This window comes from Camellia sinensis, chromosome 10, assembly GCF_055761805.1.
Source record: "Camellia sinensis isolate YWXY chromosome 10, ASM5576180v1, whole genome shotgun sequence".
Lineage (NCBI taxonomy): Eukaryota > Viridiplantae > Streptophyta > Magnoliopsida > Ericales > Theaceae > Camellia > Camellia sinensis.
The window spans coordinates 62,496,609-62,640,787 of record NC_138970.1 but is presented as its reverse complement, the minus strand read 5'-3'; the positions used below and the strand labels follow the sequence as shown (position 1 = coordinate 62,640,787).

Genomic DNA, 144,179 nt, shown 5'->3' with positions numbered 1-144,179 from the left:
TTGTTTTGAAAATAAGGGAAAGGATGGGGCTGGAGGAGATTGTCGATGGGAATTGTGTATTTTAAAGTTTTGTTTTGAAACAAGTGAAATGCGGCAGCTGGAGATTGTTGGCTGGAGTGGTGGTCAAAGGTGGGGACTTTTGGGAGGTAGTGGCCGACGGTTAAGAATGGTGGCTGAAGGTGTGGGGGCTTGCCTACTGTAGAGGTCAGCGGTGGTAGTGGAAGTGGTGATCGGCAGCACGATGGGTGTTGGCCAGAGGCAGTAGGTGAACGAGGAAGGAATAAAAAATTGTTTTCAAAACATGTAAAAATGACTTCTTAGTTTTGTTTATTAGAATTTAAAAAAATTTATAAACTGTATTTTTAGAAATGAAAATGGAGATCAAATTAATTTTTGTTTTATAATTTTTAATTTTTTTATAAATATAAATAGAAAACTATAAATATCAATGTTATCTAATGGGTTATTTTTCTAATTTTATAGGAAATTTTTCCTGATATTGGGCTTTTGTACAATTTGACCCCCACTAAAATCTATTGAAAAATATATATATATATATATATATATATATAAAATAAAATAAAAAAAGGTCATTTTCTAAGGGGGAATTACAATTTAGTGCATTTAAAAAAATAATTACAAATAATTGAAAATCTTGTGATTTGAATTATTAATATTCATAAAGCTTACCATTGATACATAATTTATCCTTTTTATTTTATTTTTTTTAAGGTTGAAGGAAAGATTTTAGTGGGATTAGTTAGTTAGGTTAAGATTGAGCGAGAGGTTAACTTTCTATGATTACAGAATAATATTTTCTATCTCGCTTTAGCTTTTAAACCTTAGAAATGATGTAAGTGGTGGAAGATAGTATTGATCACTCAACTCTGATAACAAAGGCTTTCGTGCCCTAACAAGGGTGGAAATCTAACTTGGCCCAACCTTACCAGCAGGTTATAAAACAGAATGCCGGTGTCCATATGATAGCCCTAAAAGGCAAGTTCGGCGAGAGGATGACAACAGGTTGAGAAGAGAGGATACACGAGCAGGCTTCTACTGATGCTTCGTCCATAGAAACATCAGTTGCGTTGGAAGCACTAGCATGCAACCATGCCATCGTAAAGACTAAAATATGCATGCCATACTCAAAAGCAACGGTGGTTGTGTTGAAAATCCCTCTCATTCCTGATTGTTCTATATCCATAGTGGTAGGGAAAATATGTGATTTTCTATAAGTAAATTAATCAATGGAAATAAAAATTAATGCGGACAAATTAAATTAAAAGCAACACGAGAATTTTACGTGGTTCCTTCAATGTATGGTACGTCCAAAGGATCGAAATCCGATTCCACTATCAACCAAATAAATTTCCAAATGATTACAAACGAGACACGAATGGTCTCACAAAACTACCCTTAGGTGAATTTCAAATAACCACAAATAAACAAAGAGGAAATACCTCACCAAAATAGATGAACCAAAATCTTCGAAACAAAGTTGTAGAAGACCCAAACTAATAACCCAAATCAGCCGAATTCAAACCAGCCACGAACGGAGTAATTTTTGAAGCTTGAACAAATCACTCCACCAAACTTAAATGCCACCAAGTAGATTGATCAACTCAAGCATTATCTCACTGACCAAAAATTATTCTGTTGCCGCTAGATCTACGGAAAAGAGACAAAACAATATTTATATATATATTGTTAACACTTGGGTTTGTTTTATTAAAACCCTAGTTGTTACCAAATTAGAATGGGTCTCCACAAATTAAATATAATATATTAAATATATTATAATTAATACCAAATCAAAATAAACTCTTTTAATAAACCATTGGGTCCCATACTCCAATAAGAAGATATATCACAACAATTCTCTCTCTCGACTTAGGTGGAGAGATCAACCATACCCACCAAAGTTCGATACTTGAAATGTTTGTCCCTCGACAAAGTCTTAATCAACATATCCGAAATATTATTATCTGTGTGAACCTTTTCGAGTTGCAACAATTTCGAATCTAACACATCACGAATCCAATGGTATCACACATCAATGTGTTTCGATCTCGAATGAAAAGTAGAATTTTTACTCAAGTGAATAGCACTTTGACTATCACAATAAAGCATATACTTTTCTTGCTTTAAACCCAACTCTTGCAAAAATTTCTTCAACCATAAATCTTCTTTGCAAGCTTCTGTAATGGCAATAAATTCAACTTCGGTAGTTGAGAAAGCAACACATTTTTGTAATTTAGATTGCCATGCCACAGCTCCCCCTGCAAAAGTCATCAAATACCCCGAAGTAGATTTCCTAGAATCAACATCATTGGCCATGTCAGAATCCGTGAACCCATCAAGCATCGGCTTATCATCCCCAAAACACAAACACACCTTCGAAGTCCCTCGAAGATACCTTAAAATCCATTTTACCGCTGCCCAATGTTCTTTACCCGGATTAGAGAGAAAACGACTCACTACACCAACGGCGTGAGCAATATCCGGCCTTGTACAAACCATGGCGTACATCAAAGAACCACTGCTAAAGCATAAGGAATTTTTAGCATCTCTTCCTTGTCTTTCTCACTTGTAGGACATTGATTCGAACTAAGCTTGAAGTGACCTGCAAGTGGACAACCAACTGGCTTTGCTTTATCCATGTTGAACCTCTCAAGAACTTTCTCAATGTAGCTTTCTTGAGACAACCAAATCAGCCCCTCTTTACGATCACGAACAATTTTCATACCAAGTATTTGCTTTGCCGGTCCCAAGTCTTTCATAGTAAAAGACTTGCTCAACTCTAATTTCAACCTGTTTATCATGGTAAAATCTTGACCCACAATTAACATGTCATCAACATAAAGCAAAAGAATAATAAATTTACCATCCGAGAAATTTTTCACAAACACACAATGGTCCGAAGTGGTTTTAGAAAAACCATTATTCATCATGAAAGAGTCAAATTTTTTTGTACCATTGCCACGGGGCTTGCTTGATGCCATACAAACTTTTCTTCAATTTGCAAACAAATTTCTCTTTCCCTTTCTCTACAAAACCTTCCGGTTGCTCCATGTAAATTTCTTCTTCAAGATCACCATGAAGAAATGCAGTCTTTACATCAAGTTGCTCAACTTCAAGGTTCATACTTACAGCTATGCCAAGTACAACCCGAATAGAAGACATCTTCACAACCGGCGAGAAAATCTCATCAAAGTCAATGCCTTTCTTTTGCCCAAGGCCTTTCACAACAAGACGTGCCTTGTATCTCAGATTCTTGCCATCATTCTTCAAGTTGAAGACCCACTTATTTTTCAGAATTTTCCTCCCTTTAGGTAACTTCACTAAATCATAAGCCTGGTTTTCAAACAAGGAATTCATTTCCTCGTTCATGGCCTTTTTCCAATCACCTTTTCACCTTTCTTTGCATACTCAATTGCTTCTTGGTAGCTCTTGGGCTCCCCTTGATCGGAAATCAACACAAATTCATTGAGAGGATACTTTCTTGAAGGTTGTCGGTCCCTTGTAGATTTCCTCAACTCAAGTTGTGGTGGCGCTTCTTGAGTTGGATGCTCTTCCTCAATTTCTGGCTCAACTTCATTAGGATTAGCATCATCCTCCACATCTTCAATAGGTGGCTACACATCTCCCCCATTTTCATCATCAACTGAAGATAAAGGAGCTGGATCCATATCAATGAGATCACTACTTTTTTGCTCCAGTTGATCACCTTTGCCAAAGTCTTCAATTGTTTGGTCTTCAAAAAACACAACATCACGGCTTCGAATGACTTTCTTGTTGACCGGATCCCACAATCTATACCCGAATTCATCACGCCCATAGCCAAGAAAAATGCATTGTCTTGACTTACTATCAAGCTTGGACCTCTCATCCTTTGGAATGTAAACAAAAGCTCGGCAACCAAACACTCTCAAGTGCTCATAAGACACATCTTTGCCGGTCCAAACTCTTTCTGTAACATCACTATTCAAAGGATAGGAAGGAAACAAATTGATCACATCAACCATTGTCTTCATTGCCTCACCTCAAAAAGATCTTGGCAATTTAGCTTATGAAAGAAAACACCTTGTTCTTTCTACAATGATGCGGTTCATCCTCTCGGCAATGCCATTTTGTTGAGGAGTCTTCTTAACTGTCTTTTGGTGCCAAATACCTTGGCTGTGACAATACTCATCAAATGGCCCAATGTATTCACTACTATTGTCTGATCGGATGCACTTCAATTTCTGCCATGTTTCTCTTTCAACCATGGCCTGAAAATGCTTAAATACTTCTAGAACTTGATCTTTAGTTTTTAGTAAAAAAGTCCAAACTTTCCTTGAATAATCATCAATGAAAGTAACAAAATAAAGTGCACCACTATGTGTTCTAACTTTCAAAGGACCACAAACATCCGAATGAATCAACTCCAAAACATTTTCTTTTCTAGAAGTAATATTTTTCGAAAAAGAAACTCTATGTTGTTTACCCGCCAAACAATGAACACAAGTTTTAAGATGTATACCTTTCAAACCATGTAGAAGCTCTGTTTTGAACAAAACTTGTAGCCCCTTTTCACTCATATGGCCAAGCCGCTTGTGCCACAATTCGGTAGAAGTATCATCTTGAAGTGCATTGACAACACCTTTACAAATTTTTCTTTGCATTGAATAAAGTGTATGAGTCTTCTTGCACTTAACCACCACTAAAGAACCCTTTGTGAGCTTCCATATTCCATCACCAAATTTGTTGTTGAAACCTTCATCATCTAGTTTCCCAGTAGAGATCAAATTGAGGCGAATGTCGGGAACATGCCTCACATCTTTAAGCAATAACTCGCAACTCAAATTTGTTTCCAAGCAAACATCACCCATGCCGATTATCTTGGACAAACCTTCATTACCCATTCGAACAGAACCATAATCTCCTTTGGTGTAGGTAGTAAAGAAATCAACTCGAGAAGTCACATGAAAAGAAGCACCGGAATCAATTACCCAATTGCTCTCTTGACCCACAAAATTGATACAATCATCTTCACAAACGACCATGAGATCATCGGTAGTAACTGCCGTTGTGACTTCTTGCTTCTTATCCACACTTTTGTCACACATTTTCTCCTTGTTCTTGAGTTTTCGGCATTCTCACTTCATGTGCTCTTTCTCATGGCAATAATAGCACTCAATGTCTTTCTTTGAAAAAACACCATATTTTGATTTATCACAGCTTTGATCACGACCATGAAGAGTCTTACTTCTCCCCCTTGTTTTGTTTCGGCCTCTCACAACAAATGCTTCTGAATGAAAGGAACCAGCTGATTTTCTTCTAGTTTCTTCATTCAACAGGCTACTAGTGACTTGGCCCATTGTGACAACTCCATCGGGCGCCGAATTACTAACGGTCACAACCAAAGTCTCCTAACTTTCGGGCAAAGAGCTAAGTAGCATCAAAGCTTACAACTCATCATCAAAAATAATTTTTATAGAAGCAAATTAGTTAACAATACTCTTTATTTCATTCAAATGTTCTGGAATGGGGCTGCCATCTTTATATTTTAAATTAATCAACTTACGAAACAGAAAGGCTTTATTTGTGGCTGATTTTCTGTCATAAAGTCTCTCTAATTTTTTTCATAAACCATGTGCCGAAGTTTCAGTGGCAACATGATGAAACACACTGTCATCAATCCATTGACGGATAACACCAACGACTTTTCAATTAAACCTATTCCATTCATCATCTTTCATAGCCCCGGGTTTGCCACTATCACCCTCAATAGGCCCATACAAATCTTTACAAAATAATAGGTCCTCCATTTTAGTTTTCCAAGTTACCCAATTACTTCCATTGAAGCTAAACATACGACCCATATTCTCCTCCATTGATTTACACAAATAAATAAACCCAAATAAACCGTAAGCTCTGATACCAGTTGTTAGGAAAAATATGTGATTCCCCACAAGTAAATCAATCAATGGGAATAAAAAATAATGCGGAAAAATTAAATTAAAAGCAACACGAGAATTTTACGTGGTTCCCTCAATGTATGGTACGTCCACGGGATCGAAATCCGATTCCACTCTCAACCAAATAAGTTTCCAAACGATTACAAATGAAACACGAATGGTCTCACAAAACCACCCTTAGGTGAATTCCAAATAACCACAAATAAACCAAGAAGAAAGACCTCACCAAAATAGATGAACCAAAATCTTCGAAACAAAGTTGTATAAGACCCAAAATAATAACCCAAATCACGGAGTAATTTTTGAAGCTTGAACAAATCACTCCACCAAACTTAAATGCCACCAAGTTGATTGATCAACTCAAGCATTATCTCACTGACCAAAAATTATTCTGCTGCCGCTAGATCTACGAAGAAGAGACAAAACAATATTTATATACATATTGTTAACACTTGGGTTTGTTTTATCAAAACCCTAGTTGTTACCAAATTGGAATGGGTCTCCACAAATTAAATATAATATATTAAATATATTATAATTAATACCAAATCAAAATAAACTCTTTTAATAAACCATTGGGTCCCATACTCCAATAAGGAGATATATCCCAACACATTGTACTTTTGCAGGGGGAGCCCAACCATGTTAATGCTATGTTTTAGGGTTACGACGAATAGCGAAAATGAATAACATGAATAAAAGAGTATTCTTAACATAAAATAAAATTTTACCGCATCAAGTGTGGCTATTAAATCCCTAAATTATCAATCCAATGTCGCTCCTTAATAATAAAAGATTCTCAAAAGTTAAAAAATAGTTGAGTGCTAATAAATTTGACAATTCTCTTGGCCATGTTTAATAAGATAAGAATAGGAAAATGATCATAGGAAATTCCCCAGGATAAGAAGTTGATTATGTATTTTATGCAATAAATTTGTGTTGATATAATATTTGGGAGCTACCAAATTGGATGATATTATTCTATAATTGATAATTTTATTAATAAATTTATTTATTTTATTTTATTATATCCCAACAAACAGCTATAGAACTGAAGTGTCCAATCAAATCAAAATATATATTTTTTTAATGTAGATATTTTTAGGGAAATTTTTTTTAAGGTCCCTAATAATAATAATTTAGAGGATAAAGGACACAAAAAAAATAATAATGCATCAGGTCCCTGAACAACATGGCGCGCATTTTTAATTATTTTGTGGACCAAAATACCCTTCCCAAAATCAACACAGAAACGAAACTCATTCCGACGTTTGAGTTCCATTCCAAGCATCCAGCATCTTCACGAACAAGAGAACAGCAGAACTAGGGTTTCAATATCATCTTCACCATCGACATTAGAGCTTCGTTATCTTTTGCAAAAATCATTCCCATTCCTTCCTCACAAATTTCTCTGACCCCGTTTTCACTGTTCATCGTCATCTCAGTTCATCTTCGTCACGTTGCATCTTCATCTCAGGCCATATCAGCTCGTCATTCAACTTTCATCCTAACTCTGGTAAGTTTTTCTATAATACAACTAGATTTTCTCTGGAAACACAGTTAATTGCATTTTATATAACCTTCCATAAACTAGGGTTTCAATTTCGTAATAAAAAGCTACCTGAATTTGAAAAAAGTTATTTCTGTGTGTTTTGAACTTATTCTTGAACATGTTTGTGTGATTTTATCTGTAAATTTATTTGGCATTTGAATTTCTCTGATTTTTGCTTGATGTATGTTTCTTCTTTCAATTTTCTCTAACATATTTATTTTGAAAAAAGCAATTTTCTGTGTTTTCATCTTATTCTTGAACATGTTTATGTGATTTTGTCTATAAATTTCCCTGCTCTGTAAATTTCTCTGTAATATGTATTTTTAATTGGAATGTCTATCTTTTTTCTGGAATGTCTATTATTCTCTTGTCTCTGTCTAAGTTTCTCTGGTATTTATAATTTTCTCTGACCACATCACATCACTTTCCTCCCTTGTGTGTCTCTATCATGTTTAATTTTCTCTGACATTTTAATATTATGGATTGGAATGAATGTTTCTTCTTTGAATTTTCTCTAACATGTGTATTTTGAAAAAAAGTTATTTCTCTGTGTTTTGATCTTATTCTTGAACATGTTTCTATGATTTTGTCTATGAATTTCTCTGCTTTGTAAATTTCTCTGGAATATGTATTTTTCTCTGGAATGTCTATTACTCTTTTGCCTCTGTCTAAGTTTCTCTGGTATTTATTATTTTCTCTAACCACATCACATCACATCACTTTCCTCCCTTGTGTGTCTCTATCATGGTTAATTTTCTCTGGTTATGTATGTAAATTTCTCTGGCATTTTAATATCATGAATTGAAATTTTCTCTGGAATGGAAATTTCCTCAAGAATGTGTAATTTTCTCCGGAATATGTAATTTTTTCTGGTATGTTTATTTTGTTCAATTCTTGATTTCAATGTGGTGTAATTTTCAGTGGCATGCTTACATTACTTTGTTTATTTTATCTTGCTAATTGTGGAATGGAAATTTTCTTTAGCTTGCTATGTTTACTTTTCTCTGTCATTCATTTTCTTTGGTATGTTTACTTCTATATGTAATGTTAACAATTATTGAAAATTTCTCTCCCATGTTTATGATGCTTTGTTGATTTTCTCTGACATTTAAATTTTAATGTCTAATTTTCTCTAACATGTCCAATTTTCTGTAATTTTGCCTTATCTGTAAGTTTCTCTGACATCTCCAATTTTCTCTTATCTATAATTTTCTCCCTTATCTATAATTTTCTTTGACATGTCCAATTTTCTCTGGCATGTTCAATTTTCTCTAGGATTTAATGTTGACATCTTTATGTTTTAATCATTGTCTAGAAATGGCAAAACGTAAAAGTAGCAAAACACCGGAAACACCAAACCAGAAACAGAAACTCTCTCAGTCTTCTTATAAGCTAAGATAAAAAACCAGTAGTAAAACACTGGAAACACCAAGCAAGAAAGAACAACTCTCTCAGTCTTCTTATGATCTAAGATAAAAAACCAGCAGCAAAACACCACAAACTCCTCGCCAAAACACACAAGTCCAAGGTGATGAAGCAACTAGCATCCAGATGAGTACCCCAACTTCAAAAGACTCAAGCTCAAAGGGGAAAAACCTATTAAACTCCAAAGAAAGAGAGCTCACTACAACATTCAATACCGATCCAACCTCTCATCTGTTGTCTTTTTTTTTTCAAACACTTAAATTCAATTCAAACCAACTTGTAGAGCTTCAAAAGACCCTATTCTGGTATTTAATCCAAGCTCTAACCACTGGAAGGATGGATCCAAGGAAATCTAGGAAATCTAATGATGATGTAGTTGCAATAATCCAATGTTACAATGAAAAAATAAAAGCATTCACAGTTGGCAAAAAGAACTTGACCTTTACAACAAATGACATGACCTTAATTTTTGGTTTGCAAGGAGGTAAAGGAGCCATGTCATTAAGATACTTTAAAAAGTCAAAATCTACATTCCTAAGGAGAAGATTCCAAAATGACACAAGGCTCACTGGTCCTGTTCTTAAAAATGACATGATCAAAGCAATGAAAGGCAAGTAACCAACTGACTTCAAAGATGTAGCAATCATTGTTACATTGTACTTGTATCTCACCCTATTTTTTGCAACAAGTGGGAATTCAATAGGGTGGGTTTTTATAAAGTATGTGGAACCTCTTGAATCAATGAAATAGTATGATTGGCTAGAAGCAATCACATCAACATTGATTGATTCTATCATAGCATTGGACAAAACTCCAGAAAAAGTTACGGGGTGTGTCATTGCATTGCTGGTAAGTATAATATCCATTCAAATTTGCAGTTATCATACTTACAAATTTATGCGTTTAGAAAATTTAATTACTTTAATTTTCATCACAGTATTGGCTATTGGAACATGCAAATATCATTGACTCAGAAGACAGTAACATAACTGACTTCCCAAGATATGCCAAGTGGAACCTACAAACCTTGACAAAATAGCTGTAGAAAACACCAGTCCACTCTCTTGCACCTCGACAAATTAGATTTCTATCACTACTGAAATCTCCGTGAAATTCCAAAATTTCTCTGACCACTGCTTTGTTTCCCTCCTTGTGCATTGATTGATTAAGATCAATTTTCTCTGAACTATCAATTTATGTTTTCTTCTTTGGTTACCACTGGTTTATTTCTGCCATTGTAATCAATTTTCTCTACAATCCAAATTTCTCTGACCACAATTGTAACACATTAACTTATATGCCCTGATTGATTTTCTCTAATATCTGAATTATGTTGGTTGTTTCATAATTTTCTCTGGCCTATAAAATTGTTTATCTTTGTGTGTAATTTTCTCTTACCCATAACTTATGTGCCTTGTATCTTTGATAAACACTGTTTATTTCTACCCTTCTAATGAATTTTCTCTGGAATTCAAATTTCTCTGACACAGTTATAGTCAAACATTAACTTATATGCCTTGATTGATTTTCTCTGATATCTAAATTATGTTGTTTGTTTCATAATTTTCTCTGCCTCATAAAATTAACTCATTGTCTGTAATTTTCTCTAGCCCATACAATTTTCTCTAAAGTTTGTTTCCCATTAGTATCATTTAGATGAATTTTATTTTCCTTATTTGAATTTTTTCTCTCAATGAATTTTGTAACATTTATCTAATAAAAGAGCCTCCTGTTACAGATAGATAACAAGGAGCTAGTCAAAAACCCATCAGAGGAGTTCTGTCTTAGTAAAAAGACGAAGAAAGAATCAAAAAAGGCAATTGTCAAATTCAAGAAGACATTACAAGATTCATCTGAAGAAGGAGGAAATGAAGAAGCAGAAGGCAACATAGAAGAACACGAAGCCAACAATGGACAAGAAGATCAAGCAAGCAGTGAAGAAGCAGAAGCCAGAGAAGAAAGTGAAGAAATAGAAGCAGAAGACAAAGAACAAAATGAACAGAAAGAAAAAGACAGTGAACAAGAAGATGAACAGCAAGAAGAAAACAAGGAGGAAAATGATGAAGAAGAACGTAATGAGTCGATGAACCAACAACGTAATAGCATTTGTGACTCAACAATGCATCAGCCTCAAGAATCTGAGGAATCAAAGGATGCCCAAATTGCTGATCTACGTCAAAGACTAAAGGCACTTTCTCAATCTAAAAAAGAAGAAGAGAGAAATTGGATTGAATTACTTGCTGAAAAGGATATTACAATAAGAACCTTGACATCACTTAACTCAGAACTTTAAGAAAGAGGCAGTACAATCCAAATGAAACTAAGGATGTAGGAGGTTCAAAAAGAAGACGATACAAAAACAATTCAACAGTTGAGGTATTCAATTTCGGAGCTTGAAACTGAAAATGCTAAATTGCATGAACAAGTTCAAGAACTATTCGTCCAACTAGCAACACAACCATACCGAACACCAACACAACTTCAACCACAAGGCCAGTGAAAATCTTGAGCCACCAAAAGTTATGTCCTTGTGTCAACATAACTCGGAGAAATTTCTATTTATTATAATTTTCTATGTCATTGGTAATTTTCTCTGGAAGTTATATTTCTCTGAACACATTAGTTTATGTCGCTTATTTCTATTGATTTTTACTGCTCATTTGATTTTCTCTATCTATTTTCTTATTCGATTTTTAGGACTTGTTTGATTTTCACTGTGTATAGTTGGAATACAAGTGGAACAACAACCAACAACCTAACAAGAACAAATGGCACACAAAGAATAACCGAAACAAAAGACAAAAGTCTATGGTAACTGAAAAATATTGAATCAAATAAATTTACATATTGAAATATCATCTGTTACTTCAGAGAAATTTTACTTTTGCTGATATTTTCACTGTCTACAATCAAAAAAGATCCGACATCAATGATAAAAAATTTAAAGACAAAAGAAATGAAGGAAAAGTAGCACGATCTAGAATTTCAATATCCCAAAGTTACGAAAATGACTAGAGGTTCAAAACAAGTTGCAAAGCAAACTGAGCAAACCACGAAGGACAAAGAAGTACTTGATGCTGATGCGTACGTCTTGCCTCAACCTACAAGCATTAGAAAATCTTGGGTCTTTCCACAAACTCTACCGATTTCAAGATTGATAAAAGATCATGTAAAAGACATCTTGCAGCACATATCAAATGTGTCTGAACTTGAGTAAGTACAACAAACAAAATAGAAGATAACAAACAACAAATTACAAACTTATATTGCATTAATAACAATTAAATCCCTTCTTTGTCATCTTGTAGGGCTTTAATTTGGACAAGTGAGTTGAATCTGATTACCTTCGAAGACATTGAAAACCTAATAAAGCAAAAAGAAATTTCCAACAATGTAAGTTTTTTATCAAAATTTCTCTGCAATGTTCTATCAGCCTTTATAAACCAATATTACAATTATAAATCATATTTTTCAAGTCATTGATAGCTATGGAGAGATCCTTTTTGCTGACCAAATGAGAGAAAGACAACAACCAACTTCATTTTTTTTCACATTCATGAGCTTAGTATGTTACTACTATTTTATTTGATTTTTTCTGGAATTTACTTACTACTTTCTCTTCTTAAGATACTTCTTGAAGCCAGTTGTGTCGCTAGTCTAATTTTCTCTGGCTAATTGTGTGCATCTAAAATTTCTGTGTGTATATTTCTTAAATTCCTGTCATTTCAACTTTCTCATAACATAACCATTTTTTGATTTTTCCTGACTACAGAATTTCATCAAGATGACGGAAAATCAAACTTTTCGAGTCTCATTATTTGACAAGCATATTGAAACAGCATGGAGGAACTACAGGTTCCTCCATTTTCCACTAAATACTGGGGGTAATCAGAAGTCAACAGATGGAAATCACTGGACCTTACTTGTCCTGGACAAACAAGATAATTTGTAAAGGTTCTACAACTCCCTAAGGCTAAGGAGAGATGATGCAGAAGACAAATATGTCAAAGATGCAAAACAATTGGTAACGAGTGCAAATTTCTCTGATCCATCATAATGTTTATGTGATGATAATTTTCATAGAATCCCACTGATTTGTCTGTAAATTTCTCTGTTATTTAAAAATTATTTTTTTGCAGCAAGATTATATAGAGAATTTTTTGAAAGCTTGCCTTGAAAGAGAGGCTCAATCACAATCATCTTTCAAATTGATAAACTCACAAAACACAAGTTACAACTTTGAGTATGTCAACAATGCTCCACAACAAGACAGTGATTCGTAAGTTTTATACAACATCCATAAATAAGATAATCCGATTTGTATGTTTCTTAAAACTAACCATACCTATAACTTGTATGCAGTCTGGATTGTGCCCTTTTTGTCTGCTATATAATGAAACAATATAGCAAGCATGAACCTATCAGCTCCAAATTATCCACACAAGATATAAGGTTGATGAGGACAGAACTCATAGAGAGATTTGTGACCGAAGTTGGCCAGTCATGGACTGAACCAATTGAAATACCTCCAGAAGAAGAACCAAAAATGTAATAGTGAAAGGAAGACAATGTACATATCCACACAGAGAAAATTGTCTCACATATATGTATATATCCACATAGTATTAACCATTCAATTTTTTGTTCATACATTGAAGGAATGATGATGCTTAACATATATGTATATATCCTTTTTTGACTAATGTAAATTTCATTTTTTTTATTTTTATTTTGACTAATGTAAATTCCATACCTATCAATGGTTATATATATATATATATATATATTTATTGTAATTGTCAACACAATCCACACAGAGAAAATTATCTGTAAAAATTTCTCTGGTATGATATTACCAGAAATTCACAGAGAAATTTAACTCGTATCGTCCCAAGGAGATGCCTATATGATCATGTAATCTGTAATGCTTTGTGTTGGTACAAAACAATCATCAAACTCAACAAAACACAAGGTGCACAGTAATTTTCTCTGCTACTAGAAAATTTCACTGGATGAATTTGAAGTTTCAAAACACAATGCCCAGATAATTTTCTTTGCTAGTGGAAAATTTCTCTGGATGAAATTGACGGATTCGAATGGTGACAGAAAATGAAATTTCTGAGTTGTGAATTTCTCTGGGTTGAGTGATTTGGAGAGGGGGAATTTCTCTGGGTTGATGAGGAAAATTTCTCTGGCTTTGAGAAAAATTTCTGAGTTGAAGTGATTCTAGATAAATTCTTCCCCGATTTAGAGAAATTCTCAACTCAGATAAATTTCAAAATAGCTTAATTTTGTTTCTTGGTTGTACTCAGTGCAATAATTTTGTGTATGCTCTGTCTGGTGTGCACATTTCTTGAAGTGAGTCCAGAAAAATTCTTCCCTGATAAGAATTTCTCTGTGAAATCCAGAGAAATTCTTTGGATTTCTCCAGTTTAAACTTAGAGAAATTTCAACAAACACAATGCACACTATAATTTTCAATGCTATTGGCAAATTTCTCTGGATGAATTGGACCTCACAAAACACAATGCGCATTTCAACAAACACAATGCCCATAGTAAATTTCTCTTATACTGGCAAACTTCTATGGATAAATTTGACTGATATGAAGTTACTAGAAATTCACAGAAAAATTTAACTCGTATCGTGCCAAAGAAGGTGCCTATATCATCATGCAATCTGTAATGCATTGTGTCAGTACAAAACAATTATCAAATTCAAAAAACACAATCCACACAATACTTTTCTCTGCCATTGTCAAATTTATGTGGATGAATTTGAAGCTTCAAAACACAATACACAGAGAATTTTCTCTGCCATAGAAAAATTTCTCTGAATGAATTTGACAGGTATTACAAACCCACAGCCTATAGTATATATCAACAAACACAATGCACACTTTAACTGATATTGAAAAATTTCTCTGGATGAATTTGATTGATATTATTATATACACTGTCTAAAAAATACATTTCACAAAACAAAATACACAAAGTAATCATCAAATGTATTATTTAATTAATAAAATGTATTATTCTCAACTATTTAACAAAGGTTCCTTGCATGTCCTCTTATTATGGCGACCAATACTCTCACAACGACTACACTTAATCACCCTTTTAAACTCTCCAGCAGAAGCAATTCTGTTCTTCTTCGGCCTCCCAGCTGATCTCTTGCTCAATGGAGGTAAAATCATAGCATCTTCAATGCTACACACAGGTTTTTCAACAATTGGAACTAGGTCAATCGAAAACGAGTATGCTTGACGATACATATCAGCATGAAAAAATGGTTCAACAAATGAATTCAAATTCTTTCCACTCCTAAAAATTGTAGCAACAGCATATTGACATGGATACCTATTTATTTCCCATTTTCGACATGAACAAGATCTCAACCCAAGATCAACCATAACTGAAGGAAAAACAATGCACTTCAAAGACATTATCAGATGATAAACTCACATTCCATGTCCTCCCATCCAAAAAAGACTTCTCCAATACACTATCCATACAAGGACACAGAACTTTATTCCATTTACTAGAGAGCAGCCTCCTATCAAACCTCATATTCATGATTTGCAACCGTGTCATGCCTACCAAATTTGTTATTGGCAAGTGCTGAGCTTCTCGTATCCATGAATTGAATAACTCAGCAACATTTGAATACATCTCACCATAACGTTTCCCCGTAAAATATGCATCACTCCAATTTTCATATGGTAAACTTCTCAAGAAAACACTCACAATGTCTCCTTCCTCACTTTTTAATTCATTTAACTTGAAATGAAATGATGCCTTTGTTGGCGCATATGCACATTCTGAAAACTTGAACACAATCATCTCCCTAACCAAATTTGTGTTTCCACATGATAACTTATCCATCAAATTTCTCTTTAGATGTTCAAGACAAAATCCATGAAAGCAGTTAGGCAAAAACCTAGCAATTCCTTCCACAATACCATAATGTCGATCTGATATGAAACTTATCACCCTTTCTGATCCCAATACTCCACATAAATGTTCAAGGAACCAACACCAATTGTCTTTATTCTCAGCATCCACAACAGCAAAAGCTATAGGAAAAAAACCTACAAAACAAATAGGAACAAACAGATTAGATATACACATGCAGAGAAAATTAGAACAATAAACAAGTAGAGAAATTTGACACTACCTACATTCAGAGAAAATTCACTTAGTGCCCAACTCCAGAGAAAATTCACCCATTGGCAACATCCAGATAAAATTGACTTAGTGACCAATTACAGAGAAAATTCACACAATCAGAATATCCAGAGAAAATTCACTTAGTGACCAACTACAGATAAAATTCAAACATTGGCAACATCCAGACAAAATTCACTTAGTGACCAACTACAAATACAATCCATACAATGACAACATCTAGAGAAAATTCACACACTGAACAAAATCCAGTGAAAATTCTCACAGTGGCCACAACCATAGAAAATCCACACAGTGGACAAAACCATAAAATTAGATATATTTATAATTACCTTCATTCCCATCCTTCCCCGTTGCAGCAAGCATAACTCCTTTGTATCGTCCTTTCAAAAATGTTCCATCAAGAAAAAGCAATGACCGACAATATTTGAAACCAACAATGCATACATGAAAAGTCACAAACACTCCTTTGAAACGCTTGTTATCTTCAAAATCTAACTCAAAACGACTACCTGGATTGTTCTTCAATACCTTATCAAAATACCACCGTAATTAATCAAATGACAAACAAGAATCCCCATATTTACTACGTTTTGCTTTTTCAACCCCCAACCAACCACAGTTATAACTGATTGAGACGCCATACTTGTCTTTCATTTCTTTGACAACATCCACTGGACGAGTTAAAGGTTTTGCCCTTACCTCTTCAAGTATCAGTCCAGAAACTAAGCTGGATGTCATCCTAGCATGTTTACTAGTACAAACCGCCACACCACACGTATGTTCATTGTTCAAAGTTCTTATGTAAAAGAACTCATTTGTTTTTTCAACTGAAGCATGTACACGCCACATACATCTTCTTGATTCGTTATATGAACATTTTGCCGTAACCCTCAGCTTGTCATTTTTAACATACGTAAACTGAAAGCCAACCTTAATAGCATACTTGCATAAAATAATACGGAACTCAACCACATACCCTCAAACTTTTGTCCAACACTCGTAATATTATTTCGCCAACCAACTGACAATAACACCTTTTCTTGGTGAGAACAAAACTTAGAGAATGAATTCCTTTCACTATCCACCAGCCTATCACATTCACCATCCACAACATCTACCCAATTAGACCTCACTTCATCCTCTTTATCAGAAGTACTACATCTAGCAACTAAAACATCAACTACATCAACACCACATGCACAAACAACCTTCAACATATTCAGAAAATCAATATCATTTCAAACCATACAATTCGGATGGCCCACAATAGAATATGAAATACACATCATCTTAGGTTGCAAATTCTCCCATGTTTTACACAAAATGCTAACCAATTTCTCAAAATTCAATTCGCATGAAACATTAATGACAATAGTATCATTCTCATTTTTGCACAGCAACAACACTGCACTGTCCATCAAAACTGAAAGCAAAAAACAAGAAAAATAATTTGTTCAACATAAAAACACTTCACAAGAACAACATAAAAGTTCAGAGAAATTTCTAATAATTATAATTTTCTCTGGATTATAATAACAAGCTTATAATTTTCTCTGGATTCAAATAAAAGTCTAGAGACATTTACAAACTTATATTCACCTTCAAGATAACAAAAACAAAATCACAGAAAAATTAATGAATCCAGATAGAATCACAGAGAAATTTACTGCTAACTATTAAACACAATCATAGACAAAAAACACACAGAAAATCTGTTATAAAATTATAAGCTTCTATGTGATTTTCACTGAAGTACAAGCTCACAATTTTCTTTGCGTCATTCTGCAATATTACACTCATATCAAAATTCAGAGAAATTTACAAACTCATATACACCTTCAAGATTCCCTAAAAATAGTGCACTGCCTATCTAAACTGAAAGAAAAAACACAAAAAATAACTTTTGCTCAGAGAAACAAAAACTTATATTCATTTTCTACAAACTTATAATTTTATCTGAACTACAAACTGAAAGTGAATAACAAACTTATAATTTTCTCTCAACTACAAATAAAAGTCCAGAAAAACTTAAAAACTTACAATCACTTTCTCAGATTCTATCTGCACTAGAAACTAATAATATGTCCATAAGAACTTATACTTTTCTCTGTCATTTTTGTTGGATTATAATAACAAACTTATAATTTTCTCTGGACTATACCAATAAACGTGTAGAAAATAAAATTTCTTTGGTTTAAACAAATTTCTCTGGTTTGAAAAAATATAGAACAAAACTTATCATTGATTAGCATGTCGATGAAAAACAAAGCACAAAAAATGAACTCTGATCAGCTTGTTGATGAAAAACAGAGCATGAAAAATGAACTCTAAACATCAAAATCAACCACACCGTCAACACTCTTTGAAATTGATCAAAAAACAGAGAATGAAAAATTAATTCCAAAAATAAAAAACAACTCTATCAAGCTGGCCTCTATCTAAAATTGATCAATAACAACAAATGAAAAATCAACTCCAAAAATCATAAACAACTTCACTGAGCTAGCCTCTCTTTTAAATTAATCAAAACTAAAAACAAAAACCTAATGCAAAAATACACTTTAAAAACTAATATGAAATCGGAATCCTTACATAAAATTCAAAACAAAAATCAAAAATTCATGTGGAATTTCTATCGAAACCATACCTGATTCAACTCTACTGAAAAACACACGCGATCAACAAACTATAACACCTACATGATCGTAGTAATTTCTATCGTGAAGTCCACTGCAACACTTGCGAAATCCCTCCAAAATCTCCGACAAAATCTCTACCATGAAATCAGTTTCCAAAATCTCACCGTGAAGTCAGCAGTCTGCCAAAATCCAAACGATCTTATGTTATAACGAGGGTAAAGTAGGTATTTTATAACATAAAATAAAGTTAAGGGACCTTAGTCATCATAACATATTATTGTGTACCTCTCCTCCTATTAAAAGTTGGGGAGGGACCTTAGGCCAATTTTTTCATATTTTTAATATAACACTTTTTGTCACCATGTAAAAATGATTATGCTATAGATTTTTATTTTTATTTCTTTGTTTTTTCTATTGTTTTGAAAATGTTATTTTTAATATAAAAATTAACAATTTCACTTTGTTCCTATCACAATTCATAAGGTGAAGCGCCTTATTACCGCATAATACTACAATAATCACATTTATATATTATATTTAATTTAATTTATTATATGATGTGTGTTTATACTAATTTTTAAAATATATTTTTTAATTTTTATTTCACAAGTGCCTTCATAAGTTTGTTTGTTTATTTATTTATTTTTATTTTTTGGGGGACAATTACAAAAGAAAGGGAAAAAAATTACAAAATTATGAAAAATATAGTATTTTAATTATTAAAATGTATGAACTGCACAGTGTGACAGCCAAAAAAATTTTTAAAAAAAATATGAAAAACGTATAATATTTTAATTATTAAAATATATAAACTTATTCATTGATATATATATATATATATATTACTGTCCAACTGTGCTGTTATTTCCCAAAAAAAAAAAAAAACACATTGAAATTTGATTCTTACAATAAAAAAATCCTAAATTTTTAAATTTTTCAATATTTTTTTGAACGGGATAATTTTGTCAATTTAAATCTTAATTTTTTTTATTTATTTTCAATTTAAATTATTTGTCACTTTTGTTAATTAAAACTGACAAAAAAAATAATATTTTAGTCATTAAATTTAATGTTGATATACATAAAATGTCTAAAATATTCAGTTTTCTTGAGTTTAATAATTAAAATATTCAAAAAAAAAATTTTGTCAATTTAAATGGTTCATATCGAAAATTAATCAAAATTTCAGAATTTAAATTAACAAAATTAAAAATTCAGAATTTATTTTGTTACAAGGTGAAGTTTTTTTTTTGGGGGGGGTTAACTACATCAATAGTTGTTCAGGTTTCCTTTAAGCTTCAATTTGGTCTTTGTACTTTGAATTTCGTCAATTTGGTCTATGTACTTTATTCCACATGGTCCTTTTTGCTTTACAATCATGACCCTCACGTTTTAGTTATTATATTCTTGTTTCTTACGTTTTGTTATATTATCAAAATACCTTTTTAAATTTAAATTTATTTTTATTTTATCACACTATTTTTTCGTTTTTCTGATGGAATTAATTCAAAAGATTTATTTAGAGAGTTCCGTTGTAAGAATAAAGATAATTATTTGTGATATTTTCTTACTTATTTTTTATAATAATTAACTGTTTACCTTTATCTAATCTAATAGTAAATATTGAATTTCGAGTATAATTTTTAGTTATTTTTTCAAAAGATTTTCTTCAAGAGCATCTCCAACAGTGTATCAATTTTTTCGCCAAATTTGAGTAAAAACTTTCTTTGATATCAAGTGCTTCAACGGAAAATTTTGGAACTTTATCAAACCACCGGTCCACTAGAATGATGACCGAGCGGATGTCCGGCTAGTCAACCAGCCAATGTAAATTTTTCTTTTTCTTTTTTTTGTTTGTCTTGAGGTGGTTTACCGAGCGGTCCACCGGCCAGTGTAATTTTTTCAATTTTTTTTGCCTTGAAATAGTAATCTAGGAGGACATCCAGCAACACAATAGTGATTTGATAAAAGAAAAGTCGGTCCTCAGTTTGATGAAAGAAAAGTAAAATCTTCAATTTGATACCGATTTGATAAAACCGTTGGAGCTGAAAAAGGACACCTTTTTCATCAAATTCAAATTTGATGATAAGTTTGATACACGGTTGGAGATGGTCAAAGTTCTCTTAATAATTTGATTATAGTATTATTTTGTTCAATTATTATTTATAGTGCAGTACTATTGTGTGTGTTTGGTTGGAGTTTTTTGGATTGAGTTTTCAAAAACTAAATTTTTTGTTTTTCGTATTTTTTTATTTTTAGTGAATATTTTTAAAATTTTAAGCATTTTTTTTTACTTTTTTAGATGTACTTTACTTAGATGTATCTAAAAAGTAAAAAATTTGTGGAAAAATATTTTAAAAAATTAATAAATGCATAAAAATACTCAAAAATATTGAATTCTTGTTTTTTTTTTTTTTTTGTATTTAGTGAATTTTCAAAAGATTTTTTTCACAAAAATTATACTTTTATGTGTATTTATGTTAGGTGTGTCTAAAAATTTAAAAAAAAAATTTGCTTAAAATATTAAAAAAAATTAGTAAAAATAAAAAAAAAATATGGAAAACAAGAAAGCAAAATTTTCTAAAAATTGTTTTTGAAAAATCGAAAACAAGCAAAAGTGATTATTTTGACTTCTTCAACATATCTAAAGTTCATATATTTATATTTGCATGACTAAGAAATTAGGCTTTAATACTAATTTTAAACACACACAAATTTACAGAGATTTATAATTAGTCTGATAGAGATATAGGGCCTTATAGTAACTAATAAAACTTCTAGGGGATTGTTTGGGATGTCCTAAATAAGTGCACTTTTTGAACTAAAAAGTAGAGGGAAAAAAATGGTTGTTTGAGATAACTTTTTAACTTTTTACGAAAAAATGTATATTAAAATATTGTATAAAATAGCAAAATTACCATATTACCCCTTCTATATCTAAATGCCTATTGACTTGGATTGTCCAAGAAGCCAAACGGTGGGCAGTAAACATGTATAGGAACAGATTCCCTACAATTCGAGATCGGACTAGACGGTGTTGTTTGGCCCATAGGGGCCCATCACGGGTCACGTTTTGATAATCGGAACCGTTAATATGTAGAACTCGTCGAGTATTGTATGCTTGTAAAAAATCATGTTGATCGGATATCGATAGCTATTTGATCTGATTAGTTTTTTGTCAACCATTAATTTCTTCACCGTCCAATTTTTTTTTACAAAACTGATTTGATCATATAGTTATCGATATCCGATCAATATGATTTTTTACAGGTATATAGTACTTGATGAGTTCTACACATTAACGGTTCAGATTATCAAAACGGGACTCGTGATGGGCCCCACGGGCCGAACAACATTGTCTTGTATATCATGAGAAGTGCATCCGGCTTTCTAATGGTGCTGTTTGGCGTAGCTGTTAAAATAGATTATAGATTATAGATTAACAGATTATAGATTATGACTTTAATCAGAAGCTATTAATCTGTTTGGTATAACTGTTAGATTATAGATTTAAGTTGCTGAGTAATGTTTGTTAAATAAACTGTGAAGTAGCTTTTTCAATTAATTTTTATTTTTTATTATTCACTATTTGTCTATATATATTTTATAGTCCATTTGGGTCTTTTTCTATTTTTAAAAAAAAATAAAAAATAAAAAAATTTAAGAGTATAACCGTAAATTAACATGTCCACAGCAGAAGCTGATAATCAGAAGTAAGGGGTGAGCAGCTTTTCAGAATCAGCTTTTTTGACGTAAAATAAGTTGTTAGAATCAGAAACTGTTTGAAATAAGTTTAACCAAGCAGTCCAAAATAACTTTTTAAAAGACAGAAGCCATAAGTTGGCTCAAAAAGCCCCACCAAACACCCTCAATGTGTACCAACACTATAGACAACACATCACTTCAATACACCTTTTGACTTGTACTTTTTTTTTTTGTAAATTTATTGTTTTTATATTTTTTTTTTTTGTGAATAGTGATAATTTTTTGACTTTTTTAATAATTTTTTGGCTTTTTATCTTTTTTCATGGATGCCAAATCAGCCTTAAATTTATAGTTTATTTTTATATTTCCTTCAAGACTAAATTGATATGGAATTAAATCTTAAGGGACTTTTTATTATTATTTATAGATGGTATACAAATAGAGTTGAATCATGAGGGACTTAATTAATACAATTAGAATTATATGGATTAAAATGAAACATATGTCAAACTTGAAGGACTGCATACAAATTAACCCTTTTTTTAATTTTTTAATTTTTTTTTATAATTTTCCCTATTATTTTTTAATGAAGAAAGAAAGTGGAGGAAAAATATCGCGTGACATCACGTGGCAGACCGCCATAGTTGCCCCCTGAGCAAGTCTGTTTTTTACAGTGAAACCCTAGTTCCGGAAATCCTATAATAAAATAAAACTGTGTTTATCCATACAAATCAATTCGAAACGCTACAAGAATCCAGCGAATGTCCCATCTTCATCCCTTCCTACTCTGAAATTTCTCAGGATCAGCAATGGTGAGTTCTCTCTCTCTCTCTCTCTCTCTCTCTCTCTCTCTCTACATACATAAATATGTGTTCATTGAAATCTGTGCTTTGCGCAATAGCAATCAATTCTTGTTTAGTTTTTAACAATCCTCCTGTTCTTTCCAATGGCAATTTCAAGCTATAAATGGGGCAAATTTTCTTTTCAATGAGATTTTTCTTCCATCTAGATGATATAATTGCTTATTCATTATTCATCTCAACAATGTTAGGCTAAAACCCTCATGAACCAGATTTTTGTTAAAAACAAAAAAGGTTAAATTTTTAGAATTGTTTACAGAGAAGCCCAAATAATTGTGAGAAACCATTCCTTAGGAATTAGGTCTTAGTTTTTGAGAGCCGGTAAGCAATTTACTAATTTTTAGGTGGTCCTATAAGGCTTTATTTTAATACCAAGTCTAAACTGCTTATTTTATGATATCTCTTTGCTTTTCCTTTTCACACTTACTCTTAAAAGTGGTATTTGCAAGAGTTCTCACACAATTTTAATTTCATAGTAGTTTGGATATGTGATTTTGATTATTTGAAAATTTTCTGATACTTCTCAAAATTAAAGAAAATTAAGAATATGCTTGGAAAATATCAGATACGGATTTGTGAGTATCCAATAGTGACACGATGTGGATACGACTCCGTTCTAGAAGTATGCGTGCTTCATAGATAAACATTCTTTAGTGAGGTTTGTAGTTTATCGTCAAATATTCAATATGTTCCACAAGATCTAGTTTCTATTATAGTAATAGATTCTGAAAGTTATTGTAGGAATTTTAAGATGATCTTCCTTAAAGGCATGTTTGATAGTGAGATTAGGAGGGGGAAAGGGTTTGAGACATCTGGGCCAAGGCTGTTGGCTAGTCTGGCATTTTTTTGGTGGATTTCTGTCTCATAGTAAGGCCATCGGATTTCTTATACCATATATGGGGATTAATTGGAAATAACTAATATCCAAGGTACACGTATCTGAAATCATTTGTATAAAAGAAAGATAGCTGCTGTAGGCACACATGTAAGACAACTACATTTATGAATGAAAGAAAGTGGTTCAAAGTATAACAAAAGTTAGTGTGCTTGTTCATACTGTTCATCAATGTTGATGTTATTGAAAGTAGAGGTTGTTTGTCAATGATGATTTAGATCTATTAGTCATCTTGTTTCTTGGTGACTTTCCTAGTGTGGTGGTAACCCGTTCCTTAAACTGACGTTTAAATTTGAAATTTGCACACCAGTCTACACCATTGTTAGCAGGATTTGCTCTTGCTGCTGCTGCTTACGCTGGCAGATATAGCATCCAAGCTTGGCAAGCATTCAAAACAAGACCACCTAGAATACGCAGATTTTATGAAGGGGGATTCCAGCCTGCAATGACAAAAAGAGAAGCAGCTCTCATTCTTGGAGTCAGGTACCCTTGAAACCAATCTGTTGAGTCATGAAGTGTAATGTTCATGATAATTTCGTCTCATCACATGCATTAATACCATAGATTCTCAAATTGAGATATGAATCCCTTATCCTTTTCTATTTTCTGAATTGCGTATTGCGTATTGTAAGAATTTTTAACATCTTTAGAAATAGTTATAAAAACACAAATATCTTGCGAGATAAAAAACATAAAACAATCTATAATCATTAATGTTACAAAAGTTGCCTTCTAGAACTAAAGATACGCAAGCTTCAATACTTAGGCCCTATTTGGTTTGTGATTTTTTGGCTAAAAAGCCACAAAAAAGCCAAAAATGTCACATCATAAACTTCAATCAATCACTTTTTTCCCACACAATTATCCATATTCAACTAAAAAAATCATTCCAAACACACTAACTTTTTGCACCTCATAAAAAAGCCACTAAAAAGGCCAAGTTGCGAAAGGGGCACTTAATACATATACAAATCAAAGATAAAATAAGTTTAACAAGAGATAGTGCACTTTAGTACATTATTATATCCTTGAATCAAATTTACCATCAGTTTTTCTCATTCTTAATAATTGCATAACACGTTTTCCATGTTGTCTTAAATATCCATTGATGTTTTAATTTATAATTTATATTTTTTATGTTCTCAAATAGTTTTTTCATAGTAAAAAACATTCAGCTTTTGATGTGACTAGATCTTTTAATAGCATAAGATGCTTAATACTAGACGAGTAGATATTTTTAAAAAGTTAGACAAAACAAAAGGTGTATCATTCTCATCTTAACAATATTGTTTTTTTTAATAAGTTAATGAACCTTTCTAATAATATTAGCTTCTTACAAAATAAGTTCAATTACTTTTTTTCCCCATAAATATTAAAGAAAATTTAGAAAGCATATATCCTATGTATCACATTATGTGTCGCGTATTGTATTTCGCATCATGTGTTGTACGTATTGCTAATGCATATCTATTTACCTCTAAACATAACGGATCATAAGATATGTATTGTGAAACACGCCCTTCTTCCCAACATAGGGCTTGAAACATGAAAAGAAAGGAGAGGATGGAGCGAGAGGGAAGTTCATGGAGCAACTTTCAAGTCTGTCATTGTTATTTGTTAATCTTTTATCAAGAAGTCCTAATACCTTTTGTGGTGTTTGGTTATCACTTTTTTTTCTTTTTTTTTTTTTGTTAGTTATGTCTCCCATAGGATTGAGTTGTGACATTTGTGGTAATCATACCTACAAATGTTATAACATGCATATGGTACACCATTTTGCGCGTGTGTACCATAGCATTACCCTATAAAGAATCTATTATTATGAATTGTTTTCTATGAAACATGGGTATTCCAAAAAAATTGAAAATATAGAGTACTAGAAGAACTATATTGTGCTTATTTTTTTAAAAATTAAAAATATTGTTCATTTTTGCAATTTTAAATTTTTTGAACAATACTTGGGGTTCTTTTTTGTCTTCCTCCACTCTCTGACTCTCCCTATCTCCAGCTTCTCTGTTTTTTTCAACAACTCTCTTTCTCTTGGAGGCTCATCTTCATCTTTTTTTTGGGTGAATTTTCATCTTTGTTTTGTCTATTGTTCTTTGTTTTTCTAATTTTATTTCAATTATTTTTTGCATTTGAAATATATATTTTTTATGGGCGTACCCTACTATACTTATATCTTATTTTTTTAGATTTTGCCGTTTCGTTATATCTGTACCTTCACCCGTGCTTCATACATTGTTCCTATTTTGTGATTATTGCTTGGTTTTGTGAATACTGAATTGGCTAGGTTGGTTGCATTAACCTGATACCCACTTTAGTAGTATTTCTCGGGGGAGAAGAGCTAATATTGGTTGTCGAAAATAGACCAGCATCAAAATGCTTTAACCATGAAACTGCTTTGAAGCATTGGTCTTGTTGAGTTAGCATTCGAAAACCTTAAATTTCTTAAGTGGATCTAGTCAGATGATTTTTCATTTGGTTTCTCCAAGTGCTAATAATTGTAATTCCTTTCCTTCATTTTATATAAACTTGCTGTACCTGATATTTTTCAATGGTTTTTTATCTTCCATAGGGAAAGCACTCCGGTAGATAAGATTAAGGAAGCGCATAGAAGGGTCATGGTGGCAAACCATCCAGATGCAGGTGGTAGCCACTACCTTGCTTCTAAAATCAACGAAGCCAAAGAAATGATTCTTGGAAAGACCAAGGGTGGCTCTGCATTCTGACTCTGAAAGCTATGTCAAAGTTTCGGAGGGTGAGTTTCAAGAGTGCAATTCTGCAATAGTCAAATAGATATCTCCTCCTTTCTCAGATAGTCTCATTGTCTGAAAATATTTTTGCCAAATCTTTCTAATGATGAAAATTTAAGGGTCTGTTGTTCCGATAATTTCTTTAAGACCCAACAGTTGTATAATACCGAGAATCACAGAATTTATATTTATTTTGCTTCATTGAAATTTGGGGGAATATTTGGCTTTTTGACTCGGTTGTACTTGAATCACACAGTAACTATGAATGTTCATTATTTATTTTTATGTTGAGCCAGTTTGGTTCTCTTACTGGTAAGTTCTCAGGAATAATGATTGATGATTACCTGGAAAACTCAAATTCGACATTATGTTTGGATGATAGGAATTAAATAGAAGGAATGAGAATCTTATTAACAGAAATTTTATTACTAGTAATCTTCTACAGGAATACCATATAACTTGGACTTGGGGTCACTGCTTGTGCACAATGCACTGTTATGTGGCTTGTGGGGCTCCCTTTGAGTTCTATTTTGATAATTCTAACCGTTTAGTATACCATAAAACATTAAATTAATCGGATATCGATAGTCACTTTAATAAATTATATAAAAAATAAATATTTAAAGTATCAAATTGAATACAAATGTAATTTGATTAAGGGTTATTAATGTCCAATCAACTTGATTTTTTACCATGTTCACTAAAATTGAATTGTTTGGATTATAAAAAAAGATTTGAAGTGAGTCTCGCAAGTAACATGACATGAACAACAAAATTGAGAAAAACCAAAGTCTCTCTCTCTAGTCTTCTTCATCTAGGTTTCTTTGTCTTGTGTGCCGCCTGGGGTGGGGGAGGGGGGCTCCAGCCTCTGGCTTCCTCTCTCCTCCTTCTATTCCCTCTTTCTCCTTCCATTTTCTTTACTTTTTTGTTTCAAAAATGTTTTAGACCACTAATTAGTAGTGGCTTTAACACCCACTGCCACACGTGTTTTATGCCTTGTTTTTTTTTTTTCTTTTTTTTTTTCAATTGCCACCTCACTAGTGGTGGTATTAGTGATGGTAAATTAGTGGTCTATAGCATTACTCATTTTTTTTCTTTTTTCTCCTCTTCCCTTCCCCTCCGCCTTACCCTAGCAGTGGCTTTCACTGAATCCACCTTCTCTTTTCTCCTCCTTCCTCACTCCAATGTTGCCACCACCGCACGGCCACCTGATTTGCCATCTCCTGGCCATCGCAGCCCTACCCCTACCTGATCTGCCTCCACCTCTTCTCCATTTCCTCATCTCCACCAGATTTGCTTGCCTTCAATCGTCAGATCCGTCGCCACCATTCCACTGCCTTGGCTATTTTGAGGCTGAGGGTTTCTTTTTTATTTGTTTATTTGGTGTTTGGATGCGTGGCTAGGTTTTCATTGGTGGTGTCATTGTAGTTTATCCTCTATGTGGATGTAGCCTGTGTATTTATTTCAAACTTGTCCTATTGTTGAACTTTTATGATCAGCATTTATATCCCACTATGGCTTTGTGTCTTGATATATACATAGCTTCTCCTTAGTGCTTTATTTGATGATTATTACTTTGTTCAGTGTAAACTTTTTATTTTGTTGGAAAGGATTAAAAAAAAAATGTACAACAGTAACTTTAAATTCATATCACTTTAAATATTATAAGCTTATTTAATTACTTAATTCTTAAATATGGCTCATTTTTCTAAGAATGTGAGAATTTAGTTTGTTTGATTTGATTTTCAAAAAAATTTCTAAAAAATTAAAAAATAATTTGGTAAAAAAATAAAAATACCAAAAAACACTTGTTACTTTCATATAATTTTATTTTTTTCAAAGGTAAGAATAATTTTTAAAAATAGAATTATTATTTTAATATATTTATTTTTTCAAACAATTTTCTATTGTTTCAAAAAGAAAATTTAAACGCAGTTTGCGAAATTAAACCAAATAGGCCCTTACATTCTCGTTTGGGCACATCACTTTTTAGCATAAAAATTAAAAAGTTATTAAAAAATCATAAAGTTAACAAATTATATCCAAAAAATTAAAAAAATTCTTTTCTCTTTACTTTTTACACATCTTTTTATAAAAAATTAAAAAATTGTCCTAAACATATTAATTTTTTATCTCATATTTTAACTAAAAAATCAAAAAATTATTAAAACAACCTGTTTCCAAATGAGACCGCCAATTTCTCCTTCTTTTTTTTTTTTTTTGCCTTTTCTTTTCTTTTCTCTCTTATTCTTATTTTTATTTTTATTTTTATTTATTTATATTGTTTTCCTTTAGCCCACCAAAGTGAAGAAATGATTTTATCTAAAAAATCTGCACAACCACGCAAAAAAAAATTGCAAAAAAAGGTCGCTTAAAAGTTATTCTCAAATGAAGTCCAAAAATTTGTGAGTACTGTCAAACCAATTGCAAATCAAACTTAAGTAATTTAATCTTTTTTTTATATATAATTTAGAATATATATATATATATATATTGAGTTGCATTTAAATGGAACTTAAAAAATTAATTTTATAATATATTTAATTTAATTTTTATTTATACAAGGAAAAAAAGAAGAAGAAGATAAGGTGATTTTTGATAAAATGGAAAATTGAAAATTTAATGTTAAATTTTTTAAGTTATAAAATTGCTTGATAAAAAATTAAATGTTAAATTAAAATAAGTTATTTAATGTGTATAATATTTAATTTGAAAATTATTTATTTTTAATTTTATATTGTGATAGTGATTTGGTGGTGCTTATGATAACAATATCCACAGTGATGAAGGTGGTGGTCATGAAAGGGTGGTGGATGGTGGTGGTGACAACAATAATAGTGGTGATAGCAGTGATGATGGTGGCGGTAATAATGACAATGGCGATTGTAAAATTCTAACGATACATATTCATAACTATGTATAAATATTTATAAATTTAGTTAGAACTAAACAAGTTTTTATCACTTAATTTTTTAATAAAATTTTATCCTTCATTTTAGGAATTATTTAAATTTGAAGTGATGTCATTTGTAATTATCAAAAAAACTTAATTATTTTCCCTTTGTATATTTGGTTATCAAACACAACCTAAGATTCACAATTTAAGTTCTATAATTTTACCTACAATGACATGATATGTGTGAATTTTATTAGATTTATTTGGTACACCTTGTTGGAAACTAAAAGGTAATAATCATAAATAAATAAATAAATAAGGAAAAACAAAAAGAAAAAGCAGAAGATAATCAATTTTTTTTTTAAAACTTTTTAAGTTAATTCTATTCTATGTAATCAACTCTAAGTAAAAGTTGCACCAACCTCTTCGACACAGATTTTTCAAATAAAAGTAAAAATTATAAGCAATTAATATAAATGGCACCGAATAATCCCATTATAAGTAAGGAGTGTTTGATATAACCTATATAAGTACACTTATTTTATTTGGATTATATTATTTTTTTATTTTTCTGTACATCTTTTTATAAAAAGATAAAAAATATACTTAAATACCTTATGAGATTTAAATTATAAATTTTTTTCATAGTTTTTCTTATATAATAAATCCAAAACTCAGTAAGTCGAACACAAATAGAATTTGGGGAGAAATGCTAAAAGCTCACTAAATTACAAAAGTACATTTGTCCTGTTTAATAATTATTGTTTTTAGACAATCAATCCCATTTTTATTTTTGGTAAGAATTTTTTTAATAATAAATTATTTAGGATGATTTAAATAAATATATTTTTTAATTTTCTGTAAATATATATATATATAATAAAGAAAATAATAGAACTCAAATAAGTACATTTGATTTATGTTAAACTAGCCTATCACCCGTGCTATGCACGGAATAATTATACATATTTATATTTGTTTTAATTTTTTTTAATATATAAATTATGTTTTTAAAGATTTTTTATAAAAATAATTTAACAATCTTATCACTAACTATAGTGTACAGGAGAAATTAAAAAGACTACTGCAGTAACTATGCAAATGCTGTATCTATAATTATTTGTATGAGAAGATTTTAAATACTAATCACGGATTTTGACCAAATCAATAAATGCAGGCATGTGAATTGGAAAAAGTTAATAAATGTTAATTAGGGAATTTTGACCAAATCAACAAATACTGAAGGTTTTTTTTTTTAAATAAAAAATTTAGAAAATTAAAATTGAGAGATTTGAGCTCCCACAAGGATTGGGGTTTAGAAACCCCCTTTTTCTTAATATATTTAAAATTATCTATATATGTGAATTGCGATTTTTAAATGTCTTTTTTTTATTTTAAATTTCTTCTTTTTTTCCTTTTTTATATTATATTAAAGTTTAATATTTTGATAATAATCACATGTGTTGGATTTTTCATGGAATTAAATGTCTTTTTTTTTATTATATTATATTAAAGTTTAATATTTTGATAATAATCATATGTGTTAAACTTTTCAAGAAATTTTTTTTATACTCGTTCTTAATGCATTAAAGTGTTATTATGAGGGATAATAATCATATGTATTGAGACTTTTTAAGGAGTTCATATATGTTGGATTTCAAAAAACAAATTATGCTTGTTCTTTATGCATTAAAGTGCTATTATGAGGGTAAGACTTGGGGGTTGGGAGAAGTTAATAAATGCTAAGTTTTTTTTTTTTTTAAATCAAAAAATCAAGAAATTTATATTGGAATATTGGAGCTCCCACAAGGCTTGGGGCTAAAAATCCCCTTTTACTTAATACATAGTACTAGCATATCACCCGTGCTATGCACGGGTTGTATTTACAATTATCTATATATGTGAATTGCGATTTTTAAATGTCTTCTTTTGTTTTTCTTTTTTATATTATATTAAAGTTTAATATTTTGATAATAATCATATGTGTTGAACTTTTCAAGGAATTAAATATCTTTTTTATTTTATTTTATTTTATGTTATATTAAAGTTTAATATTTTGATAATAATCATATGTGTTGAACTTTTTAAGGAATTCATATGTGTTGGACTTTTTTTCAAGGAATTTGTTTTATGCTTGTTCTTAATGCATCAAAGTGTTATTATGAGGGATAATAATCATATATGTTGAGACTTTTCAAAGATTTATATGTGTTGGACTTTTCAATAAATTTTTTTATACTTGTTCTTAATGCATTAAAGTGTTATTATGAGAGTAAGGCTTGGGGGGTGGGATAAGTTAATAAATGCTAAGTTTGTTTTTTTTTTAAAAAAAAAATCAAAAAATCAAGAAATTTAGATTGAGATATTGGAGCTTCCACAAGGCTTGGGGGTTAAAAATTTCATTTTCCTTAATATCGTTGTCCGTTGTAGACGCGCCCTCGGGCCTCGTTACAGTTCGGACTCAATTTGTGTCACGGTTCTGTATCTAATCTCGTGGAGTGCAATACAAGACCGATGAATCATCAAAGAGTCCAAATCCGGTAAATCGTTTTTGAAAACAGATTTTTTTGAAAGAAGTGTCAAACATGGAATGTTTTGCCAGATACAGAGTCGCCACCTAAATATTTTATTTTGGAGAAATTTAGGAAACCCTGACTCGTGCCTAAGGCCACGTGTCCGTCATCACCAAAGTTACCTCGGTTCGGGAACTTGGGTACGATTGGGGAAGGTCACTTCGTGAGCACCCCCGCTCGCCCGATCAAAGATCGGCCTCTACTAACCATGATATCTAGTTTTGAAAACGTTATGCATTCTTACTCCAGTTATTAACCTAGATTTACTATGTGATGCGCACAGTATACAAGTATAGACTGGGTCGCCTGAATTGGAACGAAACATCTCATGTTTGTTTTGAAAACGGTTTGCTACTCGCAAATAGGCTAAAATGTGGATTTGCCACCCTCGGGTGGGCTTAGAAAACGTGATGATTTGCCACTCTCGACTGGGCTTAAAACTCACAATTGATGAATTATTCCAATTCAAATAACCCAACCTTCACCCACAGGCATTCAGGCAGTTATATCACATAAGCAATTAGCCTCATGGTAAGCATGCTATCATGGCAGTCACTCACACACATGCAAGGATGCTAAAGCGTAAAACTTACCGAGTACTCCAAGCCAAAACAAAAGCCATGTTAGAAATCCATGCATGATCCTAACTATACAGAAATGCCTAATGCAACACATGCAAAAATGCAACTGCAATAGGCTTGGCTATTCTAAACATGGCATATGATGATGCTACAGCTAACACGTATTCAATTTGAAATTGAAATACAAATGCAGTTAGTATGATGCGCCGAGCCCAGTGCATGCAATACAGATGAATGATGCAAACATGCAAGCATAAGTATGCTAATTGAAACATGCCCTAATATAACCATCATAAGCTGGTAAATAAAAAGGAGAAAGACGTAGGGTTGGAAGACATACATCACACGCACGCACACTTATTACAATTGCGCCCTCGCTCAGAGGGTCCGAATAAATAATATACAGTCCGAACAAATAGTACAGTCCGAATAAATAATAAAATCCTAATTAATTAACAAATTAATCTAGGAAAGCAGGTAAATTAGCATGCAAATCCATGGACCGCCTCAGCTCTGTTCCGAATGATGAATGATGCATGCTTGAGTTGCCTTGCGCGGAAATCCATTGCGATGCCCCGGTTTGCCTCTGTTTGCAATTGTTCTCGGAATATTATGCAAAGCTCCAGAAGGCTGCTGATTTCTGATTTGCTGCAACAGAGAGCAACAAAGGGGCATGGCAAAGTAGTTTCACATATGTATGCATGACTACTCTTCAGGGAGTGTAGTCCTCGATCCTCGTGCCACCAATCATGCATCTCGATGCATGATGGCCGAGGAGTCGAATTGCAGGACTCAATATGAAATGAATGCACATGAAAGCACAACAAGACCTAAACTCTATCATGGGTAATCCGGAGTGTCGGCGACCGAAAATTGAGACACATTCCGTCACTTGGAGTACGAAACGTTCCTCGTTTCCCGTGCTTGGGCTAACTCCTATCCCAAACACGATGCAAATGAGATGGCATGCACAATCTGACTAACATACAACCTAGCATACGCAATGCTATGAAATGACATACACAATGCACAACGTAACATGGCATACACAATGCTCTAACATACAACCTAGCATACACAATGCTATGGACCGAAATGGCATACACAATGCACGATGGACTTACACCAACATGAGTGGACCTCAGCCACACTCACATCAGTGGCCATGAGACGGAAAAGAGACAATCGAAATGCGTGCACACGTGCACACATACCGAGGACCGAACCTAAGGCATAAAATGCCACTCTACCAAAGCATGGCAAGGGATGAAAGATGGCATACAAACATGTAATTTTCAGCACTGAAACATGATGCTAAATGGTCCCGAAACATGAAAATATGGCACCCGATGCATGACATAAGCCCGAAACTCAAAGCTAGGCACATGTATTGAATTATAACTATGCAAAGCAAGCATTATTTGGCCATGAAGTACAAAGACAGAGCCAAGGCAGTCCCAAAACATGCACATTTCTAGTTTAAAGCATGGCCAAAAAGTGCTAACATGATGGACAAAAAATAGCATGCAAATTCGGCTAGCAAGCATGGTTTACATGGCATGTATATGAAGCGTATGAGAACTCATCAAACCAGCCAAAAATAGTGAATAAAACATGTCAAAATATGCCCAAATAACCACTGAAATGCAACCAATGCATGCAAAAATGATGAGCTCCTTTAGAGAGCCATACAAGGGATTATTAAGCAGATACAAGATAGACATGTAACATGGAAAAACCACCTCTGGAAATGAGTTATGACACCCCTAAAACCCACCAAATAGGTCCTGAAATCAATCTCGGAAACATGCAAAGAAAGGCCCCTTTGAAAGGCCTTGAATGGAATTGCTCTATACATGCATCATAGACATAAAATATGGCAAAATGGGCTCTTGATAGAGCTTAGGCAGACCTTAAAACCCTCAGAATGAGGCCTAAAACATGACTTCAATGCATGCAAAATAGGGTCCCTTTGGAAGGCCAACCATGCTAGTAAAAAGAATGAGGGGTGAGAGGGTCACTCCTCTATGATTTCGGGGCTCGAAGATACATCAAGGCCACTGAAAATCCACTGGATTTCAGTGGCCAAGATGCCAAAACAAGACCAATGCAAATGCTCAAATGCATGGCTCAAAGCATGAGGAAATGAAGCATGCAAGAAAGAAGATGACTCCAAACAGAAAAGTGACCTCAATCAAACTTAAAGAGGAGGTCAAAACAAGACTTTCTTCAGTTTAGGTCGAGGTCCAAAAATGCTCACAAATAAGGCTAATATATCATGCAAAATAAGCCCTAAAAGAGAGATAAAGCATACAAGGGGGTAGGAGACCTCAAACAGAAAAGTACTCTTAAACAAACATGAAGAGGAGCTCTAAATAAGACTATTTTTAGTTTACACCAAGGCTCGAAAATGCTTGAAAATGGAGCTAAGGTATAGAGCAAAATAATGCAAAAATGGAGGAAATGAGGACTTACCCTTGTAGCACAGCAATGCAGCCAACCCTGGACCAAGAAAGTGAGCTTTGAACCTCTGAAAATGAGTTCCAAGGTGCTGGAATGGATGGTGAAGGTGTTAGGCTTAGAGGTGTAGTGTAAAATGGCCAAGAATATTAGGGTTTGGAGCTTGGAGAAGAAGGCTATGGAGGATGGAGTGTGTATGCCTTAACCAAATTTCTAACCCTTGCAAAATGAGATGGAGGGTTGGTTATATAGAGGGAGAGAAGTAAGGCTTCTTGGAGAAGCCAAGAGAGAGGTTCAAAGCTTCTAAAAGAAGCTTGACCAAAGGGGTCAAGCTTCTTGAGGAAGCTAGACCAAAAGGTCTAGCGTCCTCAAGAAGCTTGAACAAAAGGGTCAAACTCCTCCTACCAACCAAGCAAAGGGGTCAAAACCCCCTTTTAAGGACCAAAACAAGGACAAAACCCTCGGACAGTGGGTCAAGTGCAAAACAGTTGGCATAGTTGGAACACACTTAAGAAGAGCAAAAAGCAAAAAGCAAAAAGCAAAAAGCTGGCCGACCAGCTAAGGTGGCCGGCCGGCCGGCCACTCCCCCTGGTCGGCCGACCAGGGTCAAAAGGGTCAAGCAAAATTGCTGGTCGGCCTACCCAGAAAGGTGGCCTCCCCGATGAGTAGAACACAACCCTGTGGTAAAAAACCAGAAAAAGTGACCCAAGAGAAAGAAAAACTAGCTTTTTAGAGGGGTTCAAAAGGGTCAAGAGGAAATACTGGTCGGCCTACCCATATTGGTGGTCTCCCAGATGAGCACAATACAATGGTGGTATGAAAAGCCAGAAATTGTGGCTCAAAAGTGAGAAAAATCAGCTTTCTGTCAGAAAAATCGACTTTTGGAGAGAGAAAATGAGAAAACTGGTTTTTCAGGGGAAAAGGTGGCCTCCCACCATATTACCACCTCCCTAGCAATGAAAATAGGGTCCCTACCAAAAATGGACCAAGACGGATGCAAAACGAAGGTTTGGGGGCCAACACGCGCAGTCTGGGGCCCCGAAAACAGGCTATTAGGCACCGGAAGTGGCGTATGACCACGAAAGTGGTCTCCCGTGCCACAATGTCCCTCAAAAGGGAGGAAGCAAGGTATGTGCCAAAAATCGGAGCAAACGAAGGTAATTAAGCGGTCCCAAACCGAGGCACACGGCCGACGGCTCCGAAAATCGAAAACTGGGCTCCAAACGGGAAAAATGGCCTACGACCACGAAACGTAGCCTATGGCCACTAAGAGATGGTCTACGAGACCTTTCCCTCCCTTTGGGAAGAGAAAATAGAGAAAACAGGACCTAGTTCGCAAATCGAGGCAAAGTACAAAAAAGCTCCGAAGTCCGGAGGCAAGGCTCACAGCCGAGACTCCGCAACCTCAAAACGAGCACAATATGCAACATCACCGAGTGCTCAGTTGGTGACGTCTGAGTCTTAAGGTCGGTCAAAAATGAGGTGTCTACAGTTGCCCCTCTTTGATAGAACTCGAAAGTCATACGTGACGGGAGTGAATGTCAAAGCCCAGAGACGATCCATTTTTGATAAGGCCGAAGACTTAGACAAACAAGCGAGATAAACAAAGATGTGCCCGCAGGCGGGGGCAAGATGTAAAATGATATGCAAGAAGATTTCGACAATGGGACTTATACGCAACGCGAAGCCGATTTGAAAATTGGACTTATACGCTACGCGAAGCCGGTTTGAAAGTTGGACTTATACGCTACGCGAAGCCGGTTTGAAAATTGGACTTATACGCTACGCGAAGCCGGTCTGATAATTGGACTTATGTAATGCACTATAATGACTAAAATGCAATGTGATAGCTAGGAAAAGGGAGGTACCTTACAGGGGCAATTGGCAATGACTTACCTCGGCAATGTCCTACCTCATGCTGATGTGGAAATCTTCCTCTTCTTGTCAGTTGAACCATAGGTACTACTTTTCTTCCTGACTATGGTTGCAGCTTTCCCTATTCTCCAACAGGGTGACAGACTAGGTTGATTCGGTATCCAGAATTGAGGCGCATACATATGTTATCTCAATCTATGGGGTTGTCATACAGATTTCAAGCCGAGGATATACCCCTGGGTATTTAAACCAGACTTTAGTCTCGGAAATTCCGAACCTTTGCATTCTAGGCAAGAGCCATTCGAACTCTAGTTTCCACCGTCTCAGTTGGTCTCCTAGAAACTCACTGAAAACACAGGCAGATGGCTATACCAGACCGTCGGAAATCATTTGGGCACGACAAACACCAAAAGAATTGCACTTTTAGAGGATTTAAGGTCTCCTAGACCAGAGAGTGCACAAGACAGTGCGAAAGAAGATGCAGGATTTAAGGTCTCCTAGACGAGACGATAAAACAGTTATGATGCAATAGATAAAAGATGCGATGCAACAGAGAGTGCAATAGATGCAAAGGGTGACATACTCCAACCACGCTGGACTCGTGAGTGGAGGAAGAACAAAAAAAATCAATCAGGAGAGCGTTCCACGCAACCTAAGATAAATTCCAAACACGTTGAAATCGTGTGAGGAAGGGGAGGCTCCAATCACGCTGAAATCGTGAGAGGAGGTCCAAAAACAACCCGCCCAACGCGTCTACAATGCAACCTGGGATAAATTCCAAACACCCTAAAATCGTGTGAGGAAAAGAACACTCTAACCATGCTGAAATCGTAAGAAGAGGTCTGAAAACAACCGCTCAAGTGCGTGCACAACGCAACCTAAGATAAATTCCAAACACGCTGAAATCGTGTGAGGAAAAGAACATTCTAACCACGCTGAAATCGTGAGAAGAGGTCTGAAAACAACCGCTCAAGTGCGCGCACAACGCAACCTGAGATAAGATCCAAACACGCTGAAATTGTGTGAGGAACGGGACACTCAAACCACGCTGAAATCGTGAGAGGAGGTCCAACAACTCGCCCAGCGCGTCTACAACGCAACCTGGGATAAATTCCAAACACGCTGAAATCGTGTGAGGAAAAGAACACTCTAACCACGTTGAAATCGTGAGAAGAGGTCTGAAAATAACCGCTCAAGTGCGCGCACAACGCAACCTGAGATAAATTCCAAACACGCTGAAAACGTGTAAGGAACGGGACACTCAAACCACACTGAAATCATGAGAGGAGGTCCAACAACCCGCCCAACGCGTCTACTACGCAACCTGGGATAAATTCCAAACACGCTGAAATCGCGTAAGGAACGGGACACTCTAACCACGCTGAAATCGTGAGAAGAGGCAAACAAATTCCAAACACGCTGAAATCATGTGAGGAAGGAGACAAACTCTAACCACGCTGAAATCGTGAGAGGAGGTCAGGTAAACAACCACCCAGGTGCATACACAACGCAACCTGAGATAAATTCCAAACACGCTGAAAACGTGTAAGGAAAAGAACACTCTAACCACTCTGAAATCGTGAGAAGAGGTCAAGTAACTCAGGAGCGCGTTCCACGCATCCTAAGTTAAGTCCCGGGGGACCACGATCCTAAACACTGCCCAGCGTAAAAGGATAAACAATAAGAGATAATACAAGATGCAAATGAATGCAATAAGTGCGATGATACAGTACATGTTACAAGCGATGTAGAGCATGACGTTTAGGGAATGCAATAAACAAACAAATTGGCACTTTAGAAAGCACCTCATGGAGTGAGTGGCGGTAAACCGCTCTACTCTGACGGGGAATGGTATTCAAGGAGAGTACTTCTGATCGCCATTCTAGCTTGAAACAGTGAAACAGTCAACACAGTATTCTGTTCACTTTGAACACACAGCTCGTGTCAGCACACTGCTGATCTGGGCACATAGCTCTTTCGGGCACACAGCTCATTTTTGGGCACACGGCTCATTTTTCGGGCACACGACAGATCTCGGGCACACAGCTCGTTTGGGGGCACACAGCTCATTCTTCGGGCACACAGCTCATTCTTTAGGCACACAGCTTATTCTTCGGGCACACAGCTCGCAACACAGAATTCTGTTGGGTTGGCGCACAGCTTGTTCTGAACACTCCGTCTATAACACAGCATTCTCTTTGCATTTCGAACACACAGCTCTAGCACTTGAATTTTTGAAATCTGAACACACAGCTCAAACCTTTTGTTGTGAACACACAGCCCATATTTTGATGGTGAACACACAGCCCACAGTTTTTGAAAGTTAAACACGCAGCCCAAACTCTTGAGTTGAACACATAGCCCAAACTTTTGAGGTGAGCACACAGCCCACAGTTTTTGAAAGTTGAACACACAGCCTAAACTCTTGAGGTGAACACACAGCCCACTGTTTTTGAAAGTTGAACACATAACCCAAACTCTTGAGGTGAACACACAGCCCACTGTTTCTGAAAGTCGAACACACAGCCCAAACTCTTGAGGTGAACACATAGCCCAAACTCTTGAATTTCTGAACACGCAGCCCATTTTGATTGTGAACACGCAGCACACACTTGTTGAAAGAAGTTGAACACGCAGCCCAAACTTTTGAATTTCTAAACACGCAGCTCATATTTTGAATGTGAACACGCAACACACACTTGTTGAAAGAAGTTAAACACGCAGCCCAAACTTTTGAATTTCTGAGCACGCAGCTCATATTTTGAATGTGAACACGCGGCACACATTGTTGAAAGAAGTTGAACACGCAGCCCAAACTTTTGAATTTCTGAACACGTAGCTCATATTTTGAATGTGAACACGCAGCACACATTTGTTGAAAGAAGTTGAACACGCAGCCCAAACTTTTGAATTTCTGAACACGCAGCTCATACTTTATGTTCAGGATGCGACGACGGAACTTACAGAAGTTGAAACAAACTCAGATGCCCGACATTTTCCCTTTTTCTTTTGCTTTGAAGTTTGGACCCTATATAGTTTCAGATATGTCTTGGTTTTACTGTTCCCACATGACCTGGGTCAAACCTTGCAATTTTTTGAAAAAACAAAATCTTGTTTTGTACAAATATGGAGAACGACACGGCACTCCTGAGCACAAAACGATTCATTTTGAAATTGAGAAATGAATTCTTAACCGGGTATTGAGCCTATGACTGAACACAACGCACTATGACTCAACAAACAAAAACAAAAGGTAAACAACCTAAACATAAACACACGCTTGGAACGACTCAAGACAAGAATCGAGACAAACAAAACAAAAGACACGACACACAGACGTGTTACAAAAGACGAGAGACCTCTCAGTACACGAGGAACCAGTTTCTTCGGGTATTATTTCCCACCCTTTCTCATTTGTGATTCTCACATCACTCGGCCCTCAGGCTCTGCTTTTGCTGAAAAAGCCTTTTTTCTCACTTTTTCTCTCAGCGCACATCTCTCTATTCTTTAATCTCTCATTTTTTATCCCTCCCCTAGGTGGTTGATAAATGAATAGGAAGTTGCGGGCTCACGCCCAACATAATCAACTCGCGGCTATTTCCTCCGGTGACATCTGTCGACGCACCGGATGAGGGAATGGAGTATCTTGATCCATTCTGATCTTGTGCTTCGCACTTGGCTTGATATCTCGCTGCTTGGAGGATGAGAGAGTTTTCAGCCCTTTTGCTGTTAACTTCAGTTGTGCCTTTTTCTGGAAGGTAGAGTGCCCTTCTTGGCAAGTATGGTGCTTTTTCTGGCAAATGCATCGATAAAGGGGAAAAGATAGAAAACCTGACTCAACTGTGCCCCTAGTTCATCATTTTGACCATTTTTTTTTTTTTTTTGTTTTTGCTAAAAACTATTTTAACCAAAATAAGAGTTAGATTAACACACTTGTTCGATTTTCTGATTTGAAATCATGCAAGTCAGGTTATGAGCACTGAAAGTTTTCCTTTTTTGGGTCCAAGAAATGGTCCAGTTTTGAAAAATGGAATACTTTTCAAGAAAATTAGTCAACCTCAGTAAAAATTCTCAAAAACAGTTTTTGCAAATGGCCACCACTCAACGAGCATGGAACCTTACTCTTGAGATGCACAACCTCAGATCCGAAGGAAAATTTCCCTTTGTCTGAACGGCACCGTACAGCAATAGAAAATTGCCCCTTGTTTGAACAGCATCGCAGCACACTGTATGGCAACGAAAGTTGCCCCTTATTTGAATGGTGCCGCAGCGCATTGTATGGCAACGGAAATTTGCCCCTTGCTTGAATGGTGCCACAGCGCATTGTAATCAGTCCTCAAAGTGACAATCACAACCGAACTCTCGGATACGGAGAAGGCAAAGATGATCAAAACCACTACATGGACACAGTCGAATTTGAAGTGTTTTATGGCTGGACTTCGGAATGAAGTTGCCTACATATCCCAAAGATGGGAATCAAACCTTACGTAGTTTGGGGTTAAGGTGCACTCGAGTATTAACTTCTCCTTTTACGCTCTAACTTTTGCCAAGGCCGCCCTTCCAGGTTTTCAACCTTGCAAGCTATGTTTTCCTTTTCTTTTCTTTTCTTTTCGATTCTTTTTCGTTTCATTTCTTTTCTTTTCTTTTTCTCTCTCTTTTTTTTATCTCTTTTTTTTCATCTTTTCTTTTTTTCATTCTTTGCATTTTTTCTTTTCTTTTCTCTTTTCTTTTTTTCTTGCTCTAACTTTTGCCTGGGTCACCCTTTCGGGTTTTCGGCCCAGCGAGCCTCTCAAGGGTAAAAGTGTAGATTTGTCCATGTCAATTGGTTTTAAGATCCTAAAGTCATCTGAATCCAGGAGAATGGCTGCTGTTCGCTGACGATGTAGGAGTCCATCCAATGGGGGACTGAATTTGCCCCTAGCGTTGTGGATAGGAACTCGATTGTCCTTCAGCAATACTTTCTTCTTTCTTCCCTTCTGGGATTTGGCATTCTTGCCAGTCTTCATTGATTTGCAGAATGATCCATCTTCAGCTCTTCGCGCACACCTGACATTTTTCTGCCCCTAGTTCCAGGGGTGCTTCTAATCTAACTTTGCAAGCTTCTTTTGACGATGGCTGGCCTTCTCGACCTGACTTTATTGCCGTTAACGCATAGGCTGCTTCGAATCTAGTCACACAGGCCTTACATTGCGGTTGGCCGTTGAACATTCTGAATTAAGGTTCAAGGTTTGAAATTAAGAGGGGTCAAGTCTCGAGGCTGAGAGCGGTCCTAAGTTGCACAATCTCAAAAGCGATTCCACACAGGTCTTCGTAGGACCGCGCAAAATATTTTTTGAAATCTTTTAAGAAAACGACTAGTCGCTCGCGCTGAAGACAATGTAGAATCAATCGGGATCAAGCCAGGATCCTTCTCAGCACTTACATTAACAAGCATGATCTCATTCATTAAGGGCTTAGCATGCTTCTCTTTCTCTCAATTGATCAAATTTTTGCAAAACCCGAGGAATTCCTTCCCCTTTGTTTTCACCACAGTGTTAGAAAAAGTTTTGAAAAGCTTAGGTCAATACAATGATTTCAAGGCACAGAAGAGCAGGCAAAAAGTACTGTCGTTTCATTCAAATTTTTTGGCACAACTAGCACAAGGCAGAAGCAAACACAAGGGTGTGAAAATCGCTGCTGTTTCATTCAGATCTGTTGGCACAACTGGCCCCCCGGCAGAAACAGACTCAAAAGAAAACAAAAGGACAAACACAAAACAAAATAGTGATATCCGAAGTAACACCCCCGGAATCACCCGCCTTCTGTACAACAAGACTGACTCAATACAACAAGACAGACCCTTAATCAAAACAAGGAGACAGACTCAAAACAAAGAGACAGACTCAAAACAAAGCCACAGAACTGACTCAACACCCAAGTCAGAAGCTACAAAAGCCAACACTCGCAAATGCTCAAAACAGTGCGTGTCATTCCCACGTATGGAGTAAATCGAGCGCCGCCCGCAGCTGGTTCATCCCCCGATCACATCACATTATCCCCCACAAGCTCACTAATCAAGTGCCGATAGACTTTGCAGGACCTGGTACGGCAATGACCCCGTTGTCAAACAGATCTTGTACATTATGGTGCAGACGAAAGCAACTGTCGGTACTGTGACCGGTTTGTTGATGGTATGCACAGTATTGGGTACCATCATGCTTAGCTGGAAAGGGACTTGGGAGAGGTCGAGGCTCGAGGGGTTTGAGATGCCCTTTTTCGACGAGGATTTGAAGGGTCTTAAACAAAGGCATGTAGAGGGCATGGAAGACCCTGCGACCTCGGGGCGGATACTTCAAGGTTTGCTGACTTTTGCTGGATGCACTAGCGAAAGGGTTAGCATTGGTTTGCCGATCTCTTCCGAGTGCAGGATTAGAGCTCAAAAGATCGTTTCTGGTACGATGGCCTTTCCCCCGATTTTCTCTTTGGCTTGAACTGCTCTCACTCTGAGTGGGGAAAGTGTCATCCACAGTCTTAGCCACAACTACAAATACTTGTTGCTTATTTAATCCCCCGGCTTTCAGAGCCTCAACAACTTGCTGGAGTTGTTCATAGGGATTAGTGTCCTCCTTCTCCTTGTTCTTGTCACTAACCGTAGCTTGGTGGGAGATTTGGGTTGCTTGATTAGTGCGAAGTCCAGCTACTGTTGACATGTCATTGCCGGAGCTTGAGACAGCTTCAGGTTGGCCGAGCTCAATGACAATTCGCCCCAGTAGCGGGACCTCCTGCGGTATAAAGTTCCCGGCATACAATGTGGTTGGTGGCGGAACCGACATTCCATAGACTAGATCAGCCACAGATCTCTGAAGATCGCCAATCATTCCCATCAACTCGAAAGTGGTGGGCTCACGGGCTTGAAATAGTTGGGGTTCCCAGATCGGATGTGCAGCAGGTGACCTAGACGGGTACGGCATGTCAACATCGGTCTCACCCTGCATGGTGATTCCCTGGTTTAATGCGGCTACCATAACCACTATTTCGTCTGAATTCAGTGTCATCACGAGTTCGCTGAACTGATTGGAAATGATGTGACTGGTGACTAACGGATTAGACGTCTGCCTTGTCCCAGTGAAGAAGAACACCGGCTATTCTGAACTAAGTCTCTGAACCCTCCCTGAAAGAGAAAACAAGTAGCATTTCAGCCCAATTTCATCGGAATTGACACAGGCATAGCTAAATGACTGTACTCTGCTACTGATCACTATTTTCCAAAATTACTGCCCCAAAAACTGAATCTGATACCCGCAAATAACTGATTCCCAAGATGCCGAGTTGATGCTCGCAGGCCTAATACCCAAAATACTGAACTAGCGCCCGCAGGCCTGATGCCCAAACTTGTAAACTGATGCATGCATTCGTATAGAGACGCACTCTAAAAGCACATAACAAACAAGTGAGAGCCAAAACAGCCCTATGTTGGGGTAGGGTTTCCCTGTCCTATTTTATCAGGAGCTAGGGTTTCACTACGCACGCAGCGGTTTCAAACAACCTATGATCGGGTATGCAACCTGTCCTAGTTTGGAATGGTCACTATGAGTTCCAAATATGCACTAGGTCGAATGGTCAAAAAGGGTGCCCCGGTAAAATCGGAGTTTGTGTTCTCGTCGTGGCAGAGGCCGTAACCGGTCAGCCTTATGGCACGCTTCTCGAAGCGAGCCTCCGACAAACCGTTCAGGAATAGCATTCGGCAAATACGGTGTCCTAGGCGCACCAATGCAAATGCAATGCAAAGAAACACATAAGTGCAGTCAAAACCAAATATCATGAGTTCAAGTCAAGTTCTCTAACTCCCCAGCAGAGTCGTCAGAAACTGTAGACGCGCCCTCGAGCCTCGCTACAGTTCGGACTCAATTTGTGTCACAGTCCTGTATCTAATCTCATGGAGTGCAATGCAAGACCGATGAATCATCAAAGAGTCGAAATCCGGCAAATCGTTTTTGAAAACAGATTTTTTTGAAAGAAGTGCCAAACATAGACTGCTTTGCCAGATATAGAGTCGCCACCTAAATATTTTATTTTAGAGAAATTTAGGTAACCCTGACTCATGCCTAATGCCACGTGTCCGTCATCACCAAAGTTGCCTCGGTTCAGGAACTTGGGTACAATTGGGGAAGGTCACTTCGTGAACACCTCCGCTCGCCCGATCAAAGATCGGCCTCTACTAACCATGATATCTAGTTTTGAAAACATTATGCATTTTTACTTCGGTTATTAGCCTAGATTTACTATGTGATGCGCACATCATACAAGTATAGACTGGGTCGCCTGAATTGGAACGAAACATCTTATGTTTGAAAATGGTTTGCTACTCGTAAGTAGGCTAAAATGTGGATTTGCCACCCTCAGGTGGGCTTAGAAAACGTGATGATTTGCCACTCTCGAGTGGGCTTAAAACTCACAATTGATGAATTGTTCCAATTCAAATAACCCAACCTTCACCCACAGGCATTCAGGCAGTTATATCACATAAGCAATTAGCCTCATGGGAAGCATGCTATCATGGCAGTCACTCACACACATGCAAGGATGCTAAAGCATAAAACTTACCGAGTACTCCAAGCCAAAACAAAAGCCATGTTAGAAATCCATGCATGATCCTAACTATACAGAAATGCCTAATGCAACACATGCAAAAATGCAACTACAATAAGCTCGGTTATTCTAAACATGGCATATGATGATGCTACAGCTAACACGTATTCAATTTGAAATTGAAATACAAATGCAGTTAGTATGATACGCCGAGCCCGGTGCATGCAATACAGATGAATGATGCAAACATGCAAGCATAAGTATGCTAATTGAAACATGTCCTAATCTAACCATCATAAGCTGGTAAATAAAAGGGAGAAAGACGTGGGGTTGGAAGACATACATCACACGCACGCACACTTATTACAACTGTGCCCTCGCTTAGAAGGTCCGAATAAATAATATACAGTCCGAACAAATAGTACAATCCGAATAAATACAAAATCCTAATTAATTAACAAATTAATCTAGGAAAGCAGGTAAATTAGCACGCAAATCCATGGACCGCCTCAGCTCTATTCCGAATGATGAATGATGCATGCTTGAGTTGCCTTGCGCGGAAATATATTGCGATGCCCCGGTTTGCCTCTATTTGCAATTGTTCTCGAAATATTGTGCAAAGCTCCAGAAGGCTGCTGATTTCTGATTTGTTGCAACAGAGAGCAACAAAGGGGCATGGCAAAGTATTTTCACATATGTATGCATGACTACTCTTCAGGGAGTGTAGTCCTCGATTCTCGTGCCACCAATTATGCATCTCGATGCATGATAGCCGAGGAGTCGAATTGCACGACTCAATATGAAATGAATGCACATGAAAACACAACAAGACCTAAACTCCATCATGGGTAATCCGAAGTGTTGGCGACCGGGAATTGAGACACGTTCCGTCACTTGGAGTACGAAACGTCCCTCGTTTCCCGTGCTTGGGCTAACTCCTATCCCAAACACGATGCAAATGAGATGGCATGCACAATGTGACTAACATACAACCTAGCATACGCAATGCTATGAAATGGCATACACAATGCACAACGTAACATGGCATACACAATGCTCTAACATACAACCCAGCATACACAATGCTATGGACCGAAATGGCATACACAATGCACGATGGACTTACACCAACATGAGTGGACCTCAGCCACACTCACATCAGTGACCATGAGACGGAAAAGAGACAACCGAAATGTGTGCACACGTGCACGCATACCGAGGACCGAACCTAAGGCATAAAATGCCACTCTACCAAAGCATGGCAAGGGATGAAAGATGGCATACAAACATGTAATTTCCAGCACTGAAACATGATGCTAAATGGTCCCGAAACATGAAAATATGGCACCCGATGCATGAAATAAGCCCCGAAACTCAAAGCTAGGCACATGCATTGAATTATAACTATGCAAAGCAAGCATTATTTGGCCATGAAGTACAAAGACAGAGCCAAGGCAGTCCCAAAACATGCGCATTTCTAGTTTAAAGCATGGCCAAAAAGTGCTAACATGATGGACAAAAATAGCATTCAAATTCGGCTAGCAAGCATGGTTTACATGGCATGTATATGAAGCGTATGAGAACTCATTAAACCAGCCAAAAACAGTGAATAAAATATGTCAAAATATGTCCAAATAACCACTGAAATTCAACCAATGCATGCAAAAATGATGAGCTCCTTTAGAGGGCCATACAAGGGGTTATTAAGCACATACAAGATAGACATGTAACATAGAAAAATCACCTTTGGAAATGAGTTATGACAGCCCTAAAACCCACCAAATAGGCCCTGAAATCAGTCTCGGAAACATGCAAAGAAAGGCCCCTTTGAAAGGCCTTGAATGGGATTGCTCTATACATGCATCATAGACATAAAATATGGCAAAACGGGCTCTTGATAGAGCTTAGGCAGACCTTAAAACCCTCAGAATGAGGCCTAAAACATGACTTCAATGCATGCAAAATAGGGTCCCTTTGGAAGGCCAACCATGCTAGTAAAGAGAATGAGGAGTGAGAGGGTCACTCCTCTATGATTTCGGGGCTCGAAGATACATCAAGGCCACTGAAAATCCACTGGATTTCAGTGGCCAAGATGCCAAAACAAGACCAATGCAAATGCTCAAATGCATGGCTCAAAGCATGAGGAAATGAAGCATGCAAGAAAGAAGATGACTCCAAACAGAAAAGTGACCTCAATCAAACTTAAAAAGGAGGTCAAAACAAGACTTTCTTCAGTTTAGGTCGAGATCCAAAAATGCTCACAAATAAGGCTAATATATCATACAAAATAAGCCCTAAAAGAGAGATAAAGCATACAAGGGGGTAGGAGACTTCAAACAGAATAGTACTCTTAAACAAACATGAAGAGGAGCTCGAAATAAGACTATTTTCAGTTTACACCAAGGCTTGAAAATGCTTGCAAATGGAGCTAAGGTATAGAGAAAAATAATGCAAAAATGGGAGAAATGAGGACTTACCCTTGTAGCACAGCAATGCAGCCAACCCTGGACCAAGAAAGTGAGCTTTGAACCTCTGAAAATGAGTTCCAAGGTGCTGGAATGGATGGTGAAGGTGTTAGGCTTAGAGGTGTAGTGTAAAATGGCCAAGAATATTAGGGTTTGGAGCTTGGAGAAGAAGGCTATGAAGGATGGAGTGTGCATGCCTTAACCAAATATCTAACCCTTACAAAATGAGATGGAAGGTTAGTTATATAGAGGGAAAGAAGTAAGGCTTCTTGGAGAAGCCAAGAGAGAGGTTCAAAGCTTCTAAAAGAAGCTTGACCAAAGGGGTCCAGCTTCTTGAGGAAGCTAGACCAAAAGGGTCAAGCTTCCTCAAGAAGCTTGAATGAAAGGGTCAAACTCCTCCTACCAACCAAGCAAAGGGGTCAAAACCCCCTTTTAAGGACCAAAACAAGGACAAAACCCTCGGACAGTGGGTCAAGTGCAAAACAGTTGGCACAGCTGGAACACACTTGAGAAGAGCAAAAAGCAAAAAGCAAAAAGCTGGCTGACCAGCTAAGGTGGCCGGCCGACCACTCCCCCTGGTCGGCCGACCAGGGGTCAAAAGGCTCAAGCAAAATTGCTGGTCGGCCTACCCAAAAAGGTGGCCTCCCAGATGAGTAGAACACAGCCCTGTGGTGAAAAACTAGAAAAAAGTGACCCAAGAGAGTGAAAAACTAGCTTTTTAGAAGGGTTCAAAAGGGTCAAGAGGAAATACTGGTCGGCCTACCCATATTGGTGGCCTCCCAGATGAGCACAACACAATGGTGGTATGAAAAGCCAGAAATTGTGGCTCAAAAGTGAGAAAAACCAGCTTTCTGTCAGAAAAACTGGCTTTTGGAAAGAGAAAATGAGAAAACTGGTTTTTCAGGGAAAAAGGTGGCCTCCCACCATACTACCACCTCCCTAGTAATGAAAATAGGGTCCGTACAAAAAATGGACCAAGACGGATGCAAAACGAAGGTTTGGGGGCCAAAACGCACAGTCGGGGGCCCCGAAAACAGGCTATTAGGCACCCGAAGTGGCGTATGACCACGAAGCTGGTCTCCCGGGCCACACTGTCCCTCAAAAGGGAGGAAGCAAGGTGTGTGCCAAAAACCGGAGCAAACGGAGGTAGTTAAGCGGTCCCGAACCGAGGCACACGGCCGACGGCTCCGAAAATCGGAAACTGAGCTCCAAACGAGAAAAATGGCCTACGACCACAAAACGTAGCCTACGGCCACTAAGAGATGGTCTACGAGACCTTTCCCTCCCTTCGAGAAGAGAAAACAGAGAAAACAGGACTTGGTTCACAAATCGAGGCAAAGCACAAAAGAGCTCCGAAATCCGGAGACAAGGCTCGCAGCCGAGACTCTGCAACCTCAGAACGAGCACAATATGCAACATCACCGAGCGCTCAATTGGTGACATCTGAGTCTTAAGGTCGGTCAAAATGGGGTGTCTACATCCATACTCATTTCGTCCAAGCTCCGTGTTTATCCGATCAACCTGAGAACACAATGGCGGTGAGCTACCCGATGGTGTGTTGTCAGAAAACCCCTCTGACGTTCAAATTAGCACACACTCAGAGAGAAAGAGAGAAAAACTAAATGAATGTAAGTTTCTCTCATCGAATGATGTTCCATCCCCATCATGGAAGGCGTAGTCACGTTTACATACCTTCTGCGCGTGCCTCTGCATCCATGCGCCTTTCGACGTGTGGACCTACTCCCCTATCCTACTTCCCCACGTGTTAGCGCAAATACAACTAAGCACCACCTAACTAAACTGACAAACGGCTTTGGCGCGAATGGACAGCCCGGCAGCGCTGCCCCATCTTCCTACGACCGTATTACTTCCGGGACATGCAATGCTCCCAGCCAAGCTCCGTTATGACCGAGCTTAGCAGCCCCCCGTAATGACTAAGCACTTGCTCGGTTGGCCGATCTGCAGAGGATCTTGCATGCCGATCTAAACGAGAAAACAACGCGAACCGGGCTAGCAGAGAAGTTATCCCTGGCCAAATCGAACCTGGGCTTTAACCGAGCGCACTACACCTGGATTGTCCCAGCCCAGCTCGGCCTAAACATGCTCGGACCAATTTTAGCCCGGTCATTACCACGGCCCAAAGTTAGATTATGAAATCTCTCTCACATATAGACTAGCCTATTACCCTTACTATGCACGGGATAATTATAGATATTTATTTTTGTTTTAGATTTTTTTAATATATAAATTATGTTTTTTAAGATTTTTATAAAAATAATTTAACAATTTTATCACTGACCATAGTGTATAAGAGAAGCTAAAAAGGGTACTGCAATAACTATGCATGAGTTGTATCTATAATTATTTGTACGAGGAGATTTTAAATGCTAATCAGGGAATTTTGACCAAATCAATAAATGCAGGCATGTGGAAAGGCATGTGGATTGAAAAAAGTTAATAAATGCTGATCAGGAGATTTTGACCAAATTAATAAATGCTGAGTTTTTTTTAAAATGCCTTATTCTTTTCCTTTTTTATATTATATTAAAATTTAATATTTTGATAATAATCATATGTGTTGGACTTTTCAAGAAATTTTTTATTATGCTTGTTCTTAATACATTAAAATGTCATTATGAGAGATAATAATCATATGTGTTGGGACATTTCAAGGAATTCATATGTGCTAGATTTCAAAGAATTTTTTTTATGCTTGTTCTTAATGCATTAAAGTGCTATTATGAGAATAAGACTTGGGGGTTGGGAGAAGTTAATAAATGCTAAGTTTTTTTTTTTTAAATGAAAAAATCAGAAAATTTAGATTAGGAGATTGGAGCTCTCACAAGCCTTGGCCCTTTTTGCTTAATATATAGTACTAGCATATCACCCGTGCTACGCACGGGATAATTATAGATATTTATATTTGTTTTAGATTTTTTTAATATATAAATTATATTTTTTAAGATCTTTTATAAAAATAATTTAACAATCTTATCACTAACCATAGTATATGAAAAAAAGTTGAAAAGGGTACTGCAGTAACTATACACAGATTGTATTAATTATTTGTATGAGGAGATTTTAAATGTTGATCAGGAGATTTTGACCAAATCAATAAATGCAGGCATGTGGATTGAAAAAAGTTAATAAATGTTGATTAGGAGATTTTGACCAAATCAATAAATGTTGAGTTTTTTTTTTTAATAAAAAATTTAGAAAATTCAGATTGGGATATTGAAGCTCCCATAGGCCTTGGGGTTAAAAACCTCATTTTCCTTAAAAACCCTCTTGAGTGTTTATGTTTATCTAACTTCAATCATATTAAAAAATTAAATTATAAACAAAAGGAGATAATTTCAATCATACAAATCACATTTTTTTTAATGTTATCTAACTACAATCACATTTTTTTCATAATAAAAAAGAACCATTAAAATAGTAAATAAAAATATTATTTATAGTCATTGAACAAACTACAATCACATTTTTCTTTTTGTGAGTTAACTTCAATCATATTAAAAAATAAAATTATAAACAAAATGAGATAACTTCAATCATACAAATCACAATTTTTTTAATGCTATCTAATCATCATCAATAATTAAAAAAATCAAACACAAATTAAGTCAATTGATAATTAAAAAACGCAATAATTTATTTTCCAAAAAACATAGTGAGTTAAAAAGATCAATTATAATTTTTTTGGGTCAAAATACAATCTAATCATCATCAATAATGAGTATATTATATGACCCTAATGACTACAATCCATTTTGTTTTTCAAAAAACACAGTGAGTTAAAAACCAAATCACAAATTAAGTGAATTGATAGTTAAAAAAACACAATAATTTTTTTTCAAAAAACACAGTGAGTTAAAAAAATCAATTATAATTTTTTTTTTCAAAATACAATCTAATCATTATCAATAATTGGTACTTTAAAATCAAATCAGAAAAAATCAAATCAATTCACAAATATTTTTTTCATAAATAATTGTAAAGAAAAACCATTAAAGCAGTAAATAAAAGATTAAATCATATTAAAAAAAAAAGAACCATTGATCAAACTACAATCACATCACATTTTTTCCATAATAAAAAAATAAAAAAATGAAAAAAAGAACCATTGACTAACTACAATCACATTAAAAAAATAGAACCATTGAACTAACTACAATCACTTTTTTTTCTTCGTGAGTGTTTATGTTTATTTAATTTCAATCATATTAAAAAAAATTAAAATAGTAAATAAAAAGATTAAATAACATTAAAAAAAACCATTGAACTAACTACAACAATCATATTAAAAAAAAGAGAGCCATTGAACAAAGTACAATCACATCACATTACAATCACATTTTTTTCTTTGTGAGTGTTATGTTTATTTAACTTCAATCATATTAAAAATAAATTAAAATAGTAAATAAAAAGATTAAATAACATCAAAAAAAAAAACATTGAACTACCTACAACAATCATATTAAAAAAAAGAGCCATTGAACAAATTACAATCACATCACATTTTTCCTATAATAAAATAAATAAATGAAAAAAAAGAACTATTAAACTAACTACAATCACATTTAAAAAAAAAAGAATCATTCAACTAATTATAATTACATTTTTCTTTTTGTGAAGGTTTATATTTATCTAACTTCAATCATATTAAAAAATCAAACTATAATTTTTTATTCGCTAGAAAAATCACAAATATTTTTATGCGCTATCTAACTATAATATTAAAAGAGTAAACAAAAGGAAAAGTTAAAAATGAGAAAATAAAAAGAAGACTTACTGTTTGCATACGTGGTCACTGAAATTGAAAATGTAGAAGTGAGAAGTCAAGAAGGAAAAAACAAAAAGGAGACTCACTATTTGCAATAAGTATGTGAAAAGTTAAAAAGAGTGTGTGTGTTGGAGAAGTTAAAAAGATTTGGAAGAATTTAATAATTGCTAAATTTTTTTAAAAAAAAAAATCAAAAAAATTAAGAAATTAAGGTTCAAATATTGGAACTCCTATAAAACTTGTAGGTTGGAGATAGATATAAATAAATAGATAGATATAGATATAAATATTTATATTTGTTTTAAATTGTTTTTAATATATAAATTATTTGTTTTGGAAAAGGTACTGCAGCAATTATGAGAAAAGTCAAAAAGTCTTGTGGGTTGAGAGAAGTTAATAAATGTTGAGGTTAATTTTTTTTTTAAAAAAAAAAAACAAAAAATTAGAAAATTAGGATTAGCATATTGGAACTCCCACAAGCCTTGGGGGTTAAAAACCCCCTTTTACTTAATATATAGTATAGATAGCTTGTAAACATAATCCATGCATAGCACGGGTGATATTAAGCAAAAGGGGGTTTTTAACCCCAAGTCTTGTGGGAGCTCCAATCTCCCAATCTAAATTTTCTGATTTGTTTATTTAAAAAAAAAAACTTAGCATTTATTAACTTCTCCCAACTCCCAAGTCTTACCCTTATAATAATATTTTAATGAATTAAGAACAAGTATAAAAAAATTCTTTGAAATCCAACACATATGAATTCCTTGAAAAGTCTCAACACATATGATTATTATCAAAATATTAAACTTTAATATAATATAATAAAAAAAAGAAGACATTTAATTCATTGAAAAGTCTAACACATATGATTATTATCAAAACATCCCAACCCTCAAGTCTTACACTCATAATAATATTTTAATGCATTAAGAACAAGCATAAAAAAATTCTTTGAAATTCAACACATATGAATTCTTTGAAAAGTCCCAACACATATGATTATTATCCCTCATAATAACACTTTAATGCATTAAGAACAAACATAAAACAAATTTCTTGAAAAGTCCAACACATATGATTACTATCAAAATATTAAACTTTAATATAATATAAAAAAGGAAAAAAAGAACAAATTTTTTTTAAAAAAAAAGACATTTAAAAATCACAATTCATATATATAGATAATTGTAAATATATTAAGGAAAATAGGGTTTCTAAACTCCAAACCTTGTGGGAGCTCCAGTCTCTCAATCTTAATTTTCTAACTTTTTGATTTAAAAAAAAAAACCTCAGCATTTATTGATTTGGTCAAAATCCACTGATCAACATTTATTAATTTTTTTCAATCCACATGTTTGCATTTATTGATTTGGTCAATATCTCTGATTAGCATTTAAAATCCCCTCATACAAATAATTATAGATATAGCCCATGCATAGTTACTGCAGTAGCCTTTTTAATTTCTCATGTACACAATGGTTAGTGATAAGATTGTTAAATTATTTTTATAAAAAAATTTAAAAAACGTAATTTATATATTAAAAAAATAATAAATAAATACAAATATTTATTATTATCCCGTGCATAGCACGGGTGATAGGCTAGTTATCTATATATGTGAATTGTCATTTTTAAATGTCTTTTTTTTTTAAATGTCTTCTTTTTTTCCCTTTTTATATTATATTAAAGTTTATTATTTTGATAATAATCATATGTGTTAGACTTTTCAAGAAATTAAATGTCTTTTTATTTATTTATTATGTTATATTAAAGTTTAATATTTTGATAATAATCATATGTGTTGGATTTTTCAAGAAATTTTTTTTATACTTGTTCTTAATGTATTAAAATTTTATTATGAGGGATAATAATCATATGTATTGGGACTTTTCAAGAAATTCATATGTGTTGGGTTTCCAAGAATTTTTTTTATGCTTGTTCTGAATGCATTAAAGTGTTATTATTAGGGTAAAACTTGGGGGTTGGGAGAAGTTAATAAATGCTAAGGTTTTTTTTTTTTAAATCAAAAAATCAAGAAATTTAGATTGAGAGATTGGAGCTCCCACAAGACCTGGGGTTAAAAATCCTCTTTTACTTAATATATAGTATAGACTAGCATATCACCCGTGCTATGCATAGACTGTGTTTACAATTATCTATATATGTGAATTGCGATTTTTAAATGTTTTTTTTTTAAATGTCTTCTTTTTTTTCTTTTTTATATTATATTAAAGTTTAATATTTTGATAATAATCATATATGTGTTAGACTTTTCAATGAATTAAATGTCTTTTTTTATTATTATTTTATATTAAAGTTTAATATTTTGATAATAATCATATGTGTTGGCCTTTCCAATAAATTTTTTTTATACTTATTCTTAATGCATTAAAGTGTTATTATGAGGGATAATAATCATATGTGTTGGGACTTTTCAACAAATTCATATGTGTTGGGTTTCTAAGAATTTTTTTTATGCTTGTTCTTAATGTATTAAAATGTTATCATAAGGGTAAGACTTGGAGGTTGGGAAAAGTTAATAAATTCTAATTTTTTTTTTAAATCAAAAAATCAAAAAATTTAGATTGGGAGATTGAAACTCCCACAAGTCTTGGGGTTAAAAACCCCCTTGTGCTTAATATATAGTATAGACTAGTATATCACTCGTGTTATGCACGGATTGTATTTACAATTATTTATATATGTGAATTGTGATTTTTAAATGTTTATAGATATTTATATTTGTTTTAATTTTTTTTAATATATAAATTATGTTTTTTAAGATTTTTTATAAAAATAATTTAACAATCTTATCACTAACCATAGTGTACAGGAGAAATTAAAAAGGCTACTGTAGTAACTATGCACGAGCTATATCTATAATTATTTGTATGAGGGGGTTTTAAATGTTAATCAGGAATTTTGATCAAATCAATAAATGCAGGCATGTGGATTGAAAAAAGTTAATAAATGTTAATCAAGGGATTTTGACCAAATTAATAAATACTGAGGTTTTTTTTTTAAATCAAAAATTTAGAAAATTAAGATTGGGAGATTGGAGCTCCCACAAAGCTTGGGGGTTTAGAAACCCCATTTTTCTTAATATATTTATAATTATCTATATATGTGAATTGCGATTTTTAAATGTCTTTTTATTTTATTTTATTTTATTTTAAATGTCTTCTTTTTTTCATTTTTTATATTATATTAAAATTTAATATTTTGATAATAATCATATGTGTTAGACTTTTCAAGTAATTAAATGTCTTTTTTTTTATTATATTATATTAAAATTTAATATTTTAATAATAATCATGTGTGTTGGACTTTTTAAGAATTTTTTTTTATAATTGTTCTTAATGCGTTAAAGTGTTATTACGAGAGATAATAATCACATGTGTTGGGACTTTTCAAGAAATTCATATGTGTTAGATTTTAAAGAATTTTTTTTATGCTTGCTCTTAATGCATTTAAGTGTTATTATGAGGGTAAGACTTGGGGGTTGGGAGAAGTTAATAAATGCTCAGGTGTTTTTTTTTTAAATCAAAAAATCATGAAATTTAGATTGGGAGATTGGAACTCCCACAAGGCTCGGGGTTAAAAACTCCCTTTTGCTTAATATATAGTATAGACTAGCCTATCACCCGTGCTATGCACGGGATAATTATAGATATTTATATTTATTTTAATTTTTTTAATATATAAATTATGTTTTTTAAGATTTTTTATAAAAATAATTTAACAATCTTATCACTAACCATACTGTACAGGAGAAATTAAAAAGACTGCTGCAGTAACTGTGCACGAGCTGTATCTACAATTATTTGTATGGGGGATTTTAAATGCTAATTAGGGATTTTGACCAAATCAATAAATGCAGACATATGAATTGAAAAAAGTTAATAAATGTTGATCAGGGGATGTTGACCAAATCAATAAATGCTAAGGTTTTTTTTTTTTTAAATCAAAAATTTAGAAAATTAAGATTGAGAGATTGAAGTTGCCACAAGGCTTAGGATTTAGAAACTCCATTTTCCTTAATATATTTACAATTATCAATATATATGAATTGCGATTTTTAAATATCTTTTTATTTTTAAATGTCTTCTTTTTTTTCCTTTTTTATATTATATTAAAATTTAATATTTTGATAATAATCATATGTGTTGGATTTTTCAAGAAATTAAATGTCTTCTTTTTTTATTATATTATATTAAAGTTTAATATTTTGATAAAAATTATAGCGACCCCGGTCTTTTCCCATTTGATTATTGTATCCGGACTTAGGTTCCGTAGATTCTGTCATTGTATAATTGTTGTTGTTGTCCCTTATTTTCTCATTTGGAGTTATAGGATGTGTTGGCAGGTTTGTTTCAGGTTGGTTGGGTTTAGAAACCAAGTGTTGCTGTCCAGAATTTTGGATCTTCGCTCGAGCGAGGAGTTTGTCGCTCGAGCGAGATGTTGTTTTTGGTTCTTCGCTCGAGCCGGGGTTTGGTCGCTCGAGCGAGAGTTTGCGTCTAGTATAGACCTGAAGTATTGCATTCTTGGCTCGAGCGAGGATTTCTTGTGTCTGGTCGCTCGAGCGACCAAGTCTTCGCTCGAGCGAGCCTGTCCAGTTTAATTAGACAGCAGCGGGTTTTTAATCAGTTTTTCATCATCTTTTTAGATTCCAAACCCTAAGGTCCGACTTCTCTCTCACCCTGCTCACCTTCTCTCTTAGATTTGATCCACTTAGGGTGTGTTTCTACCCTAGATCCTTCATTAAAAAGAGTGTGTAAGTCGAGGGCTTCGTTTTAATCTGAATTGTTGGTAGTTTGGAGCACTTTGGAGTTTGGGTCTTCATCTCCATCTTCTCTTTTGGGGCTATTTCTTCGAGGTAGGGATTTCCTACTCCATTCTATAAGTTTTGTTCTAAGTTTTGGTATTTTGATATGTTGGGGATATCTTGGTAATTTTGGGAAAACCCTAGTTGTATTGATAAATTAATTTGTATAATTAGTTTAAGGGAATTTGGGAATTTGGTTAAATTCATGAAATTGAGGAATTCATTGATTAAATGGTGTAGTGGGATAATTTAAACCACTCGCCTATTGAATTGTTGTTATATTTATTTCCAGTCTATAAATAACTGTTTTGGGCTATCGGTGGAGGATAGTCGTGATTGTTGTAGACATTGCATGTGGATTAGGAATAACTGAAACTAATCACATTGGTTAAGTCATTAATTTTGACTATTGCATTAATACAGAAAATACGTGTATTGATTGAGCATTGCATTTGCATACATTGTTTTGTGTGGGAGGAGATAGGGGATGTACTCCACGGTTTAGGGGAAGATAGGGGATGGACCTCTAAACCGGATTTTGTTTGGGAGGAGATAGGGGATGGACTCCATTAGCATCACTTTTATGTGTGCTTATTTATATAGAAGTGTTTTTTATTGATACAGCACTAAAATGTGTATCAATCTGGAAGTATGAAGTGTTTTGATTTGAGCTTGAGTCTCATTTGTTTGTTAACATTGGAAGAATGTGAATATGATATATATAATTCACCGTTGTAGGTTTGGCCAGGTTCTGGGCCATATTGATAATGTTGGAAAGTGAAACGTGTCGTTGACAATAGTGTCATGAGATTGGATAATGATGTAATTGATTATCTTGGTTAACCATCTATTGAATGCTATTGCTTTATTCAATGCTTATACTTGGTTTAGTATATTTCTACTGGGCTGTGGCTCACCCTATATGGGAACATCATTTTCAGGTTCAGGTGATAAGCTACCTCCAAGGACTTAGCTTGGAAGGACTTGAATTTTGAAGACTATTTTCAGTTATTTGCTTTCATTTGTTAGTACATGTAAACACACAAGCCTAGGGCTTTATTTGTATTTGAGTTAGAACTCATACTTTTGTGTCCAAGTGTTGACTTGGAAAGATGTAAGCCTGTAGGGCATTTAATTTGATGTTACATGTAATGCTTTTGTTTAGTAAGACTCTGATGAATATTATAATGAACTGTTTCCTTTTTAACATTGCATGTTGATGTTATATATATTTAATGGGTTTATTTTCGAGGGCGTTACAATAATCATACGTGTTTGACTTTTCAAGAAATTTTTTAAATTAAATGTCTTCTTTTTTTTTATTATATTGTATTAAAGTTTAATATTTTGATAATAATCATATGTGTTTGACTTTTCAATAATTTTTTTTTATGCTTATTCTTAATGAATTAAAGTGTTATTATGAGAGATAATAATCATATGTGTTGGGACTTTTCAAGGAATTCATATGTGTTGAATTTCAAAGAATTTTTTTTATGTTTGTTTTTAATGTATTAAAGTGTTATTATGAGGGTAAGACTTGGGGATTGGGAGAAGTTAATAAATGCTAAGATTTTTTTTTTTAAATCAAAAAATTAGAAAATTTAGATTGAAAGATTGGAGCTCCCACAAGGTTTATGGTTAAAAACCCTATTTTGCTTAATATATAACTAGCATATCACTCGTGCTATGCACGAGATTAAATTTAAAAAAAAAAAACTATTTATATTATGTCAAACATATTTATAAATTGTTAGCATAAAATATATGTAATTTTAAAAGAAAATATTAACATTGTATAATTAAAGTAATAAAAATAAGAATTTATTGCATTTGTTCGAAATTCACTGAATAAGCAAAACAAAAAAATAACTAAAATCTAAATTGTTGTGAGTATTCCATCAGCATTCCTGCATTACATGATAATTAGGTGGTGTTTGGTTATCATATTTGGTTAAATAATCACCAAAAGACAAAAAAAAATTCAAAAAATCACAGAAAGCCAAAAATCACAAAAAGACAAAAAAAATCCACTATTCCAAAGCTAAAAAGCCAAAAAATCCAATCAAGAATACCAAACAAACAAAAAAGTCTCAGGCTAAAAAAGTCAAAAAGGCCAAAGAGCCAACTAAAAAAGTCATTGCCAAACAAAGGCTTAGTATTATAATTAATGAACAATACAAATATTATGTATTTATAAAATGTTATAAAGTAAAAATGTTATACTAACATATTTTTTTTTTAACCTTCTGAAATGTATAGACATTCTTCTGACCAATCCACATTTAAAAAAAAAATAACCGTTGAACTAATTACAATCACATTTTTCTCTTTGTGAGTGTTTATATTTATCTAACTTCATCATATTAAAAAATCAAATTATAATTTTTTTTTGGCTAGACCAAATACAAATAAAAAAAAAATGAGATAACTTCAATCATACAAATCACAAATATTTTTATGCTATCTAACTACAATCATATTTTTTTCATAATAAAAAAATAATTATAAAGAAGAACCATTAAAGCAGTAAATAAAACGATTAAATCACGTTAAAAAAAATCATTGAAACAAACTACAATCACATCACATTTTTCTCATAATAAAAAAAATAAATGAAAAAACGAACCATTGAACTAACTACAATACAATCACATTAAAAAAAAGAACCATTGAATAAACTACAATCACATCACATTTTTTCCATAATAAAAAAATATAAATGAAAAAAAAAAGAACCATTAAACTAATTACAATACAATCACATTAAAAAAAAAAAAACCATTGAACTAACTATAATCACATTAAAAAAAAGAACCGTTGAACTAACTACAATCACATTTTTCTCTTTGTGAGTGTTTATATTTATCTAACTTCAATCATATTAAAAAATCAAATTATAATTTTTTTTTTAGCTAGACCAAATACAAATCAAAAAAGGAGATAACTTCAATCATACAAATCACAAATATTTTTATGCTATCTAACGACAATCATATTTTTTTCATAATAAAAAAAATAATTGTAAAGAAGAACCATTAAAATAGTAAATAAAACAATTAAATCACATTAAAAAAAATATTAAACAAACTACAATCACATCACATTTTTCTCATAATAAAAAAAAGTAAATGAAAAAAAAGGAACCATTGAACTAACTATAATACAATCACATTAAAAAATAAAACTATTGAACAAACTACAATCACATCACATTTTTCTCATAATAAAAAAAATGAAAAAAAAGAACCATTAAACTAATCACAATACAATCTCATTAAAAAAAAGAATCATTGAACTAACTACAATCACATTAAAAAAAAAAAACTGTTGAACTAATTACAATCACATTTTTCTCTTTGTGAGTATTTATATTTATCTAATTTCAATCATATTAAAAAATCAAATTAATTTTTTTTTTTTTTTACAAATCACAAAAGGAGATAATTTCAATCAAAAGAACCATTAAAAGAACTATTTTATTATGAGAGCCAGCAGGCTATGGGCGCTCTAGCCCGAGAGATAGCAGGGGCATTCAGGGAGTCGGTAGGCATTCTCAGAGCTGAGAATCAAGCTCGGGATGTTGCTGCAGACGCAGGACCTTCCTTTCTGAAGAGGGAGTTCTTCCGGTCTAATCCAGATGAATTTGTGGGTGATCCTAAAGAGCCGCTTAAGGCAGATGAATGGCTCGAACAGACAACGAAGACGTTTAAGATGCTTGGCATTGAAGACGAGGGGTTGAAAGTGACCTTGGCATCTTTCCAGTTGAAGGGGGATGCGGGTCAGTGGTGGAAATTTACTAAGGGTCGTATAGGAGGTACATGGGAGGCTTTTGTGAATGCTTTCCAGGAAAAGTTCTTATCTCCAGCAGTTAGGGAGAAGCTGAGAGACCAGTTCTACCAGCTTAAGCAGTCGAGTTCTTCAGTGGCTGAGTTTGAGGCTGCATTTACTAGTTTGTCCAGGTTTGCACCTGAGTTGGTGGCGTCTGAGGAACGCCGTTGTATCGAGTTTGAGAAGAAGTTGAGGCGTGGCCTCAAGCTGAGAGTTGGGGGAACTATGATTCGGGATTATGGGCGTATGGTTGATGCTGCGGCCCACATGGAAATCATGATGCAAGAGGAGGAGGAAGGACAGAAGGGCTCCAAGAGGAGTCAGGATGGTCAGAGTGATGGTAGAAGACAGAAGGGTTTTAATCCTCAGCAGTCTTAGGGTAGCTTTTCTAGATCGACTTTTCCTGTGCCGAGTGCTAGTTCGGGGAAAGGCAGTCAGGGAGACATTACCTGTTTCAAGTGTGGCCAGCTGGGCCACAAGTCTCCAGTTTGTCCTCAGAGGGGAGGAGTGCAGAGAGCAGCATATTCTTCGGCTCGATCTCAGAGCCAGAGTCAGGGTAGAGGCCAGCCACTCTCGTGTTATCAGTGTGGTCAGCCAGGGCATATGAAGAGGTATTGCCTGCAGTTGGGTGGCACACCTGGTGTATCTGGTTTGAGGCAGATTCAGGGTCAGCAGCCAGCTCAGTCGGGTCAGGCCTCGAGGGCCAATCAGGGGGCTTCATCGTCCCAGTCGGTGCAGCAATCTTATGCTCCTAGGGGTGAGCAGGTTGATCAGAGGTCGTCTGGACGCGTGTATGCTGTTACCGCGCAGGATCTTGTGCCGGCACCATCAGTTGTGAGAGGTACCTTCTTGTTTTGCAACTCGGTTGCTAATGTTTTGATTGATACGAGTGCATCCCATTCCTTTGTGTCTGCTACATTTGCATCTGTTTTGGAGTTGGAGTTAGCACAGTTAGCATCTCCTATTTGTGTAGTGTCACCTCTTGGGGGTGAATTGATTTTGAGACAAGGTGTTAGGGGTTGTGATATAGAGGTTGATTACCATAGAATCCCATTTTCCTTTGTAGTTATGCCTATGAGGGGTTTCGATGTTATTTTGGGTATGGACTGGTTATCGTCATACCGGGCAGTTATTGATTGCTACCGCTAGAGGGTCACTTGTTGTACCGTGAGCGGAGAGTATTTTCATTTTCTGGGGGACCGGGTTGGTAATGTGTTGCCACCGGGGTATGTTCCGCGAGGACGGAGTGAGCTTAGTGGTCTACTTGCTAACCTTTCGATTAGTGAGGATGATGAGACTCAGATTGTGTTGCCAAGGGTGGTTTGTGAGTATTCAGACGTCTTTCCCGAGGATCTTGTTGCTTTGCCACCGCATCGAGAGATTGAATTCTCTATTGACCTAGTGCCCAGCACGGCGCCGATTTCTATGGCACCTTATCGTTTTGCCCCAGCCGAGTTAGTTGAGTTGAAGATTCAGCTCCAGGAGTTACTAGACAAGGGTTATATACGTCCTAGTGTTTCGCCGTGGGGAGCACCGGCCCTCTTTGTTAAAAAGAAAGGTGGTGCTTTGAGACTTTGTATAGATTACCGGAAATTGAATCGGGCTACGGTTAAGAATAAGTACCCTATGCCTCGTATAGATGATCTGTTCGATCAGTTGAAGGGTTCTCGTTATTTCTCGAAGATAGACTTGAGATCGGGTTATCATCAGTTAAGAGTCAGGGAGGAGGATATTTCGAAGACGGCATTCCGTACACGGTATGGCCACTATGAGTTTCTGGTGATGCCATTTGGGCTCACCAATGCACCGGTAGTTTTTATGGATTTGATAAACCGAATATTTCGGGAATTTTTAGATCGTTTTGTGGTCGTCTTCGTGGACGACATCCTTATTTATTCACCTTCTGAGGAGAAGCACAAGGAACACTTGAGAGTGGTGCTTGAGTTACTTAGAGCCCATAAGCTTTATGCTAAGTTTGGGAAGTGTGAGTTTTGGCTAGAAGAGGTCAAGTTCTTAGGCCATGTAGTTTCTGGGGAAGGAGTGTCTGTTGATACATCCAAGACTGAGGCGGTGCAAGATTGGGCACAGCCTAAGAGTGTGTTTGAGATCCGCAGTTTTCTGGGGTTAGCTGGGTATTATCGTCGGTTTGTGAAAGATTTATCCAGATTAGCTTCGCCTTTGACTAGATTGACTCGGAAGGGAGTCAAATTTGTATGGAGTGAGACTTGTGAAAAGTCGTTCCAGGAGTTGAAAGTTAGACTGACCACCGCTCCAGTATTGATTATTCCAGAGAGAGGGTTGGCTTAAGCAGTCTATTGTGACGCCTCACGAGAGGGTCTGGGTTGTGTGTTAATGCAAGAAGGGAAAGTAGTTGCCTATGGCTCACGTCAGTTGAAAATTCACGAGCAGAATTACCCTACGCATGATCTAGAGTTAGCAGCTGTGATTTTTGCCTTGAAGATTTGGAGGCATTATCTTTACGGTGAGAGATTCGAGGTATTCTCGGATCATAAGAGTCTGAAATATTTGTTTACACAGAAAGACTTGAACTTGAGGCAGAGGAGGTGGATGGAGTTTATAGAGGATTATGACTTTGAGTTGCATTATCATCCGGGAAAGGCCAACGTGGTGGCCGATGCCCTTAGCAGGAAACCTGTTGGTGACATAGCTAGTATAGCCATCCGAGAATGGGAGATGTTGGGTGCACTTGGGGAATTTAATTTACTTCAGGGCGAATTCGTTGAGGCTGCGGCCTTGTTTTCTGTTGTTGTGCAGCCTACACTCGTGACTCGAGTGTTAGAGGCTCAGAGGGGTGACCTTGAGGTAGAAACCCTCCGTGAGAAGATTTCCGGCGGGAAGGTCGAGAAGGGTTTGACGGTGTACCCCGACCTGAGTGTGAGATACCGAGACCGTCTGTTTGTGCCGGAGTCTTGTCGAGAGGAGGTACTCCGAGAGTTTCATCATTCACGCCTTGCGGTGCATCCGGGAGGCACTAAGATGTATCGGGATTTGGGTCGCCAGTTCTGGTGGCGGGGTATGAAAAGAGATGTGGCAGCTTTCGTATCTAAGTGCCTTACTTGTCAGCAAGTGAAGGTCGAACATCAGAGGCCAGCGGGTTTGTTGCAACCCTTGCCTATTGCCGAGTGGAAGTGGGAACACGTCACTATGGACTTCGTTGTGGGCCTTCCGAGGACTCAGCGGGGTAGTGATGCTATTTGGGTGGTTGTAGACCGGTTGACTAAGTCGGCGCACTTCATTCCTATACGCGTGAGAGATTCGGTAGATCATCTTGCCGACTTGTACATTCGGGACATAGTGAGGTTGCACGGAGTCCCAGTGACGATCATCTCAGATAGAGATCCTCGTTTTACTGCCAGGTTGTGGCAGAGTTTGCAGAGTGCCTTAGGCACTAAGTTGACCTTTAGCACGGCTTATCATCCACAGACTGACGGGCAGTTCGAGCGTACTATTCAGATCCTTGAGGATATGTTTCGGGGTTGTGTTCTAGACTTTAGTGGGTCGTGGGAGAGGCACTTGCCGTTGGTGGAGTTTGCCTACAACAATAGTTTCCAGTCTAGTATCGGTATGGCACCGTTTGAGGCCTTGTATGGCCGACCGTGTAGATCTCCTGTTTGTTGGGCCGAGGTGGGTGATGCACCTCTGTTAGGTCCGGAGTTGGTGAGGAAACGACGGAGAAAGTTGAGCTTATCCGTAAGAGGCTTGTTACAGCACAGAGTCGTCAGAAATCTTATGCAGACCGTAGGAGGAGACCTTTGGTGTTTGAGGTGGGTGATCATGTCTTTCTAAAGATATCACCTAGGCGGGGTTTGATGAGGTTTGGGAAGAGCGGGAAGTTGTCCCCTCGGTTCATTGGTCCTTTTGAGATCCTTGAGAGGATTGGCGAGGCTGCTTATCGTTTAGCTTTACCGCCGCAGCTGTTCGGAGTACATGACGTGTTTCATGTGAGTATGCTTCGAAAGTATGAGCCGGATCCATCACATGTGTTGGATTGGACCGATTTGGTGGTTGATGAGGATGTCTCGTATGAGGAGAGACCGGTTCGGGTATTGGATAGGCGGGATCAAGTTTTGCGAGGCAAAACCATCCCTTTGGTGAAAGTTTTGTGGAAACATCACGGAGTGGAGGAAGCCACTTGGGAACGTGAATTGGAAGTCCACCAGAAATATTCGGACATGTTTGTTGATTTGTAATCTTATAATTAGATTCTGTTATATTGTTGAACTTAAGAGCTTTATATATGTTTTAAGTTGTAAAACATTGAGTTTGTATTGGTAAATGGGTGTATCTTGAAACTTTAATAAAGAGATGAAATGACCAGTTTTGGGTCAAGATGTTTACTAATGAATTGTCATATTACAAAAAAAAAATAAATAAATAAATAAAAAAAAATCTGTTTTCAAAAACTTATGCTTAATTTCGGGGACGAAATTCTTTGAAGGGGGGAGGTTATAGCGACCCCGGTCTTTTCCCATTTGATTATTGTATCCGGACTTAGGTTCCGTAGATTCTGTCATTGTATAATTGTTGTTGTTGTCCCTTATTTTCTCATTTGGAGTTATAGGATGTGTTGGGCAGGTTTGTTTCAGGTTGGTTGGGTTTAGAAACCAAGTGTTGCTATCCAGAATTTTGGATCTTCGCTCAAGCGAGGAGTTTGTCGCTCGAGCGAGATGTTGTTTTTGGTTCTTCGCTCGAGCCGGGGTTTGGTCGCTCGAGCGAGAGTTTGCGTCTAGTATAGACCTGAAGTATTGCATTCTTGGCTCGAGCGAGATTTTCTTCGCTCGAGCGAGGATTTCTTGTGTCTGGTCGCTTGAGCGACCAAGTCTTCGCTCGAGCGAGCCTGTCCAGTTTAATTAGACAGCAGCGGGTTTTTAATCAGTTTTTCATCATCTTTTTAGATTCCAAACCCCAAGGTCCGACTTCTCTCTCACCCTGCTCACCTTCTCTCTTAGATTTGATCCACTTAGGGTGTGTTTCTACCCTAGATCCTTCATTAAAAAGAGTGTGTGAGTCGAGGGCTTCGTTTTAATCTAAATTGTTGGTAGTTTGGAGCACTTTGGAGTTTGGGTCTTTATCTCCATCTTCTCTTTTGGGGCTATTTCTTCGAGGTAGGGATTTCTTACTCCATTCTATAAGTTTTGTTCTAAGTTTTGGTATTTTGTTATGTTGGGGATATCTTGGTAATTTTGGAAAAAACCCTAGTTGTATTGATAAATTAATTTGTATAATTAGTTTAAGGGAATTTGGTTAAATTCATGAAATTGAGGAATTCATTGATTAAATGGTGTAGTGGGATAATTTAAACCACTCGCCTATTGAATTGTTGTTATATTTATTTCCAGTCTAGTAATAACTGTTTTGGGCTATCGGTGGAGGATAGTCGTGATTGTTGTAGACATTGCATGTGGATTAGGAATAACTGAAACTAATCACATTGGTTAAGTCATTAATTTTGACTATTGCATTAATACAGAAAATACGTGTATTGATTGAGCATTGCATTTGCATACATTGTTTTGTGTGGGAGGAGATAGGGGATGTACTCCACGGTTTAGGGGAAGATAGGGGATGGACCTCTAAACCGGATTTTGTTTGGGAGGAGATAGGGGATGGACTCCATTAGCATCACTTTTATGTGTGCTTATTTATATAGAAGTGTTTTTTATTGATACAGCACTAAAATGTGTATCAATCTGGAAGTATGAAGTGTTTTGATTTGAGCTTGAGTCTCATTTGTTTGTTAACATTGGAAGAATGTGAATATGATATATATAATTCACCGTTGTAGGTTTGGCCAGGTTTTGAGCCATATTGGTAATGTTGGAAAGTGAAACGTGTCGTTGACAATAGTGTCATGAGATTGGATAATGATGTAATTGATTATCTTGGTTAACCATCTATTGAATGCTATTGCTTTATTCAATGCTTATACTTGGTTTAGTATATTTCTACTGGGCTGTGGCTCACCCTATATGGGAACATCATTTTCAGGTTCAGGTGATAAGCTACCTCCAAGGACTTAGCTTGGAAGGACTTGGATTTTGAAGACTATTTTCAGTTATTTGCTTTCATTTGTTAGTACATGTAAACACACAAGCCTAGGGCTTTATTTGTATTTGAGTTAGAACTCATACTTTTGTGTCCAAGTGTTGGCTTGGAAAGATGTAAGCCTGTAGGGCATTTAATTTGATGTTACATGTAATGCTTTTGTTTAGTAAGACTCTGATGAATATTATAATGAACTGTTTCCTTTTTAACATTGCATGTTGATGTTATATATATTTAATGGGTTTATTTTCGAGGGCGTTACAATAATCATACGTGTTTGACTTTTCAAGAAATTTTTTAAATTAAATGTCTTTTTTTTTATTATTATATTGTATTAAAGTTTAATATTTTGATAATAATCATATGTGTTTGACTTTTCAATAAATTTTTTTTTATGCTTGTTCTTAATGCATTAAAGTGTTATTATGAGAGATAATAATCATATGTGTTGGGACTTTTCAAGGAATTCATATGTGTTGAATTTCAAAGAATTTTTTTTATGTTTGTTTTTAATGTATTAAAGTGTTATTATGAGGGTAAGACTTGGGGATTGGGAGAAGTTAATAAATGCTAAGATTTTTTTTTTTTAAATTAAAAAATTAGAAAATTTAGATTGAAAGATTGGAGCTCCCACAAGGTTTATGGTTAAAAACCCTATTTTGCTTAATATATAACTAGCATATCACTCGTGCTATGCACGAGATTAAATTTAAAAAAAAAAAACTATTTATATTATGTCAAACATATTTATAAATTGTTAGCATAAAATATATGTAATTTTAAAAGAAAATATTGACATTGTATAATTAAAGTAATAAAAATAAGAATTTATTGCATTTGTTCGAAATTCACTGAATAAGCAAAACAAAAAAATAACTAAAATCTAAATTTTTGTGAGTATTCCATCAGCATTCCTGCATTACATGATAATTAGGTGGTGTTTGGTTATCATATTTGGTTAAATAATCACCAAAAGACAAAAAAAAATTCAAAAAATCACAGAAAGCCAAAAATCACAAAAAGACAAAAAAAATCCACTATTCCAAAGCTAAAAAGCCAAAAAATCCAATCAAGAATACCAAACAAACAAAAAAGTCTCAGGCTAAAAAAGTCAAAAAGGCCAAAGAGCCAACTAAAAAAGTCATTGCCAAACAAAGACTTAGTATTATAATTAATGAACAATACAAATATTATGTATTTATAAAATGTTATAAAGTAAAAATGTTATACTTACATATTTTTTTTTTAACCTTCTGAAATGTATAGACATTCTTCTGACCAATCCACATTTAAAAAAAATAACCGTTGAACTAACTACAATCACATTTTTCTCTTTGTGAGTGTTTATATTTATCTAACTTCATCATATTAAAAAATCAAATTATAATTTTTTTTTGGCTAGACCAAATACAAATAAAAAAAAATGAGATAACTTCAATCATACAAATCACAAATATTTTTATGCTATCTAACTACAATCATATTTTTTTCATAATAAAAAAATAATTATAAAGAAGAACCATTAAAGCAGTAAATAAAACGATTAAATCACGTTAAAAAAAATCATTGAAACAAACTACAATCACATCACATTTTTCTCATAATAAAAAAAATAAATGAAAAAAAGAACCTTTGAACTAATTACAATACAATCACATTAAAAAAAAGAACCATTGAACAAACTACAATCACATCACATTTTTTCCATAATAAAAAAATATAAATGAAAAAAAAAAGAACCATTAAACTAATTACAATACAATCACATTAAAAAAAAAGAACCATTGAACTAACTATAATCACATTAACAAAAAGAACCGTTGAACTAACTACAATCACATTTTTCTCTTTGTGATTGTTTATATTTATCTAACTTCAATCATATTAAAAAATCAAATTATAATTTTTTTTTTAGCTAGACCAAATACAAATCAAAAACGAAGATAACTTCAATCATACAAATCACAAATATTTTTATGCTATCTAACTACAATCATATTTTTTTCATAATAAAAAAAATAATGGTAAAGAAGAACCATTAAAACAGTAAATAAAACAATTAAATCACATTAAAAAAAATATTAAACAAACTACAATCACATCACATTTTTCTCATAATAAAAAAAAGTAAATGAAAAAAAAGGAACCATTGAACTAACTATAATACAATCACATTAAAAAATAAAACTATTGAACAAACTACAATCACATCACATTTTTCTCATAATAAAAAAAAATGAAAAAAAAGAACCATTAAACTAATCACAATACAATCTCATTAAAAAAAAGAATCATTGAACTAACTACAATCACATTAAAAAAAAAAACTGTTGAACTAATTACAATCACATTTTTCTCTTTGTGAGTATTTATATTTATCTAATTTCAATCATATTAAAAAATCAAATTAAATTATTTTTTTTTTTACAAATCACAAAAGGAGATAACTTCAATCAAAAGAACCATTAAAAGAACTATTTTATTATGAGAGCCAGCAGGCTATGGGCGCTCTAGCCCGAGAGATAGCAGGGGCATTCAGGGAGTCGGTAGGCATTCTCAACGGATTGGGCCCGCCCCGGCTCAGGAGCGAGCTTCGGATCGCCCACGGGCCACGGGCCAATTTTACATTCTTACCAATGTGAATGTTAAAATATAAATATTTACAGCCCGCCCGACCTCGGGCAACGGGCAGGCTTCGGTCCGCCCACGGGTCGCGGGCCAATTTTACATTCCTATCAATGTGAATGTTAGCATGCTAATGTGAATATTCACATTATAAACGGGCTGGGCTGGGCCTGCGAGCGGCTTTCGGGCCGCCTACGGTCCGCGGGTCAATTTTGCACTCCTATCAGCGTGAATATTAATATGTTAATGTAAATATTCACATTGTTAACGAGCCTGGCCGGGCCCGCCTTGGGCAGCCCACGGGCTACGGGCGGGTTTCGGGCCGCCCACAGGGCGTGAGCCAATTTTACATTTCTATCAATGTGAATGTTAATATGTCAACGTGAATATTCACATTGTCAATGGACCGGGCCCGCCCCGGCTCGGGGGCGATCTTCGGATCGCCCACGAGCCACGGGCCAATTTTACATTCTTACCAATGTGAATGTTAAAATATAAATATTTACATCATAAAATTGCTAACCGTTCAAAAAATATTTGTAAGAGTATCAAAATTAAATATAAAGGCATAAGAGTCTAAAAAAATAATGTAAATCAAGAAAAAGGACTTTATGGAATAAAACTATACATACATGAGACTAAATGGGTTAATAAATTTCTTCATGGACTTTTTGGGTTAAAACACTTCTAAATGGGATTTATCAATAAAAATCTCTTATTTGTATGAGGTGATTTTAAATGCTGATTATGAAATTTTGACCAAATCAATAAATGCAGGCATGTGAAAAGACATGTGGATTGAAAAAAGTTAATAAATGCTGATCAGAGAATTTTGACCAAATCAATAAATGCTGAGATTTTTTTTTGAATAAAAAATTTAAAAAATTCAGATTGAGATATTTAAATAAAAGTTAATAAATGCTGAAATTAATAATGATATCTAACTAACTACAATCACATTTTTCTCATAATAAAAAAAATAATTGAAACAAAGAACCATTAAAATAGTAAATAAAAAGATTATTTAGAACTATTGAACAAACTACAATCACATTTTTCTTTTTGTGAGTGTTTATGTTTATCTAATTTCAATCATATTAAAAAATTAAATTATAAACAAAAGGAGATAACTTCAATCATACAAATCATAATTTTTTTAATACTATCTAACTACAATGACGTTTTTCTCATAATAAAAAAAATAATCATTAAAATAGTAAGCCTCCGTTTGGCAATGTAGTTTGGGGCTAAAATAGCCACATCCGTCCAAAATTGGCTAAAGTAGCCACTAGCAAACAAAACACCGCCACGTGCCAGCAAACAACTCAGCATTTGGTGAATTTACCAAACTACCCAGGCGAATCTGTTTCACTTTCACACAAGTACCAATTCATACCACTAGCAGACAAAATAGCCACATCATTTACCGCGCCATCTTGAAATAAAAACAAAAAAAAAAACCCTTTTCCAAAAAAGAAAACAAATAAAAAAACAAACAAACCAAAGAAAAGAAAAGGCATAAAAATAAAACCGAAATTACCATTGTCCACGTCATTTAAAATAGAAAACATGAAAAAGTGTTTTCCAAAAAAATAAATAAATAAATAAATAAATAAAATAAAATAAAAAACAGAAAGAAGGACAATAAAATAAAACTGAAATTAGCATTTTCCACGTCATTTAAAATAAAAAACATGAAAAAGCATTTTCCAAAAAAAAAAAAATTTAACCAAAAAAAAGAAGAAAGACAATAAAATAAAATTGAAATTAGCATTTTCCACGCCATTTAAAATAAAAAACATGAAAAAGCATTTTCAAAAAAAAAAAAAAGAAATAAACAAAAAAAGAAAAGAAAAAGAAAGACAATAAAATAAAACCGAAATTAGCATTTTCCACGTCATTTTTAAAAAAACATAAAAAACCTTTTCCAAAAACAAAAAATAAATTTAAAAAAAAACGAAATTATCATTTTCCACGTCATTTGAAAAAAAAAACATAATAAAGCCTTTTCCAACAAATTTAAAAAAAAAAACACATTAAAATGAAACCGAAATTAACATTGTCAACATCATTTAAAATGAAAAACATGAAAAAGCCTTTTTTTAAAAAAACAAATTAAAAAAAAATCAATAAAATAAAATCAAAATTAACAGTTTCCACGTCATTTAAAAAAAAAAAAAAAACACGAAAAAGCCTCTTTCAAAACAAAAATACAAATTAATATATAAAAAAAAGGAAAAAGAAAAAAGACAACAACAGAACACCCCAATTTACATTTTCCACGTTCAAAATGAAAAAAGAAAACAGTACACTGACGTGTTGCGCTCAGCCGCCTAGCGGTTTGCTACTTTCACCCACGGGCAGTTGGGTAATTTTACATGAGAACACCTTATCAAAAAATCAAAAAGTCTATCCCAAATCAAGCTTTTAAGTCCTAGGCTAAAATAATTAAAAAAGTCAAAAAATCAACCCACTTCCCAAACGAAGCCAAATAAAAAAGATTAGGCTCCGTTTGGCAAGGAGGTTTGGGACTATTTTAGCCACAACAAACAAAACATCACATCCAACCCATAATCATTATACTCTTCTTTCACAAAAAATTCTAAAAAGTCAAAAAATCATTCCCAAACTAAACTTTTTAGCTCAGGCTAAAATAGCCAAAAAAGCCAAAAAGTTAAAAAGTCAACCCACTTTCCAAACAGATGAGAACCATTGAATAAATTACAATCACATTTTTCTTTTTGTAAGTGTTTATGTTTATCCAACTTCAATCATATTAAAAAATAAAATTATAAACAAAAGGAGATAACTTCAATCATACGAATCACAATTTTTTTAATGCTATCTAATCATCATCAATAATTAAAAAAATCAATCACAAATTAAGTCAATTGATAATTAAAAAACATAATAATTTATTTTTTAAAAAATATAGTGAGTTAAAAAGATCAATTACAATTTTTTTTTATCAAATACAATCTAATCATCATCAATATTTGGTACATTATGTGATCCTAATGAGTACAATCCATTTTGTTTTTCAAAAAACACAGTGAGTTAAAAATCAAATCACAAATTAAGTGAATTAATAGTTAAAAAAACACAATTTTTTTTTTCAAACAACATAGTGAGTTAAAAATAATAATTACAATTTTTTTTCAAAATACAATCTAATCATTATCAATAATTGATACTTTAAAAATCAAATCAGAAAAAAATCAAATCAAATCACAAATATTTTTATGCTATCTAACTACAATCATATTTTTTTCATAAATAATTATACAGAAAAATCATTAAAACAGTAAATAAAAGATTAAATCACATTAAAAAAAAATATTGAACAAATTACAATCACATCACATTTTTCCTATAATAAAAAAAATAAATAAATGAAAAAAGAACAATTGACTAACTACAATCACATTAAAAAAAAAAAAGAACCATTGAACTAACTACAATCACATTTTTTTCTTTGTAAGTGTTTATGTTTATCCACCTTCAATCATATTAAAAATAAAATTAAAATAATAAATAAAAAGATTAAATAACATTTTTAAAAAAAATATTGAACTAACTACAACAATCATATTAAAAAAACGAGTTATTGAACAAACTACAATCACATTACATAATTTTAAATAAAAAAAAGAACTATTAAACTAACTATAATCACATTAAAAAAAAAAGAATTATTCAATTAATTATAATCACATTTTTCTATTTGTGAGGGTTTATATTTATCTAATTTCAATCATATTAAAAAATCAAAAATAAAATTAAAATAGTAAATAAAAAGATTAAATAACATTAAAAAAAATCATTGAACTAACTATAACAATCATATTAAAAAAAATAGCCTTTGAACAAACTACAATCACATCACATTTTTTCCATAATAAAATAAATAAATGAAAAAAAAGAACTATTAAACTAACTACAATCACATTAAAAAAAAATCATTAAACTAATTATAATCATATTAAAAAATCAAATTATAATTTTTTATTCTCTAGATAAATCACAAATATTTTTATGCGCTATCTAACTAGAATATTAAAACAGTAAACAAAAGGAAAAGTCAATAAGGAAAAAAAAAACTTACTGTTTGCATATGTGGTTACTGAAGTTGAAGGTGTAGAAGTGAGAAGTCAAGAAGGATAAAACAAAAAGGAGACTCACTGTTTGCAATAGGTATGTGAAAAGTTAAAAAGAGTGTGTGTATTGGAGAAGTTACAAAGACTTGAAATAATTTAATAAGTGCTAAGTTTTTTTTTTCAAAAAAAAATCAAAAAAATTAAGAAATTAAGGTTCAGATATTGAAACTCCCACAAAACTTGTGAGTTAGAGATAGATATAAATAAATAGATAGATATAAATATAGATATAGATATAGATATTTATACTTGTTTTAAATTTTTTTTAATATACAAATTATTTGTTTTGGAAAAGATACTGCAGTAATTATAAGATAAGTCAAAAAGTTTTATGGGTTGAGAGAAATTAATAAATGCTGAGGTTAATTATTTTTTTTTTAAAACAAAAAATTAGAAAATTAGGATTGACATATTGAAACTCTCACAGGCCTTGGGGGTTAAAAATCCCATTTTACTTAATATATAGTGTAGATAAAAGTGCTATTATGAGAGTAAGAGTTGGAGGTTGGGAGAAGTTAATAAATGCTAAGTTTTTTTTTTTTTGTAAATCAAAAAATTAAAAAATTTAGATTGAGAGATTGGAGCTCCCACAAGACTTGGGGTTAAAAACCTCTTTTTACTTAATGGCCCTACTAGCCTATCACCCGTGCTATGCATGGGATAATTATAGATATTTATATTTGTTTTAATTTTTTTTAATATATAAATTATGTTTTTAAAGATTTTTCTATTAAAAAAATTTAATAATTTTATCACTAACCATAGTGTACATAAGAAATTAAAAACGCTATTACAGTAACTATGCATAAGCTGTATCTATAATTATTTGTGTGAGGGGATTTTAAATGCTAATGAGGGATTTTGACCAAATCAATAAATGTAGGCATGTGGATTGAAAAAAGTTAATAAATGCTTATCAGGAGATTTTGACCAAATCAATAAATGCTGAGATTTTTTTTTAATAAAAAATTTAGAAAATTAAGATTGAGATATTGGAGCTCCCATAAGGCTTGGTTTTAGAAATTCCATTTTCCTTAATATATTTACAATTATCTATATATGTGAATTGCGATTTTTAAATGTCTTTTTTTTTTTAAATGTCTTCTTTTTTTTCTTTTTTATATTATATTAAATTTTAATATTTTGATAATAATCATATGTGTTGGATTTTTCAAGAAATTAAATGTCTTCTTTTTTTATTATATTATATTAAAGTTTAATATTTTGATAATAATCATACTAGCATATCACCCGTGCTATGCACGGGATTAAATTTAAATAAAAAAAAAACCATTCATAGTTATGTTAAACATATTTTTAAATTGTTAGCATAAAATATATGTAATTTTAAAAGAAAATATTGACATTGCATAATTAAAGTAATAAAAATAAGAATTTATTACATTTGTTCGAAATTCACTGAATAAGTAAAGCAAAAAATAACTAAAATCTAAATTGTTGTGGGCCTTCCATCAGTATTCCTGCATTGTCAACATGATAGTTAGTATCATAATTAATGAACAATACATATATTATGTATTTATAAAATGTTATAAAGTAAAAAAGTTATACTTACATTTTTTTTTTTTACTTTCTGAAAGATATAGACATTCTTCAGACCAATCTATATTTAAAAGGAAAATGCTAGAGGTCCCAAATTTTCTACCAAATAAATGACCAAATGTCTCACATGGGTGTGGGGCCATGGGTGTGGGGCCCACAAGATTGCGGACCCCACACCCATGTGAGACATTTGGTCATTTGTTTGGTAGAAAATTTGGTGTCCCTAGCATTACTCTATTTAAAACAAAGATAACGCACGGTGCACAATCTAGCTGACGTGGCATTGTTGGTACAGGAATGATAAATGCATAGACACGGTCTTGGCATGACGCAATATAATTTTTAATCATTCTAACGCCATTATTCTATAAAATTTTGGAATTATAAGTTTGTGTTTGAAAAAGTAAGAATAAGTTATTTATAATCAATTTTATAACTTCCTACCTTTAATCTCATATTCTTCAAATATGATGGTTGACATCGCAAAATAAACTCTGTCCGTTTATCTTGAACAGTGAGATTTATTGAACCAGTACTGTCTTTGACCACAAGGTTAACATTGTATCTTATCAACAAAAAAAAAAAGGATGCTTGTTAAAAGGAAATATTGTACCTAATAAAAAATTAAAACACTTATTAAGTTTGAATTATTATTGTACATAGTAATTATTTACCTAAAGAAAATTACCTTGTTATAATATCAATATCATCATGTAGGCAGTGACGACAAACAATGTGACCATAATGATATTCAACTTTTTGATAGCAACTTTTGCACAAATCAATCCAAAGGTTGTCAACATCAATTTGTTTGATGTACCCAAGTATTCAAAAATATGAGACCTACAAAATATTTGAAAAAACATAAATTAATCTCTCTATAAACAAATTATATACATATCGTTTAATTTTCATTAATTGGGATGATAACAATTATTAACTAACTACAATCACATTAAAAAAAGAATCATTCAACTAATTACAATCACATTTTTATTTTTGTGAGAGTTTATATTTATCTAACTTTAATCATATTAAAAAATTAAAAATAAAATTAAAATAGTAAATAAAAAGATTAAATAACATTAAAAATTAGTTAATCACATTTTTTTAACTATTAAACTAACTACAATCACATTTAAAAAAAGAATCATTCAACTAATTATAATTACATTTTTCTTTTTGTGAGAGTTTATATTTATCCAACTTTAATCATATTAAAAAATTAAAAATAAAAATAAAATAGTAAATAAAAAGATTAAATAACATTAATATTAAACTAACTACAATTACATTAAAAAAAGAATCATTTAACTAATTACAATAACATTTTTATTTTTGTAAGAGTTTATATTTATCTAACTTTAATCATATTAAAAAATTAAAAATAAAATTAAAATAGTAAATAAAAAGATTAAATAACATTAAAAATTAGTTAATCATATTTTTTTTAACTATTAAACTCACTACAATCACATTAAAAAAGGAATCATTCAACTAATTACAATCACATTTTTATTTTTGTGAGAGTTTATATTTATCTAACTTTAATCATATTAAAAAATTAAAAATAAAATTAAAATAGTAAATAAAAAGATTAAATAACATTAAAAATTAGTTAATCACATTTTTTTAATTATTAAACTAACTACAATCACATTAAAAAAAAGAATCATTCAACTAATTATAATCATATTTTTAAAATAAAATTAAAACAGTAAATAAAAAGATTAAATAACATTAAAAATTAGTTAATCACATTTTTTAAACTATTAAACTAACTACAATCACATTAAAAAAAAGAATCATTCAACTAATTACAATCACATTTTTATTTTTGTGAGAGTTTATATTTATCTAACTATAATCATATTAAAAAAATGAAAAATTAAAAATAAAATTAAAATAGTAAATAAAAAGATTAAATAACATTAAAAATTAGTTAATCGCATTTTTTTAACTATTAAACTAACTAAAATCACATTAAAAAAAAGAATCATTCAACTAATTATAATCATATTTTTAAAATAAAATTAAAACAGTAAATAAAAAGATTAAATAACATTAAAAATTAGTTAATCACATTTTTTTAAATATTAAACTAACTACAATCACATTAAAAAAAAGAATCATTCAACTAATTACAATCACATTTTTATTTTTGTGAGAGTTTATATTTATCTAACTTTAATCATATTAAAAAATTAAAAATAAAATTAAAATAGTAAATAAAAAGATTAAATAACATTAAAAATTAGTTATTCACATTTTTTTAACTATTAAACTAACTACAATCACATTAAAAAAAAGAATCATTCAACTAATTATAATCATATTTTTAAAAATAAAATTAAAACAGTAAATAAAAAGATTAAATAACATTAAAAATTAGTTAATCACATTTTTTTAACTATTAAACTGACTACAATCACATTAAAAAAAAGAATCATTCAACTAATTATAATCACATTTTTCTTTTTGTGAGAGTATATTTATCTAACTTTAATGATATTAAAACATTATTTATCTAACTTTAATTATATTAAAAAAATAAATAAAAAGATTAAATAACATTAAAAATTAGTTAATCACATTTTCTTAACTACTAAACTAACTACAATCACATTAAAAAAAGAATCATTCAACTAATTATAATAACATTTTTCTTTTTGTGAGAGTTTATATTTATCCAACTTTAATCATATTAAAAAATTAAAAATAAAATTAAAATAATAAATAAAAAGATTCAAAAATAAAATCAAAAAAACCATTGAACAATATTAAAACAGTAAACAAAAGAAAAAGTTAAGAAGGAGAAATTATAATCACATTTTTCTTTTTGTGAGGGTTTATAAAAAGATTAAATAACATTAAAAGGTAAGGAGAAAACAAAAATAACACTTACTGTTTGCATACGTAGTCACTGAAGTTGGAAGTGTAGAAGTGAGAACTAAAGAAGGAGAAAGCAAAAATGAAAATCACTGTTAATATTAAAACGGTAAACAAAAGAAAAAGTTAAGAAGGGAAAAACAAAAATAACACTTACTGTTTGCATACGTAGTCACTGAAGTTGAAAGTATGAAAGTGAGAACTCAAGAAGGAGAAAGCAAAAAATAAAATCACTGTTTACAAAAGGTATGTGAAAAGTTAAGAAAAATATGTGTATTGGAGAAGTTATAAAGATTTGAAAGAATTTAATAAGTGTTTTTTTTTTTTCAAAAAACAAAACAAAAAAATTAAGAGCCATTTACATAATAGTTACATGGGTCTCTTGGGGATGCAAAAAAATTTATATCTATTTTTAGCCTATAAATTTTTGTGGAGTTCCAATATAATATTGGGGTTGCTTGGTGATTGGTTCAAAGATTATAATTACACTATTGATAAATGGAGGAGACAAAAACACTTATTAAATTCTTTCAATATAGTTTTTTTTTCTCTTAATTTTTTTGTTTTTTTTTTTTTGAATGTAATCATGGTGTCAATGGCTCTTAATTTTTTTCTCTCTTAATTTTTTTGTTTTGTTTTTTCAAAAAAAAAATACTTATTAAATTCTTTCAATATAATTTTTTTAAAAAAACACTTATTAAATTCTTTCAATATAATTTTTAAACATTTATTAAATTCTTTCAATATAATTTTTTTCTCTCTTAATTTTTTTGTTTTTTTTTTCTGAATGTAATCATGGTGGCAATGGCTCTTAATTTTTTTGTTTTTTTTTTGAAAAAAAAATAACACTTATTAAATTCTTTCAATATAATATTGGGATTGCTTAGAGGGTGGGGAAATAAAACAATAAATGAAATGAGAGAGAGAGAGGCTATGCCACCACTTTTGCTTCAATAAATGAAATGTGAGAGAGAGAGAGACCCAAGAGACCAAAACACTTATTAAATTCTTTCAATATAATTTTTTTTCCCTCTTAATTTTTTTTTTTTTCTGAATGTAATCATAGTGTCAATGGCTCTTAATTTTTTTCTCTCTTAATTTTTTTGTTTTGTTTTTTGAAAAAAAAAAAACACTTATTAAATTCTTTCAATATAATTTTTTTCTCTCTTAATTTTTTTGTTTTTTTTATGAAAAAAAATAACACTTATTAAATTCTTTCAATATAATATTGGAATTGCTTAGAGGGTGGAGAAATAAAACAATAAATAAAATGAGAGAGAGAGAGAGAGGCCACGCCACCACTTTTGCTTCAATAAATGAAATGTGAGAGAGAGAGACCCCAAGAGACCAAAACACTTATTAAATTCTTTCAATATAATTTTTTTTTCTCTTAATTTTTTTTTTTTCTGAATGTAATCATGGTGTCAATGGCTCTTAATTTTTTTGTTTTGTTTTTTGAAAAAAAAAAATACTTATTAAATTCTTTCAATATAATTTTTAAAAAAAACACTTTTTAAATTCTTTCAATATAATTTTTAAACACTTATTAAATTCTTTCAATATAATTTTTTTCTCTCTTAATTTTTTTATTTTTTTTTTCTGAATATAATCATGGTGTCAATGGCTCTTAATTTTTTTCTCTCTTAATTTTTTTGTTTTGTTTTTTATAAAAAAAAACACTTATTAAATTCTTTCAATATAATTTTTAAACACTTATTAAATTCTTTCAATATAATTTTTTATTTTTTTAAAAAAACACTTATTAAATTCTTTCAATATAATTTTTTTCTCTCTTAATTGTTTTTTTTTTTCTGAATGTAATCATGGTGTCAATGGCTCTTAATTTTTTTCTCTTTTAATTTTTTTTTCTGAAAAAAAAAACACTTATTAAATTCTTTCAATATAATTTTTTTAAAAAAACACTTATTAAATTCTTTCAATATAATTTTTTTCTCTCTTAATTTTTTTTTTTTGAAAAAAAAATAACACTTATTAAATTCTTTCAATATAATATTGGGATTGCTTGGTGATTGGTTTATTGTTATATAATTACACTATTGATAAATGAAGGAGATAGAGGGTGGGGAAATAAAACAATAAATGAAATGAGAGAGAGAGAGAGAGAGAGAGAGAGAGAGAGAGAGAGGCTATTTTGCTTCCCCAAGAGACCCATGTAATCATGGTGTCAATGTAATTATTATAATCTTTGAAGCAATCACCAAGTAAATTTTTTTTTAAAAAAAAAATAAAAAATCAGTAAATTAGCATTGGCATATTGGAGCTTCCACAGGCCCTGGGGGTTAAAACACCATTTCGCTTAATATATAGTATAGATTTGGTAGAACTTATTTCCAGTTTATTTCAGCTTTTAGTTTAATTTAAGTTATTTTGATGTGTTTGGTTCAGCTTAACAATACAGCTTATAACTTTTTATAAGTTAAAAATCAACTTATTTTTTGAGTGAGGGAGAAGAAACTTAATTTATAAGTAAAAAATCAACTTATATTTTCAACTATAAGTTATTAGGTTATAAATTATAATTATTTTGTCACAACTTTATTAAATAGGGCCAATATATAATATAGATAGATAGATAGATAGATAGTATGTAAAAGTAGTGTATGGACTGATGTGCTGAAAAGAAGCCACTACTAATATACAACACGGTTTTTAACCCTTTTTTTTTTTTTTTTTTTAACCTCCTCAGTGAAAAAATTATACGTCATCGTTTCATTTATTTATTTATTAAGGCAAGGTGTTTTCATTATAAACGGTAAGGTTATCCTAACTCAGGGTTATTTTAAAAGATGATTAAAAATTATCTTTCAATTTTTAATTCATGTTGAGTCATATTATTTCGCACATTTTTTACATATTTTTTCAATAAAAATCAAAAGAAAAAAGTCAGCTTTTAACTATTTTTTCAAAATAATCTTAAGGTCATGTGAAATAATACATTTTAGCTAAAAAGTTCATAAATTTTTTTTTTCTTACCTTTTCATGAAAAATAAAAAAAAAGTTACTACAAAGGTCAAAATCCCAAACGAACCACATAATTCAAACAATAATGCTATGAAAATGTAGTGCAACATTAGCTTCTTCCGGGTATGGTTTATTTTTTTTTAAATTTTTTACTTATTATAAAAAAATTATAAAAAAATAAAAAGATGATATGACTTAAATAAATTAATAAATTGTTTATTTTTTGTGCATCCAAAATAAGCATACTGAGCTATGTTTGGTTTAAGAATTTAATAAAAGATTTGAAAAGAAAAATAAAAAAAATTGTGAAATGCGAATATAATATATTTATATTTTATTTTATTATATATATATATATATTATTTTATACATATATATTTTTGGTTAAATATAAACCAAAAGCAGCCGAAGAGCTTAGGAAGCGTTCGGATAGTCTGAAGTGGCTTGAACTGATCGCGAAGTGAAGTGAGGAGGATGCGCCGTGTGTTCGACTTCGGGCATGGATGGCTGAAATTCACCGTTTCGTTACTTTTTATGTTGGTCATTAAAAAGTCCTGTGAGTTTGGGTTTGATCAATGCTTCAATAATACAAATTTTAGTTAATAGAAATTAGGATTTTGGAATATTTTAGAAAGATGATTAAAAATTATTTTTTGACTTCTTAAAATTTTGTGAGAGGGAAGTGGGTTAAAAGTTGGGAAGTGACTTTTAACCCACTTCCCAAAATAGCCCTTTGCTTTGACAAAAACCAAAAAAAGGTTGGATATTTTTATGAATGCTGCTATTAGTATTCTATCAATTATTTTAGATTTTTTATTATAATAATAATCTCAAGTGAAATTATTAAAAATAATATTAATAATTTTGAGACATTCCATTTCATAATTAAATCTACATACTCACTATATCATAAATTAAGGTTTATGAGAGCGCTCACCTCTATCACCATCCATTCATTTTTTTCAAATTCCATCTTCAAAATCTACCTACCCTCAAAATCTTGAAAACTCTTTGTCGACAATATTTCGATAGTAACGGTGACAACCATTTGATTATTACACTTATTCAACAATGACAATAAGTGGAAGTTTTTTCCAACAATTACAACTCCATTAGACAAGATAAGTACAACAATAAAAGTTCCATAGTTTTGACGGTGTTTTTAACTTAGAAGAAATTGGCCTTATAAGGGTAATTTTATTTAAAAAAATGACAAAAATAATAAAAATTATTCATCATTTTTTCAGGACAGAGCTCCCAAACATATAATTGAAATTTAGGAATACAGGTCTGAACATTATTTATTTATTTTGGAATCGATAACTGAAAATTTCTTATTCGTTCATGAATAGATAATCAAACATTATTAATAATTTTTTTTTTTAAAACTTTGAAATCATAATACCTAGATAAGATAAGGAACCAGAATTGAAATTGTCAAAGAATTCAAAGAAATCCACTTGAGAGATCACAAATCCAAACTTGTGGAGATTGCAGAATCTACAAAAAGAGAATTTTGAATCAATAATAAAAAAACTTTACATTTATTTTCTCAGATCATGGACAAATATGTGAAAATGAATCACATTCGTGAGTTTTATTAGGAATTTTAGAAGAAATGTTTTTTGGGTGTAGAAGTGTGCATTTAATTGAATTGATAGAATATTTTTAAAAAACTAATTTTGATATTATTTAAGAGAAATTTTGCTTTTAATAGTTTTAAAATTTATAAGTGAGAGTTTAAAGAAATAAGATTCAAAAAAAATAATTGATGGAATACTAATACTCTCTCTATCTCAAAATAATGGTCTCTTTTGAGGAATTTAATTTTTTTTAATAGTACAATTATTGTATTTTTAAAAAGTTGATTTTAAAAAATTACTTTTTTAATAGTAATTTTTTGAAAATATTAATATTATAATTGTACTTTTTATATTGTTTATTAATTTAAAAGAAGGGTAAAATAAGAAATTTATATTATTTTTGTACTTGATTTAAAAAAAAAAACTAATATTTTAGAATAATAAAAAATAAAAATGGAAATAATATTTTGATACGGAGGGACTTAGTAACCAATATTTTTATATATCTTTCAGTTTAACTCTGACACCAAAACCCTAAACCATTATCGGCAACTCCGGCACCTTAAGATTCAGGTAAGCTTCCTTGATTCCTCTTCTATTTGATTCTTTCTTTCTCTCCCTCTTATTTGATTCTTCATTCCGGGCAAGTTAAACTTTGTGGGTTGTTGTTGAGCTTCATTTCCCTCTCTGACTGGCGGTGAGTGTCTTCTCTATGCATTCAAAACTATGTGCAGCGAAGTTATTTTTCTTACCCACCAACTGTTTGATAAAATTCCCAAACGATTCATTCACATTATAATCCCTTTTCAAGTTTGCATTTTTAAAATTTTGTGGCACCTACACAAAATTTCATATTCAACTTTCTTTGTTTCATCACTTCTCCAAGGACCCTACACACAAACACACATGGACATAATGGACATCATTTGCATTGATAGAGAATGTGCTGTGATCTTAAATTGTGGGACAATTACATTATGTTGAGCTGGTTTTCGTCTGATTTATCTGATTAAAAGCAGGGGTACCTAGAATTGTTTAATTGGGGAGCCACAGTGAATGGGTATTTTTTTTGGAGGGGTCAATGACTGAAAAAATGTAAATTTTCATTATATTTTAAAGAAAATTTCATATATTATGGGGCTTTTTTGGCTCCCTCCTTCCACCCCCTGGTTAAAAGGTTTGTTTTTGAGACCTAAGTTAAGGTTAGAAGGAAAGCATATTGGTCTAAAGCACTTGCCTCTTGAAAACCTCACAAGTTGAGGTGTGAAGAATCTTGTACCTCAAGGTATTGCTTCCTCGTTGCCTCAGGAGAACTTGTTTGGTTTGGTTTTCAAAAACTTGTTTCATAAATTATTTTCTAAAAAGCTAAAAATTAATTTGGTGAATGAAATAAAAAAACTAAAAGCACTTATCATTTTTTTATAATTTTATCTTTTGGAGGCCAAAAATAATTAAAAAAATTTTAAAAATGTCTTTTCGATATTTATTTTTATCAAATTAGTTTCTATTTTTTCAAAAAAAATTCTATTTTTTTTTTTTTGAAATGGAAACCAAACATGGCCTAGAAACCAAACATTAATTTTTATTTATTTATTTTATTTTTTAATTATCAAATTAATGATTGTCAAAAGTATTTTGAGATCGTATATAATGTAGGGCCAGTTTACTAAATGCGTAAGGTTGTTTTCTTTTTACTCATTTGTTATTGGGTTGTATGATTAGGTGTGGACTACTAAAACCCAAAACCAATTTAGTTCATGGCACCTTTTGTCATGCATGTTGCTTAACCTCTGATAGTTCTTGGTTTCCCCAACTTTACAGGCTTGGGGTCTGCTTCTCATTGCAACGTGACAGTTGACATTGATATTGCAATGACGACTGGCACAACTCTTCAAGATCAAAAGAAACGCACCTTAGACGCATTACAAAGAAGGTTTGCCCTTGCAGAAGCCGAGCTTCATTTGCAGCAACAAAAGAACAAAAAGAGACCTCATGAAGAAAACAAGGGAACAACTCATAACGTGAATTCTTCTTCCGCAAATGTGACTGATGCATTACCCTCCTCGAATGCCTCATCCAAGAAAGGTCTTTTTCTTTCCTGACTTGTGTACTATATCTTTTGTCTCGGTAACATAAAAATCAGAGTTCTCTTCATTTTTTTTTTGCAATCTTGACCCTGTGTACATGCTCACGTGCTTGGATATTGAGTTCTCTTTACTCCCGTGCTTGGATATCAAAAGTCATGCCCTCCTCAATTACAAAGCCCATATTGAATTTTGGGGATGATACTTGCGCATCAAAAATTTCAGGCTGAACTTGAATTTTACCCAAATTTATGAAATTTTTTGAAAGATTAAAGACAAAGTGAGGAAAAAGAAATCAAGTCCTTAATTTGTCAGCTTTTGTAAAATTGGGTAAAATTCAAGTATAGGTTGAAAATTTTGATCTTAATGAAGATAATTCACTAGTTCTAGAGTGTTTTATAGTCAAGACCATAATTTTTATGAACTTTACTACACCCTCATCATTCTATATGTTCAACTCAAAAAACCTGGTTGGTATAGTACCCACATGGGACCAACCAGTTTGATTATCATGTGGCAATTCAATTGGAATTTTGCTGATAGGTATTGATCTTCTCTATTCAGGGCCTTGCAAATATTCCTTCCCATCTTCATTAACTTCTTGTTGGAAACCAAGTTGACCAAATGTGTCCATTCATGTCACAAAGTAAATGTCCAATGATTATTAAAATAAATTGACCAGCAAATTAAATGTAAGTTGGGTATACCCAAATAAATGGGCGTAGAGCCAAAATTTTAAATACGGGCTTTAAGCCGGCATTAAAATAAAAGCTTTGGGCCACAAATGAAATGTGGGCACTAGTGCCAAGTACAAACTCCACAACATTGTGCTTATACATTCTTAAATTTTCTAAAGGAGGCAAAATAGGAGGGCACTTATACATATATATATATATATATATAACTCAGGGTTTCACGTGTTAAAAATTTTACATGCACAATGCTCGATGGGGCACTGTTAAAAGGAAAATTTTCAACAAATAATTTGACTTTAAAATTAAATAATTGTTAATGGTGTGAGGTTTGAATTAAGTTGACAAGCAAAAAAGGGGTTGTGGTTAGAGCTTGAAAATTTTGTTGTAGAGTTGGATCTTCATAGCCATGCCTTTTGTGTGTGTTGGGGATGATAACTTGTAATTGCGGTGCCAAAGATACATAGAACTGATAGAAGGCATATAGTTTGTTTCTTGTATCACTGCTACTCCTTTCTAGACCATTTTGAGAATTTATTGTGTTATATTGGAACTTCATTTTCATAGTTACTTGTTATTTCTGTTTTCAATTACATTCTCGCCATTCTTGTTTGGTAAAGGATTTGAATGTTTTCTGTGACAGAATCTTGTGATCCAACATTGTGTTCGCATTATGCATAAGTTGTCTATCAGTATTTAAACTATGATATTCTCTTAAAATGTTCTCTGTAAGTGATATTTCTATGCTGGTGTATTTGTAGGCAAGTTTTCCTTCTCAGGCCACGCTGCGACACAAGGTAGGTAGGCATCTGGTTTCATTGCATGTACATGTGATAATGCATGCATATGCATATTTGTGTTGTAGACATATTTTTTAGGTATATATTTGTTTTATTTATTTATTTTTTTAATGTATCCTAAAGGATAAGAGAAATGTCATTTGTAAAATACAGATGTAGAAGCAAATGATTCAACATATTTTCAACTATCTCATCCTGTACATGAGAATCTGCTGCCAACAAGTCTCAACGTAATTTCTGCTGTATTAACTTATGTTTGCCTCTTGACACTGCTTCTACTGGTTAGTTTACACAGGTATTTTATCAGTAGTTGGCTCCTTTTCAGCATCTCCTTGGAATTGTGCAGATTTCTGATAGAAGAGGAAGCATAGTCAATCAGGTTGTGCATGACCTTCTCCAAAGTGGTGATTCAGCTCAGAAATACATGCAGGGATCCAGAAGCATGAAAATTGACAATTGGATTCTTCTTGATAATCTTGTACAAGGTCGCGGTGCTTCTCGTAGTGCTCGTATCAGGGCTTTGAAGACTCACTCAAAGCGGTCAAAAAAGCACATGTCTATGAAGCAACATAAAAAATGTGGAACGTTGGATTTGCCTCAAGAGCTCCACAAGTGAGTTATTGTTCTTCATTTTATAGTCTTGCAGATCTTGCAAATTGAAATTTTACTTCTGTACATAATAGGCTCATTGATTAATCCACCAGTTGTTAGGACACACCATGAAACAGACATAACTTAAAACATCTATAAATCGACGCTGATAAATTTAATGAATCAATGTTCTGAAAACAACACTGGACAGGTACTCCGAGAACAAGTTTAGCTTGAACTTTGCTTAGAGTTTCAATTAGAGTTGGTGATCCAGACAATAGGAAACTTAAAACATAGAATGGAGGGGCTGGTTAAATTTATTGACCATAATTTGATGCATCTTGCAAGATTGATCAAGCCTGGGTGAGCAATGTTTTATTATCAGGACCAGAAACCTGCTTCTTGACTTGGCCCCTCCAGTGAACTGGTCAATAGCTGGATCAAACTAATTTGGGGCTTTTGCCCCGTACAGGCATGGTGGAATTGAAGCAAGTCATCTCCTCCTGAGGGCTGGGTGCATTGGACTGCAGTTTAAAAGAAATGAACAGTGAGGGTGTATTAGTTTCTGCATATGGATGGTCTTTTTATTGGTTTACCAATCTCTCCATTATCTGTGTTTTCCATGTCCAATCAAATCTTGATCACCTCATTTTTGGGGAGCTTCTATTGTATTTCCATGCACCAAAAATTCTCAGAGCACATCTTCTCTCAATACACACATTGAATGATCTTGAAATTTGATGTTTTACTCGGTACACAACCTATCTTGTCAAAAATACCCCCTCCTTCTTCAACCAACAAACCCTCACCCTAACCTTAGCCACCACCTACCTCCATTCCGTCCGGCAACCACCACCCGTGTCCTCCACCCACTATTCCTAGATTGAAGCTCCATTGCATCTACTGGAAAACATTGAAGAAACAAAACGAAAACATACAAAAGGGAAAGGGAAAACCAAAAGATAGGTCGCACCCAGTTTGGAGGTGGTGGTGTGTGCGGTCTACTAGGGTATCCACAGGGATAATTGTGTAATTCTAGCTATTTCAATTATTAATTTTCAAATCACTTTGTCGAGATTGATTGTTTTGTGAGAATAAAATAATAAAACCATAATTAAATAAGCAAGCAAATTTAGGTTGAAGAATACAAAATGGTAACTTAGGGATCCGAATCCACCGCTGGTTCCGTACCTGGAATTCTCATACACAAATGATTGATTGGAATAGGTCAAATTTTCAACTACAAGTTTGAAATTGAAAATGAGAGTAATGTTGTGTTTGAAGCAAGTGTATGGCCTATCTAAATGGGCATGGATTGTCCACTCTAAACTAGGGTTTGTGGCATGACCTGTCTAGTGAGAGCATAGCTCGTCTCAAGTTCCCAACACAACAACGATGAAAACTAAAGTAAAACATTCATTCGCAATTACAGAAATTGAATGAAGAGAAAAGATAGAAATATTTTTATTCAAAAACTCAAAATTTTTACAATTATTCCAATCAAATGATACAATACAAAGTTGTCAAGATGAAAATCCGGTTATCAAAACCCTAAGTATGGTGCTTAGCCACTCATGGAGAGAGGAAGAAATGACAAGGAAATGGAGGAGATGGTGAACCCCATGGTTGTGCAAGTTGTCTATGAAGCACGGACACAGACACAGACACGGATACGGATACGGACACGGACACGGTACACGGCAATTTTCAAAAAATGGGGACACGGACACGGCGGGGGACACGGCGAATTTTATTTTATTTATTTTATATATTTTTATGTGTTATGTAGATTCATATTACATTCATCCTAAATTAAAATTAACAAACACTAACATAGTAACATTAATTGAATAAACATAACCATTACATTTAAACAAATTAATAGATCATCCATTCACAAAAAATTCACAAAAAAGTCATAATAAACGATAACAAGAACTAAGACGAGAAGGGGAAAACATTCAACATCCAACAATATTTTTCACAAAAGTATTAAATAAGAGAGGCAAAAGATTAAAAAAATAAAAAAAATTAAATTAAAAAAAATAAAAATAAAAATAGCCCTGCCGTGTCCCCGCCGTGTCCCCATATGGACACGCGTGTCCCCGCCGTGTCCCTGCCGTGTCCCTTGCAAAAAAATCATTAAATTAAAGGGACACGCCATCTGGCGTGTCCCATACGTGTCCCCGGCGTGTCCCCGTGTCCCCGGCGTGTCCCCGTGTCGGACACCGCCACGGCACTAATTTTGGAGTGTCCATGCTTCATAGCAAGTTGTCTTCACCTCTAGCCCTAGTTGCTTCCCTCTTCAAACCGAAAGAATCAAAACCCTTTTCCTTTCTTTTCTTTTCTTTTTTCCTTTTATATTTGAGTTCTCTTCAAGTTAGTTCTCATTTTTGTGCACGCACTTTGAGGTGTGGCGGCCCGTGCGGCCAAAATGCCCCACATGACCGTAGCTTTGACAGTAGACTTTTAACTTTCGCCACTCATGCGATGGGATTGGCCGCACGTGCAGTGGCTCAGTAATGTTATGGTGGCTGTCATGCGTCCGCTGCTCATGTGGAGGTCTTGCTGCTTGTACTGATAGAATCTATGATACCTTTCTCTTTAGTTCCACCACTTTTTAATCATTCTATTGAGAACTGTCCATCAAGCTTGCACATACACAAAACACATAATATCTGCCAAGTAACCATACCTCAAGGAATATAAATGCAAATTAGATGGCCTCAATGTGGTACTTTTTGGCCCAAATCAGAGGGCTGGCAATGCCAGGGCAGGGGTGATGGAGAGGGGTGGTGGCTGACGCTGTGGGTGTGGTAGGGGTGGTGGGCGATGGCCACGGGTGGTGGCTGATGGTTGTAATGGTTTGGGAATTAGGGTTTGGATGAAAAAAAGGGTGTTACAATAGTTTTATATTAAAAAAAATTTCCCGACATTTAGAATAAGGGGAGATCTGTAACACTATGGCCTCTGAATATTTAAGTTTAACAACTACTCTTTCACAATATCACAAAGTTTATTTTAAGTATTCTTTTGTCTTTATGTTCCTTCCCTTTTTCAACGGTTCTAAAAAATGCTGGTTTGGTTTTTGTTAGCTTTGATATTTTCAAGCCAATGCATGAAATGTGGAAAGGCTACATGGTGCAACTTCTTAAAAATGTGGGGTGAGATATTTTTCCTTCTTGACTTAGCCAATATTGCAGACGTGTTGCTTCTTATGTCTTGTCATATATTGTTATGCCAGATAGTAAGGTTTATTAGTTAAGTCCTTGAAACCCTGTATTTTACTTTGCAGGGAAAATCAATTGACAAAATGCCTTCTGACTGCAGACCTACATGGTGCGATGATTCTAGGTTAGACCTTCACACCACTATTTTTTTAAGTCATAGTTAGCATAAAGATTGTTCAGATTCCCATGGAAACTTCAGAAGTTCTCTCTCTATATATAGTGAGAAATATGCGTGATGATATTTGTACAACTAAAATTTCTAAAAATGGTACCATGACGATGGGCATGTTTAATAGCCTACTTGCGTAAATGTCATTAAGTTGCTCAATGGGGACTTGTCACAAGGTGTACCATCACTTGTCCTTTATTTAATGTAAATTCATTTTTAATTGTTGGTCAAAGGAAAATAACAGTGGGAGCACTGGAATGCAAATCCTGGTTAAAAAACGCTTTCAGGAGACTTATTTAGGTCTCCCACATGTGAACTTATAGTAAAAGGTTTGATAGCCACTAATTCATAAGTCACCGGAATGGGAAACTTACCATTTGGGAACAGGTTAATTTAGTAACTTTTTGGCTATTTGGCTAAAATATGAGCTAAAAAAAACTAGTATGTTTGGGATGACCTTTTAGCTTTTTACGAAAAGATGTGCAAAAAGTAGAGAGAAAAGAGAATCTTTGACTTTTTGATATGGGTTGTTGGCTTTTTGGCTAATTTAGTAACTTTTTGACTTTTTGGCTAAAATAGAAGGTTCCCAAACGAGGCCTTAGTATTCGGCTTTTTCATTAGCTTCTTAGAATACAGAAACCTTGAACCTACTACTTCGCTTTCCAGGTAATTTTTGTGCTCATAAATGAATGGTCCAGTTAACCTGTGCATTTGATCTTTATGCCATTGCCTATCAAAATTTCGATCGAGCCATCTAGATTGATTTATGAACTTATTGATTCTGTCTGAATAATTGAAGTAAAGTAAAATCTAGAAAAGCATCAGCTTTCCTGTTCAGCCTAACTTATGAATACTCTGGAATTCTGTTCATTTTTAATAGATGTTGCTTACTTAAGTTATTTTGTCTATTTTCTGGCAGTTGTTCAGTGTAAAATAGCTGCCTTCACTGGAGTGAGTGGTATCATGATTCGAGAAACTGAAGAGACATTTGGAATAATTACACAAGATAATAAATTCCGAGGTATTCCATTAGTGCAGAAACATTGATTGGACTCTACATATATTTTAGGGCTGGTAATGTGCAAAATATATGATATTGTATCTTTGAAATATGCTCCTTATGTGGTAGTACTTTGGTATTCTGCAGCTTGCCAAAGTAGACGTAGTTATATTGTATTTATATACAATGCATGGACCTCCTTTTTTTTTCCTTTAGCTTTTTTATTGGCTTCCTTCTAAGGGAGTTTCTAATGTGTATTTAGGATTTGCATGAGGTTGCCACTTGGCCCGTTGATTGGACTTGCACTAGGTTCCATAACTTTCACTTAGCCTATTTGTTGAACTCGCACTAGGATCCAGATATCTACAAAATTATTCAACATTTCTTTCGGGTTAATGTCATTCTAAAGGTTCTAACAATTGGCATCACGGCCTTCCCCTTAGGCAGAATATCAGATTGAATGTTATATTTTGACAATTTCTCAGGACTTAGGGTTTTAAGTTATATTTTGTCATTTTGTAGTCATTCTTGAAACTTAACTTGCAACCCTAGTAAATTTAGATTGATGCATGGCTCCGGTTTTATGTGTGTCTATCGATCTTCTCCAGCCACTTCCGTAGCTGAAGATTCATATCTTTAGTTACCATTAGAAGAAATAGTCAAGCATACAAGGAAGTCATAGCTATCATCACCAGAGTCATGTTCCTTAAAAGGTAACGTGACTCTACCTGTTTTAAATCCATGTTAGTGTTCACAAGCTTATTTTAGATACCTTTATTTCTATAGAAAGGACATCACCCGTTCTGCAATTAGTAAAGGCTGTATTTTTATGCAAACATAGTCACATTTGGCAACAATGTTAGTGTTAAAGATATATATAAATTCTATATATAACCTCACTATAATTAACTACTAAGGATTTAATTGTATGACTCTTTCATTGTAGAATGATTTCTGTAATTTTTTATTTATTATTGTTATTTTCATGTCATGTGACATGTATGAAATATTACAATTGATTGTTAACAATGTTGTCCTTTGAAATTAGTTGAATAAATACCACTCTTCTTCATATTTTGTTCTATTTGACCTCTTTTTAGGTGCTTGCTTATGTTTTTGTGGCACACAACAGTCCCTAATAACAAGATAGTGGACAAAATTGTGAGAATTTGATTCTTCTTATGAAGTGGCCTTCTTTACTGGAACAAATATTTATCCAAAGTTGATCCTCTCAAAATGCAAAAATTGGGTTGATAACATTTCAAAGAACCTGATAAACAGACCACTGGACCACTGCTGCCTGCTGTCTTAATTCCTCCAATAAAAAGTTCCTCTAAATTAACTCCTCAGAGAAGATTGAAGTACTTGTTTGCATTTATATATTATGTGGAATATAAAATTGAACAAATTAAGAAACTTCTGAGAAAGAATCAATTTTGAAGTCTTAGTGTAATTAGAGCTTCTTAAAACATGGTGCATGGAATGTTCTTCATGAATGCTCAAAAATGTAATGCATGAGCAGAGTTGGTTTGGCCTCTATGTATGACTTGAATCAATTTCCTCAAGTAATACTCTGTTCTGTAAGCCTTAAGGGCATGTTTGTTTCGCTGACTATGGGGCAGGATTGGACTATTAGTGAGCTATACCCGTGAACAACATGTTTGGATGGCAAATAATGGTCCGGTTTGATAGTGTAGAAGGATTAATAATCCTGTACAGCAGTCGGATTAACATACCTGCAGGAGGTATGGGATTCTAGGATTAGTCCACGGATTGTTGGTGGAGAGGGTGCGAAATTACATAAATGCCCTCCTCTTAATCCTTTGTCAGATCATTATCAGCATGAAATGGCAAAAACAAAAAAAGGTTTTTATGTAAGGGGCAAGACACCCCCACGTGGATTGTCTCCCATATTCATTATTATATATATATATATATTGTAATTATTGTAACATTGGTTAGTTTGAGGGTATTTATGAATTTTATATATTAATCCCGTATCATAATATTACCTACCAACAAACACTCTTTATCCTCCATCTCCAAATTAATACTACCACATTACTAATCGCCTCAATCACTCCCACCGCACTCATAATCTCATCCAACCTAATCCACGAAACAAACGTGGCCTAAAGGCCATATGCCCTAACCTGCCCTTTTGAGATTCATGTATCTAATTTTATTTTTTATTTTTTTCATTTTCACAGTTGTGCCCAAAACGCTTTCTGTTTTTATGTTCCAAGCTGATTGCTGGAAAATTACATTGCATGGAGACAAACTTGCTTCAAGAAATGTAGGGTCGTGATGCTGATATTGATAGTTGCATCCCTGTAAGTGTTTTTTTTTTTCCAATTATTATTATCTTCCTTGGCTGTTATAAGTTTCCATATATATGTCTTGTGTGTGTTGATAGCATTTTGTTCGCACAGAGGTCGTTAATCATAAACATCTGTATGGCATGTAATATGTTGACATACTTTACTTTCTGTTTGTTTTGTCAAATGTTAGTTTCCTTTGATATTGCTATGTCATGTACAAATTTGTGGAGTTTCTAGCATTGGTTGTCGTAGTGGAAAATTATAAGCACATACAGAAATGAGAAAACTTTAATGTCCAGGGCCAGTATCCGAAGCATTAATTAATGAAACAATACCCAAATTGGTTATGCTTACACATTCACTTTTTTGGTGATCAAAGTTTGTTATTCTTAGTATGGCTGAATGTACAAACCTACAATTCATTCTTTGCCCTATCAAACTTCTACCAACATTGATTTGGAACATTGCAGTGAAAATATCCTCTCGCCATTTCGAAACAACCCACAGCTTCTTTTGATGTCGAGAGTTATATCCTTGTGGTGATTGTAAATGATGATATAAACGGCTGTATGCATTTTCAGAAAATTAGATTGATTACTAGGCTCTGATTCTCAAAAACTTACTTTGCTGTCATGTTTTCATCATGTATAGATAAGGGTAAATTACATCATTGGTCCCTCTAGTTGAGTGAAATTTCACTTTGGTCTCAGTAGTTGTAATTTCATCAATTTAAACCCCACACTTCCAATTATGTTTCATTGTGGTCCCTTTGTCAGTTGTAGCATTTTGGGCAGACAGTCGCATGCAATTCATGTGAGAATTTAGCAATTCCTGCTTTCATTGTGGTCCCTTTGTCAGTTGATGTTAGCATTTTAAACGGAAAAGGTTGCACAACTCGTGAGAATTTTAGCGAATCCGGCATGAGGGAAAAAAAATGCACACACACACACACACACACACACACACACACACACACACACACACTCACACTAGTGGTCCCTATAGTTTCTTCCAAATTCTACTTTTGGTTCTTTTAGTTTCATACATTGTTTTTCATTCAAAATGTCAACAGCAATTGACAGCGGTATTGCATTGAAACAAAATTGTAAGTGTGAAGGTTAAATTGATTAATACCATGTTCATTTTTTCTGTTTTTACATTTTTGGGGACTGTTTTCTTGGAAATGAGCTTCATATCTGTTTGCTTTCCATCTCAGGTATGCCATATGTTATTCACTATGCTAGCAACACAATAATAATGAACAAACAGAGATAACTTATTTAATATGTACATTTTTAACAAAATTGCAGGAAATCAAACAATGGGATAGAGTTTCAAGAAATCCACTTCCAGCTATCTTCAGAAAGTCAGTTGAGGAGTTCTACGAGAATGAGAAACCAAATGAGGTGAATTCTTTTTGCGATTTTGACTATTGCTAGAGAATTTATGGTTGGCTTCAGAGGATAGGACAAATATCCGGTGCATCAATAGGCTGTAATTTTGTTTTTGGACCTAGCCAAAATTGCTCTGGTAATAGGATAGGAGAACCCTATTCTAATTGCAAATTCCAAAAAGAGATGAGTTGATTTCTTGTTCTTTACAAAAAAAAGGATTTCTCAGCAGATGTGCACTTGAAATAGTCTTTGATTAGAGACTCACTTCGATGAACAAGGCAATGGCCTCAACTCCTGAGACAATGCCCTAACAGCAGCCTTAGGATCCACACATGATCGTATGGTCTTGGGGCCTTTGGGATAGTGCCCCAGGAATATCGAATAATTTCTAGCAATAGATGGTCCGTCAAAGAGCAATGTTATATACATTGATTTTTTTCACTATTTCGGCCCTATTTGGTAAAACTTGTTTAGCATAAAATTTGAAATTCAATGGACAAGTAGTTATACTTTGAAAAGTTGTGGTGTGGTTGCTTCCAACATATTTACTTTTCAGCTCGATATGCGTAACTTTTACCAAGTTGGGTTTGAGGAGTTTTTCTTTTTAGATTAGCTTTTGCGTGTGCAATTTAAAAAAATGTAACAGTATAAGAATAACCTCAAGTATAATTTTTAAGTGAACTTTAAGCTTTTATTTCAATACATAATTTCAATTCAAATATGATTATTCATAAGTTTATATTCAAATTTTGTACTTCTTATTTTTCAAAAAAATATGTGAACTTAGAGAAAGTGGCTTGTGTAAAAATAGAAGATCTCAAGGTGGAAGAATATTAATTCATTCACATGGTGTAATGTTTTGGATGTTAAAATTCCTTTCACCATTAATAGGACCCAACTCATATTTTAGCCTAAGCTGAGCTTATGTTTAATTTATTCACAATTTCTTTTTCTGCATTTTGATCGGCAAAAAAATTAATACGGGGTTTGTGTTATTTTAGTTTTTAATGTTTAAATTGTGTCAATTTGCTTCCCAATATGTAGAAATATTTTAATTTTGTCTCTTAGTCTAATTTAGTCAGTAAACTTTGTTAAAAATTAGGAATAAATGTTAAGGAGTGTTTCCATAATTCAAACTCCCACTACAAAGACGTTAACAACAAGCTTTAGCATTGGCCCAAGCCACCGCTACACATTAAGGAGGATATAATAAAAAATAAAAAAAAGTAGAAGAAAAAGAGAATTATATATAAACATTCATTAATGGGGGAACATTATATAAATGAAAAATAAGAAAAAAAATAATTCCAGATAAATGATGGAGTGCAAATAAGAACTGTGCAAAAAATTCCCTTTCATTAATTTTCATTTTCTTCCTAAAAAGTTGATAAACAATTAAACTAAAATTACAAATAAACAAATGACATGTAGCCTTGTTTGGGAAGTTGGCTATGAAATGATTATAAATTAGATGTAATATTTTGTTTTATTGACTATTTTAATCTATTTTGTCTTTTGGTGGGCTATTTTAGTCCAACTTTCTTCCCAAACACCCCAAAAGAATGGGAAATTGATGTACACCATTGCAAAGACTAGCACCACTCACCATCAACCTATATAACCAAATAGCTCTAGTAAACTGCCTTTCTTCTGAAAATGAACTAACTCTATTCCTAATATTTTCTTACACAATGCTCTACATACACTTCTCCATCTTCTCTCTCCTAAATTACCACAGACTATATCAACTTCAAAATAAATAAAATAAAATGAACAAATAGAACCACTAGTCTTCATGTGAAGAAGAGGGTTCCCCAAAAAAATTGCAGCAAAAACTGTATAGATCAAAGTCTACTTCCTATCAAATTAAAAAATCCAAAATAAATAAAGATGACTCAGTGCACGAGGCTTCAGCTAAAAAAGGACAACTAGCCAAGTCGCCATTTCCGATCAAACTGAAAATAAAAATCAATAGAGAAACCGCAAACATGTGGATACAGAAAAAGATTTCTCTCTTTGTTCTAGATCACTAGACAAATTTCAACAAAAGACTATTTGTTCTGCTTAGGATTTGATTTGCTCGGCGGTGTTGTCTGCAGACTAGTCTCCACAGAGACAGTGCCTTGAGGCTCCTTCATTGCTCCTCTCAACTTGTTTGGATCTACAGAAAGTAGCAATTTTCTTGACTGACTTCTTTCTCTGCCGAGAAAAATCTTTCTTTCATAATGAAGAGATAAAGAAGGAGAATAAGACATAATAAGCAAATGGAGGAAAATCAAAGCAAAGAAAACAAGCATGGCTCTGTGGCTGTTCTTCATTGTGGTAGTACTGTTTGGATTAGAAGAAAATGAAATACTGATATAGCTAGCTAATTGGAGAGAAAAATATATATATATATATATATATACGGAGCTGTGCTTCATGTGCTGATCTCTTTCTAAGGATGGCAACTCATGTCTGCTACTTGTAGCTTGTGCTTAAGCCTGACAAATCATGTGGAAAATGTATAGAATATTTCTCAAAAGATCATACCTTTACATTTAATAAGGCTTAATTGTTGTTTATGAATAATAAGTCTACAAGCTTACTTTGATTTGACTAACCTCACTACTCGGAGATATATGCAGAGATCAATAATGTAACTAGAAAAGTTGTCAGAATTTAAAATTCAACAATCATGTTATAGTTTAATAGACAAAAATAACTTAAATTGTTAATATATTAATATCCTTATTAATATAATATGCTTTGTATAGGAATGTATTATTAATATAATATACGTTGTATAGGAATATATTACTATAGTATAGTATGTAGGAATATATTATAGAAACACTTTTGGCCTGTCCCTGCTTTCGGCCGCCCACCTCCTTTCCTTTTGGCTACTTTTCTTTATTATAGTAAATAACATCATAATAATGTTTGTACTCAGCTCCTATATAATGGAGCCTTCATTTGGTTTCTGATCAGAGTGTAAATAATATACAGGTCTCTTTTAATATCACTCTCTCTCAACTTTGTTTACATGGTATCAGAGCACAGGTGTTTCTCCTAAGTCTCTGCATCACATTTTTCTTGGCAGATTGCTGCATACCTCGTCCTTACCTAATATACAGATTGGACAACACCAGCACCTTCGTCTCTTCACGACGAAGCCAACACCACCAGATTCATCATCATCTGAGGTCTAACGCGCCTCCACGCGCCGCCAGAACATTAGGCCACGCGCTGCCTCGTTTCAGACGCGCTCCACGCGCCTCCTACACTGTCCGGTGCTATTGTGCGCCACCGCCTCATCTGCTAACGTAAGCCGCGTGTTTCTGACGTCAGCTGACGTCAGCCCTGGCTGCTTCCGTGCGCCACGTATCTCTCGCCTGCTAACGTGCGCCGCGCCACTCTATGCTAACCTGCGCCGCGCCTGTTTGACCAAGACGTTGACTATTCCACTTTCTGCCTTTCTGGTCATATTTTTGATCCGTTCACTCCTTTTCTGACTAATTTTGGCCTTCTGAATTCACTGGTAACCTCAGTTTTTTCAGATTCTACCTCCATTGTGCTATTTTTCTCTCATGGATCGCCTGGACTCCTCTCACCACCCTATTTCCGTTCTTCTTGACGGGACTAATTATGTCCTATGGGCACAAGCTATGTCTGGCTTCCTCAAAGGAAAGAAACTTTGGCACATCATCACTGGGGATGTGTGCAAACCCGTTCAAGAGACCACGGATTCCGCTGCCACGGACTCCGCCACCAAATATGTCGACCGATTGGAAGATTGGGATAGTAAAAACTATCAGATCATCACTTGGTTTCGCAATACTTCCATTACATCTATCAGCCTTCAGTTTGGTCGGTTCCAACTTGACTCTGCTTCCTCTCCTGCCAAAGCCATCTGGGATTTTTTACAAGAACGCTATCAGACTACTGGCCTTGCTCACCAATATCAGCTTCTGAGTCATCTTCACCGTATGCGCCAAGAAACAACTCAGAACATTAATGATTTCCTCTCCCAAATGTATTATGTTTGGGATCAGCTCGCTCTTTCTGAACCTCCATGGGATTGTACTAAGGATGCTGCCTTGTTTACTACTTACCGTGACCAACAGCGCTTGGTTCAGTTTCTCATGGCTCTCACTCCCCGATTTGAGCCAGTCCGCGCATCTCTCCTTCATCGCACTCCTTTACCCACTCTTGAGCAAGCAATTTTTGAACTCCTGTCAGAGGAAACCAGATTTGGTACTCTCCATCCACACCCTGTGGACTCTGTTCTTGCCACTCCTCAGATTCGAAGTTCTCCTTCCCCAACTTCACCACAGAAGTCCAATGCCTGCAATTACTGTCACAACCGCAATCTTCCGTCAACTCATCTTCTGGTTAATTGTCCAGTTCGTCTTTGCCGGTTTTGCAACAAGACAGGCCCTGGTCATCTCCAGCAAGATTGTTTCCGCAATCCCGCTCGTGCCTCTCGTAATGGTCCTTCCACCGGGAATTTTTCTCGCAGCCAATCTCACCGTTCTGGGACTCCGTTTAAACCAATGCCTGCTCAACGCACTGCTGCTGCTACCTCAGAGGATTTACCTTCCTCTGTTCCTATAGACCCTTCCACTCCAGTCTTCTCTCCAACTGATGTCGAAGCCATGTTTCAACATTTTTGGCAGAATTCCGGTACTCCTCCATCTACTGTTTTATCTGTCACCGCAGGTAACTCTTCTTGGTACTTTGACTCCGCTTGTTGTAATCACATGACCTTTGACCCTACTATTTTTACTCCTCTCTCTTCTACTCCTCATATTCCTTCTATCCATACTGCTGATGGGTCTCTTCTGTCTGTAAGTCATGTTGGTTCTGTTTCAACCTCTCACTTATCTTTATCCCATGCCTATCTTATGCCTGCTCTTACTTTAAATCTTATCTTCATTAGTCAATTATGTGAGCATGGTCTAACTGTTACCTTTTCCCGTACTGGTTGTGTGGTGCAGGACCCTCGGACGGGGCAAACTCTTGGGATAGGCCGTAAGCATGGACGTCTCTACGAACTCATCCATCTTCATGTTCCCGATTCCTCTCAGATCACAGCTCCTTCCACTGCTACCACTGCTACCACTGCTTCTCTTTTATCCCATTTTCAGCTTTGGCATTGTCGTTTAGGCCATCTTTCTGTTGGTCGTTTAAAATCTTTAATTTCCAGTGGTCATTTAGGTCATGTAAGTTCTGATGTTTTAGATTGTGTGTCCTGTCAACTTGCCAAACAACCTGCCTTGTCATTTAATAAAAGTGCCTTTATTTCTCTTGCACCATTTGATCTCATTCATTCTGATATTTGGGGACCCTCCCCTACTCCTATTATGGGAGGCGCACGCTATTTTGTTGTTTTTATAGATGATTTTTCCCGTTTTACATGGTTGTTTCTTATGAAAAATCGCTTTGAGCTCAAACAACTTTATTACAATTTTGCTGCCATGGTTAAAACACAATTTTCTAAAAATATTAAGCTTTTTTGCTCTGACAATGCCATGGAATATAGAGATTTTGACTTTCTTTCCTTTCTTCAGCATCATGGTACTCAACCTCATCGTTCCTGTCCCGGTACGTCTCAACAAAATGGACGTGCTGAACGGAAACATCGCCATATCCTTGACACTACTCGAGCTCTCCTTCTGTCTTCCTCTTGTCCGGAACATTTTTGGGGAGAGGCCGCTCTCACTGCTGCTTACACTATCAATTGTCTCCCTACACCTGTCATTCATAATCACACTCCTTATGAGCGTCTGCACGGCACCCGTCCCCCTTACACCAACCTTAGGGTCTTTGGATCTGCCTGTTTTGTTCTTCTCCAACCTTATGAACGTACCAAACTTGAACCACGTTCTCGCCTTTGTTGCTTCTTAGGGTATGGTATTGAACATAAGGGGTATCGTTGTTGGGATCCTCTCTCCCAGCAACTTCGTATCTCTTGTCATGTAGTCTTTTGGGAACACAAAATGTTTTCCTCTCTCTCTCTCTTCCGTTTGTCCGTTCCCACATCCTCTCTTTTTTTTACTGACCCTTCCACGGATCTGTTCTCTGATGAGCTAACTCCACCAGCCTCTCTTGAGCCTGCCTTGCCTACCTCTGATGCACTTACCACACCACCCTTGCCAGCCTCTCTCGAGTTCTCCGATGAGCTTACTCCACCGCCCCTACCAGCCTCTCTCGAGCCTGCCTTGCCTACTGGTCTGTCCCATGCACTTGCTCCCTCTGATGGTCCTGCTCTTGCTCCATCGGGTTCCTCCCCTCCTGGTGAGTCTCTCCCTCTGGCTCCTCCTGCCTCTACTCGACCACACCGGGTAACCCAACCTTCTACTCGTCTTCGTGACTTTATTGTTGGTTCTACTGCTTTTTCTACTTATGAACCGACCTCCTATCGTGAGGCTCGCTCTAATCCTCTTTGGCAACAAGCTATGACTGATGAATTGCAGGCTTTAGACAAAACTCACACTTGGGACATTGTTGATCTTCCTCCTAGCAAGACTGCCATTGGTTGCAAATGGGTCTACAAAATCAAAACTTGTTCTGATGGATCTATTGAGCGCTACAAAGCCCGCCTTGTTGCCAAAGGCTTCAACCAAGAATATGGTATTGACTATGAGGAGACCTTTGCTCCTGTTGCTCGTCTCACATCTGTTCGCAGCCTGATTGCGGTTGCTACCACTCGCCACTGGGATCTTTATCAAATGGACGTGAAAAATGCTTTCCTTAATGGTGTTTTTCTTGAGGAGGTCTACATGCAACCTCCCCCTGAGTCTACTTATCCACCTCATAAAGTCTGCAAACTTCAGCGTGCTTTATATGGTCTCAAACAAGCTCCGCGCGCTTGGTTTGCCAAGTTCAGCTCTACTATTCATGACTGTGGTTTCACCTCCAGTTCTTATGATACTGCTCTTTTTATCCGGAACACTGCTCAAGGGACCACCTTGCTTCTTCTTTATGTGGATGATATGATTATCACCGGTGACAATCTTGATGGTATTCTCTGCCTTAAACAGTTTCTTAGCCATCATTTTGAGATGAAAGATCTTGGTCCTCTCAGCTATTTCTTGGGTCTTGAAATCTTCCATGATTCCACGGGGTCTTTTCTCTCTCAGGCTAAGTATACCTCTGATCTTCTCACCCGCGCTGGTCTTACGGATTGCAAGACTGCCTCCACTCCACTGGAGCCTCAAAGTCGTCTTACACCTCTTGATGGCACTCTTCTCTCTGATGCTACCCTATATCGTCAGCTGGTTGGCAACCTTGTCTATCTCACTGTTACTCGTCCTGATATTGCCTATGCCGTTCATATTGTCAGCCAGTTTATGTCAGCTCCTCGTACCCCTCACTATGCTGCATTAGTCCGTATCCTTCGTTATCTCAAAGGTACCTTATTTCATGGACTTCATTATTCTGCCCGCTCCTCTCTCCAGCTTCGTGCTTTTTCCGATGCTGATTGGGCTGGGGATCCTACTGACCGGCGCTCTACTACCGGGTTCTGCTTTTTCTTGGGTGATTCTCTTATTTCTTGGCGCAGCAAGAAACAATCTCTTACTGCTCGCTCCAGTACCGAGGCTGAATATCGTGCTCTTACTGATACTACTCAGGAGCTTCTCTGGCTTCGTTGGCTTCTTGCTGACATGGGTGTTTCTCCCTCTGGCGCTACTGCCCTCTTTTGTGACAATCACAGTGCTCTTAAAATAGCTCACCATGATGTTTTTCATGATTGCACCAAGCACATTGAGATTGACTGTCATTTTATTCGTCAACATGTCACTCGTGGTACTGTCCATCTCCATCCCATCTCCTCTGCTGAACAACCTGCTGATATCTTCACCAAAGCTCATTCTCCTGGCCGCTTCATTGAACTTGTCTCCAAACTCCAGTTGGTTGATGTTTGTCCTCCTTGAGTTTGCGGGGGGCTGTTAATATATTAATATCCTTATTAATATAATATGCTTTGTATAGGAATGTATTATTAATATAATATACGTTGTATAGGAATATATTACTATAGTATAGTATGTAGGAATATATTATAGAAACACTTTCGGCCTGTCCCTGCTTTCGGCCGCCCACCTCCTTTCCTTTCGGCTACTTTTCTTTATTATAGTAAATAACATCATAATAATGTTTGTACTCAGTTCCTATATAATGGAGCCTTCATTTGGTTTCTGATCAGAGTGTAAATAATATACAGGTCTCTTTCAATATTACTCTCTCTCAACTTTGTTTACATAAATAAACTAATTATTAAGAAATAGGAAGAAGAGTATTTTTTGTTTTTATCTTCTGATTATCAACTTTCAACTTACAAAAAATTACACCAAATAAACCCTAAGATTAGCAATTCTATGGGGACCAAAATTATCTTTATTTTGTGGGTTAATTATCTATGATTTTGACCTAATTATAAGAAATAATAAATTCAAGTTAAGCTAAAATTTTGGATACTAGAGACCTAAAGCAAAAAGTCAAAATTAACGGAAATCAAGACGAAGATTCTCAGACAAATAAAGGCCTAGATGATGAAATATATATGAAAAGCACTTTAGATCACAACAAAGCGGTGATTTTGCCTATTTGACCATTTTCAATCGAACATGGGCTATTCGGAGCTAATCTGCCAACATCAACTTGAACATGTGTTTATTATTTTGTCATCTTATAGTCGAAATGGGCTAAATAAGTTGAGGTCACTTAGTTTGCATCACTATTTATTATAAGTCCTGATTGTAAAGGGATAGATAAAACTATTTCAATAATGCTACATATCACTGAATTCCTATCACTAACACCATCACTAATGATGTGGAAAGCCAAAAAAAAAAAAAACAAAATTAAGACAAAATACATGTGGCAGTGGGTGGGACCCACTGCCACATCATTAGAGCAACCACTAATTAATGGTCTGCATCATTTTTCAAACTATTTAATCCCAAAATAAAATTATCATTTATTTGATTCAGATTTTGGTGACCCGTGTATCCCAGGGACAATTTTATCCTGTATTAGTTGAAATCATCAATTGGCTAGTTTTCTTCTCTGTTTAAATGTACGTGGTTTGCATCATAATGAGATCATGAATTGTATTTAATTTAGAAAACTTTGGATCTTCTTATATATGTTTATATAAGATTCCATCTTCCACATGAGGAAGAAAATCTTCACGGTCATAGTGATTAAAAAAATAAAGCAAAATGTTACAAAGTACAAACACATGGTCTTGAGACTCCACTTCCCATAAAAAAACTTATAGAAATGAGCTTACACATATTGTATTAAATAATCTCAACTTTTATTACATTTCTTTGATCACCCAAAGTTGTTATAGAAGAAAAACAATTAAAGAAAAAAAGCAACAACAAAATAACTGCAAATGAATTATAGATGTGACAGGTCTATGTTTTTGTCATAAATTTGCCACACATTCATTCAATACTTTGGTGATCTGACAAGTTTGATGCATTAATGTCTTTCCAAATAATATCACTAAAACCAAATACTCTAGCAAAACAAGAAATCAACTGCTCATGAATCACATCTTCAGCAGGAAGTACCTTATCTGTCTCTCTTCTCAAAGATGTAACATCCTTGTCTGCAATCCCACAAGGCACAATATGCTTGAAGTAGCTTAAATCCGGATCAATGTTAAATGCCAAGCCATGAGAGGTAATCCCAGACGAAATTCGAACTCCGATTGCGCCAATCTTTCTGTCACCTACCCACACACCCGTTTCGCCCGTTTGTCCAGCACGAGCTTTCACACCATATAATGATGAAAATTCAATCATAGTTAACTCGAGTTTCTCCACATATTTCCTTGCACCAAGTCCTATATCCCGAAGAGATATAATGGGATATAAGATAGCTTGATGTGGACCGTGGAATGTAATGTCTCCGCCTCTCTGTGTGTAGTGAAGTTCGGCTCCTATGTTTTTTAGGTCAGGTTCAGGGACTAGTAAATTGTGATCGGTTCTCCGTTTGCCAAGCGTATATGTAGGTGGATGTTGTAGGGACAAAATAGTATCAGAAATCTTATTGGTTTTTCTGTCTGAGACTAGCTTGTCTTGAAGCTTGAGTGCCTCCAAGTAGTTGACAGTGCCCATTTTCCAAACCTTGAGACTTCGAGAAATTCTCATTCCCTGTGAATCATGGCATAATCAATTTCATTAACACTGTTTGGTTCTCAAAAACAGTGAAATTGGGATGGAAAGGAAAATAAATTTTTAAAAAGAAATCAAGATTCTTTTTTTGGTTGCCCAAAGAACAATGTCAAGAGGGAAAAAAATAAAAAATAAAAACTAGTGTAAAAGTAACCAAGCTCTTCGATCAGCACAACTGTGACCATTTTCATTATACTTTTTAACTAGTTTTCATAGAAATTGTGATTACTTTAGGACATGTTCAGTTTTAACATCATAAACACTGAAAGATTTTAAATTTAAATTCCATAAATAAGAACCATCTGTCATGAACCTAAGTGCATCAAATAATCTCAAGTTGATGTACAACCCATTAATCAAAACAAAGAATTTTCACTAGTACAATCACAAAAACTCATTCAGGCATTTCATCAAACAACACATGAGCCTAATTGTTTGCGAAACCCATTTGTCCACCACATTGAATAAACTAGTTCACAAAGTTCATTGAAAAGCATTATATTTTCAGAATATACAAGTAAAGATCTGCAGCAAAAGCTTACCTTTATAGAAGACGCTCTTCAAGAATCCAAAGTTTAGGGGCTCCAATCCAAACAGCAAAAGCTTACCTTTATAGAAGACGCTCTTCAAGAATCCAAAGTTTAGGGGCTCCAATCCAAACAGAGCTCAAGCGGTTCTTTGGAGGAGATGAGCGTCAAAAACCCTCGACCCTTTTACGAAAACGACAACGTCTATAGGGACCAATTAATTGTTGGGCTTAATTATAATTAAGGAGATTTATTAGAAAATCAAGTATTTGTATCTCCATTAGTCTATAAAATATTTTTGTATTTCAATTAGTCCTACTATTTGGACATTTAATCTATTAAATCTTAATTATCATATTTAAGGTATTTTATGGACATTTTTACAATTACAAATATTTTTTGAACGGTTAGCAATTTGGTAATGTGAATATTCATATTTTACAATGTGAATGTTCACATTAATGTGTGAATGTTCATATTGATAGTGTGAACATTCACATCACGAAATATTCGCACCGAAACGTGAATATTATTAGGATGTATTTTGATAACTATATCACCTGTAGGATTTATTAGAATATAATAAAATAATATGGACTAAATAAAACATAAGTGGGTGAAAAGAGATTTATGAAAAAGTGCCTCTTATAATTAAGGTAGTAAATAAGAACAAAAAAGTTAGGACCCCACAATTTAGGATCCAAAATCTACCTATAAATAGATATGTACAGTGAAAATTAAATTGATAAAACATGAGATTCACATATGAAATTGTATGATAGGGTTCAAGAAAGTTGTTGAAAAATTCGAAGATCTTCAAAGAACTTTGAAGAAAGCTCGAATTCTTTAAAAAATGATGAGAAGCTTAGATTCTTCAATAGTTACAACTAAGAACACAAAAGCAAAGAGATGATGGAGATAAAAGATTGGGTGAAAAAGAAGGCAAAGTAGTTAGAGAGAGAATAATAGAAAGATTCTCCCATGAATCTCCCTCTTTCACTCTTAAGATTAATCATGGAGAAGGGAAATTAATTCTTTTCCAAGAGTTATCTCTCCAAAATCCATTTGGAGACGGGAAATTAGTTCTTTCCCAAGAGTTTTCTCTCCAAAATCCATCCCTTGTAAAGCTATGGGTGGGTGCTATTTATAGGTACCTCATGATGTAGGATGAAGCCCATGTGCAAGGCACATGGGGAATATTCTCTCTAACAACCTTATCCGAGGAGGTGACCTCTTCAAGGATGAGAAAAACCCCGAAGAGGAGATCAACCTTTCGGCGAACTCTTCTTCTTAGCCACACCTAACCAATGATCCCAATCATCCCAAAGGGTTAGGGATAGTCCCAGAGGACGCCCTGTCGCATAAGGGTTAGGGGTAGTTTAAGAGAACGCCCTGCCGCAAATATTGCCGAGTTTCAAGGACTCCATAGATTGTACCACCTCAACCCGAGTATAGGCTAGTTTAACCGAAGAGTGAATTTATCTCCACTCACCGTCCTCGGGATCGGGTCCTTTGTTCGAACTCCATTATGCCCATGGTTCTGGTGTGTAGATCCCGGAAAGCTCCGAACCCGCAAGTGTTCTGGGACTCATTAACGGAGTGACTTCTAGATTGCGTCTGAATCCATTCGAAGTCAAGTGCTTTAGATCTCTAGGTTCGTGGATCCGAACCCTTTCGAGTCCGAGTGCCTCGGATCTCTAGGCTTGCTCAATACCCTTTTGAGTCCGGGCTCGAGTAAGTCTCTAAGTTCGTGGATCCGAATCCTTTCGAAGCTTAGAGCGATTCAGCTCGTTTGATGGCGATAAATCCGGGCCCATTAGTCTTGGACTTGCGATAAATTCGGGCTCACCAACCTTCGACTATTGCGCCTAATTAATTTAGTAGGCTCAAATTAGCTCCCCTTACATTTGCCCCTTCCGTGTATGAGAAATTTTAGCTTTCTCAGACATGCATAATTTCACATTTTCAGCCATGCTTTACACTACATCCTTTTTTTTTTTTTTTGGCCCCTGATTTTTAGAAATCAACCTTAATTCTTCAATTTCTTGAAAAGCTTGCATGACTCCATATGTTTTTTTGATCCTTCATGAGCATCTGAGGGTCCATTAATATATATTTTTTATTTTTTTAGAGTCAAACTTGACTTCGTATATGTAATTCTTGAAGACCACCATCAAAATTCTTTATCCAAAATCTTCTTTCTGGCAGCCAAACAATCTTTAAATAACTTAGGCCCTTTATATATATATATATAGTAGAATAATCTGAGAGGCCACACTAACCAGACCTTTTCTTTTTTTCTTTTTTTTTTGGTTTGGAAACAGCGGGCCCATTATATGCACATATACACACTAGAATATTTGAAAGAATATCCCAAGCATCACACTTCTTTCTTTCTATTTAAAAAAAAGGGCCAAAACCCTATTTCATAGCTCATCCTTCTTTTTTTTTTGTTGCACAGCAGCGCTCTCTTTCTCTACACAAAGAGACGCAGCTTTTTTTTTTTTTTTTCCCCTTTCTTTCTAAAATCAACAATGATAGAGACCACTAATTTTGGAGCTCTAAAAAGACCATTAATGACATGGCATTCAATAAAAAAAGAAAAAAAAATACAACACCAAAGTCAAAACATCAAATCATGCCTGGTGGGGCCCACTGCCACATTATTAGTGATAGCACTAATTAGTGCTCTCACTCATTTTCCTTCTAAAATTCACATTCTCTCACTCTAGTGCTTAAACTCTTCGAATACAAATGTTGTCATAACTGATCTTCCGATTTTCTTTTGATTTCAAGCTCTAAAACCGAGTTGCTCGACTCATTGATCGAGACCAACCCAACCTTTTTCTTCTTCAACAAAACAAAGGCTATCATGACCTGCTGGTTGTACACCTTCTAAAGACCACCGACGCTTGCACGCCGGCCGTCGTTACAGCTCCAGGTGCCGTTGATGTCACCGAAGACCCACGCCACTACCGCGGTTGGCCAGTGCCGACACCAGCTCGTCACAGTTGCTGCTGGCTCGCGCTGCTTACGTTCCGTCGCAGCTCTACCTGCTACAAATGTCGTGACCTCAAGCTGCCGTCAGCCTCTTTCTGCTCTATCTTCGGCTATTCAAAGCCACTTACCCACATTGCTGCTACGTCCAGCCTTATCTGCCAAGCACTGACCAGACACACCGCCCACTCAACGCGGCATAGGTGATCTAGTCAAGCACCGTTCAGCTTGTTGTTGGTGTTCCTTCTTAGCTTAACAACATTTATCAGAGCTCTCAACTCACAGATCTTGGCCCTGCTTTCATACCCACTGAAACCCATCGCCATCAGTTCTGGCCGTGATTAATCAACGCCAACCACGCCGCCGACTCAGCGCAGTGCTGGTTCGTCCAGCTGCCCATTGCTCGTGCTGTCATTCTCGGCCTACACTGCCTTTGGTCTTCATTCTCTTCATTACTTCTGTAAGTTTGTGGTTAAATGCTTAAAACCCTCTTCTCTTTCTTTATGCTTTGAGCTTTTGATTTGTTGATCCTGACATTTGTGACTTTGGAGCTAGAACTGGAATGCTTAATTTGTATAAAATCCAATGCTTGTGAGATCAAAATTTGAAACCCTCTTGCCAAGAGGGAGAGTAATATTGATGTTGTAGAGCTCATAATCACACTGTCACATTTTGTCTAATGCTCTGAGGATCTATAATTCTGATGAACCTCATACTCTGATGAACTCTGAATTTGTGAACTTCGGTGGAAATTTTATTTGGATCTTGAATCTTGTAATTTTTTGAAATAACTAGTGCTCCTTGTTGCATCTTGAACTTGTGAGCTTGTCGTTACACACTTTGTAGAGCAAAAATTAGAGTTGATAATCTTGTACAAATTGAATCACTGATGTTGAATATTGTTGTTTGAACATTATAGCCTTGAGGACATTTACACTTGATTTTTTAGAGAAGATGAGATACTCTTTGAATCCCTCTAATTTGATCTTGAACTCATGATGATAAATCTAATATAAACAAAATATTTGATGCTTGCACTGGGTTATTGATGTCGAAATTTTGTTTGATCATCTTAGCTTTATATCGGCTTGAGAGAAGCCGGCCTAAAGGGATAAAGCCTTGATTGTTGCATTCTCATGAACTTGTTCGGAGGAATAGAATTGTTGCAACTTAAATAGATCATTATTATTTGTTGATGTTGCCCCATTTTGATAATGCCTGAATCATAATATGAACTCGATATTGTTTATCTCATTTGTCAGCTCTACTATTTCAGGCAAATGAATTCTAGTATGAAATCCACGACCTCGGGGCCTCAGAACACACACTAATGAGAGCAAGGGCTGTCCTTCGGAAGTCTGAACGAGAGCAAACTATCCCTCAGGAGTCCGAAAGTAGCATACACCCTACTTTGGCAAGAAAGATCCATCTGGAAGGCAACCGAGTCTATTAAGCTTACACCAACAGAAGTAAATATTATCTCTCGAAAGTTCGAGTAGAAGCAAGGCTATCCCTCAAAAGTTCAAGCGGAAACAAGGCTGTCCCTCAGAAGTCCAAGTGGATGCGCACTTCTACTTCGGCAGCTAATGGAAGCAAAGGCTATCCCTCGGGAGTTCGAGTAGGAGTCCACTCTACTTTGAAAAGAAAGATCCCTGGAGCTCGTATTGATGAAAGCAAGGGCTGTTCTTCGGACCCGCACTAATGAGAGCAAGAGCTGTCCCTCGGAAGTTCAAACGGAAGCAAGGCTATCCCTCAGGAGTTTGAATAGTAACACACACCCTACTTTGGCAAGAAAATCCCTTCTGATAGACCACCGAGTCTCGAGGGCTGTTCTTCGAAAGTCTGAGTGGGAGAATACACTCTACTTCAACAAGCAAGATCCTCGAAGCTCGCACTAATGGAAATGAGATTTGCTTTTCGAAAGTCTGAGTGGGAGCACAAACTCTATTTCAACAAGAGAGATCCTCGAAGCTCGCACTAATGGAAATGAGATTTGCTCTTCAAAAGTCTGAGTGAGAGCACACACTCTACTTTAACAAGAGAAATCCTCGAAGCTCGCACTGATGGAAGTGAGGTCTATTCCTTGGAAGTCCAAATGGAAGCAAGGGCTGTCCCTCGCAAATCCGGGTGGAAGCACACTCTTTTCTTTGGCAAAAAAATCCCTCGAAGCTCATACTGATGGAAGCAAGGGCTATTTTTCGAAAGTTCGAGTGGGAACACACACTCTGTTTCAACAAGAAAGACCCTCGAAGCTTGCATTGACGGAAGTAAGAGCTATTCTTCGGAAGTCTGAGTGGGAGCACATACTCTACTTCAGCAAGAAAGACCCTCAAAACTTGCATTGATGGAAGCAATGGTTGCTCTGCAGAGGTCCGAGTGGGAGCACACACTATTTCGACAACTAATGAAGGCTGTCTCCCGAAAGTCCGAGTAAGACTACACACTATTTCGATAACTAATGGAAGCAAAGGCTGTTCCTCGAACCTCCGAGTAGAAGTACACTCTACTTCGACAAGAAAGATCCTCGAAGCTCGCACTGATGGCAGCAAGGGCTATTCTTCGAAAGTTCGAGTGGGGACACACACTCTGCTTCAACAAGAAAGACCCTTGAAGCTAGCATTGATGGAAGTAAAGGCTGCTCTTCAGAAGTCCGAGTGAGAGTACACACTATTTCGACAACTAATGGAAGTAAAGGCTATCATTCGAAAGTCCGAGTGGAAGTACACTTCTACTGCGTCAAGAAAGGTTCCTTCAGTCTACTATTCCTCTTTCTTCTTCGAGGGGCAACAAAAATTGAAAATTGTTTCAAGCAACATAACACAATGAAGATACACAATATAAAAAGAAAAAAACTAACTTCTAATAGAGATATACAATATGAAGAAAATAAATTTCTTCATAACATAAGAAAGAAAGCTAGAAAAATCTTGGATAATACAGTAAATATAAATTGTAAATGTCATAGATAGACTTATTCTACAGAATGTTGACATTTGCCCCTAGAGTTGTAAGGTCATTTGAAAAGCTTTCACCAACTGCTCGGGCTGTGGCCGTCATACACCATCATAGCCATGTCTTCTAAGATATCCTAAGGCCCCTGCTCTTTGAACCCTAGCTCATCTTAATTTCCCTTCTCCAAATGGATTCTGGAGAGATAACTCTTGGAAAAGAACTAATTTCCCTTCTCCGTTATTAACCTTGAGAGTGAAAGTGGGAGATCCATGGGAGAGCCTTGCCATTATTCTCTCTCTAACTATTTTGCCTTCTTCTTCACCCAATCTCTTATCTCCATCATCTCTTTGCTTTTGTGTTCTTAGTTGTGACTATTGAAGAATCTAAGTATCACATCATTTTTTAAAGAATTCGAGTTTTCTTCAAAGTTCTTCGAAGATCTTCGAATTTTCCAACAACTTTCTTGAACCCTATCATACAATTTCATATATGAATCTCATATTTTATCAATTTAATTTTCAATGTACATATCTATATATAGGTAGATTTTGGATCCTAAATTGTGGAGTCCTAGTTTTTTTGTTCTTATTTACTATCTTAATTATAAGAGGCACTTTTTCATAAATCTCTTTTCACCAACTTATGTTTTATTTAGTCCACATTATTTTATTATATTCCAATAAATTATACAGGTGATATAGTTATCAAAATACCACCTAATAATATTCACATTTCAGTGCGAATATTTCGTGATGTGTGTGAACATTCACACATTAATGTGAATATTCACATTGTAAAATATGAATATTCACATTACCAAATTGCTAACCGTTCAAAAAATATTTGTAATTGTAAAAATGTCCATAAAATACCTTAAATATGATAATTAAGATTTAGTAGATTAAATGTCCAAATAGTAGGACTAATTGACATACAAAAATATTTTATAAACTAATGGAGATACAAATACTTGATTTTCTAATAAATCTCCTTAATTATAATTAAGCCCAACAATTAATTGATCCCTATAGACGTTGTCGTTTTCGTAAAAAGGTCGAGGGTTTTTGACGCTCATCTCCTCCAAAGAACCGCTTGAGCTCTGTTTGGATTGGAGCCCCTAAACTTTGGATTCTTGAAGAGCGTCTTCTATAAAGGTAAGCTTTTGTTGTAGATCTTTACTTGTATATTCTGAAAAGATAAGATTGCGTGTGGTTGTGTTTTGTAATTATGATTTGAGAGTATGAGTTGTATTTTGAGTTTGTGGGGTTTGAAATTATGATTTGAGTGTAAAAAATTTGTTTGGTAAAAAGTTTTGAAAATAGTTTTGAAAAGAGTTTTGATTTGAGTGGGGAATTATTGATGTGACATTTGATATTTGATACAAAAATTTACAACTCATAACTAAACATACAACTCAAAATTATTTTAAAGCACATAAAAAATTCAGAAAATATTTTTTTCAATTATATAAAAATTAACATACAAATTGCCAAAAAAAAAAAAAAAAAAAATCACTATTCCGGTCAACCGGCCGGACGACCCGTCAGGCAAAATTTTCAAAAACAAAAAAATCCTGAGCGCTCTGCAGAGTTTTCGAATGGTGATTATAAAACACCTACCAAACATCATATGTGAGTGATATTGCTGAATCATGATTTCAAGTTATAACCAAATACAGCCTAATGCTTTTCAATGAACTTTGTGAACTAGTTTATTCAATGTGGTGGACAAATGTGTTTCACAAACAATTAGGCTTATGTTTGTTTGATGAAATGCCTGAATGAGTTTTTGTGATTGTACTAGTGAAATTTTTTGGTTTTGATTAATGGGTTGTACATCAACTTGAGATTATTTGCTGCACTTAGGTTCATGACAGATGGTTTTTATTTATGGAATTTAAATTTAAAATCTTTCAGTATTTATGATGTTAAAACTGAACATGTCCTAAAGTAATCACAATTTCTATGAAAACTAGTTAAAAAGTATAATGAAAATGGTCACAGTTGTGCTGATTGAAGAGCTTGGTTACTTTTACACTAGTTTTTATTTTTATTTTTTTCCCTCTTAACATTGTTCTCTGGGCAACCAAAGAAAGAATCTTGATTTCTTTTTAAAAATTTATTTTCCTTTCCATCCCAGTTTCACTGTTTTTGAGAACCAAACAGTGTTAATGAAATTGATTATGCCATGATTCACAGGGAATGAGAATTTCTCGAAGTCTCAAGGTTTGGAAAATGAGCACTGTCAACTACTTGGAGGCACTCAAGCTTCAAGACAAGCTGGTCTCAGACAGAAAAACCCGTAAGATTTCTGATACTATTTTGTCCCTACAACATCCAACTACATATACGCTTGGCAAACAAAGAACCAAACAGTGTTAATGAAATTGATTAGGCCATGATTCACAGGGAATGAGAATTTCTCGAAATCTCAAGGTTTGGAAAATGGGCATTGTCAACTACTTGGAGACACTCAAGCTTCAAGACAAGCTGGTCTTAGACAGAAAAAATCATAAGATTTCTGATACTATTTTGTCCCTACAACATCCACCTACATATACGCTTGGCAAACAGAGAACCGATCACAATTTACTAGTCCCTGAACCTGACCTAAAAAACATAGGAGCCGAACTTCACTACACACCGAGGGGCGGAGACATTACATTCCACGGTCCACATCAAGCTATCTTATATCCCATTATATCTCTTTGGGATATAGGACTTGGTGCAAGGAAATATGTGTAGAAACTCAAGTTAACTATGATTGAATTTTCATCATTATATGGTGTGAAAGCTCGTGCTGGACAAACGGGCGAAACGGGTGTGTGAGTAGGTGACAGAAAGATTGGCGCAATCGGAGTTCGAATTTCGTCTGGGATTACCTCTCATGGCTTGGCATTTAACATTGATCCGAATTTAAGCTACTTCAAGCATATTGTGCCTTGTGGGATTGCAGACAAGGATGTTACATCTTTGAGAAGAGAGACAGATAAGGTACTTCTTGCTGAAGATGTGATTCATAAGCAGTTGATTTCTTGTTTTGCTAGAGTATTTGGTTTTAGAGATATTATTTGGAAAGACATTAATGCATCAAACTTGTCAGATCACCAAAGTATTGAATAAATGTGTGGCAAATTTATGACAAAAACATAGACCTGTCACATCTATAATTCATTTGCAGTTATTTTGTTGTTGCTTTTCTTCTTTAATTGTTTTTCTTCTATAACAACTTTGGGTGATCAGAGAAATGTAATAAAAGTTGAGTGTATTTAATACAATGGCCCCGTTTGGTAGAGCTGTGGGAAAGTGATTATAACTTATAGCCTAATAGCTTACAGCTTATAGCTGTGAACATAAGCTAATTTTTGACTTATAAATTAAGTTTCTCCTCCCCCACTCAAAGAATAAGTTAATTTTTGACTTACAAAAAGTTATAAGCTGTATTGTTAAGCTGAACCAAACACATCAAAATAACTTAAATTAAGCTAAAACTTGAAATAAGCTGGCAATAAGCCCTACCAAACAGGGCCAATATGTGTAAGCTCATTTCTATAAGCTTTTTTATGGGAAGTAGATTCTCAAGACCATGTGTTTGTACTTTGTAACATTTTGCTTTATTTTTTTAATTACTATGACCATGAAGATTTTCTTCCTCCTGCAGAAGATGGAATCTTATATAAAAACATATATAAGAAGATCCAGAGTTTTCTAAATTAAATACAATTCACGATCTCACTATGATGCAAACCACGTACATTTAAACAAAGAAGAAAACTAGCCAATTGAGAATTTATGTGCTTATTTGATTAACTGCATGAATGTCTGTGGATGAAGACTTCATTACTTGAATTGGAACAATTCATCAAAATGTGAGTTTTAAGCCCACTTGTTTGTGGCAAATCATCATGTTTTAAAGCCCACTTGAGGGTGGCAAATCCGCGCTTTAGCCTACTTGAGGGTAGCCACTCCAAACCATTTTTCAAAAACAAACATGAATTGTTCTGTTCTAATTCAGGCGATCTAGTCTATACTTGTATGATGTGCACATCACATAGTAAAGATAGATAATAATCAGAATAATGTGTTTATAAAACAACATATCATGCTTAGTAGAGGCCGATCCTTTGATGGGGTGCTCATTTCAAGACCTTCCCCTCTTGTACCCAAGTTCCCGAGCCGAGACAACTTTGGTGATGACAGACACGTAGCCTTTGGCACGAGACAGGATTTTCTAAATTTTTCCAAAACAAAATATTCAGGTGGCGACTCTGTAATCTGGCAAAGCAGTCCATGTTTGGCGCTTTTTGATTAAAATCGATATTCCAAAACGATTTGCCGAATTTGGACTCTTTGGTGATTTATCAGTCTTACATTGCACTTTGTGAGATTAGATTCAGAACTGTCACAGGAGTTCGAACTGTAGTAGCTATGAACACAATTCGCGCCTCTCCAAAAGAGGACGCGTGGAAAAAGTTCGGGTGGTCTACACTATCGTGCATTGCGATGCTCGGTTGGTGGCCCGAGAGTCGAGTACCACATTCCTTTGAACTTGAGAAATGATAAGAAGGGTGATTGTACACACATATCCTGCAAAGACCTTGTTTTGCCTCTATTGTCCCCTGTTTGCAGCAAAATTGGAGCATGCTGAAGCAAGTGGCCTAAAGATTAGCGCTATATTTATTTACCTAAAAACTTCATTTTCTTCATTATCTTGCTTAGACTGTGCTAAGAAGACAAAGAGGACTGGTTCAATTTTTATGAGATGCATAAATATAACCAGATCAAATCAACAGCAAAAGCAAGAATCCAAATAGCAACCGGAAATAAGAATCCGCCCCCAACCTTCCCCACTGCAGCCTCCAAAACCCTCCCCCAAAGACCTCGAAGATGAGAAGAAACTTATATATGTGCCAAAAGCCAATTAAAATCAACTACAGATAACAAAATTCCATTCATGTATATCAAAACTATACCAATTACTCCTTAAACAGTATGAAACTACACCAATTTGAACAAAAGATAACTTGATGATGATAACCATAACAATACTGGCTTTTTTTTCCTGACAAGTAGCAAGAACAATACTGGTATTATCCCAATAAAGACTTAGATTAACAAATAAACCAAAAAAGAAAAAGAAAAATACCCAATTCCACCTTATACAGTCTGAAATTACACTGATTTGAATCAAAGACAACTTGATAATCAGAACACTACCCAATTCCTCCTTATACAGTCTGAAATTGAACTAATTTGAACCAAAGACAATTTGATAATCAAAGCAATACTGGTATTATCCCAAGAAAGACTCAGATTAACAAATAAACCAAGAAAGAAAAAGAAAACACCCAATCTGACATATACCCAATAAGATCTATAACAGGGCATAGAAGAGCCACAGATGAATGCATGTTTAGATCCAAGCAACGATGAACTAAATCGAACTAAATAAAAGAATTAATTAATTAAACTGATAACAGTTAGCTTTACTCACCTGCAACACCAACAACTATCAACAACAAAATCGAGGGACAGTACAATAAAAAAAACAAGAGAAAAAGAAAAAGAAAAAGATAGGAATTAAACTAACCAGGTGAGGCATCAGAAGAACCATGAGTGCAAATCTGTTAAAAGCATGAGAAGAGGGAGTCAATAAGAACCAAGACCCAGATGGGTTTTTTGTATTTTTATAGATGGTTTTGGAAAGTTTAAAAGAAGCAAAGAAAGATTTAAACAAGAAGAGCTATGATCTGATGTGAAAGTGTTCAAAACCCAGATCAAGAATCAGAAGAAAGATTACAAGAAATTGAGGGTTGGTTCGTCTGATAAAGAAGTGTGAGAGAGAGAGAGAGAGACCCTCCCCTCCCAAAAATGCGCAAAAAACGAAAATGAAACAGAAGATGAGAGAGAGAAAGAAGCGTTAAGATATATTTGTTGATTGGCTCTGCAGTCTGTGAAGTCTGTATTCTGTGTATAAATCTATCGCACTCAACTCCTAGTAAAATTAAGGGTTATTTGCAATAACCTCCTTTGAATTTACATTTAACCCCACAAATTAGATTAATTTATATTTTATTTTCTTAAATATTAAAACTCAACAGTAAATCATTTCAAATGTTATCTTATTACACTAAGGTCAAGTTTGGGAACACCCCAAAAAGTCAAAAAGTCAAAAAATTACTCAAAAAGTTAAAAAGTTATCACTATTCACCAAAAGTCAACAATTACGGCTGCACAACTCCCAATTCTAATTTTCTCTTACAAATCAATTTTTACAATTTTTTATTACACATTTTTCCATAAAAAGTCAAAAAGTTAATCCAAACATTCATATTTTCAACCTCAACTTTTTAGTCTAAAAAGACAAAAAGTGCACTTATTTAGTCTTCCCAAACTTGGCCTAAAGGGACATGACAGTTCATATAAGGGTATGATCCTCTTATTCAGTGTGTTTGGTTTGAATTTTTTGTATTAAGTTTTTTAAAAATTGAATTTTTTAATTTTCGTATTTTTTTATTTTTAGTGAATATTTTAAAAAATTAATAAATACATAAAAATACAAAAAAAATGTATTAAATTCTTGTATTTTTCGTATTTAGTGAATTTTTAAAATATTTTTTTTACAATTTTTTTACTAAAAAGTGTATTTATGTTAGATGTGTCTAAAAAGTAAAAAAATTGCCTAAAATATTAAAAAAATTCAGTAAAAACAAAAAAATACGAAAAATAAGAAAGTAGAATTTTCTGAAAAATATTTTTTGAAAAATGAAAATAAGCAAGCTCGTTGATTTTTAAGAATAATAATATTTTTATTTGATGATTTTACTTTTACTTTGTCTTCCTCATTTTTGTGAGAAAATATAAACTGAATTTCCAAATAAGAGTATTATTATTGTAAAATTTTAATTAGTGTGTCATGTGCTTTACACATAGCATGATTTTGTATAAATTTCTAACAAATTCCTAATGGAATGGATTAATTATACTAAGAAAATATTTTGAAGTGGTTAACTATTGAGTTTTGAAATTTAAATAAACAAAATACAAATGAGTCATAATTTAAATAGATTTATCGTAATTTACAATTTTTTTTAATAAAAAGGTTACGATAAATTACAATAAATTATACTTACCTCATTGAAATTTTTATAAAAAAAAAATAGCCTTACATTTTTTACATAATTACACTAACATTCACTACAAAAAAATTTGTTTTTTGCGACGGTAAACGGCCGTCGCAAATGCTCCCGGAAGCCGTCGCTAATACCTTTTGCGACGGTAATATGGCTTTTTGCGACGGTAAAGGGGGGTCGCGACAGATGGGGTTGCAAAAGACCTTTCGCGACGGTATGTACCGTCGCCATTATTTTCTGCGACGGTAAGGTGTGTTTTTTGCGACGGCATTTTTCCCGTCGCAAATAATGGGGAAAAAATCACTTTTCGCGACGGCACGTAATTACCGTCGCTAAAAGTGAGTTTTTTGAGACGGGAACATTACCGTCGTTAAAGGCTCTGGCATCATATAAGTATTGGCGACGGCACGGTTTACCGTCGCTAAAGGTGTCCTGTACATTCAATAAGACAGCTTTTGCGACTGTGTTGGTACCGTCGCAAAAGCCTATTAATGGTTTTTGCGACGGGTTCTTCTCCCGTCTCAAAAAATTAAAAAAAAAAAAAAAACCCTGCTAATAAATTATTAAAAAAATTAAAATAACCTGTATTAGATAAAAAATAAGTATAAAAAATTGAAAAATTACAGAATAATATAAATACATACATAAATAAAAATTGACAAATAATGAAAATTAATAATATTGTTCCATTCATAGCAATACATAAATAAAAATTCATAACAATAAAAATTATGCCACTACATAACGTCGCATAATACATACATAATGTTGCTCCCAAATTTAAATAACATAAATCAAAATCAAAAGTTTTCGTCTTCATTCGTTCGTGGGTTACAAAAACAAAAATTGGTCATAATCTTGATACGCCCGCATTCCAGAAAAAGCCAACTGCTACTCAGGAAATATCTGAAAAAAACAAGATAAAAATAATTAAAAACCATATAATGTGTTAATATTTTAATTATAGAAAAATATAAAAAAAAAATTGACTCATAAGTGAAATCCGACTCTAACTCCCAAACCGGGAACCCGAAAAAAATTAATTTTTTTGAAACTCCCGGACTCATATTATAAAGCTCAAAAAAATTCCCGGACTCAAGTCTGATTTTTTTGAAATTCCCGGACTCAAGTCTGTTGACATGTTGCTTGAGTTACCGTCGCAAGTCTGTTGACATGTTGCTTGAGTTATTGAATGAGGCGTTTCCGTTGGGTGTGAAACTCCCGGACTCATATTATAAATCGGACTCTAACTCCCGGACTCAACCATCTATTGTGAACCAGTGTCAGTTCATTGCTAAAATTCATTATTTATAGAAGCACGGTTAAGAGAAAACTATAAATGTCTTAACTATCAGGAAGAAGGACAAAAATACGCACACAGTTAAATGACCAACTCTATAAATTGCAACCATTTCTGATATTCTCCATTTACCAACATAAAGTCGGGAAGCATGAATTGCAGCATTTTAGAATCCAAAGAAGGTTAGTGTCAAAACATACTAGAGGAAAAATAAATCATTTTTGTGTGTATACAACAACTAGCCAATTCTTTGGCTACATGCAAATAAAAACCATATTTATGATTACAACCCACCATTTGATCATACTAGATGTTGGATCCAGTGGTGCAAAACTAACCAACTGAATCTCTACAGCATTCAATCCATGAAACTTTCTGAAGTACAAGAGATTAAAAAAAATACAATGGTTTGTAAGAACTACTTGAATCTGGTTTCTTTCTCCACATTGGTTGAAACAAGCTCAGCCAAATAGTGAACCACAGTAAATTTTGCCATGTCACGGTATTGTTTTAGTAGTCCATTGAATGTACAAGATTGAAATAATTACAAGTTTTTTTTGGAGAGAGAGAGAGAGATAGAGAAACAACAGAGAAACTTTAGCATGAAGATTATTAGCAGATAAATACATACTTGAGGCCATGGCTCTGGATTAGGAGGAATGCACTTTGAGATTGTACCAACCAAAGACGAAATAATATATGGGATATGAAGGGAAACATGTTCATTTCCAGCCTCAACCAAAGTACCAAGAAGCTGAAACAAAATGGAGGTCTCTTCACCTTCATCAGCAATCCGACTAACCACAATGTGAAGAAGGGGTAACCATTCAGGTGGCAAGTAGTCATTCTGCAAAAAATAGAGCAAAAATCTTATCACAACTCAAACTTAGATTGCAGGCCAATTATAAAAATTAAATATGTGATTTGGGAGACATACAAACCTCGACGAGTTCGGTAATTGCACCTGCAGCAGACACCCGAACAGGATAACAAGAAATATCTCCCATATCTGGCATACTCAATGCTTTCACCAGTGAAGAATAGATATCAGCACTCATCTCCTGAATAGTTAAAAATGAACCTGTTAAGGACATGTTTAAATGTGCATGCTGTAATAACTATTCAGGTGGTTAGAGGATATATGGAAACATTCAAGAAAAGAAATGAAATGAAACATACAGAAGCAGCAAGTAAATAATTTTATAAAGACTACATTTGTACGAAAACAGCAAACAAGGAGATAAGCATGAACAAAAACAATCTCACTTCAGGAAGACAGGATGCAAGCTCCCCAAGCACCCAGTTCGCAGAGGCAATCAAATATGGTAAACATGTGGAGATCGTATACAGTGGTAAGACCCGCATACGAACAAGAGTTGCTGTGTATTCAGCTCTTTGCTCGCTTAGAAACTGCATAAGCAATGATAGCTTTGTAAACTCTCAATTCCTAGACTCTAAATAAACCAAATTAATAAGGTAATAGTTCCTTACATCTTGAAGGCTTCCATATGCCATCAAAACACCATAGTACCTGCAACAGTTGATATGGAAACCAAATTTAGGAGAGAAATATGAGTAGCGTGTACACCTGAGGTTTATAATGATGAGAAAGAAAAGGATAAGGGTTGACACTCCGTAACATAATGACATTTATTTATTTAATAAGCCATTTATGAACAAAACTGCCTCAGAAGCACCAAAATTTAAAATAATAGAAATAATCTTTTTAATAAGAAATGATTAGATTCCAGAACAAAGTCTACTAATATATTTTTTCAATCAAAATTATCTCAATAAAATTAACCGTATATATTCAAAGTAAGCAAATAAAACCTTGAATAAAATTAAACAGGATAAACAAGGTGAACAAAAAATTGAGTAAGCTCGCAGACCAGGAAAAAGTGGATCAAATAATAAACATTGAAAGGGAAAAGAAAGATAGATCGAAGAAAGAGGGAGACCTTTCGAACGTAACCGTACTCGCTCTCCTTCTCTGAATCTTCGAAAGTTGTCAATCGAGCTCCGTATACGGATGGCATTTTGTGAGACGGATCAGAAGAGAAACCGAAATAAAAAAATCTAAACTTCAATTCTGTAGATCAGATTGTCAAGGAAACACAAGGTTTCCAATGGAATTCCTATATATAGAGCGGGTTGGCGACATTAGGTTTCTGAGCAGCTCCTTCGCCACTGGAATGAGAGCAACAGAGGGAAAGCCAATGGAATGAGAAACAAAAGAGTGAGGCTCCTGAACCCCGTCACTCGACGCCATCGTCTGCCGTGCTCACAGTCGCGAGAGAGACGGAGATGGGGATTTTTGGTTCAAAAATTAGGGATTTGAGATTTGGGAATTTTTGGTTGAGGGGGGAAAAACGAGCGGGAATGGAAAAGGGGGAAGGGATTAGGGATTTTTGACATTGGGGATTTTGGGTTTGGGGTGGGGGGGATTAGGGATTTTTGACATTGGGGATTTTGGGTTTGGGGTAGGGGATCCCGAGTAGAAATGGAAAAGGGGGTGGAAATTTTTTTGGAATTTTTTATATTTTTATTATAAATGAATATTTAAATAATAAAATGATTTTTTTTTTTTTTTTTTTTTTGCAACGGAAGATTTGTTAAAAAAATTATTTTTTATTAAAATAATTTTTTTTTATAGTTGATGAATTTTATTTTTTTTTACATTTAGTAATGTTGAAAATTTATTTGTTTCATATTTATTTTAATGAATAAATTTTTTTTTTTTTATTTGGTAGAAGTAGGGATAATATTTTCCATTAAAATAAAGTTAATTTTTTGTGGTCAATGAAAATAACTTTTTTGTGACTCATTTTTTTTTTTTTATACTAAAAATCAAGAACTAATTTTTTGTGGTAGAGGATAGAAGTGGCAGTAGTGGTGAAAGTGGTGGATAAGAGGTGATAGTGGTGGTGGTAGTGATGGTGAATGAGATAAGTGGTGAAGTTGTGGTAGTGGTAGAGGAGATAGAATAGCGGTGGTAGATGAGAGGTAATGGTAGTAGTAGTGGTGGTAATGAAGTGGTAGCGATGATGGTAGTAATGATAGTTGTAGAGGTGGAGTGACAACAGTGGTAGTAGTGGAATGACATTTGCAGTAGTGGTGAATATGGTAGAGAAGATGGGTGGTGAGAGAGAGATAAGTGAGAGACAGATAGAGAAGAGAGAGAGAGAGAGAAACAGACAGAGACAAAGTGATGAGCGAGAGAGAGACAAAGTGGTCGCTAAAAGTGCATTTTCTTATAGTGGATCGATAAATCGAAAGGGAGCTCAGTAAATAGAGAAGACGGGAGTGAGAGAGTGAGCAACGCAAACAGAGAAAAAGAGAGAAAAAGATAGAGAGTAAGAGACAGAAAAAGAGATAGAGAGAGAAGAGAAATGAACGAGAGAGATAGAGAGAAGAGAGATGAACGAAAGAGACAGAGAGAGAAAAGAGATGAGAGGAGAGATAGATAAATAGAGAATATGAGAAGGAGAGAGTGAGCAAGGCGAACATAATGAGGGAGAAATAGACAAATAGACAAGCATACAGAGAGAGAGATGAGTGATAAGTGAGAGAGAGTGAGAGTGAGAGAGAGACAAAGAGAGAGAGATAGACAGAAAAATAGACAGAGAGAGAAAGAGAGAGAGAGAGATAGAAGGAGAGATAGAAAAAGAGAGAGAAACAAGAGATGAGCGAAAGATAGACAAAAAAGATAGAGAAATAAAGCGAAAAGAGATGAGCGAGAGAGAAACACAGAAAAAAAGAGAGACATAGAGAGAAGAGAGATAGATAGACAAACAGACAGAGAGAGAAGAGTGATGAGTGAGAGAGAGAAAGAGAAGAGAGAAAGGAAGATGGAAAAATGAATAAAAAGATATAGACAAAGAGAGAAAGAGCGAAAAGAGATAAATGAGAAAGAGACAAAGAGAGATGAGCGAGAGAGATAAAGAGATGAGCGAGAGAGATAAAGAGATGAGCGAGAGAGATAAAGAGGTAGAGAGAGAAGACAGATGAGAGAGATAGAGAGAAGAGATATGAGCGAGAGACAACGAGAGAAAGAGAGAAAGAGAGAGACAGAGACAGACAGACAGACAAACAGAGAAGAGTGATGAGTTAGAGAGAGAGAGAGACAGAGAGAGAAAAAGATAGAGAGTGAGAGACAGAAAAAGAGACAGAGAGAGAAAAGAGATGAGAGAAAAGATAGATAAATCGAGAAGAAGCTCGATAAATAGAGAATATGAGAGGGAGAGAGTGAGCAAGACGAATATAATGAGGGAGAAATACACAAATAGACAAGCATACAGAGAGAGAAATGAGTGATGAGTGAGAGAGAGTAAGAGTGAGAGAGAGACAGAGAGAGAGAGATAAACAGAAAAAGAGACAGAGAGAGAGAGAGAATGAGAGATAGCAAAAGAGAGAGAAACAAGAGATGAGCGAAAAATAGACAAAAAGAGAGAAATAAAGCGAAAAGATATGAGCGAGAGAGAGACACAGAAAAAGAGAGATGGGCGAGAGAGATAGAGAGAGATATAAATAAGAGAGAGAGAGAGAAAAAAAATAAATGAGAGAGATAGAGAGAAGAAAGATGAGCGAGAGAGATAAAGAGAGAAGACATAAGAGATAGAGAGAAGAAAGATATGCGAGAGACACAGAGAGAAAATGAGAGAGATACACAGACAGACAGAGAAAGAAAAGTGATGAGTGAAAGAGATAAAGAGAACAGAGAGAGATAAATACAGAGAGACAAGAAGATGAAAAAATGAATGAAAAGAGATGTTATATTAAAAGAGTAAGACGACATCGTTTTTTTTTTATTTTTTTTGTGACAGAAAAATACCGTTGAATTTATTCAAACTATTTTGTGACTGTATATATATGAAGCTGTCTCAAAACCACAATCACTATGCTAGGTTAGAGTTTTCCAAAAACTCTTTTGAGAAAATTATACTTTCTTGTTTTCCGTGTTATATTATTTTTACTGAATTTTTTTAATATTTAATTTTTTTCATTTTTAGACACACCTAACATAAATACACCTAAAAAGTAAAAAAATCTTTTAAAAATTTACTAAATACCAAAAATACAAAAGAAATACAATAATTCAATACATTTTTTTTATATTTGTATGTATTTATTAATTTTTAAAAATATTTTTTCATTTTTTTTTTAGATACATTTAAGTAAAGTGCATCTAAAAAAAATATTTAAAAATTTAAAAATATTCACTTAAAAAAAAAAACCACAAAAGTGACTTTTTGCGACGGTAAAAAATACCGTCTCAAAAAATCAGAGTATTTGCGACGGTAAAAAATACCGTCTCAAAAAACAGAGTATTTGCGACGGTAGAAAAATACCGTCGCAAAAAAAGAGAGCATTTGCGACGGTATTTTCTGCCGTCGCAAGTACTCTTCTTTTTTGAGACGGTATTTTTCTACCGTCGCAAATACTCTGTTTTTTGAGACGGTATTTTTTACCGTCGCAAATACTCTGATTTTTTGAGACGGTATTTTTTACCGTCGCAAAAAATGACTTTTTGCGACGGCAAGTGTACCGTCGCAAATAGTTCCGTCTTTTAAGCCCCATTTTCTTGTAGTGATTCTTTAAGGTTTTAAGTTACATAATTAATTATATCATTTTTCATTAATAATTCATTAGTTGTATGAATGAAAATATATATATATATATATATATATATATATTCTCTTTTTTTTAATGACTGGATGTCTAGGCTAACTTACGCACAACTTGACTAATTCTGAGACTCATATAAAGTGCCCTTTCCATATGAATCGGATAAATCTCTTGGAGAACCCGCAAGTATGACCCTAGAGGGTGGAATTAACAATATTTTTTAAAAATTTCAGGAGGAGATGTGAGTGTAAATTGCCCAAATTATTACAAATTTAACATGCTTATGAAATGGCTTGTCATTTTGTTGAAAATTTAGCCCAAAGCTCCAAAGTTTGATTTCACATTTGAATAATTTGATCCGCTTGAAGATTAGGGGCCAAAGTTCTTTTGTGATTGACAAATAGGCCCAATCCAAATCGGCACCGGTTTGGTTTGGTATTTGTGCTACATGTTAAAAATAAATAAATAAATAAATCACAAATATAATTACAATTTGTGTAAAAGATGTTTTTAAAATAGTAAAATATTCAAAAATAATAATTTTAACCTCATTCAAAAATATTTTTAAATTAGTTAAAAGTGTCATATAAGTTATAATTTTCACTTTTTATCATTTTTTTTTTTTGGCATTCAAGCACATGTTAGCAAAACAATATAGAGAATATTATTTCAATCTTTCCTTCATTCCTTCTTCAAAATACACCTCCCAATTACAACGACACTTAAAAATAAATAGTAGTGGACATACCCAACTTTTATCCTCTACTCACAATAAAAGTCGAACTCACTATTAAATAATATGAACCTTAGTATTATTATTTGAAGGGTTTTAAAAAGACAAAAAATGATTACCAATTTAAACACATCCCCTCACATAAGGTAAATTTCAATTTTTTATAGATCTCACGCCTATGAAAGAGATGTGATCAGTTTCTGTATTGTTAAACCTTTGCGGCGGTTGGCTTGTCCAAGAATCAGATGAGTTGTTTTTTGGGTGAAATCAGTTGAACAGGTAACAAATAGAAAAATGTTTGGGAGCACTAAAAATGAAGCACTAGAAGGAGTACTAATAATGTGACAGTGGGTTCTGTTCACTTTTTATACCTTGTTGTTGTTTTTTTTTTTTTTATACCATTCCCAATGCATTAGTGCTATTAGTGATGTATTTTTTAATAGTCTAAATCATTGTTGGGAACAAATAATATTGGCTTTTACCACCACCACAACCACCTTGGATTCCCATTTGCACTTTATCTACTAATTGTTTGCCAATCACTGCCAGAAAAGGACTGGCAGTGATCACAAAACCAACATTAGCGGCAGCGTTGATGGTTGGAAATGTGAGAGTAACCCTCTCTTTGGGAACCCCCGGTGCGTCAATCACAGCGACGATTCACCTATGTTTCTCCCGGAGAAGTGTACTTCTTGAGAACAGAGAAGCCACATGTCTGTCTATACCCATACCCATTAGAATTAGATCTAATAATTAATTTGGGAAACCCATTATTGGCAGAATCAACTATCTTGTAAGTTAACTTTGAGTGAGTGAAGAAAAGAAACTCTTTCAGTGTTCTTAACCTCAAGAAGAGAAAAGGATTAGGAAGCAAGAGAGCATCAACATCATCATGGGTTCAGCCACCTTCCTTGAAATCCTACTTGCCATAGTCCTTCCTCCTGTTGGTGTCTTCTTTCGCTATGGCATTGGGGTAACTCTCTCTCTCTCTCTCTCTCACAAAAACAAAAAAGGATAAAATTATATATATATTTACTTTTCAGCTTGAAAGGCGTAATTTTTACAAAGTTGGGTTTGAGGAATTTTTCTTTTTAGATTAACGGGTCACACGTATTGCATGTGTAATTTAAAAAAATGTAATAGTATAAGAATAACCTCAACTATATATTTTTTAAGTGATTTTTAAGCTTTTATTCAATTCATAATTTTCAATTCATATATGATTATTCATAAGTTTATATTCATTATTATTATTATTATTATTATTATTTTATTATTATTTTTTAAATTAGTGAACTGAGAGAAAGTGTCGTGTAAAATAGATCTCAAGGTGGAAGAATCTTAGAACTTGAGAATACCAAAGCTTTTATTTCAATACATAATTTTTTGTCAGGTTGAACACTATTTTTAGTTTAGATATCAATTTTTGAACGAAAATTTATGATTCAGAAATTAACTTCCAAATCAAAGATATAGTTGAATCATAAGCTTTAGTTTGGAAGTTTATTTTCAATTCATATAGGTTTATTCATAAGTTTATATTCAATTTTTCTTTTCAAAAAATATGTGAACTGAGAGAAAGTGGCTTGTGTAAAAATAGAAGATCTCAAGGTGGAAGAATCTTAATTCATTCACATGGTGTAATGTTTTGGATGTTAAAATTCCTTTCACCATTAATAGAACCCAATTCATATTTTAGCCTATGCTGAGCTTATGTTTAATTTATTCACAATTTCTTTTTTGCATTTTGATCGGCAAAAACAATTAAGATGGGGTTGTGTAATTTTAGTTTTTTATTCTTAAATTGTGTCAATTTGCTTCTTAATATATAATATTTTGATTTTGTTTTTCTCAGTAAACTTTGTTAGAAATTAGGAATAAATGTTAAAATTCACTTAAAAAATTATACTTTTAATCTCCAAAATATGTAATATGTAACATTAATGTGGACATTCATTTAAAAAATTACATTTTTAATTTTTAAAATATGTGATCTCTGTTATTTTCGTCTCCAAAATTATCTTTTTACTCTTGATTTTAACTGCATCTATTGGTTGAGTTTAGTTAGGGGATCAAATTGAAATACATTTTATATATTTGAGATTAAATTGACATAATTTAAACATTAGAGATCAAAATAACATAAATCTTATGTTTTATATATAAAAACATAATTAATATTTTTTAAAAAATAGTAATCTAAGTCGGTTGTCTATCATTTTTTCTAGAGAGAGAACAAATTGTGTAGTAGAGAGTTGCATGACAGGTGTATCAGAATTTCAACTACGTGGCCTCTTGGAGGGCTTTGTTGTTGAAGAAGACCCATAACACTCTCTCTCTCTCTCCAATCCAATTATATAACACTCTCTCTCTCCAATCCAATTATATGATTAGAGCTTCACTTCCTCTCTTTCTCATTTCACCAAACAAAGCCTAAGCCAGTTTCAATTCCAAAATTTCTATTAAAAAGTTGAGTGAGTGAAGAAAAGAAACTCTTTCAGTGTTCTTAGCCTCAAGAAGAGAAAAGGATTAGGAAGCAAGGGAGCATCAACATCATCATGGGTTCAGCCACCTTCCTTGAAATCCTACTTGCCATAGTCCTTCCTCCTGTTGGTGTCTTCTTTCGCTATGGCATTGGGGTAACTCTCTCTCTCTCTCTCTCTCAAAATATATATATATATATATATATAAGGAGTGTTTATTACTTCTAAAATAACGCGTTTATAGCTTATTTTAATTTAAGAATAGATTGTTTGGTGTAATTTACAGTTTATTAGATAGAAATAAGTTAAAAAAATTTGATCGAGTTTCATATTATTAGATTTTACTTATAATAAGTTGCACAAAATAGAGTAATACTAAGGTCAAGTTTGGAAAGATAAGAAAAAGTCAAAAAGTCAAAAAGTTACTCAAAAAGTTAAAAAATTAACACTATTCACCAAAAGTCAACAATTACGACTGCACAACTTCCAATCCTAATTTTTCCCTACAAATCAATTTTTACTATTTTTAATACATATTTTTTTATAAAAAGTCAAAAAGTTAACTCAAACATCCATATTTTTTTTCTCAATTTTTTAGTTCAAAAAGACAAAAAATATACTTATTTAAGACATTCCAAACAACCCTTAAATGTGTGTGTGCATGGGATAAAATTGTGAAGAGGTTTATTTAAATTTAAAATTTGAAAATTGAAACAGGTTTAAATTGAAAACTGGGGAAAAATAATAAATAAATAAATAAAAACTGAAACAATTCATAGATCTAAGCTGTTATAATGACGTAGGCCTATTTTGGAAAAACTTAGGGCCCGTTTACTTTGGTTTTATAATTATGATGTGAGCGTGAAATTGTGTTTTAAGTTCTGAATTTTTAAATTATGATTTAAAAAGAAAAAAATTATTTAATTATGGAGGTGTTTGGGTTGGTTTAGTTTTTTTTGGCTAAAATAGTATTAAAAGACAAATAGACTAAAATAACTAATAAAATAAAATGTCACATCAAATTCATAATCATTTTATTTTTTCTTTCATAAATATCACATCTAATTATAAATTATCTTTTCAAATATAAAAATTTTAGTCTCTTAAAACAGTCAAAAATTAAAATAGCCTACTAAAATAATAACTTTTCAAATGCTCACTATGAATTTTGAAAATAATTTTGAGATGATTTATATTTTTTTTGATTGATTGATAAATAGATAAGAGAGGATAAAGAAGATAGAGAAAAAATAATTGATTGATTGATTAATAATAATAATTAAAGAAAAGAGTAGAAACAAGTTTTGAAAGTAATTTTAAATTATATTTTAAAATTTTATGTAGTTATAAATTTTGATTCAAATGATTAAGTTTTAAAAATGAGACCAAATGTTACCTTAAAAATCGTAAATGCCTTGTAAATCAACTCCATGGTTGCCTTTGATTTGACATGAGATCTCTTATCCTTACCCCAAAAATATATATATATATATATTTATTTATTTTAATACACTCTTCTCAGTAATTAAAATTCGTGTATTTTAAAATTTACATATAATTTAGGGGTGTTTTGAAATGATCTAAATAAATATATTTTTTTATTTTTTATGAAATATGAGTTAGATATGAATTAGATTTGAAGTGATGTGATAAAAAAGTGATGTGACTTAAATAAGATAGTGTTTTTTTGACTTTTTTAAATTATGACAAATAAGACCTTAATGATTGAAGTACATTTTGGGAATTTATATATGCTCAGTTCACACTATTTTCTCGAATGAATATCGAATAAAAATCTATAGATCGGATATTAATTACTGAATAAAAACCTAGTTCAATATTTGATGTCTGAATAATTGTTTTATTTTTAATAATTGATATTTGAACGATGTGTTATGCAAATAAATACTCATATATATATATATATATATATATATATTTCATCTGCGAAATCTCTCAAATACACTTCCATCCCTCCCCAAACACACCCAAACACCAAGGCTTGAGACTCGAGAGTACGTTGAGATAGAAACAAAGAAATTAAGGGTATGTTTGGTTTGTGTTTGAGAGATGTGTTTTAGAGATAAAAAGTACGAAAAGTTGTTTGGTTTGGTTTTTTTTCAAAAGATGTTTTGGAAAATTATTTTGAGAGAGTTTTGGAAAAAGTGATTGATTTGATGTGTCTGAGAGAGAGATTTATTTGGAAAACTTGTTTGGTTTACAAGTTTTGAGAAATTTTTTTGAGAAAATTTGTTTGGTTTGATTACTTTTAAAAACTTATTTGTAGAGAAAATTTTCCAAAAATTTTTCAGAAATACAAACCAAACGAACCCTTAGCCTCCGTTTGGGAAGTGGGTTGGCTTTTTGGCTTTTTTGGCTATTTGAGTCTGGGCTCAAAAGTTTGGTTTCGGAAAGACTTTTTGACTTTTTGAATTTTTTGATTTTTTTTGTGAGAGAAGAGTGTAATGATTATAGGTTGGATGTGATGTTTTGTCTGTTGTGGCTCAAATAGCCTATTCTGTCTTTTGTGACTTAGGCCTCGTTTGGGAACAGGCTAATTTAGTAACTTTTTGGCTATTTGGCTAAAAAGGTAGGTAAAAAAAACTTGTATGTTTGGGATGACTTTTTGGCTAATTACGAAAAGATGTGCAAAAAGTAGAGAGAAAAAAGAATCTTTGACTTTTTGGTATGGGTTGTTGGCTTTTTGACTAATTTAGTAACTTTTTGACTAATTGACTAAAATAGCCTCTTGCCAAACGAGGCCTTAAAGAGCCAAAAGAGCCCAAATGTACACTTCCCAAATGACACCTTAGGAACAAATCATTCTTGATCATATGTATAATTCGATAGCTCATCTCAGATCTCATTCTAGTTGATGATGCATTGTGTTTATTTTGTAGACTTCTGTGTATATATTATTTACAAAAAAAAATTAATTTGATATGATTATTATAATCATATAATTTTATTATATTTTTTTTAAATAGTCCCCATATATATAACCTATATATATGAGTGGCTAAATTTGGTACTAATGATAATGGGAGGGTGGTAAAAATGCAAACGCAGGTGGAGTTTTGGATCGACTTGTTGCTGACTATATTGGGTTACATTCCAGGGATCATTTATGCTATTTATGTCTTAGTCCTCTAGTTCCTTACTAATTACTACTACATCTCTACATCTCTACTACTCTAATATGTTATGTTTCCTTTCAAAAGTAAATAAATAAAACCAGTTTGTTTGTCTTTTGGACTTTTGGGTGTTCAATATAACCATACCTCATCTATCTTGTGGTTGATATGTTTCTCTTAGTGGACTTGTATTTTTATGATGGGTTTAACAATGCGATATGCATAGTTACGGATTGCTTTATGTGTTATGTACTGTGTATGCAGTCTTATTGTTATTTATATTAACGTTTTCTACTCATGCAAATATTTCAGTTATATAAATAAAAATTTAAAATTCAAGCAACAATTATTAGTAGTTATTATTTGTAGATTAACTTCCAAGTGATAATTGGATTATGGATTGATTTTTCAAAAATGAAGAAGGGTATTATTGACATACAAAAAAGTAAAAGTTTTAAGACACTTATTTCAGGCGAAATTCTATTTTCATACTCTTTTATCTCTGTGTATATAATTTCTCATTGCACTCTTATGAAATTAGTTTTATGTTTTTGTTCTCAGTTCACACCTCACATGTTCTAATTATATCATAAATTAACATTCTTGTACACGCACCACTCAAACCATTTGCTTAACAAAAAATTAATGGTGTAGACCCATTTTTTATTATACCAACCTTGAAAACACATCAACATCTTTCACAAGAAATTCCTAGCAAATCGCTACTATCTCCTTTGATTTCCAGTTACATCATCAAACTGATTCCTTCAATTAACAATCTAGCCAAACATCGAAGAAGTCATTAATTGACATCGACTTGTATCAACATAGATCTTGAAGCAGTATTGTTTTGTATCAAACCCCATTGAAAACATACAACTCCAACTATTTCTTATTTTTCATAAACTCCCTTATTTTTCATAAACTCTCGTTGTTTTTTTTTTTTTTGAAGCAATTCGATTTTGCTTATTCAATACTGGTTATCCTTTTATTTATTTTTTTAGAAAGGCAAAACAACGCCGAAAGACTAAAAAGATTCAAACCGAATAACACTGAAAATCTCAACAGGCACTTCATCCCTCCAAACTCTCCGTCCAAACACTTAACTCGTCGAACGAGCCAACCCATGAGCAACCTTGTTACCACCACGCAACACATGCGAGTAGAAAAAAGTGGTAAAGCATCAACTTGTGCTAACAGCCCCTTGTAGAATATGCCTAAAAAAGGACAACAAAAGGTCATTACATTGGAATGCTTAATGATGGACAATGAATCCCCCTCCAAATGTATATGACTCAGGCCCAGTTCTGCACCAAAAGCAATTGCACTAGCTGCCGCTAGGAATGGCAATGGGGGCAATGGGGTGGATATTAATTCTCCATCCCCATTCTCCTATAATAAATTTTCCCCATTCTCCATTCCCCATTTCCCATGGGTACCACCCTCCCCATTTTTTAATGGGTATGGATTTTCCCCAACCCACTTTAATCTCTCTTTTTTAATTTTTTATATTTAATGTTAACAACTATTTTTTTTTTATTTAAAGTTCACAACAAAAACTAAATATACCTTCAATCTTTTTTCTTTTTTTTTAATATATTTAATGTTAACAATTTATTTTTATTTATTTATTTATTTTTTATTTATTTATTTTTTTTAAGGTTCACAACAAAAGTTAAATATACCTTCAATCTTTTTTCTTTCTTTTTTAATATATTTAATGTTAACAATTTTTTTTATTTTTTTTATTTTTTTAAGGTTCACAACAAAAGTTAAATTACCTTCAATCTTTTTTCTTTCTTTTTTAATATATTTAATGTTAACAAATTTTTTTTTCTTTTTTTTTTAAGGTTCACAACAAAAGTTAAATATACCTTCAATCTTTTTTCTTTCTTTTTTAATATATTTCATGTTAACAACCTTCTTGTTTTTCTTTTGTCTTTTTTTTTTAATAAAGGTTTTAGCTAAATATACCTTCAATCTTTTTTCTTTCTTTTTTAATATATTTAATGTTAACAACTTATTTTTTTATTTATTTTTTTATTTTTTTAAGGTTCACAACAAAAGCTAAATATACATTCAATCTTATTTTATTTTATTTGGTTCAACAACAAAATCAAATACACATCAATTAATTAATTAAAAAGCTTGTTTTATAATAATCAAATATATAATTTTGAGACAATCAAAAAGTTTGTTTGAAGAAAGTGTTATAAGACTCATATTAAATTGCATCAGGGCATAAACAAAGAATTGTTAGCCACGGACAATTTAGACATTAAATCATCTTTCTCTTAGCAAATTTGAATCATTCATTTTAATTTATCCAAAATCTAATTATACCTTTAACAAATCTGAACCACTCATTTTAAGATATCTATGCATTACCACACCCAATCCATCCTCCATCTTCTTCCTTTAGTCCCCCACGAATTTTGTTGTTTGTTACTTTTAAAAAACAAAAAATATTTTTTCAATTAAATTTTTACTAATTTCATAACACCGTCACCACTATTCTCACTTTCATTGTCACACTACCATCACTATAGCCATTACCATCATCACTGCCGCCATCACCCCACCACAATGTAACAATTTCTACTTTCACCTTCGTTCCATCACCACCACCACCAAATATAAAAAAATGTATTTTGAATTTTTTTTATAAAAAATATTTTTCATTAAAAAATATTTTCTATCTAAATAAATGAAGCATAACATTGGGAAACAAGTTGATTTCAGTTAAATCTGTTCATAACTAACAAAAATTCTTTTAATTTAAAAAAAATTATTTAGTATGACTTTGTATCCCCTTTTTGTTTTTCTAGCAAATAAATCTTTGTACCCATCATTTCTAACCAATCACAACTCATGCTTGTTTTGATTCTCTACAATTTCCTTATTTTCAATTACATTCATATATATATATATATATGTTGTATAAATTGTGTGATAACATAAAACAAATAGATTCATACTCGTTAATTGAAAGTTCAGAACAAGCAAACCATTCTGAAAATTCCTGTGACGTTTAAAAAACGTCGTTAATTTTAAAAAACGTCGCAATAGATTTTTTTTTTTTTTAACTACTAATTTTGTAAGATTTACCTATAAAAATAGCAATAATGAATAAAACTTTGTATAGACATATATTTCTGTGAGATTACTATTCCCTCACATCTATAATAGTACCCAATACATCCTTCAAGAAAAAAATCCAATAATTTCAATCCCAACATCATTCTACCTATGTATGTTTTATCTTGACCAAATGCATTTAAATTGTTTATTGATAGAACATTTCTAGAACACATCAGAGGATTTACAAAGAACCCACAAATCCCTGTTGTATTTTATACAAGTGCATGAATCAATCACAAAAAGAAAAATAAAATAAAATCTATGATTTCTCAAATCAATGTCTTCAATTTGGAATGTTCACCATCTCAGCTTGGCTGGGAAATACTACAAAAAAGTTCACTAATAAGAATGCAAAAAATCAAGATAAAAAAAGAAAAAAATAACACAAAAAGTTCGCTCAAGAAGAAATTCGAGTACCTTTTTTTGAATAACACAAAAACTGAATTTAATAGCATCTAACCCATTACCTGAATTGACTGCAGAATGAACATCTAAACACTCAGAATTAATCAAATACCATACCTTCAGTATAGGCATGTTGTCCTTTTCAATTGATGGAAGTGCCTGTAAAGTCAGCCTGCCGCCAAAGCTTCAGCACAACCCGCATCAATCCAATGAGGAAGTCTTTCGGACATGGCTGCAATAACCTTCCCATGTGCCTCACGAACTATCACACCCACCCCAATGGCCTTTAGCTCAAAAAAAGTTGCCGCATCGAAATTAATCTAGAGCACACCTACCGTCGGTGGCCTCCATTGTGTCGGGGTAGCATAGACCAGCAAGCCTTGTACGCAGACTCTGGCTCGACAGAATTCTTGAATATAATTACACACTTTCTGGACAATCTCCGCTGCTACCCGACAAACATATTAAAAATAGCTTGGTTATGGGCAGTCCATAGACCCCAACACAGCACAAAGAAGAGCCCCAAACCCGCCTCATCAACTTTCTTCTTAACCTCAACCGCCTAATGATAAAACTCGAAGCCCACTCCAATATCCGTAACCAATGGCAAGGGACTCAAAGCCCAAACCTGTTGCGCCACCTCACACTCCTTAGCACAATGTATCAATGTCTCCACAGCTGTGTCACAACAGTCACACCCAAGATCAATAGGGATACGTCGTTGCCATAATCAGTCCCGGGGTGGAATAATATTCAAACATGCTCTCCACGCAAAAGCCTTAATCTTGTTTGGAACTCATAAATGCCAAACCCTTTTCCAAAAACACCGTTTTGCTTTCCTTATATTGGACGATTCTGAATGTGACCCTATCCTTGATAGATTTGTTTGGAGATGATAAGCCGACCGAACCGAGAAGCATTCATCTCGAGTATAATGCCAAATCAACTTATCAGAGGGAAGAGAAGGGCTAACAGGAATTCTTCGAACCACTTCCACATCAATATCCAGAAGATGGGCCTGTAACTTTGCCAAATCCCGACACTTTCGATCCGAATCCATTAAGAAACACACCCTTGAATCAGTATGAAAAGTAGGAGGAGAAATTGAAAGGGAAAAAAAGACCCCGAGGTAGCCACTTATCCCCTCCAAATTTGAACGGTGTGACCATCCCCAATACATCACCTTAAACCTGCCAACAAAAAGGGTCTAGACTTGAAAATACTCCTCCACGTAAACGAGGGATTATACCCTAACTCTACCTCTAAAAAATTCAAGGTTGGATAGTACTTAGCCCGTATCAACCGAGCAAACAGTGAGTTAGGAAAATTAAGGAGCCTCCACCCCTGTTTCGCCAACAGAGCACTATTAAAAGCCGCCAACCGATGGAAACCCATTCTTCCCTCCCATTTTGGACAACACAGCACTTCCCAGTTGGTCTAATGAATTTTCCTCTGGGCCCTACGTTACCCACACTAATACCGACATACAATCGAGTCAATTTCAGCACAAAGTGTTTCTGGGAGTTGGAAGCATGACATAACAATAGTAGGAATAGACCGAACTACGGCTTTTATCATAACCTCTCGACCCGCGCACCAAAAGATGTTTTTCCTTCCAGTCACTAACCCGTTTCCAAACTCTGTCCTTAATAAAATTGAACACCTCCTTTTTTGACCTGGCAATGAGGTATGGCAACCCCAGCTAGTTGCCAGAGTCCGCCATGATACCCACATTTAGAATTTGACGCAAAACTTCCCTAACAGCATTCCCCATATTGGCACTAAAAAAGATGGCTGATTTATCAAGATTAATTTTTTGCCTAGATGCTTGTTCATACTTTTGCAATATCTCTTGAATAACTAGAATCTCCTCCCGTTTAGCCACTTCAAAAAGCAAACTATCACCAGCGAAGAATAAATGAGATATATGAGGTCCCCTTCGGCTAATGGCAACACCAGTAAGATGCCGACTTTCTTCATCCCTTCTAATTAATGCCGACAGCCCCTCTGCACATAGAACAAAGAGATAAGGTGACAACGGGTCACCTTGATGGATTCCCCTAGTCGAACGAAATTCAATAGTCAGTTATCCATTAAGCAAAATAGAGTAAGACACTGTTGAAACACATCTCATGATAATTGTGACAAACCGATTTGCCAGACCCATGCGCTTTATAACCCCTTGAATAAAACCCCACTCAACGTGGTCATAAGCTTTGCTCATGTCAAGCTTGAGTGCAAAAGAGCCCTCCTTACCATGGCGCTTATTTTTCATAAAATAAAACCCCTCGAATGCCACCAGAATGTTATCACTAATCAATCGGCTCCTAATAAAGGCGCTTTGAGTAGGCGAGATAACAAACGGTAAAACCTTCTTCAAGCGGTTGGCTAGCACCTTACTTATAACCTTGTAAATCACATTACAAAGGCTAATTGGCCTAATCTCCGTCATCCTTCGTACCTCCTTCACTTTTGGAATGAGGACTATGAACGTATCATTTATCTCACCCACATCATCAGATCCATCCAAAATGTCTAGGACCGCTCGGGTCACATGAGCCCAAACTATCGGCCAAAAATGCTGATAAAAAAACGCATGTTTCCCATCAGGTCCAGAAGCTTTTAAAGGGTGCATTTGATGTAGGGCTTTATATGCCTCATAAGTAGTAAAAGCTCTAGCTAGCATAGCTTGCAAATCATTCGAAACCCGAGACGTGATTGCCTCAAGGACTCCACCAAAATCACTATGTCCAGTGGTTGCAAATAATTTCTCAAAATAATCCACCGCTATTCTTCCTAACTCTACTTCCTTAGTGCACCAACGACCTTGGTCATCCTCCAACCCCAAAATATGTTTCTTCTTGTGCCGCTGTGTAGCCTTTGTGTGGAAAAAAAGCCGTGTTACGGTCCCCATCCCTCAACCAGTTTGCTCGAGCACGTTGAAACCAGAAAACCTCATCTAGCTCAAGAACAGTGGAAAAATTAGGGTCTGTTTGGTAACGTTTACGTTTTCAGTTTATATTTACAAAAATTTTATAAATTGGTTTTTGTTTATTTTTAGAAAAACATAAACTACAAACGCGTTTGGTAATTGACAAAATGTTTTAAAAAATTTAAAAATATAAAAAAGAGTGAGAAATGGCAAGTGGTAGCAAGTGGCGGCAGAAGACGGTGGTGAAAAGTGGTGACGGTGGGTGGTGGGTGGTGGCGGGTGGGTGGTGGTGGTGGTGGATGGGTAGATGACGGTAGCGGGTGGTGGGTGGTGGCGAGTGGGTGGTGGTGGCGGGTGGTGGTGGCAGGTGGGTGGCGGATGGCGGGTGGTGGCGGGTGGTGGTGGTGGTGGGTGGGTGGGTGGGTGACGGTGGCGGGTGGTAGCAAGTGGGTGGTGATGGTGGGTGGTAGTGATGGCGGGTGGGTGGGTGACAGTGGCGGGTGGTGGGTGGTAGCGAGTGGGTGGTGGTGGTGGTGGTGGTGGGTGGTGGTGGCAGGTGGGTGGTGGTGGCGGGTGGGTGGCAGGTGGGTGGTCGTGGCGGGTGGTGGATGGTGGTGGTAGCGAGTAGGTGGTGGCGGGCGGTGGATGGTAGTGACGGGTGGTGGGTGGTGTCGGGTGGATGGCAGGTGGGTGGTGGTGGTGGCGAGGGGTAGGTAGTGGTGGCGAGTGGTGGTGGCGGGTGGTGGTTGGTGGTGGTGGCGAGTGGTGGTGGCGGGTGGTGGGTGGTGGTGGCGAGTGGTGGGTGGTGTTGGCAGGTGGTGGTGAGGGGTGGGTGGTGGTAGCGGAAGACGGTGGTGGAAAATGGTAGCGAGTGGTGGTTAGTGTTGGGTGGTAAAAAAAAAAAACAACTCAAAACTCAAAATGGAAACACATTTTTTGAGTTTACATTTTTTGGCCAAATTTATAAACTAAGACCATTGATTTATAAATCAAAAATTTACCAAACAAGTTTTTATTTGAGTTTTTAAAATTTTTGTAAATATAAACAGAAAACTGAAAACTTAAGGGTGTGTTTGGTAACGTTTACGTTTTCAGTTTATATTTACAAAAATTTTATAAACTGATTTTTGTTTATTTTTAGAAAAACATAAACTACAAACGCGTTTGGTAATTGACAAAATGTTTAAAAAAATTTAAAAATATAAAAAAAAGTGAGAAATGACAAGTGGTGACAATTGGCGGCGAAAGACGATGGTGGAAAGTGGTGACGGTGGGTGGTGGGTAGCTGGTGCCGGGTGGGTGGTGGTGGCGGGTGGGTGGGTGACGGTGGCGGGTGGTAGCAAGTGGGTGGTGGTGGTGGTGGTGACAAGTGGCAGGGGGTGGCGGATGGCGGGTGGTGGTGGCGGGTAGGTGGCGAGTGGTGGTGGTGGGTGGGTGGGTGGGTGACGGTGGCGGGTGGTAGCGAGTAGGTGGTGGTGGCGGGTGGTGGGTGGTGGCGGATGACGGGTGGTGGGTGGGTGGTGATGGTGGGTAGGTGGGTGACGGTGGCGGGTGGTTGGTGGTAGCGAGTGAGTGGTGGCGGCGGTGGTGGTGGTGGGTGGGTGGGTGGCGGTGGCGGGTGGTAGGTGGTAGTGAGTGGGTGGTGGTGGTGGTGGTGGTGGTGGGTGGTGGGTGGTGGTGACAGATGTGTGGTAGGTGGGTGATGGTGGTGGTGGTGGGTGGTGGTGGCGGGTGGGTGGCAGGTGGCTGGTGGTGGCAGGTGGCTGGTGAGTGGTGGTGGCGGTGGCAAGTAGGTGGCGGGTGGTGGTGGCCGGCGGTGGATGGTAGTGGCTGGTGGTGGGTGGTGGATGGCAGGTGGGTGGTGGGTGGTGGATGGGTGGTGGGTGGTGGCTGGTGGTGGCTGGTGGTGGCAGGTGGGTGGTGAGTGGTGGTGGCAAGTGGTGGTGGGGGGTGGGTGATGGTGGCAAAGGACGGTGGTAGAAAATAGTGGCGGGTGGTGGCTAGTGTTGGGTGGTAAAAAAAAAAAAAAAAACTGAAAACTCAAAATGGAAACACATTTTTTGTGTTTTCATTTTTTGGCCAAATTTATAAACTGAGAACACTGATTTATAAATCATAAATTTTACCAAACAAGTTTTTATTTGAGTTTTCTAAATTTTTGTAAATATAAACAGAAAACTGAAAACGTAAGTGTTACCAAACAGCACCTAAGTGTTACCAAATGGCACTTTAGGATTTATTTTTTTTAACTCAAAAGGTGTATATTGAGATTTTTTTTGTTCTTAAAAGATGTTTACAGAGAATTTTTCTACATAATATTATGGTGTTGCTGGATATCTATTATGATCATTTTCATTTAGGATATAATTGTCATTAAATTAACATTTCATTAAATGTGTGCCATGAGTTAATTAGGTGTATGAAAATAGAATTTCTCTTACTTGAGTCTTGGAAACTTCTATTTACACACGTCTTTTTATCTCTGTGCACACAATTAATGAAATAAAATTTTAATGATAATTTTATCATGAAATGAAATCATTATAATGGATATTAGAACACACACTAAGGCCTTATTTGTCATAACTTAAAAAGTCAAAAAGTCACTATCATATGTAAATCACATCATCTTATTTAAATTATATCACCTCTCTACCACATCACTTTAAACCCAACTCATACTCAACCCATATTTAATAAAAAATAAAAAAATACACTTTTTTAGATCATCTTACATCACCCCCTTAATATTAAATAGTTTTCCATAGACATATATTTAAAATTAAATAGTTTTTTATAGACACATATTTAAAAAATAAGAATTATTCGTGCACATCTTTTGAGAAAAAAGAAAAGAAAAAAAACAAACTAAAATATGTTTTTTGTACGGGAAAGAAATACACCTTCTCGTATAATCCTGTTGACTAAGTCTGCGCTCCTCCGTACGACGTCGCTTTTTCACCTGAAAACACAAATGTGAGCTAGCCGGCGGGTGTGTGCCGGAAACCTCTCCGATGCCTAAGTCAGTAAGCTTGACAAATAGACAAGAAGCTTTGTATAAAAAGCAAAGTTGTGTGTTACCCCCTCCAAGGTGATGTTTGTGAGCTTCTTATAGGTTTCAAGTGGCATAATCCTAGTAGGACTTTTTTTCCTCCATGCAGAGTCCTCCTAGGATTCATACTCCTATAGGATAATGCTTATCCTTTTACACACCCCCCCCAAATTGCTTAAACCAAGTGGGATGGTTTTCATCATGGCCGAACTGCCATACGACCGAGATAAACATGGCTATACTGATCCACAGAGTAGGCCGAACTATCCTTAGCTCGGTTCTGCTTTTACTCCTCCTTATCTCGGTTCTCCCCTGCTCAACCCATGGCACGGTTGGACCAAACTTAACAAATTGCGACCGGTATAACTCCTAGGTCGGTCTAACTCAAAGGTACCGCTAGACCGACCTATTCAAGATACATCATGACCGGACTAACTCAGACCGGCCTAGCTCCAACTTGCCCGGACCAAAGTAGCTTTACTATTCTTGAGCCGAAGTAACTTTATCTTTCTTGGGCCGGAGTAACTATTACATTTCTATTGGGCCGGAGTAATCATTACGGCCTTTTTACTCAGTCCTTCGTACTTTGGGCCACAAAGCCCAACTCACAGCTCGGCCCAATTTTTTCCAAAAATTACCCTCTCAATTGCCCCTTAATTCCATCTGCACAGCATGATTGGGATTACCAGTCTACCAGCCGAGCTGAAGTTTTTCAAGCCTTTCCAGCCGAGCTAAAAACCCCTTAGCCTATCCAGCCGAGCTAATTTTACTCCGGGCTCTGTTTTGTCCGGTCAAAACGTCTCTTCAATCACGACTGTAACGCTTCCCTTTCCAATGACACGTGGCGGGTTCTGATAGGCTGGGGGCAGCTGTCACGCCGCCCTCATACTGCAAAATTTTTGAATAGTCCCGCCCTTTTTGCCTTTCATCCTTTACACAAAACAACCCCTCCATCCTTGAATCATTTACCCACACTTTTTACCCTCTTTTCTCTTCGTGCCTCTGCTTTTCCAATCCTGAGTTCGTGCTCCTCATTTGCTGTTATTGTTTCCAACTCCAGTCCCTTTTTCTATAATCTGGTAAGCAAATCCATTTCCCTTCCCTGTTTTTGCTTTCTTATTTGGTCTATGCATTTTGTTTACTGTATTTTTGCAAAACATTTTCTTCCATTTCTGCTTCGCTTCTTTACTTTCATGGAAAAACATTAGCAGAACTCATGCGTGTATGAACTTCTGTAGAAAACTAGTCTCAGATCCAAAATTATGTAGCAACCGAACTAGGATACTGTTTGTCCTATATAGGTAGATCACTTTAGTCAATAACCGAACTAGAACTTGTATAAATAACAGCAGTTTTAATAGGTTCCCAACTCCCGAATCACTCTGGCCGAGATAACATTATTGAACGAAGTTTGAACTCATTAAACTAGGAACCTCGGTCTTCAACCGAAGTAACAAAACTTATAGTACAACCGATTTAGGCCTTCGGGGCTAAACCAGCTTTCTTAGTTTCTTAGACCGAACACCGAAAGCTGCCCCTAGACGATGAACTGATCTAACAAAATTGTTTCCAAAGCCATTAAGCCGAGATGCTTGCCAAG

At 34.3% G+C, this 144,179-nt stretch overlaps 4 protein-coding genes and 1 pseudogene across 8 annotated transcripts; 3 read left to right on the top strand and 2 right to left on the bottom strand.

Moving 5' to 3' along the window:
- The first annotated feature begins 23,034 nt into the window (after window positions 1-23,034).
- Window positions 23,035-27,298, top strand: LOC114302172 (mitochondrial import inner membrane translocase subunit TIM14-1). The gene is made up of 3 exons (XM_028247170.2): window positions 23,035-23,283; window positions 24,537-24,709; window positions 26,805-27,298. The coding sequence occupies exons 1-3, from the start codon at window positions 23,281-23,283 to the stop codon at window positions 26,956-26,958; spliced, it is 330 nt and encodes a 109-aa protein (XP_028102971.1). The 5' UTR covers window positions 23,035-23,280; the 3' UTR covers window positions 26,959-27,298.
- A 56,883-nt stretch (window positions 27,299-84,181) lies between these two features.
- Window positions 84,182-96,506, top strand: POP4 (ribonuclease P family protein). Of its 3 annotated transcripts, none has more exons than XM_028247163.2 (10): window positions 84,182-84,280; window positions 85,529-85,792; window positions 87,245-87,280; window positions 87,437-87,513; window positions 87,630-87,895; window positions 90,970-91,038; window positions 91,170-91,228; window positions 92,193-92,294; window positions 94,484-94,606; window positions 95,905-96,506. In XM_028247163.2, the coding sequence occupies exons 2-9, from the start codon at window positions 85,579-85,581 to the stop codon at window positions 94,579-94,581; spliced, it is 921 nt and encodes a 306-aa protein (XP_028102964.2). In that variant the 5' UTR covers window positions 84,182-84,280; window positions 85,529-85,578; the 3' UTR covers window positions 94,582-94,606; window positions 95,905-96,506. The 3 variants fall into 3 exon arrangements, with proteins under 3 accessions (XP_028102964.2, XP_028102967.2, XP_028102966.2); XM_028247166.2 differs by having other exon boundaries at window positions 84,208-84,280; window positions 87,245-87,284; XM_028247165.2 differs by having other exon boundaries at window positions 84,268-84,404.
- Window positions 96,507-105,250: 8,744 nt separating this feature from the next.
- Window positions 105,251-118,595, bottom strand: LOC114269936 (octanoyltransferase LIP2, mitochondrial). Of its 2 annotated transcripts, XM_028211306.2 has the most exons (3): window positions 118,439-118,595; window positions 118,229-118,262; window positions 105,251-106,142 (listed from the first exon to the last, which is right to left on the bottom strand). In XM_028211306.2, the coding sequence occupies exons 2-3, from the start codon at window positions 118,250-118,252 to the stop codon at window positions 105,429-105,431; spliced, it is 738 nt and encodes a 245-aa protein (XP_028067107.2). In that variant the 5' UTR covers window positions 118,253-118,262; window positions 118,439-118,595; the 3' UTR covers window positions 105,251-105,428. The 2 variants fall into 2 exon arrangements, with proteins under 2 accessions (XP_028067107.2, XP_082747648.1); XM_082891522.1 differs by lacking the exons at window positions 118,229-118,262; window positions 118,439-118,595 and adding an exon at window positions 106,706-106,843.
- LOC114269938 (octanoyltransferase LIP2, mitochondrial pseudogene) lies at window positions 115,051-115,931 on the top strand (annotated as a pseudogene). Its single transcript, XR_014342089.1, has one exon. The product of XR_014342089.1 is annotated as an octanoyltransferase LIP2, mitochondrial pseudogene (transcript).
- A 2,743-nt stretch (window positions 118,596-121,338) lies between the features above and the next one.
- Window positions 121,339-122,635, bottom strand: LOC145801638 (uncharacterized). The gene is made up of 4 exons (XM_082893380.1): window positions 122,563-122,635; window positions 122,338-122,481; window positions 122,013-122,132; window positions 121,339-121,918 (listed from the first exon to the last, which is right to left on the bottom strand). Exons 1-4 carry the CDS (start codon window positions 122,584-122,586, stop codon window positions 121,616-121,618), a joined length of 591 nt encoding a protein of 196 aa, XP_082749506.1. The 5' UTR covers window positions 122,587-122,635; the 3' UTR covers window positions 121,339-121,615.
- Window positions 122,636-144,179: the final 21,544 nt, after the last annotated feature.

Coding starts and splice junctions, on each gene's coding strand:
- LOC114302172 (XM_028247170.2), top strand. Junction 24,710..26,804: donor GCTCTCATTCTTGGAGTCAG/GTACCCTTGAAA, acceptor TATCTTCCATAG/GGAAAGCACTCCGGTAGATA.
- POP4 (XM_028247163.2), top strand. CDS start 85,579: ATGACGACTGGCACAACTCTTCAAGATCAAAAGAAACGCACCTTAGAC. Junction 87,514..87,629: donor TGCTGCCAACAAGTCTCAAC/GTAATTTCTGCT, acceptor GGAATTGTGCAG/ATTTCTGATAGAAGAGGAAG. Junction 91,039..91,169: donor CAACTTCTTAAAAATGTGGG/GTGAGATATTTT, acceptor TTTACTTTGCAG/GGAAAATCAATTGACAAAAT.
- LOC114269936 (XM_028211306.2), bottom strand. CDS start 118,252: ATGGTTCTTCTGATGCCTCACCTG. Junction 106,143..118,228: donor TTCTTCTGATGCCTCACCTG/GTTAGTTTAATT, acceptor CATGATTCACAG/GGAATGAGAATTTCTCGAAG.
- LOC145801638 (XM_082893380.1), bottom strand. CDS start 122,586: ATGGCATATGGAAGCCTTCAAGAT. Junction 122,482..122,562: donor CATATGGAAGCCTTCAAGAT/GTAAGGAACTAT, acceptor TTGCTTATGCAG/TTTCTAAGCGAGCAAAGAGC. Junction 122,133..122,337: donor TTGCATCCTGTCTTCCTGAA/GTGAGATTGTTT, acceptor TTAACTATTCAG/GAGATGAGTGCTGATATCTA.